The sequence below is a fragment of the Nyctibius grandis genome, chromosome W, assembly GCF_013368605.1.
Source record: "Nyctibius grandis isolate bNycGra1 chromosome W, bNycGra1.pri, whole genome shotgun sequence".
In the NCBI taxonomy this organism is placed as follows: Eukaryota; Metazoa; Chordata; class Aves; order Nyctibiiformes; family Nyctibiidae; genus Nyctibius; species Nyctibius grandis.
In genome coordinates, this window is record NC_090694.1 from 9458844 (window position 1) to 9559864 (window position 101021).

Genomic DNA, 101021 nt, shown 5'->3' on the forward strand with positions numbered 1-101021 from the left:
ATTTCAACCAGCACCCCCCCCATACCACAAAGGTTTTAACTGTTTGGCTTGCTTAATTGCGGCGCATGTTTCACAATCATGGATAACCTGTGCAATAGAGTCCATAGTTAAGTCCACCCCTCGGTCACGAGCCCATCTGTATGTTGCATCTCTCCCTTGATGACCTGAAGTGTCATGAGCCCACCGAGCTAAAAATAGTTCACCTTTATGTTCCCAGTCCAAATCTATTTGGAACACTTTAGCAGCCTGATCTGCTTGTTGGTTGTTTCGATGTTCCTCAGTTGCCCGACTTTTAGGTACGTGAGCATCTACATGACGTACCTTCACGACTAGTTTCTCTAGCCGAGCAGCAATATCTTGCCACAGTTCAGCAGCCCAAATAGGTTTACCTTTACGCTGCCAGTTGCTTCGCTTCCACTGCTTTAACCACCCCCACAAGGCATTTGCCACCATCCATGAGTCAGTATAAAGATACAGCCTTGGCCACTTTTCTCGTTCAGCAATGTCTAGAGCCAGCTGGATGGCTTTTACCTCTGCAAATTGACTTGATTCACCTTGTCCTTCTGTGGCTTCTGTGATTCGTCGTATAGGACTCCATACAGCAGCTTTCCACTTCCGATGCTTTCCTACAAGACGGCAGGATCCATCGGTGAACAGGGAATACTGCTTCTCATCCTCTGGTAGTTCATTATATGGTGGGGCTTCTTCAGCACGTGTCACCTCCTTTTCTGGTGGCATTCCAAAGTCTTTGCCTTCTGGCCAGTCCATGATCACTTCTAAGATTCCTGGGCGATTAGGGTTTCCTATTCAAGCCCTCTGTGTAATTAATGCAATCCATTTACTCCATGTAGCATCAGTTGCATGATGAGTAATGGGAACCTTACCCTTGAACATCCAGCCTAGTACTGGTAATCGAGGTGCCAGGAGAAGTTGTGCTTCAGTACCAATTACCTCTGAAGCAGCTCTAACTCCTTCATATGCTGCCAGTATCTCTTTTTCAGTTGGGGTGTAATTGGCCTCAGAACCCTTGTATCCTCGACTCCAAAATCCTAGGGGTCGACCTCGAGTCTCCCCTGGTACTTTCTGCCAGAGGCTCCAGGTAGGACCATTGTCCCCAGCTGAGGTGTAGAGCACATTTTTAACATCTTGTCCCATACGGACTGGTCCAAGGGCTACTGCATGCACAATCTCTTGTTTAATCTGTTCAAAAGCCTGTCGTTGTTCAGGGCCCCACTGAAAATCATTCTTCTTTCTGGTCACTTGATAAAGAGGGCGTACAATCTGGCTGTAATCTGGAATATGCATTCTCCAGAAACCCACAACACCTAAGAAGGCTTGTGTTTCCTTTTTGTTAGTTGGTGGGGACATAGCTGTTATTTTGTTGATCACCTCTATCGGGATCTGGCGACGCCCATCTTGCCATTTAATCCCTAAAAACTGGATCTCCTGGGCAGGTCCCTTGACCTTGCCTCTTTTTATGGCAAAACCAGCTTTCAGAAGAATTTGGATTATTTTCTCCCCTTTGTCAAAAACTTCTGCTGCTGTATCACCCCACACAATGATGTCATCAATGTATTGCAAATGTTCTGGAGCTCCACCCTCTTCTAGTGCAGTCTGGATCAGTCCGTGGCAAATAGTAGGACTGTGTTTCCACCCCTGGGGCAGTCGATTCCAGGTATACTGGATACCTCTCCAGGTAAAAGCAAACTGTGGCCTGCACTTTGGTGCCAAAGGAATAGAGAAAAATGCATTAGCTATGTCTATGGTGGCATACCACTTGGCTGCCTTTGACTCCAGTTCATATTGAAGTTCTAGCATGTCTGGCACAGCAGCACTCAGCGGTGGCGTAACTTCATTTAGGCCACGATAGTCCACAGTTAATCTCCATTCTCCATCAGACTTTCGCACTGGCCATATAGGACTATTAAAGGGTGAGCGAGTCTTGCTAATCACTCCTTGATTTTCTAATTGTCTAATCAGTTTATGAATGGGGATCAGGGAGTCTCGATTGGTGCGATATTGTCATCGGTGCACCGTGGTAGTAGCAATTGGCACCTGTTGTTCTTCAACTTTCAGCAACCCCACAACAGAAGGATCCTCTGAGAGGCCAAGCAAGGTAAACAGCTGTCTAATGTCCTCAGTCTCTACAGCTGCTATACCAAAGGCCCATCTATACCCTTTTGGGTCCTTAAAATACCCTCTCTTGAGGTAGTCTATGCCAAGGATGCACGGAGCACCTGGGCCAGTCACAATGGGGTGCTTTTTCCATTCATTTTTAGTTAGGCTCACTTCGGCCTCCAATACAGATAACACTTGAGATCCTCCTGTTACTCCTGAAATACTGATAGGTTCTGCCCCTTTATGATCCGATGGCATTAGGGTGCACTGTGCACCAGTGTCTACCAGGGCTCGATACCTTTGTGGTTTTGATGTGCCAGGCCATCGAATCCACACAGTCCAATAAACTCGGTTGTCCCTTTCCTCCACCTGGCTGGAGGCAGGGCCCCCCTAATTAAGAAATGGATTCGTGCTGCTCACAGGGACTGGACCTTCATTTCCCCTATTCACACTTGGGAAAAAGGGATTTGAGGCCCATCTACCCTGACTGGGGTCCTGCTCACTGGTAACTGGAGCAGCCATCCTCCTAGAAAAATTCTCTCTGGTATTTCTTTTAGCTTGCAACTCACGTACTCATGCCTGTAGGGTACTGGTAGGTTGTCCATGCCATCTGCTCATGTCCTCCCCATAACCACGCAGGGCAAACCACAGGATACCTCGTGATGTGTTCCGTTTCCTTTGAGCTGGTCCTGTAGGAGGCCGTTTTCTCTTAACGGCTGCAACGCGGGCCTGTGTAGGTAGAGAGTCAAGTTTATTCTCTATCCTGGACAGTTTGTCTGACAGTTGTTTAAATGAGTCCTTGTTTTCCTTAGTCAGTTTTTCCACAGCCAAGATGCGTGCCTGCAGTGGGGAAGAAATACTGTCTTCATACTGTCGCATACAGTTAGCCATTTTACCCACAGTAGAACGTGCCATAGCATCTTCTCCCCAGACTAATATTGACAATGTATGGGTGTATGTCGGTGGAGCATTCTTCACAACCTTCCGGAACATGGATCGGTTGCATTCCACTTCATCAGGATCTACAGGATCTACAATTTCCCGTGGGTGTCTATAAATAATCTCTTGCACAGCTAGTTCTCTAAGGTAGTTAATACCTTTTTCTATAGTGGTCCATTTGCTCAGGTGGCTCATAACATCATCTTTATAGGGATACCTGCTCTTTACAGCTGACAAGAGTCGCCTCCAGAGACTGATTGATAGTGTTTGACTTTCTTGCAAGCGCCTTATCAATACCACCATCTTTGGACAGGGATCCCAACTGTCTGGCTTCTCTGCCATCTAATTGCATGCTGTCTGCCCCATTATCCCAGCATCGGAGCAGCCAGGTAATAATAGGCTCACCGTCATAACGGCTGAAGTCTTTCCTTATATTTCTCAGGTCCTTCAGGGATAAGGAGTGGTAGGTTATCTCTACATCCGAGTCCTCCTCTTGTGATAGTTCTGCTTTAGAAGGACCTTTCTTCTGTGATGGGTCTGCTTTAAAAGGCAGATCAAGGAAACCCCCATCTGTGTCAGGCCCTAACTCTGCCTGAGAAGGGCCCTCACCTGGGCCATATGATGGCTCTGCCTTAGAAGGCTCTGAGTCATCATCCTCCTCTTCATGAGCTGATTTCTTTCTGTATTTCTTCCTGGTTACAGGAGCAATTGGTACAGATTCGGTAGATGCTGGGGTCTGAGTAGATGCAGTGGCTGTTGTGGGAGTGCTGAGACTCATTAGAGTCTGAGTAGCTGCAGTGGCCATCTTGGGGGGTGTAGCAGCTGTGATGCAGGCTGCCAAGGTTTCAGTGGATTTAGTGGCTGTAGTGGCAGCACACGCTGTAGGATCTGAGGTGGCTGCACAACACCTACAACTGTCCCTGCACCGATATTTAATCTTATCCCACATCAGAAACACATTCAGGACAACCGAAAATAAAAACATGCCACCTAGACAGCACCATCCTAATTTCACAAAATCTAGAGGAACCAGCTTGGCAGAAAAGGAGAAGGTACTATTTCCTGAAGTAAAATTGGAAGTGTAATCATTAACACAATCAGCTAAAGGACGCCCGGAGTCCGCAGATAAAATCGCTGCTACCGCAGTCAGAATAGTAACAGGCCAGTTTATCACGACATAAATCAGTATGAAACGCCATAACAAAACAATGCACATTGACCAGTGCCCAGGAGTGATAAACTGCACATAAACAGTAACAAACAGCGCATACGGCAAGTAAGGTATCATTACACTTAACTCTGTAAAAGGCTTTATAAAGAGATGAGATAACACAGCATTCAAAAATGACATTATCATCTTAGCTGTCTGTTTTAATTTCCAACCCCTTGTAAATCTCAAAGGAAGAAAACCAGGACACTAACATTTGATATACTGCTGTGACAGAGTTTGTATGCCTTAAACAACTTGCTTGACAACTCTGGCTGGAAGAGGGTATGTGTACTACAGAGGCCTGCAAGTCTGGCAAGAGATAAGGGCCTTGGGAACAGAACAATACCCCTGCTGTGCCTTAATTGTTGTGATTTACAACTCTGGCTGGAGGGGGAGAGAGAAGTCCTGTGGAGGCCAGATGGTATCTTTTCCTTGGGGCCAGCCTACATGTGCAACAACTTTGCAAGGCATCAACCACACTTGTGCAGAAGCAGGGTCATACAGTAGACACCACAACTAAGGGGGATCACAACCACCAGACACCCCTTGGGGGACCACCAACTCATTTTGAGAACAATCTAAGACTACAAATGCACAGGCGTCCCTATTAGCATGAGAAGCAAGCAGAATGGGGAGACAAGAGGGATGTTACCACCCTCTCCTATCTCGCATGCAAATGACCTAAAGTATTTAAAACTTCTCACTTGGGATGCTGGTGCGCGCTCCCGCCCGCCACCTGAGGACCGATCCTGCAAGCAATTTACCAGTGGAGCAACTCTGCAAGCAATTTATCAACTCCACAGACAACTTACATTGCTGGATCCAAGGGTGGTGATCTCTCTTTTCCTCTCTCTCATAGTCTCTATCCTCTTTCTCTTTTCCCTTTTCCTTTTCTCTCTTTTCACAATGCCTTTAGAAACCCAAGACACTTATGACCACGCTACTTTCCCTGTATTAATAAATTGTTCTTAATTTCACACCAGTTATTTGGTGTCATTTCACCTTAATTTACTCCAAGGAATTTATGAACTAGTTGCAACCAGGTCATAACAACTGCTTTAAACTATTACTGAACATAGAGTATGTTTTCATGGCACCGTCAATCATAACACCAAGATCTCATTCCTGGGTGGTGGTAGTCAGCTCAGAGCCCATCCTTTTATATGCAAACTTAGGATTGCCTTTTCCCATTTATATCACATTATATTTATCTCCACTGAAATTTTATCTGCAGCCTTACTGTCCATTCACTTGATTTTTTTTTTTAGGATCCTTTCGCAATTCTTTATGGTAAACTTTCATCTTTAGTACCCCAAATACCTTCAGCAGACTTTCTCACCTTACTAATATACTAGTGCTATCATATTTTATTTTTATTGGACTCCAGGCTTTTCCAGTGCTGGGCCAAAGTATGATCCTGGCTGAAACATATTTGATTAAAGGTCAGTCAAATGAGACAAAGATGATTAAATTGAGATAAAGCAAGTGATGAGGAGTATGAATAATCTTTGGTTAATTTTTTTTTTTTTTTTTTTTTCCACACCTTGAGAGGGTTTGCACTTCTGTGTTTATCCAGTGCTATACCTGGAGCCTTCAAATTAAAACAGACTAAGGATATTTTCTGTGCAGCAATCAGGCATAAGGACAATACAAAGTAAAATATCTCCTTTTGGGGCAGAACTTTTTCAGATGACTAGAAAAGCATTCTCTAGCTTGACAGAATTTTTCCAGTTTCAGGATGGGATTAGTGCATTTTCTAAACTATATCTCCTCTTTGGGTAAAGCTTTAATCTGGGGCTTGAGGTAGATGCAGTGCTTGTTTGGAGTAATTTGTTGAGAATCATCTGCTTCATTTTTGTAGAAGGGGTAGCACAAGGGCATATGCACTGAAAATTTTTTTTCTTTTGAACAACAGTGATAATTGAAGCAGCAATCTGTACTTGAATATCACTGCAGTAAGATGAGGCTATTACAATACATTTGGAATGTCTCAAAAGAAAAGTCTGAAATCTTCATTATATTTTATATTATTCTTCAGAAATATGCTCTATCCACATCCCAGCAATAGCTGTGCAACTTAATCTTCAGTGCTGGGGATTAATCAAGTTTACCCGCATAGCTGCAAAACATTTTCAGTAAGTTTTCATTTTGGTAAAAACACAAATACACATTACATGCCATTTTTACAGGCTTATTTTAATTTAATAAAGAGAAGATTTCAGAACATGTGGCATTTTTATGTACACAATTTTAATGTGGACTTTCCATGAATTCTGATAACTGATATTATCAAGATAATTTAGGCTCTCTTCACTGTTTCGTAAGAAGCAGATGGAAACAAATATCTACTGTATGTGGGCAGTTGTGTCTTGTCAGCTGGCCACATACCTTACTAGTTTATGAATGGATATTAAATGACAACCTTATTGCTAGATAGAATCCTGTTAAAACAGGAGGAAGTGGATATGAAGGTTAGATATTTTGCTTCCTTGCATTCATGTATGCAAATAAATACAGAGTAAAGTTTCTTGCCATGTATCACCTTGCAGAAGGACCAAATTAATTTAAATGTAAATCCTCCATTGTAATTTCTGGCAAGCATGTAATTTTTATCTTGCAACACATTCCTATCCTTTTTCTTGTATTAGATTATTTTCAGTGATGTCTTAGAAGTTAGATGGCCTGACCCTGCTATGGCTGATCTGACAAGATGTACAGACAATGGCAGTGTGAGGATCTCACCAGTAGATGGTTATGCTCACCTTTATCTGTCAGAATTGCAGCAAGAATTTACAGTAGAGTTCTCATGCCAAGTCAGCCAGTCATCTGCGGCATCCTTACGCTCCTCTCAAAAGAACAGCAACTATCAAAACAGGAGATCAGTATGGAAAGTGAAGTAAAAATTCTGTTCCAGAAATACCTTCAAAACAAACAAGATTAGAGAATAAGAATGAACATGGTTGTGCTGAAGGTAAATACAGAGAATGAACCTAACCAAAGGACTAAAGAGATGGAGCCCCTTTGTTTTTACACAAATTGTTCTTCTGAATACACCTGCGTTACACAGCATTGGTCTGTTTCCTCCTACCCAAAAGAATGGAAATACCCTTTGTCATTGGCATTAGTGTGCTATAACTTACATGCTGCTAAGAATGTAATGAAGACATGCGAGAATAACAACCATACATCTATAGGAGCTGAAGTTTTAATAGACCCTGAAACATATGAAACAGTTTCTTGTTTACTTACAGCTTCACCACTCAGCTTCAGAGCCCCATATTTACACAGGTAATTTAAACTGTTTACTACTTAGTTGCTAACATATGTTTTACAATTCTAAACTTCAACCTCTAGCAAAATAATGGAATTCTAGCTATAAGAAATAAAAAAGTTACTATAATTTTTTTTATTAGGAAATACTTGAAACATGAAATTCATGAAACCAACATTCTGTATCCTGCTGTAATGGATAAATAAAAATTAGTCCAAAGAAAAATAAATTTTAGTTTCTGACATACTGTATAAATATGTAAATGAAAAAGAAAAGACTGAAAAAGAACACAGAGGTTTGTTTTTTTGTTTGGTTTTGAGAAGATAATACTTCTGAGGTGGGCCAGTGACATATATTCTCTGTCAGAACCCCTAAAAATAATTTTAAAACCTTTACAGGTTTGAGAAAATAAATTTGGTAACTGTTTTTATTTAGCCCACACCCAGGGCTAAACAATAAACACTTTTTCCCTCATCCAATGTCTCTTCCCCAACCAAGGAAAGAAATTGGGAAATAGAAGGAGACTCATGGGTTAAAAATGAACAGAAGTAATAAAATAATCAGTATCACCAAACACACAACAAGTATATTTAGCTACAGGGTTGCAGCAGGTTGTTCTAGAAATACCAATCACTGACAATGAGAAAAAGGAAGGCTAGAAGAAAAGAAAGCAAAAACAACCCTACTTCTCCCCTTGCAAGCCCTCCCTTTTATAGTGAACTTGATGTTAATGATATAGAATACACCTGTGGGCCAGCCTGGGTCAGCTGCCCTGCATTTAACTGCTAAAGGCCTTGATCACCATGGCTGGCCACAAACTGAAACCAAATCCCAATGAAACCAGGACAGTAATTAATGTGGATAACTAAGGAATCGGAGGACACTGAAAATATGTGGCCTCTTTTCCTTTGAATACATGTGTATGCATCTGTTCTTGGTATAGAAACATATTTCCATTTAGGATACAGAAAATATTAGGAGGAAAAAAAAAACCAACAAAACAATACACCATTGAACTTACAGAAGCTTTTATTATATTTTATACAGGTGGAGTTTCTGTGACTTCTTTCTACAGAAGAATCAAGATACTGAAAAGTATTCATGTCCTCAGCTAATTCAAATTGTACCCTGCCAGAGTGTTTTTTTATATGTATGAAGATCATGCTTTTCGTCTTTGAAGACTTCATTTGTATGGGAATTAGGGACAAGTAAGACACTTCATCTTTTCTCACACCTTGAGAAATTGTACACAGTCTTTGTGTAATATTCTGTTAATTGCTGCTGCTTGTTCATTAGGCTGCACATTTTCTAGTACAGTATATTTCCAGATCTGAAACTGGGTATGCCTGAAACAATCAATCTGAAATCATATTTAAGGCTTTTAAATAAGTGATCTGATTTCTTAGAGGTTTGCTGGACAGCTGGAGCTCCCACAGACTTCACTGACAATTATGGTGCTTGGTTTCTTTGCAAATTACATCACTCCTTTTGATGCTGAAGATTTCACGCCTTAGAAATGTGTGTCTTGGTGACCTACGTAATTTGTATGTTGCAGGCAGCTGAACTGGATTTTCCTGGCAAATCACCTTGTCCATATGTTGTGGGGTTTTTTTAAAAAAAGCACCACACCTTTTTTTTTAAAATTGCCCTTTCAAATCTGCTATACAAACTTTGAAAATGCTACAGTTGCTATCAGCATCTAAAAGTTTTTGATAAAAGCATAATCAGTCTTTAAAGCTTTTATCTTTCTGCCCAGTGTTCTTCATTTTTCTCAGTGTAATTCCTAAATTTTCATCTCATCTGAACAAAATGTTTAGCAGCTTTTCAGTACTGTAACTTATTTCTTTGGAAGTATGGTGAGTAGCCATACTTAGTCTTAAAGTCCCCTTACCGAAGTCCAGGCATCTAACCACAGAGTTGCAGAACTAGGTCATTAAATGGGTTTTAGACTCCAAGATATCATATGATCACAAGTAAAAGACCACTGATCTTAGTGAAAAACACCCAGCTGCAGTGGAAATTCAGGTTGTTCAGGAAACATTCAGTCTGGCAATTCTTTGTGTACACTAGGTAGGGCTGGTCCACTAAGAGTGGATTTTCTCTTTAGCATTGCTATATTTTGTGGTCCATGGAATGGGGATTGAGCAGCTCTTGTGAGATGTGTTTACGTCAACACAAAAAAACTCTCCTTAGCTTGTTTAAAAATAAACACACTCGCACCCCACCCCATGCAAACAAAGAGCCTGGTAATGCTAATCTTTTATGTTAAAAGAAACAATTGGTACACTCTGCTGTTTGTGAAACAGTAGAAAGTTTTTCATGTGAGAGTTGTGTTGAAAATGTGTTTGTGCTTAATGCTTTCTTCAAGTGTACTAACCTGTTTTCCTTGTCTAGTGACACAGCATTTTAAATACTTCTTAAAAATCTTGTTATTTCTCTTAGATTTATCCATGGTAGGACAAACATCACAGTAATTTATCCTGGTGATGACTCATTTTTAAGTCAGAGGGAGCATTTTTGGGATACTACCTTGTACATTATGCAATCCAGAAAGGAACAAAAAAGGTATAAAACTATTTTAAAATGTGTTCCTAATTCCTTCAAGTTAGCAGCTTTCTTAGTTTTAAGACATTTGGCTATGCAGTCTATAGTGAAGTCCCTACGTTGGTAATTACTATAATGACTGAATCAAGCAATCAGTCATACAAAACCTGAGATTATTCCTTCTGTTTCAGAATGTATTTTCATAAATTTTAGACAAAATAAGAAAAATCTTATGCACTGTAACATTTATTTCACAAGCTCAAGTACTGTAGTAAGATTCTATAATATCCATTTCTCACTAATTTAGAAGAGTAGTTTGTTTTAAACTAATATATTGATTAGAGTTTAATCTTTATGTACTAGGAAGTGTTTTCTTTTTTACTATATGGAGACAGAACCTAGAAGATGAAGGTTCTGTTCTTGCCACAGATCAGCTGTTCAGTGCTGGAGAAATGGTTTTGCCTCTATGTATGTGTCTTGTCTGTCTATTGTTAAGTTTCCCAGAGTAGAGATCCTCTCAAGTGCTTATGCAGTGCTTAATGCAATGTATTGCATTTAACTGCAAAGATAAAAAGAAAAGAAGGTAGTAAGCTGCTTTTTCCACATTTGCAGTTCACATGCTGGAGAAAAATGGACTAGCATCTGTGAGACAAAGCAAGTAGTTAAACTGAAACTGTTCGTTGCAGTGAGATGCTCTGATGCGTTTGGGCAAGTGAAGGAGTCTGTACAATTAGGATGTATGTTCATGAAAGCCTTGTTCTACCACTCTACCACCCTTACATCTTGTAATCTAGTTGAGTGAGATCTGTTTGGAGGGAGAAGTGTGTTAAGTGCAGTATTCACATCTGAGCAGCAGAGCAAGGGGATTTCTTGGAAAATAAGGGGAGAAATATGGCGCTGTACTGAAGAGGATGTTTGTAAGACTATACATAATCACATGTGATTCTCTTTCCTGTTAGGGTCAGAACATATTTGAAAGTCGGGAAGGAGATGCAACAATCCTTTAATCTCTTCTGTCCCATAACATAATGTTCAGTGCTCAGTAGTAGTGGTGCTTTCTGGTATGGAGGGATAGTAATGTTGTCTTACTTAGGTACCTAGAGCAATTCAGAAAAAAAAATCAAGAGCTGGTTATTATGTTTCCTGGGGGGAGAAGTTTCTAGAAGTATTATAGCAGAAATGCTTCTTTGTTTTCAAGTGAGAAGTTTCTTTGCCATGGCTTTTACTCCATTTGCGTTTCTTAACTTTATCCTTTGCTTTTTCACCATTTATTAAATATATTTGCAAATTTAAAAGTTGTTTTTTTTTTTCTGTCCTTAGATTTGGATATTTTTTTTTTAAAGCAGAATTAAGGGTCAACTTTGTACCCTTCGAATCTAGCCTTTAACTTGTTAGTCAAACTTAGTTATTCAGTAATGAACTACAGTCTACTCTCTCTCTCTCTCTGATAAGAGAACTTCTTGGTCCATACTGAGTGCATAGAAACTGTGAATATGTTTCTTCCTACAGAAGTAGGCTTAAAGGATACAACTGCATTTTTTACTTTTCAAGGAGATATTTATCTGTCTTCTGGGACAAATTTAAATGTGATTATAGTTGCTTTCTAGGAGGTCAGAAATTTCATATCTTGCAAGCTCTTAAATACTGTTTTCATGCTATAGTACCTATAACTAACTCATCTCCTTTCTGGTCTTTACTGCAGAGAGAAGAAAAGATGTGTTTGGTAAACAGTCTACCTCCTGATGTACTAGGAAATCCATACTCTAGATCCGCCATTATTACTCAGGCAACCAAGTAACTTTATTTATCTTTGTTATATTAATTCCTCTGACTTTTAAAGGACAGTAGTTAAAATTACACATAATATTATGACATAAAGCATAAAAATTAAAGGAATTTATATTAGCACTGAGGATGTCTATAAACCTACAGGACAAAGGTGGCAACTGTTTAGAAGACATTATAGTAAGTAAGTATGAAATGCTTACTATTTTGTTTATTTTTTTTCTCAGAATGCTTCTGTACTGCTACAAGACTAAACTATCATTAACTCATAAATATCATCTCTGCTGCTGGAAGTTGGTATGTAGCTGAAGATTTATAAATCCTTCTGTGTTATAAGGATGATGATATGGGCTATAGGGAACAGGACCTAGTCTAGCGGGAAGAATGGTGAGTGTATCACAGAATCACAGAATGGTTAAGGTTGGGAGGAACCTCTGGAGGTCCAACCCCCTACTAAAGCAGGTTCACCAAGAGCAGGTTGCACAGGGTCATGTCCAGCTGGGTTTTGAATATCTCCAGAGAAGGAGACTCCACAACCTCCCTGGGCAGCCTGTTCCAGTGCTCTGTCACCCTCCAAGTAAAGAAGTTCCTCCTCATATTCAGATGGAGCTTCCCGTGTTTCAGTTTGTGCCCGTTGCCCCTTGTCCTGTCGCTGGGCACCACTGAGAAGAGTCTGGTATCGTCCTCTTGACAGCCGCACCTAAGGTATTTGTAAGCATTGATAAGATCCCCTCTCAGTCTTCTCTTTTCCAGGCTAAACAGACCCAGCTCTCCCAGCCTTTCCTCAGGAGAGAGATGCTCCAGTCCTCGAATAATCTTTGTAGCCTTCCGCTGGACTCTCTCCAGTAGTTCCTTGTCTTTCTTGAACTGGGGGGCCCAGAACTGGACACAGTACTCCAGGTGTGGCCTCACCAGGGCCGTGTAGAAGGGGAGGATAACCTCCCTCGACCTGCTGGCCACACTCTTCCTAATGCACCCCAGGATATCATTGGCCTTCTTGGCCACAAGGGCACATTGCTGGCTCATGGTGAACTTCTTGTCCACCAGGATTGCCAGATCCTCCCCTGCAGAGCTGCTTTCCAGCAGGTCAACCCCCAACCTGTACTGGTGCATGGGGTTATTCCTCCCTAGGTGCAGGATCCTACACTTGCCTTTGTTGAATTTCATTAGGTTCCTCTCCGCCCAACCCTCTAGCCTGCCCAGGTCTCGCTGAATGGCAGCACAGCCTTCTGGTGTATTGGCCACTCCTCCCAGTTTTGTGTCATCAGCAAACTTGCTGAGGGTACACTCTGTCCCTTTGTCCAGGTCACTGATGAATAAATTGAACAAGACTGGACCCAGTACTGACCCCTGGGGAACACCACTAGCTACAGGCCTCCAACTAGACTCAGTAACGCTGATCACAATCCTCTGAGCTCTGCCATTCAGCCAGTTCTCAATCCACCTCACTGTCCACTCATCTAACCCACACTTCCTGAGCTTCCCTATGAGGATGTTATGGGAGAAAGTGTCAAAAGCCTTGCTGAAGTCAAGGTAGACAACATCCACTGCTCTCCCCTCATCTACCCAGCCATTCATGCCATCATAGAAGGCCATCAGATTGGTCAAGCATGATTTCCCCTTGGTGAATCCACATTGACTATTCCTGATAACCTTCTTTTCTTCTACATGCTTAGAGATGGCATTCAGAATGAGCTGTTCCATCACCTTTCCAGGGATGGAGGTGAGGCTGACTGGCCTGTAGTTTCCTGGGTCCTCCTTCTTGCCCTTTTGGAGGCTGGAGTGACATTGGCCTTCCTCCAGTCCTCAGGCACCTCTCCTGTTCTCCATGACCTTTCAAAGGTGATGGAGAGTGGCTTGGCAATAACATCTGCCAGCTCCCTCAGCACTCATGGGTGCATCTGTCAGGTTCTGGATTAAGATCTGCCTTAAAAGTAAATCTAGAAATAAAATGCAGTCAGTCCCCGAGAGGGACCCGCCTGACTGGTAAAAAGTAAATCTAGAAAATAAATGCAGTCAGTCCACGTGGGACCCGCCTGATTAGTAAAAAGAAGTAAATCTAGAAAATAAATGCAGTCAGTCCCCAAGAGGGACCCGCCTGATTAGTAACTCCAGTGCAGCAAGTCCACGTGGGACGCACCTGGTTCAATGCAGTCAGCCCACGCGGGACCCGCCTAATTATAAATCACCCGGTATGCTTAACCTGCCTGCAGGTAAAGCACCCCCAAAATCCTGACCAGAAATAAAGTAGATTTGTGATCCTTGAGTTCGGACAAAGCACAACCGAGGCACGGTATCAATAAACTTAACTCTGACTTTATTAAGTCCAACAATGAGGCAACTTAGTGAGCAAGGAAGGGAGGGAGAGAGAGAGAGGTAAAAGAAAGAGAGGAAAAGAGAACAGTTGAGAGGGAAAGGACAGTCACCACCCTGGGATCCAGCGGCGTCCCGTGGGATCTTTTGTTGATTCTTGGCAGACCGTGGTGGGGGCCCGCGTGGTCGGGCGATCAGGCCTCTTTTATAGAGTTTTTCGGCAGAGTCATGTGACATGGAGCCGCCAGTCAACAGTTCCCACCAATCACAGGTCCGAGGGCGGGACAGGTCCAGTTCCTGCGCCGTAGGATTGGCCCATTGCCAGGCTGTCGCCGGATGTGTCTCTCCGGAGGGGGGGGTGGAAGGTGCAGGGCGGAGACCTCCCTCAAGTCGGCGCCTACCTTCTTGCGTCATAAAATGTCGCCAAGGTCAGGCAGTCCGGTACCCCACAAGATGGCGTCTGAGCACGTGGCATAGGACGGTTTCTGAGACAATGCCGAGAGGAAAAAAAAAAGAAGGGGGACAAGGAACCGATCCCCACAGCATCCCATTGGGGCCCATGGATTTGTGGGTGTCCAGTTTGTCTAAATGATCTCTGTCCTGGTTTGGACTAGGACAGACTTTTCTGTTAAGTTTCCTTTAAGTGACTTGACTTCCTGAAGTGGACCACACGGCCTGTTGCCACGGGAACTAGGGTCCCTGTTGGGTCTCTTTGTCCCACAGAGGAAGGGGATGTAGAGTGACACACCTGTGGGGAGAGGCGGACAGGACAGGTGACCCGAACTGACCAACGGGGTCTTCCATTCCACCCATGTCATCCTCAGTATAAAGCTGAGGGACCACGAGGGTTGCGCTCTCTTCCCCTATGGCTTACATCCTGGGAGGACCCTGCCCGCACTCCTGCCGTCGCTCCTGAACCCGGTTCCCACCTGCTGCCGTGCGTGCTTCGGGACTGCCCAGTGCCTGCCCTGTAGCGTCAGCGGTGGCGTGGTCATCATCTGGGGGAGCTCCGTAGCGGTTTTCTATATAGTTCATTATTTATTATACTCTTTTTTTCCTTGTTCCTGTTCATTAAAACTATTTTAACTTTCCAACCCATAAGTCTCTCTCCCTTTTCTCTTTTCCTTTCCCCCCCGGGGAAGGAGAAGGTTAACAGAGAGCGTCTGCCGTCTGTTTAACCGCCCGCCCAGCCTTAAACGGCGACAGATTTATTGGCGCCCAACATGGGGCTCGAGAGGAGCAGCCCCGTCCGGCCGGTCCCCTGATTAATTTGCATTTCGGCTCCGGTGCAGGGGGAACCTGAGGAGAAGGAACACGCCTCCACAAAATCCAATGTGAATCAAAGTGAAGACATTTATTAAGCATAAGCTGTCCCTTTTATACATTTTGTACTTTCCCTAGCTGTAAGCATGTGCATTGCTATTCGCTAATATTACTAAACATACTCTTCTTTGATGTGTTGATTGGTCACTGCTCTGCCACTGGTCCTTCCTTAATTGGCTCCATCAGTTCTTGTTTCTTCTCCTCCGTGTTCGGCTCCCACCGGCTACTCCCTCAATTCTTGTTTGCTCAGCTGCTGTTTTTCCTCATCTCTCGAAGGTCGGCTTGTTGACACTAGCTACATGAATATAAAATAAATTTGGTAACTGTTTTTATTTAGCCCACACCCAGGGCTAAACAATAAACACTTTTTCCCTCATCCAATGTCTCTTCCCCAACCAAGGAAAGAAATTGGGAAATAGAAGGAGACTCATGGGTTAAAAATGAACAGAAGTAATAAAATAATCAGTATCACCAAACACACAACAAGTATATTTAGCTACAGGGTTGCAGCAGGTTGTTCTAGAAATACCAATCACTGACAATGAGAAAAAGGAAGGCTAGAAGAAAAGAAAGCAAAAACAACCCTACTTCTCCCCTTGCAAGCCCTCCCTTTTATAGTGAACTTGATGTTAATGATATAGAATACACCTGTGGGCCAGCCTGGGTCAGCTGCCCTGCATTTAACTGCTAAAGGCCTTGATCACCATGGCTGGCCACAAACTGAAACCAAATCCCAATGAAACCAGGACAGTAATTAATGTGGATAACTAAGGAATCGGAGGACACTGAAAATATGTGGCCTCTTTTCCTTTGAATACATGTGTATGCATCTGTTCTTGGTATAGAAACATATTTCCATTTAGGATACAGAAAATATTAGGAGGAAAAAAAAAACCAACAAAACAATACACCATTGAACTTACAGAAGCTTTTATTATATTTTATACAGGTGGAGTTTCTGTGACTTCTTTCTACAGAAGAATCAAGATACTGAAAAGTATTCATGTCCTCAGCTAATTCAAATTGTACCCTGCCAGAGTGTTTTTTTATATGTATGAAGATCATGCTTTTCGTCTTTGAAGACTTCATTTGTATGGGAATTAGGGACAAGTAAGACACTTCATCTTTTCTCACACCTTGAGAAATTGTACACAGTCTTTGTGTAATATTCTGTTAATTGCTGCTGCTTGTTCATTAGGCTGCACATTTTCTAGTACAGTATATTTCCAGATCTGAAACTGGGTATGCCTGAAACAATCAATCTGAAATCATATTTAAGGCTTTTAAATAAGTGATCTGATTTCTTAGAGGTTTGCTGGACAGCTGGAGCTCCCACAGACTTCACTGACAATTATGGTGCTTGGTTTCTTTGCAAATTACATCACTCCTTTTGATGCTGAAGATTTCACGCCTTAGAAATGTGTGTCTTGGTGACCTACGTAATTTGTATGTTGCAGGCAGCTGAACTGGATTTTCCTGGCAAATCACCTTGTCCATATGTTGTGGGGTTTTTTTAAAAAAAGCACCACACCTTTTTTTTTAAAATTGCCCTTTCAAATCTGCTATACAAACTTTGAAAATGCTACAGTTGCTATCAGCATCTAAAAGTTTTTGATAAAAGCATAATCAGTCTTTAAAGCTTTTATCTTTCTGCCCAGTGTTCTTCATTTTTCTCAGTGTAATTCCTAAATTTTCATCTCATCTGAACAAAATGTTTAGCAGCTTTTCAGTACTGTAACTTATTTCTTTGGAAGTATGGTGAGTAGCCATACTTAGTCTTAAAGTCCCCTTACCGAAGTCCAGGCATCTAACCACAGAGTTGCAGAACTAGGTCATTAAATGGGTTTTAGACTCCAAGATATCATATGATCACAAGTAAAAGACCACTGATCTTAGTGAAAAACACCCAGCTGCAGTGGAAATTCAGGTTGTTCAGGAAACATTCAGTCTGGCAATTCTTTGTGTACACTAGGTAGGGCTGGTCCACTAAGAGTGGATTTTCTCTTTAGCATTGCTATATTTTGTGGTCCATGGAATGGGGATTGAGCAGCTCTTGTGAGATGTGTTTACGTCAACACAAAAAAACTCTCCTTAGCTTGTTTAAAAATAAACACACTCGCACCCCACCCCATGCAAACAAAGAGCCTGGTAATGCTAATCTTTTATGTTAAAAGAAACAATTGGTACACTCTGCTGTTTGTGAAACAGTAGAAAGTTTTTCATGTGAGAGTTGTGTTGAAAATGTGTTTGTGCTTAATGCTTTCTTCAAGTGTACTAACCTGTTTTCCTTGTCTAGTGACACAGCATTTTAAATACTTCTTAAAAATCTTGTTATTTCTCTTAGATTTATCCATGGTAGGACAAACATCACAGTAATTTATCCTGGTGATGACTCATTTTTAAGTCAGAGGGAGCATTTTTGGGATACTACCTTGTACATTATGCAATCCAGAAAGGAACAAAAAAGGTATAAAACTATTTTAAAATGTGTTCCTAATTCCTTCAAGTTAGCAGCTTTCTTAGTTTTAAGACATTTGGCTATGCAGTCTATAGTGAAGTCCCTACGTTGGTAATTACTATAATGACTGAATCAAGCAATCAGTCATACAAAACCTGAGATTATTCCTTCTGTTTCAGAATGTATTTTCATAAATTTTAGACAAAATAAGAAAAATCTTATGCACTGTAACATTTATTTCACAAGCTCAAGTACTGTAGTAAGATTCTATAATATCCATTTCTCACTAATTTAGAAGAGTAGTTTGTTTTAAACTAATATATTGATTAGAGTTTAATCTTTATGTACTAGGAAGTGTTTTCTTTTTTACTATATGGAGACAGAACCTAGAAGATGAAGGTTCTGTTCTTGCCACAGATCAGCTGTTCAGTGCTGGAGAAATGGTTTTGCCTCTATGTATGTGTCTTGTCTGTCTATTGTTAAGTTTCCCAGAGTAGAGATCCTCTCAAGTGCTTATGCAGTGCTTAATGCAATGTATTGCATTTAACTGCAAAGATAAAAAGAAAAGAAGGTAGTAAGCTGCTTTTTCCACATTTGCAGTTCACATGCTGGAGAAAAATGGACTAGCATCTGTGAGACAAAGCAAGTAGTTAAACTGAAACTGTTCGTTGCAGTGAGATGCTCTGATGCGTTTGGGCAAGTGAAGGAGTCTGTACAATTAGGATGTATGTTCATGAAAGCCTTGTTCTACCACTCTACCACCCTTACATCTTGTAATCTAGTTGAGTGAGATCTGTTTGGAGGGAGAAGTGTGTTAAGTGCAGTATTCACATCTGAGCAGCAGAGCAAGGGGATTTCTTGGAAAATAAGGGGAGAAATATGGCGCTGTACTGAAGAGGATGTTTGTAAGACTATACATAATCACATGTGATTCTCTTTCCTGTTAGGGTCAGAACATATTTGAAAGTCGGGAAGGAGATGCAACAATCCTTTAATCTCTTCTGTCCCATAACATAATGTTCAGTGCTCAGTAGTAGTGGTGCTTTCTGGTATGGAGGGATAGTAATGTTGTCTTACTTAGGTACCTAGAGCAATTCAGAAAAAAAAATCAAGAGCTGGTTATTATGTTTCCTGGGGGGAGAAGTTTCTAGAAGTATTATAGCAGAAATGCTTCTTTGTTTTCAAGTGAGAAGTTTCTTTGCCATGGCTTTTACTCCATTTGCGTTTCTTAACTTTATCCTTTGCTTTTTCACCATTTATTAAATATATTTGCAAATTTAAAAGTTGTTTTTTTTTTTCTGTCCTTAGATTTGGATATTTTTTTTTTAAAGCAGAATTAAGGGTCAACTTTGTACCCTTCGAATCTAGCCTTTAACTTGTTAGTCAAACTTAGTTATTCAGTAATGAACTACAGTCTACTCTCTCTCTCTCTCTGATAAGAGAACTTCTTGGTCCATACTGAGTGCATAGAAACTGTGAATATGTTTCTTCCTACAGAAGTAGGCTTAAAGGATACAACTGCATTTTTTACTTTTCAAGGAGATATTTATCTGTCTTCTGGGACAAATTTAAATGTGATTATAGTTGCTTTCTAGGAGGTCAGAAATTTCATATCTTGCAAGCTCTTAAATACTGTTTTCATGCTATAGTACCTATAACTAACTCATCTCCTTTCTGGTCTTTACTGCAGAGAGAAGAAAAGATGTGTTTGGTAAACAGTCTACCTCCTGATGTACTAGGAAATCCATACTCTAGATCCGCCATTATTACTCAGGCAACCAAGTAACTTTATTTATCTTTGTTATATTAATTCCTCTGACTTTTAAAGGACAGTAGTTAAAATTACACATAATATTATGACATAAAGCATAAAAATTAAAGGAATTTATATTAGCACTGAGGATGTCTATAAACCTACAGGACAAAGGTGGCAACTGTTTAGAAGACATTATAGTAAGTAAGTATGAAATGCTTACTATTTTGTTTATTTTTTTTCTCAGAATGCTTCTGTACTGCTACAAGACTAAACTATCATTAACTCATAAATATCATCTCTGCTGCTGGAAGTTGGTATGTAGCTGAAGATTTATAAATCCTTCTGTGTTATAAGGATGATGATATGGGCTATAGGGAACAGGACCTAGTCTAGCGGGAAGAATGGTGAGTGTATCACAGAATCACAGAATGGTTAAGGTTGGGAGGAACCTCTGGAGGTCCAACCCCCTACTAAAGCAGGTTCACCAAGAGCAGGTTGCACAGGGTCATGTCCAGCTGGGTTTTGAATATCTCCAGAGAAGGAGACTCCACAACCTCCCTGGGCAGCCTGTTCCAGTGCTCTGTCACCCTCCAAGTAAAGAAGTTCCTCCTCATATTCAGATGGAGCTTCCCGTGTTTCAGTTTGTGCCCGTTGCCCCTTGTCCTGTCGCTGGGCACCACTGAGAAGAGTCTGGTATCGTCCTCTTGACAGCCGCACCTAAGGTATTTGTAAGCATTGATAAGATCCCCTCTCAGTCTTCTCTTTTCCAGGCTAAACAGACCCAGCTCTCCCAGCCTTTCCTCAGGAGAGAGATGCTCCAGTCCTCGAATAATCTTTGTAGCCTTCCGCTGGACTCTCTCCAGTAGTTCCTTGTCTTTCTTGAACTGGGGGGCCCAGAACTGGACACAGTACTCCAGGTGTGGCCTCACCAGGGCCGTGTAGAAGGGGAGGATAACCTCCCTCGACCTGCTGGCCACACTCTTCCTAATGCACCCCAGGATATCATTGGCCTTCTTGGCCACAAGGGCACATTGCTGGCTCATGGTGAACTTCTTGTCCACCAGGATTGCCAGATCCTCCCCTGCAGAGCTGCTTTCCAGCAGGTCAACCCCCAACCTGTACTGGTGCATGGGGTTATTCCTCCCTAGGTGCAGGATCCTACACTTGCCTTTGTTGAATTTCATTAGGTTCCTCTCCGCCCAACCCTCTAGCCTGCCCAGGTCTCGCTGAATGGCAGCACAGCCTTCTGGTGTATTGGCCACTCCTCCCAGTTTTGTGTCATCAGCAAACTTGCTGAGGGTACACTCTGTCCCTTTGTCCAGGTCACTGATGAATAAATTGAACAAGACTGGACCCAGTACTGACCCCTGGGGAACACCACTAGCTACAGGCCTCCAACTAGACTCAGTAACGCTGATCACAATCCTCTGAGCTCTGCCATTCAGCCAGTTCTCAATCCACCTCACTGTCCACTCATCTAACCCACACTTCCTGAGCTTCCCTATGAGGATGTTATGGGAGAAAGTGTCAAAAGCCTTGCTGAAGTCAAGGTAGACAACATCCACTGCTCTCCCCTCATCTACCCAGCCATTCATGCCATCATAGAAGGCCATCAGATTGGTCAAGCATGATTTCCCCTTGGTGAATCCACATTGACTATTCCTGATAACCTTCTTTTCTTCTACATGCTTAGAGATGGCATTCAGAATGAGCTGTTCCATCACCTTTCCAGGGATGGAGGTGAGGCTGACTGGCCTGTAGTTTCCTGGGTCCTCCTTCTTGCCCTTTTGGAGGCTGGAGTGACATTGGCCTTCCTCCAGTCCTCAGGCACCTCTCCTGTTCTCCATGACCTTTCAAAGGTGATGGAGAGTGGCTTGGCAATAACATCTGCCAGCTCCCTCAGCACTCATGGGTGCATCTGTCAGGTTCTGGATTAAGATCTGCCTTAAAAGTAAATCTAGAAATAAAATGCAGTCAGTCCCCGAGAGGGACCCGCCTGACTGGTAAAAAGTAAATCTAGAAAATAAATGCAGTCAGTCCACGTGGGACCCGCCTGATTAGTAAAAAGAAGTAAATCTAGAAAATAAATGCAGTCAGTCCCCAAGAGGGACCCGCCTGATTAGTAACTCCAGTGCAGCAAGTCCACGTGGGACGCACCTGGTTCAATGCAGTCAGCCCACGCGGGACCCGCCTAATTATAAATCACCCGGTATGCTTAACCTGCCTGCAGGTAAAGCACCCCCAAAATCCTGACCAGAAATAAAGTAGATTTGTGATCCTTGAGTTCGGACAAAGCACAACCGAGGCACGGTATCAATAAACTTAACTCTGACTTTATTAAGTCCAACAATGAGGCAACTTAGTGAGCAAGGAAGGGAGGGAGAGAGAGAGAGGTAAAAGAAAGAGAGGAAAAGAGAACAGTTGAGAGGGAAAGGACAGTCACCACCCTGGGATCCAGCGGCGTCCCGTGGGATCTTTTGTTGATTCTTGGCAGACCGTGGTGGGGGCCCGCGTGGTCGGGCGATCAGGCCTCTTTTATAGAGTTTTTCGGCAGAGTCATGTGACATGGAGCCGCCAGTCAACAGTTCCCACCAATCACAGGTCCGAGGGCGGGACAGGTCCAGTTCCTGCGCCGTAGGATTGGCCCATTGCCAGGCTGTCGCCGGATGTGTCTCTCCGGAGGGGGGGGTGGAAGGTGCAGGGCGGAGACCTCCCTCAAGTCGGCGCCTACCTTCTTGCGTCATAAAATGTCGCCAAGGTCAGGCAGTCCGGTACCCCACAAGATGGCGTCTGAGCACGTGGCATAGGACGGTTTCTGAGACAATGCCGAGAGGAAAAAAAAAAGAAGGGGGACAAGGAACCGATCCCCACAGCATCCCATTGGGGCCCATGGATTTGTGGGTGTCCAGTTTGTCTAAATGATCTCTGTCCTGGTTTGGACTAGGACAGACTTTTCTGTTAAGTTTCCTTTAAGTGACTTGACTTCCTGAAGTGGACCACACGGCCTGTTGCCACGGGAACTAGGGTCCCTGTTGGGTCTCTTTGTCCCACAGAGGAAGGGGATGTAGAGTGACACACCTGTGGGGAGAGGCGGACAGGACAGGTGACCCGAACTGACCAACGGGGTCTTCCATTCCACCCATGTCATCCTCAGTATAAAGCTGAGGGACCACGAGGGTTGCGCTCTCTTCCCCTATGGCTTACATCCTGGGAGGACCCTGCCCGCACTCCTGCCGTCGCTCCTGAACCCGGTTCCCACCTGCTGCCGTGCGTGCTTCGGGACTGCCCAGTGCCTGCCCTGTAGCGTCAGCGGTGGCGTGGTCATCATCTGGGGGAGCTCCGTAGCGGTTTTCTATATAGTTCATTATTTATTATACTCTTTTTTTCCTTGTTCCTGTTCATTAAAACTATTTTAACTTTCCAACCCATAAGTCTCTCTCCCTTTTCTCTTTTCCTTTCCCCCCCGGGGAAGGAGAAGGTTAACAGAGAGCGTCTGCCGTCTGTTTAACCGCCCGCCCAGCCTTAAACGGCGACAGATTTATTGGCGCCCAACATGGGGCTCGAGAGGAGCAGCCCCGTCCGGCCGGTCCCCTGATTAATTTGCATTTCGGCTCCGGTGCAGGGGGAACCTGAGGAGAAGGAACACGCCTCCACAAAATCCAATGTGAATCAAAGTGAAGACATTTATTAAGCATAAGCTGTCCCTTTTATACATTTTGTACTTTCCCTAGCTGTAAGCATGTGCATTGCTATTCGCTAATATTACTAAACATACTCTTCTTTGATGTGTTGATTGGTCACTGCTCTGCCACTGGTCCTTCCTTAATTGGCTCCATCAGTTCTTGTTTCTTCTCCTCTGTGTTCGGCTCCCACCGGCTACTCCCTCAATTCTTGTTTGCTCAGCTGCTGTTTTTCCTCATCTCTCGAAGGTCGGCTTGTTGACACTAGCTACATGAATCTTCTCACGCAGCTAGGCCTTCACTCCATACTCTCATACTTCTGGCTCATTACATGACCATTCTGCTCCAAAAACCCCTCTACAATTCCCCCTTTCTTTTCTTGAGCCAGAAAGGCCGTGTTTATTGTCCGCTGCAGGGCCCTTTGCAAGCAGGAGAATAAACACGGTAATACAAGGATGATAATACAAATCACAAACAATCCCATCAATAGCATTTTAATCAATCCGACCAGCCACCCTCCAATTCCCAAATTACCCAACCAGTCATCCAGGAACCCATGCTGTTCCCGTATTTTCTGTGTGGCATCCATGAGCTCTTTGATCTGCTTATGAATTGACCTGGAATGATCGTTCAGATCCATGCAACACATCCCATCAAACTCCTGACATCCGTGACCGTGCACTAATAATAAAAAATCTATAGCAGCTCTATTTTGTAAGGTAGCATGTCGGATACTATCTACATCATTGGCTAATGTTCCTAAAATTCTAGAAGTTTGATCAGCTCTTTTTGCAACCCAGCAAGCTAAATTTCGCAATTGTGTTAGTCCTTGTGCAGCAGCCACACCCGGTGCAAAAATAGAAGAAAGAACTACTTTGGTCCTAGACCATAGTTCTACCTCATCTTTACATTCTTTCCCTAAGGTAGTGACACTTCTTTTAATCTTGTGTAGGTTAGTGTGATTTAATATGACCTTTCGTGTAGGCATTAGTAAGCTTAATTTACCTATGGTACACGGACCTCCCAGTTTTTTACTGGGCAGCCCTGGCCAAGCCCTATCTCCACAAATTAGGAATAAACCTTCTGGTAATTTTCTAGGCATGGCCAAATCCGGTGTTGGCTCTGTTCGACTACGCCCTACGTTTGCACACCAGATAGATTCATTTTGCCACAATGGATTACTGGGTGTGACATTTTGTAATCTCTTTATGTCGTTCTGATAAATGTTTGATCCCTCTGTGTAATTGAAAAACACACAAGATTCTGCCTCTAAAGTTCCTAGGATGTCAAGTTCTTGGGGCTCTAAGGGACTGACAGGCAAGCTATCGTCCCATAAATCCCAATGTTCGCCACATTTCATTGCATTCTCACAGAGGCTCTGTTTCAGCACATTCAACCCTGCCACTATCTCCTTACTTTCAGATCTGTTTAAGGGGACCCCCACTAGAAATGTATGAAAGGGTTGTTCAGGCTGAGCTAAGGAGGCACAAAACTGCGTCTGGTTCAAGCTCCGCATCAGAGTCACCCAAACGTTGTGACTCCCCTTCCATGGTGTAGGTGGAAGGATTATCGGTTGATGACCTTTTTGTCAGGTCCAGGATCCAAAGCAGGCTTAACACAGAAAAAACAACCCCTTGCTTTATCATGACTGCGCCTTTTGCTCCCTTTTCTATACCTCCCACGCAAACCTTTTTTCACACTTCCCGCAGTCAGGGCACTGGATCTCTCGAGAGGTCAGTGTTCCGAGGCAGATCCTGAGTTGGCTCCTGTAGTTCAGGTTGTTTTTGTAGCCACGGCTTCACCCACTTAGCTGGTACCTGCGGCGGGCGGCAAGGAAGGCACAGACTCTGAGATCGAGGATGCAAGGGCCTGAAGCCGAAAGGCCTAAGGCTTTTTATTGTTATCCTACTACCCTATTTAACTGCTACAATGCAGGAGCCAGACTAGGCAGTTCAAGATAACATCAACATTCACACGCTAAGCACTCATCACCCATTCTGGGAAGAGCCAGTGTTCTGGACTCAAAACATCAACAACCATTCCTTGTTTTCAGCTCTGTGTTCAGAACTGACCTTCCACACATGTTTACTTCTTTCATGCCTCAAAAAGCCCTGTGAACTGGTCTCGGCTCCTTTATCTTAGAAGCAAGCAAAAACTATTCTCAGTGCAGTGTTCCCAAGCAAATCTTATGCTCCCCAAGTAAAGCACAGCTGTTTGCAGACTGAGGGTCTTCCACATTTCCCCCTTTTTTGTTTATTTGATGACAAGGGTGGTCATGATGTGGGCTTCGGCTTTTCAGAGTCCTCTGATTGCAGACCAGGTCTCTGAAGCAGCACTTGGGGCAAAGGCACACAAGCAGGGACGCAGGCACCGCGGAGTTCAGTTCCTGCTAGAGAGAAAGTGAAAGAGATTCCGGGCCTGCTGCCTTCGCCTGTATATTAGGGATTTCTGCCAGGCGGCATTTTTCCACTGTGCTTTGATCTTTCTCATAGCAGGGCAGGAATCTCAGGCATAAACAATTAGGTGCCCTTGAGTCTTATCACAGACCTATGTTATCTGAATGAAGATGCTCTACTTGTCCAGCACACAAGACTAAATAACAGTTAGTAGTATGATATATGTGTTTTTTGACACCCCAGGTGCAAGTCACTTGAGCGTGTTTACAATCCTCCTCGCCCATCTTCCGTTATATTCCCACATTCTACCCCCTCGCTCAAGAGACTGCTTCTCCTGGGGAGTGCAAAGCTGGACGTGCACATTTGGCTTGCGGGGTGTAGAGCAGAGCAATATACAGAGACATGCAATAAATACATATAGAAAAAGGAATAAACATAGATATCTCTACAATAATGCTGTAGCATCACTAATTACAAAGAAGGGCCAAAGATAAACAAGACTGTGAACAACATCCCTGTAGTGTCCAAATTTACTTGATTCACACGCTCTAGAAGAGATAACTGCTCTGAGAATCAAAACAGTATCTTCTCCTCAGAGCCACCTGCATGTGTCAACAGAAAGGCCTTAACCACGCTTGCGTGGAAGCGAAGTCACACAGCAGACAGTACAACTATGGGGGGACCACGACCACCAGAGACCACCCAAGACCTCTCGCAGCATGCTACTTGCGTGCTCATCCGGTCATTTCAGCATTCCCCAAGTAATGCCTGGTGTCGGGTTGACTGTTCTACATCACTTGCGTGGTCCCTGTGCTTTCAGCGTCTGCATTTCTGATACCGGGTTCTGGTTGTGGTTTCTCCAGCTCATGGTATGGCTTCACGCATCTCGCAGGTAGCCAACGAGGACCTGTTGGGAGTAAAACACAAGCATATCCCCTCCCCCATGTCAACAATTCTACTGGTCCACGCCAATCAGTTGGGCCTGGCAGATCTTTATACCAAACCTTAGGATTTTGTGTAAAGGGAACTTTAGCCTGAAAATGTCGTTCCACTGCCATGGTATCTAATCGAGAAGATGACCGATTTAGAAAATTTAAAGTGAACACAGCCATATCTAATTGTTCTTGAGGAGCTGTGGCTACACTCCCCCTTTTTTGTTTTTGCAACATGTGTTTCAAGTTTTGATGTGTCCGTTCAATTATGGCTTGTCCGGTGGGGGTGTGCGGGATACCTGTAACGTGAGACACACCCCACTGTTGTAGGAATAAAGCCGCTGCTTGAGATACATAGGCAGGTCCATTGTCTGTTTTTATTTGTTTAGGGAGGCCCATAAGTGCAAAGCACCTTGTCCAATGTTTCTTAACATCCTGAGTCCGTTCCCCTGTAGCTGCAGAAGCAACAACATAACCAGAAAAGGTATCCACAGTAACATGGACATACTTTTGCCTGCCAAAAGGTGGATAATGTGTAACATCTGTTTGCCAAATTTCATTAGCCTTCAGTCCCCTGACATTTACACCATCATGATAAGTTGCAGTATTATATAGTTGACAATCGTTACATGCCCGAATAATATCACGAGCCTGCGTTTTTGTGAGAGCAAATTCTTTCTGTAAACTGCGAGCATTTTGATGGAAAAAGGAGTGAGATAATTGTGCATGTTGAAATCGTTGAGTAAGGGAGGATGATGTTATGGGCAAAACAGTGTACTTATCAGCTACTGCATTCCCTTCTACCAGAGGTCCTGGCAAGCGAGTGTGAGACCTAATATGAACAATAAAGCAAGGATGCTGTCGTTGCTGAAGCAGAGTTGCAATAGCAAGGAAAAGTTTATACAGCTCTTTATTGCTAATTTCTTTGATAAATGCAGCTTCTAAGCGGTTAATAGCGCCAACAGCATATAGTGAATCTGATACAAAATTAATAGGTTCGCTTGCAAACAATGTCAGAGCTAAATGTATTGCAGACAATTCAACAATCTGAGTGGACGCTTCCACAGTAACTGATGTGTGTTGCCATTGTGCCTTTTCTTTCCAGGCCACTACGGCCTTCTTTGTTTTACCTGAGCCGTCTGTAAAAACCGTTTTTGCATTTGGTATAGGGTGAGGCACCATCACTCTCTGTGGTTGTAAACAGAGGGAAGGTAAGGCTTGCAAGATTTTATTCCGTGGCAAAGTAAAATGGATATCATTCAAATAATCAGCCAGAGCAGCCTGAAATTCAAGGCTGTCCCTCATCAGAGTAATGTGCGTTTCCTTATGAAAGGGTAGGTAAATAATGTCAGGGTCTCGACCTGTCAGCTGCTGTATCCTGAACCTTCCTTTCTGAATCACCATAATGACCATCTCCAAAGGAGTCGTAATTGTTTTTGTAAAGGTGTGTGATAAGAAAATCCATTCCAGGGTAACTAATTGCTGTGATTCTGTCAATTGAGCAAATAGCCCATAAGGCTGGAATTTCGTGTGAATCACAAAAAATAGAAGAGGCAAGTGTAAGATTATACGTCCTGCTTGGGAAGTTGTAAGTTTTTGAATTACCAATGCCAATTCCTGTTTTGCTTTGTCAGAAAGGATTCGAGGCGAAGTTAAATCTGAATCCCCCTTCAAGGTGTTAAACAGGGTACTTAACTCTTCAGTAGAAATACCCAGCACAGGACGAATCCAATTAATTGTCCCTAGTAGTTGCTGCAAATCATTTAATGTAGAGATATTGTTTACCAAACGAAGTTGTTGTGGCCGTAAGGTTCTGGTAAACAGTACCCATCCCAAATACTTCCAGGGCGGTTCTGTTTGTATTTTTTCTGGGGAAATATGAAGCCCAAATTGTTGTAAGGAGTCTTTTAGATGATTTACAGTTTTCATCAGTTCTGTCTGTGTCAAAGCTGCAATGAGAATGTCATCCATATAATGGTAAATAAGAGACTGTTTAAAAATACTTCGAGTCGGCTCTATTGCAGCAGAGACCACTAACTGACAAATTGTGGGACTGTTCATCATGCCCTGTGGGAGAACCTTCCTTTCTGCTCATCTTTTTTCTTTACTGTCGGCTTTGGGCAGTTCTTTTTAATATGCCCCATTTGATTACACTCAATACATTTCATTTCTGCTCGTCCCACAACGAGTTGCTGAGCCAAGGCACTTGCAAGTAAAGTAGCTTTATGCTCTTCAGAACCCACATTCTGACAGGCTTTAATAAATTCTGCTATACTTTTGTAAGAGTTTTTTAGAGGGCCCAAAATTCTTTGACAATCTGCATTTGCATTTTCATAAGCCAATTGTAATAACAGCGTTTCTACTGTATTTTCATCATCAATCTGCCTGCTCAGTGCTGTTTGTAAACGATCAATAAATGTAACATAGGGTTCTTGAGCTCCTTGCCTGACTGCCGCAAAAGAGGGCTGGCGTTTCCCTGCCTCCGGAACACGTTTCAGGCACTTTAAAGCCAATGCAGAGATCTGTTGTAAACGCTGCCGAGGTAACCGTGCCTGTACCTCTGGTACTGCATACTGATTAATTCCCAAATATTCTTGCCTATTTTCCAAAGTGTCTGCAGAAACAGCCTCTTGGTACTCTGCCAGCCACACTGAATATTGTGCAGGTGTTAAAATCATCCGTAAAAGTGACTTCCAATCATGTGGAGTCATAGTATAGGATTCCCCAATGACTGTTACTAAATTTGAAGTATAGTTACTGTGCAAACCATAGTCTCTCACCGCAGCGCGTACTTCCTTAATCATTTCATAACTAAGGTAGCGATACTCAGGAGAATGATTTGGACGATAGATTACCGGCATCGCCGTCAGCATGGCAAAATCTCCTTTACGAGCAGCTTCCTCTCTACAATTTTCTGCCAGCGTTTTGTATTTCGTTACATGAGACTCTGATGCCTTTTCAGCAAAGCCAATAGGTGGCTCGGCAGACGCAGGATACGGAGGAGCTGTTGGTGTTAACTGTGCTCTGCCCGTAGCCGCTGCCGCTGCTGCTGCCGGCTGCGAGACCCCCCGTGCCGAAGGGACGGCTGCAGCCGTTTCTTTTACCGATGTTAATGCTGGGTATAAATTGGACTGTATGTCTGGATCTGTGAAATCAAGATCGTAAGGATCGTCTGATTCTCCAGAGACTGTTTCATATACAGGCTCCTGTTGCTCCGTCACATCCACTAAGGTGTTAATAGGAGTGGATGCCAGAGATTGCAAATACTCCTCTGCAGGCTGGAGTGCAGAGAGTGCTGTAAAAACAACCCTCCACGTTGCTTCTAAATCCTTTAGAATATCAGACTGCAACGTGTTCCGTTTTTGTATTTCTACTCCCACTTTCGCCCAAATCTTTGCATCGTAAGTCCCTGATACAGGGAACCAGGTACAGTTGTCTTTGATCCATACTAATAACTGCACCAATTTCGCTAATTGGACCTTATAGCCCTGTTCGCGTAATATACGCTGTAATACCTCAGTGTAGAGCTTATGCTCTTGGGAACTAGCCTGTCCCATGTTTATTGCGATCGCGGAACTCACTGATTCTGGGGACTCTCCGGTCCTGGGGACTCTCCGGTCCTGGGGATTCTCCGATCCTGGGGATTCTCCGATCCTGGGGACTCTCCGGTCCTGGGAACTCTCCGGTCCTGGGGACTCACTCTCCGGTCCTGGGGACTCTCCGGTCCTGGGGATTCTCTGATCCTGGGGATTCTCCGATCCTGGGGACTCTCCGGTCCTGGGGACTCACTCTCCGGTCCTGGGGACTCACTCTCCGGTCCTGGGGATTCTCCGATCCTGGGGATTCTCCGATCCTGGGGACTCTCCGGTCCTGGGGACTCTCAGGTCCTGGCGCGCGCTAGCCCCTGACAATCCTTCGATCAGAGTCGCCGCCGCCGCTTCTTCGTTAATCTTCAACCTTGTTCGGGCGCCATTTGCGGCCGGCGGCAAGGAAGGCACAGACTCTGAGATCGAGGATGCAAGGGCCTGAAGCCGAAAGGCCTAAGGCTTTTTATTGTTATCCTACTACCCTATTTAACTGCTACAATGCAGGAGCCAGACTAGGCAGTTCAAGATAACATCAACATTCACACGCTAAGCACTCATCACCCATTCTGGGAAGAGCCAGTGTTCTGGACTCAAAACATCAACAACCATTCCTTGTTTTCAGCTCTGTGTTCAGAACTGACCTTCCACACATGTTTACTTCTTTCATGCCTCAAAAAGCCCTGTGAACTGGTCTCGGCTCCTTTATCTTAGAAGCAAGCAAAAACTATTCTCAGTGCAGTGTTCCCAAGCAAATCTTATGCTCCCCAAGTAAAGCACAGCTGTTTGCAGACTGAGGGTCTTCCACAGGTACCCATTTGGCTCCTGTATCTGTAACGACACAAGCATACCCTCGACCCAACGTTATTAATTTCATTGGACCTTCCCACACACCAGTCACCCCATTTTTTACCATCACTTTGGCTTGTTCCTGTTCTTTCTGAAAAGCCTCCATACCTCCCTTTAACCCTGCACCATGTTTTACTGCTGGAGGTACAGAGTAGTCCTGTGGCAAGCGTAAAAAGTTTAGTACATAAAGCGCTTTACACAACCTGTCAGGAGGAGATAGCCCTGGCTCTCCCCCTTTTTGTTTTTGTAAAAGGTGTTTCAGAGTTTGATTCATGCGCTCCACAATAGCTTGTCCCGTTGGTGAATGTGGGACACCTGTTATATGTGTTATACCCCACAGTTGGAAAAAGTCCTGTGTGGCACGTGCCACATAGCCTGGGCCATTGTCCGTTTTAATCGTCTGTGGAATGCCCAGGGCTGCAATAGCAGAACGCATGTGTCGTTGAACGTGTTTGCTGGATTCGCCTGTTTGTGCTGTAGCCCAGGTAGCAAGGGAGAAACAGTCAACACTCACGTGGACATATTTCAGCCGTCCAAATTCGGGGATGTGTGTTACATCCATTTGCCATATCTCCAACGGTCCAGTACCGCGGGGGTTGACACCAGGTGCTAAACCACCCCCAAGATGTTGACAGTCTGGACAGGACTGGAGTATCCCACGTGCATCTGCACTGCGTAGCCCAAACTGACGCCGCAGTACCTTAGCAGATTGATGGAAAAAGGCATGAGATCGTTGTGCTTGAGCGAAGCAATCAATTGAAGGCGCAGCCCAGGCAGGTGCGACAAGTTTGTCTGCCCGAGCATTGCCTTCAGCTAAGCCTTCCAGGAGTCCTGTGTGACTACGGATATGTGTGATGAAATATGGATGCAGTCGCTCTGTCAGCAAAAGCCATAATTCATGAAAAAGTTGGTATAGTTGTTCATTAGCTATCTCTTTGAGCAGAGCACGCTCCATCCTCTGGACAATCCCTACGACATATAAAGAGTCACATACCACATTAACAGGTGCTGTGTTCCATCGCCTGAAGACCTCCACCACAGCTCGCAATTCTAATTGTTGTGTAGACCCTTGAATGTCAGATAAAATTACATCATGCCACTTCCCATTGTCTAACCATGTTAGTGCTGCTTTTTGAGCTTTGCCTCCAGCATCTGTAAAAACGGTGACACCACTGACCGGACGTTCTGACCTTTTTGGTAATTCTTCCCATTGACCCAATTGCAGCACGGAGAAGTATTTGTGAGGGGGTAGATGTACCTTCAACTCGCCCCTATAATCCAATAACGCAACTTGTAATGGTATGGAATTTTGTAATGCCCATTGTAGATACTCTGCAACCAGTGGAATAACCAAAAAAGCAGGTTCGACGCCTGCTATCTCTACAACCCTCTGCCTTCCTTTCATTACAAGTTGTGCTATGGCCTCTACTTTCGTAGTGATGGTACGTTTTGGTTGCATAGGCAAAAAGATCCATTCCAGCACATGTAGAGGATCCTTGTCAGTCACCCACTGCATAATTAATGCCAGGGGGTGGCGATCGTGATTGATAACCAATACTCCAATACTGTAATCTGGGTCCCAACGGTGAGTGTATGCCATAGCTATTTTGGTACTCAGGTGTTTCAATGCCTGCTCAGCTTCCTGTGTCAATGTGCGGGGGGCATCTGCACCGCCTCCTCCCTTTAGCAATTGCATCAAAGGTGCCAGTTCAGCATTGGTGAGACCACACAGGGTTCGCACCCAATTGAGGTCTCCCAACAGTTTTTGTACATCATTTAAAGTACTGATATTCACACGAATTTCTAGTTTTTGGGGTCTAACAGTTGTTTTGGTAATTTCCCACCCAAGGTACTTCCAATTTTCCTCCTGTTGTACCTTTTCTGGAGCTATTTGCAATCCACCTTTTGCTAGTTCAGTCTGCAGTGTATGAATCAATTGTTTTTTATCCAATTGTTTCCCTGCTATTAGAATGTCATCCATATAATGGTATATAATCAAATTTGGAAAATTCCTTCGCACAGGAGCAAGTGCCCAGGCCACATACATTTGACACATTGTCGGTGAATTTTTCATTCCCTGTGGTAACACAACCCAATGATAGCGTTTCATAGGTGCAGCTTTGTTCACTGATGGCACCGAAAAAGCAAATTTCTGATAGTCATCAGGGTGCAAAGGGATGGTGAAGAAACAATCTTTTAAGTAAATGATTAAAATGTCCCAGTCTTTAGGGATCATATTGGGGGATGGGAGCCCTGGTTGTAGGGTTCCCATATCATCCATGACCTCATTGATTTTTCGAAGGTCATGTAACAAACGCCATTTGCCACTTTTTTTCGGAATAGTAAATATTGGGGTGTTCCATGGGCTTGTTGTGGGCTCAATATGACCTTTTTCCAGTTGCTCCTGTACCAAGCTTTCGAGGTGGGCGATTTTTTCTGCAGACAGCGGCCATTGATCAACCCAAACTGGGGTTTCTGTTTTCCAGGTTAGTTTTAGGATTGGTTGCCCTTCATCAATGGCCGCCTCTAAAAACCCTCACTGTTAGTTACCAAGCGTGCCCCTAATTGACTTAATGCATCTCTCCCCAGTAAACAAATGGGGACAGGCATCACATATGGTCTTACTGTACAGGTACTCCCATCCTGCAATTTGCAACAAATCACATTTGTACTGATTTTAGTGGTCTGTATTCCCCCGACCCCCAAAATGGGCGTAGGGGGGATCTCCAATGGCCACGAATGAGGCCACGCTGCTTGACTGATTATTGTAACGTCTGCTCCAGTATCAATCAGCATAATTACCACGCAAGTTTTCCCACCAGGTTCTTTTAGTGTTACCCGTTCTGTTGGTTTTGCCTTGCTGATATCCATTGCCAGATAAATGTCAGCCTGGCCTGTTGATCCAAAACCCCCAGCCCCTCTTATCTGATTCCCAGCTGTGGGCACAGCTGATTTAAAGGGGACCAGTTGTCCAATTTTTTCTCCTTTGGGTATATGAATTGGTGGCAGGGGGGTCCATACCATAATAGATATGACCCCTGTAAAATCGGCATCGATTATACCGGGTAAAACGAAAAGACCTTTTCGGGTCGTAGAGGATCGCCCGATAAGTAAGGCACTCAACCCGTGACCCAGTGGGCCTTTCATATCGGTGGGTATACATTGTACTTGCGGGTCTATCAGAGTCACCTCTACTGCTGTGGCAATGTCGACCCCAGCACTCCCTCTTGTGGCGGCGGCGACGCCATCCAGGCAGCCCGGGTGGAAGACCTGTTTTGTGTCATCGCGCTGGGTCTCCTCGCGCTCGCCCCCCCCGTTTCCCAGCCGAGTTCCCTGCTTAGTGAATCTAGATCGGCATTCATCTGCACGGTGACCGTATTTCCGGCAGCGATTGCAGGTCCCTGCAAACTCGTGACTTTTTACTCGGCATTGAGCCTTAAGGTGTCCCGGTTTGCCACAGTTGTAACATTTTGGTCCCTGATCGCCTCTCCCTGATCGTACTAGAGGTTTCACCGCAGCCGCAAAGGCTGACGCCATGTATCCTGCTGTTTCTTCCGTTGTTCCTACGCGCTCACACGCATCCATCATTTCTGCCAGGCTAGAATTTTTGGGTAATGTCTGTAAAATGCGCTTACAAGTAGGATTAGCATTGTCGACTGCCAACGACATTAGCAACGCCTCTCGAGCTACATCGGTCAGCGATGCCCTTTCCAATGCTTCACGCAATCTTTCTAAAAATGTCATATAAGGCTCAGATGGACCTTGCCTTATTTTTGTATAGGCAGGAATTACTTTCCCATCTTCTGGGAGGGTTTTAAAAGCCTCTCGGGCTAAGGTGGCAGTAAGTGCCAAGGCTTCTGGTCTAAGTCGTGCCTGTCGTTGTGGATCACTAAACTGCCCTTCTCCCACCAGTTGGTCAAATGTTATCCCTAAAAGAGGATCATTATCTCCCCTCCCCAGGTTTTCCACCGCTGCAGCCTGTGCTGCGTCATGCCACCTCGTCCGCCACAAGAGTTCCTGCATCGGGGTTAAAATCATCGCCATCAATTGCTTAAAATCAAAAGGTGTTAAAAGCATAGACATAAAGATAGTATTTATAAATGCTTGGGTATAAGGTGCATGCAACCCATTTTGTTGTACCGCTTTCCGTGCCTCCTTAACAATCTCCCACTGTAATCCTACCCAGTGCGGTGGTTCTCTCCGATTTCCCAAAATAACTGGGAAAGCTGTGGGCAGAATCTCCCCCTCCACTAGCGCATTCCGTATAACTCCTCGCCACCGTAATCGTGGATCGTCTCCTCCCCCGTCCCCCATGACAGAGTGCATACCAACATTCCCATCCATATTTCTCATGCGGCTAGTCCCAGCCGCCTCAGCACCCCCCCCGGCCCCCCTGGCCCCCCCGCGTAGGCGTTCCCTTTCTTCTTCTCTCCTCTGCTCCTCCTTATGCTGTCGCTCAGTTAAGGTCGTCTGTCTTTCCAGGTCTTGTAATTTTGCTAACAATTTTTCCGCCCAAGCCACCGGATCCTTAAATTTCCCTGGACCGCCGGCAGGTGATGGGGGAGACGACGGGGGCAGAGGGGGATATTCGTATTCGGCGCGATTTGCGAGATTGGCGGCTCGCGGAGGCTTGAAGGGTGGGGGGGTGGGCTCGGGCTGATGCTCATCAACCTCCATTTCCTCCGGCTTAGGGGGCTCCCCTGTTGGTTTAGGGGGTATTTCAATTTTCTCCTGCTCTTCTGGTGGTGCGGAGGGGTTTGAAAAAACCGGTATTGGCGGCTGACCAAAAACACGAAGACCTCTCGCCCCAGGGTTAACCTCTGTTGGACGCAGAGCCGTAAAAGCCCCTGCTGCAACAGCCCTCTCTGCTTTCATTTCTTGAAGAGCAGTAAGAACAGCCCTCCATGCAGTTGCCAGTTCTATTGCCTCCTTTTCCCCACTGCTTATTGCTTCCCATAAACCCTTTCCAATATCTTCCCAAGTGTCCACCTTAAAAGCGCTCTGGGGGTCCGAAGGGAACCCATGCTCTCGACACCAAACTAACAGTCTCCGGAGCAAATGCTCATCATGTTTCACTCCTCTCTTAGAGAGGATATGTAGGAGAAGCCTTACTATCGCACTTTCTTCTTTAGAAATATTTTGGCCCATCTCCTTTTTCCCCCGGCTGCTCACCTCACTAAGTGTCCCGTTGCAACGTTCTTTTCTTTTCTTGCGAGTCGTCCTCCGTCTCGCCCCGGTCTTCAGACCTGCTGAGCCGTACTCCAGCCGGTGTACCTCCTTCTGGGCTATTCCCCGAACTTGCCGTCGATCAGCGTCTCATCAGGGTCACCATCTGAGGAGAAGGAACACGCCTCCACAAAATCCAATGTGAATCAAAGTGAAGACATTTATTAAGCATAAGCTGTCCCTTTTATACATTTTGTACTTTCCCTAGCTGTAAGCATGTGCATTGCTATTCGCTAATATTACTAAACATACTCTTCTTTGATGTGTTGATTGGTCACTGCTCTGCCACTGGTCCTTCCTTAATTGGCTCCATCAGTTCTTGTTTCTTCTCCTCCGTGTTCGGCTCCCACCGGCTACTCCCTCAATTCTTGTTTGCTCAGCTGCTGTTTTTCCTCATCTCTCGAAGGTCGGCTTGTTGACACTAGCTACATGAATCTTCTCACGCAGCTAGGCCTTCACTCCATACTCTCATACTTCTGGCTCATTACATGACCATTCTGCTCCAAAAACCCCTCTACAGGAACCCGGCCAGTTCAGCCAGGGGAATACCAAATTCCTTGCTTTGAGAGTCTCAAGGGGTTGGAAGTTAAAATAGTCTGCAACATGCCGATATTCTAGTCCCTGAGCAGAATTCTTTATCACGCTTTCATGCAGCTTTGTCCATCAGTATTTCAGAAGTAACAGGGAGATCTCAAAAGTTATCTATGTTGGAGGCTGAAGTAAGCCTAACTGGTAATGAGTGAGAAAAGCACCCCATTGTGACTGGCCCAGATGCTCCGTGCTTCCTTGACATCGATTACCTCAGGAGAGGGTATTTTAAGGACCCGGAAGGGTATAGATGGGCCTTTGGTATAGCAGCTGTAGAGACTGAGAACATTAAACAGCTGTCTACCTTGCCTGGCCTCTCAGAGGATCCTTCTGTTGTAGGGTTGCTGAAGGTAGAGGAACAAGAGATGCCAATCGCTAACATAACAGTGCACTGACACCAGTACCGTACCAATCGAGACTCCCTGATCCCCATTCACACACTGATTCGGCAGCTAGAAAATCAAGGAGTGATTAGGAAGACACGCTCACCCTTTAACAATCCTATATGGCCAGTGCAGAAGCCTAATGGAGAATGGAGATTAACAGTAAACTATCGTGGCCTGAATGAAGTTACGCCACCACTAAGTGCTGCTGTACCAGACATGCTGGAACGTCACTATGAACTGGAGTCAAAGGCAGCCAAGTGGTACGCCACCATAGACATTGCTAACGCGTTTTTCTCTTGGCACCAAAGTGCAGGCCACAGTTTGCTTTTACTTGGAGGGGTATCCAGTACCCCTGGAATCGATTGCCCCAGGGGTGGAAACACAGCCCCATGATTTGCCATGGACTGATCCAGACTACACTGGAAAAGGGTGGAGCTCCTGAGCACTTGCAATATATCGATGATATCATCATATGGGGTGACACAGCAGCAGAAGTTTTTGCCAAAGAGGAGAAAATAATTCAAATTCTACTACGAGCTGGTTTTGCCATAAAAAGAGGCAAAATCAAGGGACTTGCAAGAGAGAGACAGTTTCTGGGACTTAAGTGGCAAGATGGGCATCACCAGATCCCAATAGAGGTGATGAACAAAATCACAGTTATGTCCCCACCAACTAGCAAAAAGGAAACACAAGCCGCCTGTCCTGGTTTGGCCCAAACCAGGCCAATTAGTCTTAGAGAAACCAAGGTCACTGCTAAATTCCTCACTGCTTATGAGTGAAGAGACAAAGGGGGGGTTGCACCTGCAGGGAGGAGCAGACAGGGCAGGTGACCCAAGACTGACCAACAAGGTATTCCATCCCATACATGTCATTCTCACTTTCCTATTTGTCACTAACCCACTGCCTCCTGGAGGTGGGACCCAGGAGGGAGGGGCCCTCCTGTCTCCCACTGATTGGTACCAGCTTTGCCAATTCTCCAGTTAAAAGCCTGCAGGTGTGATAGCAGGGGGAGCTACTGCATTTTCCCCTTTGCCTGTGTTTGGGGGAGCAACTCTCCCTGAGGAGGATTTCCAAGCTCTTGATCTTGGTTTTGTATATATTTGTATGTATTTGATTATTTCTATTATTCTTATTATACACTTTTTCATTACTATAGTTTATTAAAACTGTTTTAACTTTCCAACCCCTAAGTCTCTCTCCCTTTTCTCTTTCCCTTCTGGGGAGGGGGGGAGAGGGTTAACAGAGAGTGTCTGCCACTGGGTTAATAGCTGGCCCAGCTTTAAACCATGACAGATTTATTGGTGCCCAACGTGGGGCTAGAGAGAAACTCCAACAGGTTGCTCTGATAAGTTGAATCCTGGCTCTGGCTGGAGGAGACCCAGAGAGCTCAGCTGAGAGAGTATCAGATTTCCTCCTTTGAGATTTAGGAGGGGTTGGAAATTAAATCAGATAGTGAAAATGGTGATGTCATTTTTGAATGCTGTGTTATCTCATCTTTTTATAGAGTTTCTTTCACAGTTGAGTATTGCAATGATGCCTTACCTGTCGTGGGCACTGTGTTATTGCTTGCTTCTTATGAATGTTTACATGCAGCTTAGCAGTGGGTGCTGGTCGAAATGTATTGTTTTGGTATGGGGTTTGATACTGATTTATGCTGTGATAAACTGGGCAGTTAATATTCTGATCTGTTATCTCTATGACACAATGATGGGCAGCTTTAATCACGAATCAGTAGCAGCGACTTCATCTGCATGCTCCAGGCGTCCTTTAGCTGATTCTGTTAATGATTACACTTCCAGTTTTACTTCGGGAAATAGTACCTTCTCCTTTTCTGCCAAGCTGATTCCTCTAGATTTTGCAAAATTAGGATGGTGCTGTCTAGGTGGCATGTTTTTATTTTTGGTTGTCCTGAATGTGTTTCTGATGTGGGATAAGATTAAATATCGGTGCAGGGACAGTTGTAGGTGTTATGCAGCCACCTCAGATCCTACAGCGTGTGCTGCCGCTACAGCCACTAAATCCACTGAAACCTTGGCAGCCTGCACCACAGCTGCTACACCCCCCAAGATGGCCACTGCATCTACTCAGACCCCAGCATCTACCGAAACTGTACCAATTGCTCCTGTAACCAGGAAGAAATACAGAAAGAAATCAGCTTGTGAAGAGGAGGATGATGACTCAGAGCCTTCTAAGGCAGAGCCATCATATGACCCAGGTGAGGGCCCTTCTCAGGCAGAGTTAGGGCCTGACACAGATGGGGGTTTCATCGATCGTCCTTTTAAAGCAGATCCATCACAGAAGAAAGGTCCTTCTAAAGCAGAACTATCACAGGAGGAGGACTCGGATGTAGAGATAACCTACCACTCCTTATCCCTGAAGGACCTGAGAAATATAAGGAAAGACTTCAGTCGTTATGACGGTGAGCCAATTATTACCTGGCTGCTCTGATGCTGGGATAATGGGGCAGACAGCATGCAATTAGATGGCAGAGAAGCCAGACAGTGGGGATCCCTGTCCAGAGATGGTGGTATTGATAAGGCGCTTGCAAGAAAGTCAAACACTATCAGTCTCTGGAGGCGACTCTTGTCAGCTGTAAAGAGCAGGTATCCCTATAAAGATGATGTTATGAGCCACCTGAGCAAATGGACCACTATAGAAAAAGGTATTAACTACCTTAGAGAACTAGCTGTGCAAGAGATTATTTATAGACACCCACGGGACATTGTAGATCCTGTAAATCCTGATGAAGTGGAATGCAACCGATCCATGTTCTGGAAGGTTGTGAAGAATGCTCCACCGACATATACCCATACATTGTCAATATTAGTCTGGGGAGAAGATGATATGGCACGTTCTACTGTGGGTAAAATGGCTAACTGTATGCGACAGTAGGAAGATAGTATTTCTTCCCCACTGCAGGCACGCATCTCGGCTGTGGAAAAACTGACTAAGGAAAACAAGGACTCATTTAAACAACTGTCAGACAAACTGTCCAGGATCGAGAATAAACTTGACTCTCTACCTACACAGGCCCGTGTTGCAGCTGTTAGGAGAAAATGCCCTCCTATAGGACCAGCTCAAAGGAAACGGAACACATCACGAGGTATCCTGTGGTTTGCCCTGCGTGGTTATGGGGAGGACATGAGCAGATGGCATGGACAACCTACCAGTACCCTACAGGCACGAGTACGTGAGTTGCAAGCTAAAAGAAATGCCAGAGAGAATTTTCCTAGGAGGATGGCTGCTCCAGTTACCAGTGAGCAGGACCCCAGTCAGGGTAGATGGGCCTCAAATTCCTTTTTCTCAAGTGTGAATAGGAGAAATGAAGGTCCAGTCCCTGTGAGCTGCACGAATCCATTTCTTAATTAGGGGGGCCCTGCCTCCAGCCAGGTGGAGGAAAGGGACAACCGAGTTTATTGGACTGTGTGGATTCGATGGCCTGGCACATCAAAACCACAAAGGAATCGAGCCTTGGTAGACACTGGTGCACAGTGCACCCTAATGCCATCGGATCATAAAGGGGCAGAATCTATCAGTATTTCAGGAGTAACAGGAGGATCTCAAGTGTTATCTGTATTGGAGGCCGAAGTGAGCCTAACGGAAAATGAATGGAAAAAGCACCCCATTGTGACTGGCCCAGATGCTCCGTGCATCCTTGGCATAGACTACCTCAAGAGAGGGTATTTTAAGGACCCAAAAGGGTATAGATGGGCCTTTGGTATAGCAGCTGTAGAGACTGAGGACATTAAACAGCTGTCTACCTTGCCTGGCCTCTCAGAGGATCCTTCGGTTGTGGGGTTGCTGAAGGTTGAAGAACAACAGGTGCCAATTGCTACTACCATGGTGCACCGACGACAATATCGCACCTCGATTACCAGTACTAGGCTGGATGTTCAAGGGTAAGGTTCCCATTACTCATCATGCAACTGATGCTACATGGAGTAAATGGATTGCATTAATTACACAGAGGGCTCGAATAGGAAACCCTAATCACCCAGGAATCTTAGAAGTGATCATGGACTGGCCAGAAGGCAAAGACTTCGGAATGCCACCAGAAAAGGAGGTGACACGTGCTGAGGAAGCCCCACCATATAATGAACTACCAGAGGATGAGAAGCAGTATGCCCTGTTCACCGATGGATCCTGCCGTCTTGTAGGAAAGCATCGGAAGTGGAAAGCTGCTGTATGGAGTCCTATACGACGAGTCACAGAAGCCACAGAAGGACAAGGTGAATCAAGTCAATTTGCAGAGGTAAAAGCCATCCAGCTGGCTTTGGACATTGCTGAACGAGAAAAGTGGCCAAGGCTGTATCTTTATACTGACTCATGGATGGTGGCAAATGCCTTGTGGGGGTGGTTAAAGCAGTGGAAGTGAAGCAACTGGCAGCGCAAAGGTAAACCTATTTGGGCTGCTGAATTGTGGCAAGATATTGCTGCTCGGCTAGAGAAACTAGTTGTGAAGGTACGTCATGTAGATGCTCACGTACCTAAAAGTCGGGCAACTGAGGAACATCGAAACAACCAACAAGCAGATCAGGCTGCTAAAGTGTTCCAAATAGATTTGGACTGGGAACATAAAGGTGAACTATTTTTAGCTCGGTGGGCTCATGACACTTCAGGTCATCAAGGGAGAGATGCAACATACAGATGGGCTCGTGACCGAGGGGTGTCTCTCTCCCTTTTCCCTTTCCCTTAGGGTGGGGAGGGGGGAGAGGGTTAACAGAGAGCGTCTGCCACCGGGTTAATAGCCGGCCCAGCTTTAAACTGTGACACCGCCTTAGGCATTGTGGGCTTCTGGAGAATGCATATTCCAGATTACAGCCAGATTGTATGCCCTATTTATCAAGTAACCCAAAAGAATGATTTTCCATGGGGCCCTGAACAATGATAAGCCTTTGTAGGGGCCTGGACCGTGGGAAAGTTATAGAGAGAACATACCAGTACACTGTTATGTAACAGCATGAGATAGCAAGAAAGTATAGGGATGTGGCTTGCTTAAGTTTATAGTAAGTATCCAATTAGAACAGTAGAGGTGGCACGCAGCCAGATTATGGACAATACTTGTAGCCAATAGCTTAGTGTGTGACCGTTACATAAGAGAGTATGTAGGTTATAAAAGTGTGTGTTAACCAAAATAAAGAAGCTACTAGAGCACCATATTGGTGTGCTGTAGTTCCTTCCTCGCATGGACCCCAACATTATGGTGACCCCGACGTGATCGTTGCATCGGAGAAGGGGGACCAGACGAAAGACGCGAGGGTGACTGCTGTGCCGGCGGAGGTAAGCCGGGCTGTCCGAGAGAGGCGGGGAAGCTGTCCGAGAGAGGCGGGGAAGCTGTCCGAGAGAGGCGGGGAAGCTGTCCGAGAGAGGCGGGAATCCGTCCGAGAGAGGCGGGGAATTGTAGGTCTACGTGATTAACGGCAGGATGGAGGGTGCAGTATCTGCACTGGAAAAGGCAGAGGTGGAATGTATTCTGCAGATAGCTGCGCAAACTGAGATTAAGATAAAAAGAAATGAAGTAGAAACTTTGCTGGAATGGGGCCAGCAAAGCGGTTTTCTAAAAACCACCGATCAGTTGTTTTCTGCAGCTTGCTGGGACGAGCTAGGGCAAGAACTTTCGCAATTAGTCACGGTGGGAAATAAAAAGGCTAAAAAGCTAGTTAAATCTTGGAAGAGAGTGAGGGATATGCTGGAGGCTATGTCCTCTGAGGCGAAAGTGCGATCCGCTCTCAAAAAAGCACTAACAGAACCAGAAGAAAAAGAGCAGTTACCGGCGTACCCTGTAGAGGCAGCCCCTTCCTACGAGAACTTTCCGATACTCCCCCCCCCCACTCCCCCCGCGGGTTCGGCGCCTTCCACCGCCCCCCCCCTCCCCGCCCCACGGGCTCAGCGCCTTCCGCCCCCCCTCTCCCCCTCGCAGGCTCGGTGCCAGCTGTTTATCCTGCGATTGAGGAAGAGTTTTGGGGTGGAGAATCAACAGTCCCGTTAGCCCCGTTAATGCCTTATGAAGTGGGGCCGGAGATGACATCTGGGGTCTCAGTACCCGCTCCGGAGGCAAACAGCCAACGGTGAATCCTGAAACTGTACCCCTCCCCATGGAAGTAGAAACAAATGAGTCAGACGCCGCTCCTGAAGCGGACAGTAACGCGCCTTTGCGAGAGTTACTGCAGCGACAAGAACAGAAAATGCAGGAACTATTAAAAAAAAATGGAGAAGCTAGATGGAGGAGCTAGTAAAACATCGCGGCAACTCGCTTACAATAAAGCCTCGCAGGCGATATCTGGCGGGTTAGAGGCTCTCGAACAGGCTATCGAGAAGCAGTTAGCTCCGCCAGCAGAACCGGAACTTACTCCGGCAGAGCTAAAGCACAAAGAGGAAAAAATCCGGAAGTGGGCGTGAATGTGTGTGGAGAACGGAGACTGGGAGGAGACAGAAGCTGACGCGTACCTACGCGGCAGATTTGGGAGTGGCCTGGACGGGCCGTCGCCTCCCCGGGGCGGGCCGTCGTCTTCTCGTTCGCGCATGCGCCAACTGACTGACCTGCCACGGAAAGAGCATAGCACTCACAGACCAGCAGGTGGCGCTCGAGCTCCATCTACGCCAATGTCAGACCCTTCAGATTCCTATGATCCTGGTGATGAACAGAATACACGGCCTGCAGCATTACCCGGTTATGATCCAGGGCAACGATGGCGGGGCGTCATTCAAGAGGCTACCATCGAAGGAGTAATGTTACCGCCTAGCATCACTGCAATGCCAGTTTTCACACAGGGAGATCATCGTCAATGGGCGCCGTTTGATTGGAAAACTGTGAAGCAGTTACAAGAAGCAGTACGGAATAGAAAATAAACATGTGATGCAGTTGCTAACATCATTCTTTAAAAACCAAATATTAACACAAGTGGACATACGTGCTCTTGGCGAACTGATGTTGCTGCCCACTGCATATCTGTTATTTATGGACAAGTGGCGGCAAAAACTGGAGCTAGCCGCTCTTGATAACATACAACGGGAGGAGGGGGATCCCTTGAGAATGGCATCGCTTGATGCACTGTTAGGAAAAGGTCAGTACGCTGATGGTGCGACACAAGCTGCTTTACATCCGCACGTGTTACAACAAACACAGGCCTTAGCATTGGCTGCATTGAAGGAGCTGCCAAATATAGGAACACCTAAGCCCCCTTACACAACGGTCAAACAGAAGGCAGGTGAACCTTATATGCAATTTGTTGATTGCTTAAAAGACGCCATTGATGCATCGCCGAATTTATCCTCTGAAGCTAAGGCCGCGGTCGGGAGGGATTTAGCAGTCATGAATGCAAACACACAATGTCGGCAGATTCTTGCCACCTTGGGAAAGACGGCCACATTGGCAGAGATGGTTGAGGCTTGTAGCAGACTTCCAATACTGCAAGAGGAGGTGGAAAAGACGTGGATTCTTGCTCAAGTCCATACTGATGCCTTAGCCGCAGTTTTCAAGCCACCATGGAAAACAGGGAAAGAAAACCGAGGTTTATCCGGGACAAGATGCTACCAGTGTGGAGAACAGGGACACATGAAGCAGAATTGCCCCAAGAAAAACATCCTAAACCAAAGGGGCAACCCCAGAGGATCTGCTGGGCTTGCGGATGTGTGCGAGCGCTGCGACAAAATTGGGCACTAGGCAAAGGACTGCCGATCAAGATTTAGAAAAGATGGAACCCCGTTGCAGGGAAACTGGAGAAACAGCGCCTGGGGACGGGGCGCGATGACACCACAATACCGTCCAGCAGCCTACCCCACTCAGGCTGTCTCTCAGAGCTCTCAGCTTCCACCAGAGGAAGTGCAGGCGTTGATTTGGCCGTGGGATCAGATGTAACAATCACAGATGGCGCCGTACATGTAATTCCCTCAACCGTTAGTGGACCTTTAGGCTATGGACTCAGTGGGTTGTTATTAGGAAGATCATCAGCTACCAAACAAGGTCTTCTGGTACTACCAGGCGTCATCGACGCGGACTATACCGGACAAATTGGAATCATGTTGCGAGTATTAAACCCACCTGTGACGTTGAAACGAGGAACTAGAATCGCTCAATTAGTTCCGTTCCGCTCCAGCGTTCCTAGAGCCGTTGACAACGCCAGAGGGGATCAAGGTTTTGGTTCCACTGGAGCTCCCACAGTCGCATTTGTGCATGAAATAACTACTGCCAAACCCTGTCGAACAGTTAATATCAGAGGACCCAGACACATAACGTTAACCGAGAAGCGGATGTTGTTGGACTCTGGAGCTGATGTTACCATAGTTCCTCGTGCGGCCTGGCCAGAAGCATGGCCTCTTGAATCAGTTAATACCGCTGTGGTCGGAATCGGAGGTGCTTCACCCACACATGTAAGCACTCGTTTTGTAACAATTGAGGACTGTCAGGAGAAAATTACAGCTCAAGTTCGACCGTATGTGTCACATACCACTATTTGGATTCTGGGGCAAGATGTGCTTTCGCAATGGGGATGCGTTCTCCAAACGCCTTTTTAGAAGCGGCCATTGCGGCGAGCAGCACCCAACCTACACTGAAGCTTACTTGGTTAACAACATCACCCATCTGGGTGAACCAATGGCCGCTACCCGAAGAAAAGCTCGCACACTTACAGGAGTTGGTGCAAGAACAACTTGTGCAGGTCACCTAGTACCATCAACAAGTCCATGGAATACACCTGTATTTACAATACCTAAAAAGTCAGGGAAATGGAGATTACTGCAAGATTTAAGGACTGTTAATGCTGTCATACAAGACATGCGCCCATTACAGCCAGGGCTCCCTACACCTACCATGTTACCACGAGGATGGGATATTGTCGTGATCGACCTCAAAGACTGTTTCTTCACGATACCTTTGCATCCGGACGACTGTGAAAAATTTGCATTTACAGTTCCCTCCATAAATCGTGCAGCACCAGCGAAGAGATATCATTGGGTGGTATTGCCACAAGGTATGAAGAATTCTCCAACAATTTGTCAGTGGTACGTGGATCTGGCTCTACAGAAATTTCGAAAGACACATGAGGGAATGCTGATTTACCATTATATGGATGACTTGCTACTTTGTCAAAAGGAAACCATTGCCAGCGAAGTGGTAGAAGAATTGAAATCGGATCTGGAAAAGTGGGGCCTGGTCATAGCCCCGGAAAAGGTACAGCTGTCAACACCTTGGAAATATCTAGGGATATCGCTTACCGAATCCACTGTTCGACCTCAGAAATTGGAGATTCGAGCAAATGTAAAGACCCTGAGTGATGTACAGAAATTAGTGGGAGACATTCAGTGGATAAGGACTGTCTGCGGCATCACTAATACAGACCTTCAACCTTTCCTTGAAATGCTTCAGAAGGGTTCCGCACCTCAAGAATCCCGCGAGCTCACAGAAGCAGCTCGATCTGCACTGCAAGTAATAACTCAAAAGATTGCCTTGTCTTGTGCTTCACGAGTAGTGCCTGAATTACCCGTGGACTTGTACATTTATAACATGGACCTTGAAGTGTCAGGTATATTAGGACAATGGGACCCATCTCAGTCAAATCCACTTCAAGTGCTGGAATGGGTGTTTTTGCCCTCTCATGGTAAAAAGACTATCACTACAAGATGGGAAGCCATCGCTCAAGTCATTCTCAAAGGGACTGCACGGCTATTAGCTGTGGCTGGACGACCACCTGATAAGCTTGTTATTCCAATCAGCCTCGACTACCTACCAGATGTATGTCAACGGGAAAAACTCATGTCCTTAGCCCTATTGAACACGACGATGCAGATTGACAACCGCTATCCGTCACACCCCATCTTTAAAACTCACATATCACTGGAAGAACGGCCTCTTGTCGTCAGTGAGCCGTTGCAAGCAATCACGGTGTTTACCGATGCAAGTAGCCGCACCGGAAAAGCCGGATTTGTCTGGCAAGAACAGGGAGAATGGAGAAAACATACCATTGTAGCAGAAGGATCTGTTCAGGTTTTAGAATTACAAGCTGTACTCCTGGCCTTACAGAAGTGGCGCGAAGCACCCTTAAATTTGGTAGTGGATTCCCTATACGTGGTAGGGCTTGTGAAACGCATACATCGATCGTTGCTTCGCCATGTCACCAATGAACTGTTGTTCAAAGCCTTTCTCGACCTATGGCATGAAATGCAACACCGTCTACACCTGGTATTTGTCACCCACATTAGAAGCCATACCAGTTTACCCGGAGGTTTGGTGGAAGGAAACTCCCGAGCCGATCAGTTGGTATCCACGTTCCCGGTAGACAGATCCCCACAGGCAAAATTAACAGAGGCTCGACAATCTCATCAATTTTTTCACCAATCTGCAGCATCATTGCGATTGCAATTCCAATTGACAAAGACTGATGCAAGGGCGATTATAGCTTCTTGCCCTGACTGTGCTAGAATACCTGTGTTACAGATTGCAGGAGCAAATCCCAGGGGACTCCAACCCAGACAGATTTGGCAAACAGACATCACCGAATATGCTGCCTTTGGCCGACTCAAATATATCCATGTATCAATTGACACCTGCTCCGGTCACATGTGGGCTACAGCCCTGACCTCCATGACAGCTAAGGCTGTTAAAAAACATCTGTTGCAAGCTATTGCAGTAATGGGCCAGCCAGAACAAATTAAGACTGATAATGGCCCTGCCTATCGCTCTGAATCGTTTGCAGAGTTTATGCAGAAATGGGGTATTACACATGTACGCGGTATTCCATACAATTCTACAGGGCAGGCAATTGTGGAACGTGTGCATCGCACATTAAAAGAGCATTTAGAAATTATTCGAAAACAGGGGGAGATGGGACCACAGGATGTGCTACATAAAATATTGTTTGTATTAAATTGGCTAAACCCTAAGCAGAATTCACAAACACCACCTGCCATAGCTCACGGGCAGGGAAATCAAAAAGACTTCAGTAATACAAATGTACCAGTAAGGGTATTCATCCCAGAATCAGGCACTTGGGAAGGGCCAAAGCAATTAATAACCTGGGGCAGAGGGTATGCTTGTGTCTCCACAGGAAATAACTGCCAATGGGTTCCGGCCAAATGGGTGAAGCCGTGGCTAGATGAACCAGCCGACGCTACAGGACCAGACAACTCTAACACCAGAGGCCTTGAGGAGGTGTGATCGCCGCCTTGCACGTATCATCTGGCCGTGACTCCAGAATCTGAATCCAGAACGGAAGATGCGGGAACATCATGGGTTTTTTGGACGAACTGGTTGGGTGGTCTGGGAATTGGAGGGTGGATAGCCAGCCTAGTGAAAGGCCTGGCGCAAGTATTGCTATTCATTTTGTATTGGTATTCTGTACTATAAAAGGTTTTGCAGGGAATGATATCAAGAACCATTGCCATTTATATTAAGAAAGAAAGGAGGAGATGTAGGGGCCTGGACTGTGGGAAAGTTATAGAGAGAACATACGAGTACACTGTTATGTAACAGCATGAGATAGCAAGAAAGTATAGGGATGTGGCTTGCTTAAGTTTATAGTAAGTATCCAATTAGAACAGTAGAGGTGGCACGCAGCCAGATTATGGACAATACTTGTAGCCAATAGCTTAGTGTGTGACCGTTACATAAGAGAGTATGTAGGTTATAAAAGTGTGTGTTAACCAAAATAAAGAAGCTACTAGAGCACCATATTGGTGTGCTGTAGTTCTTTCCTCGCGTGGACCCCAACAAGCCTTTGAGCAGATTAAACAGGAGATTGTGCATGCAGTAGCCCTTGGACCAGTCCAGAGAGGAGAAGATATTAAAAATGTGCTCTACACTGCATCCGGGGACAATGGTCCTACCTGGAGCCTCTGGCAGAAAGCACCACAGGAAGCTCGAGGTCGACCCCTAGGATTCTGGAGTGGAGGGTACAAGGGCTCCAAGGCCAACTACACTCCAAACGAAAAAGAGATATTGGCAGCATACGAAGGAGTTAGAGCTGCTTCAGAGGTAATTGGTACAGACGCTGTGTCACGGTTTAAAGCTGGGCTGGCTATTAAACCTGTGGCAGACACTCTCTGTTAACCCCCCCACCCAAAGGGAAAGGGAAAAGGGAGAGAGGCTTCCGGGTTGGAAAGTTAAAACAGTTTTAATAAACTATAATAATGAAAAAGAGTATAATAATAATATTGGAATAATCAAATATATACAAATATATACAAAATCAAGATTGAGCTCCCCCGATGTCGGCTACGTCACCACCGGCACTGCAGGACAGGCTCCGGGAAGGCCCAGCCTGGGCCTAGCGACGGTTGAGAGCTGGATTCAGGCATGCACGGATCAGGATCAGGGGCAGCAGGAAAACAGACGGAGTCCTCCTTGGACACTGGCCAAAGGCTCAAGCCGCAGAAGCAGCCCGAAGCAGCAGCAGCAGCACCCAAAAAGAGCAGGCGGAAGAGCCAGGGGCAGAAGAAGGGGCAGGGAAGGGACGAGACCCTCGTGATCCCCCCGCTTTATACTAAGAATGACGTGTATGGGATGGAATACCTTCGTTGGTCAATTTTGGGTCACCTGCCCAGTCCGCTCCTCCCTGCAGGTGCGACCCCCCTTCAGCTCTTCACTCGTAAGCGGTGAGGAATTTAGCAGTGACCTTGGTTTCTCTAAGACTAAATACAGCAAGAGCCTTTCTGCATAACATCCCTACCGATGCCTCAGTGATAACTACAAACTTCGAGTGTTATCAGTCCTAGAAGCAGACACTGTTTGCAAAACATGCAGTTACTTTCAGAAAGTGCAGTTACTTAGAAGAGACTTAGCTGAAAGTAAAATCACTGAAAGGAAAATTGGCCTGGTTTAGGCCAAACCAGGACACGCTGTTATGACCTGGTCGCAACTAGTTCATAAATCCCTTGGAGTAAATTAAGGTGAAACGACACCAAATAACTGGTGTGAAATTAAGAACAATTTATTAATACAGGGAACGTAGTGTGGTCGTAAGTGTCTTGGGTTTCTAAAGGCATTGAGAAAAAGAGAGGAAAAGAAAAGGAAAAAGAGAAAGAAGATAGAGAATATGAGAGAGAGGAAAAGAGAGATCACCACCCTTGGATCCAGCAGTGTAAGTTGTCTGTAGAGTTGGTAAATTGCTTTCAGAGTTGCTCCACTGGTAAATCGCTTGCAGGATTGGTCCTCAGGTGGCGGGCGGGAGCGCGCACCAGCATCCCAAGTGAGAAGTTTTAAATACTTTAGGTCATTTGCATGCGAGATAGGAGAGGGTGGTAACATCCCTCTTGTCTCCCCATTCTGCTTGCTTCTCATGCTAATAGGGATGCCTGTGCATTTGTAGTCTTAGATTGTTCTCGAAATAAGTCGGTGGTCCCCCAAGGGGTGTCTGGTAGTTGCGATCACCCTTAGTTGTGGTGTCCACTGTATGACCCTGCTTCTGCACAAGTGTGGTTGATGCCTTGCAAAGTTGTTGCACATGTAGGCTGGCCCCAAGGAAAAGATACCATCCGGCCTCCGCAGGACTTCTCTCTTCCTCCAGCCAGAGTTGTAAATCACAACAATTAAGGCACAGCAGGGGTATTGTTCTGTTCCCAAGGCCCTTATCTCTTGCCAGACTTCCAGGCCTTTGTAGCACCCATACCCTCCTCCAGCCAGAGTTGTCAAACAAGTTGTTTGAGGCATACAAACTCTGTCTGTCACAGAGACACAGCTCCTCCTGGCACCCAGGTTACCAGTACTGGGCTGGATGTTCAAGGGTAAGGTCCCTACTATGCATCATGCAACTGATGCTACATGGAGTAAATAGATTGCATTAATCACACAGAGGGCTCGAATAGGAAACCCCAATCACCCAGGAATCTTAGAAGTGATCATGGACTGGCCCGAAGGCAAAGACTTCGGAATGCCACCAGAAGAGGAGGTGACACGTGCCGAGGAAGCCCCACCATATAACCAACTACCAGAGGATGAGAAGCGGTATGCCCTGTTCACCGATGGATCCTGCCATCTTGTAGGAAAACATCAGAACTGGAAAGCTGCAGTGTGGAGTCCTACAAGACAAGTCACAGAAGCCACAGAAGGACAAGGTGAATCAAGTTAGTTTGCAGAGGTAAAGGCCATCCCCTGCCAATCCTCCGGCAGGGGGATTGGACTAGATGATCTTTCGAGGTCCCTTCCAATCCCTAACATTCTGTGATTCTGTGATCTGGCTTTGGACATTGCCGAGTGGGAAAAGTGGCCAAGGCTTTATCTCAATACTGACTCGTGGATGGTGGCAAATGCCTTGTGGGGGTGGCTAAAGCAGTGGAAGCGAAGCAACTGGCAGCGCAAAGGGAAACCTATTTGGGCTGCTAAGTTGTGGCAAGATATTTCTGCTCGTCTAGAGAGACTAATTGTGAAAGTACGTCATGTGGATGCCCACGTATCAAAAAGTCGGGCCACTGAGGAACAGCTCAACAACTAACAAGTGGACCAGGCTGCCAAAGTGTTCCAAATAGATCTGGACTGGGAACACAGAGGTGAATTATTTCTGGCTCGGTGGGCCCATGACACTTTGGGTCATCAAAGAAGAGACGCAACGTATAGAGGAGCTCGTGACCGAGGGGAGGACTTAACCATGGACGCAATTGCGCAGGTTATCCACAACTGTGAAACATGCGCTGCAATCAAACAAGCGAAACAGTTAAAACCTTTGTGGTATGGGGGGCAGTGGTTGAAATACAAATACGGGGAGGCCTGGCAGATTGACTATATCACACTTCCTCAAACCTGCTTTCAGGTTCCGAATTAAGCTCGTTGGCAGTTGCCCGGCCCTTGGCCCTTGACAGCAACCCCAAGTAAATTAAATGCAGTCAGTCTGACTGGATTTAATTTACCTAAAGGTGGGTCCCACCTGGGACCCACCTCATCAATGCAGTCAGCCCCACGTGGGACCCACCTAATTCAATGCAGTCAGTCCCACGTGGGACCCGCCTGTGAATCACACGGTATGCTTTACCTGCCTGCAGGTAAAGCTTCCCAAAATCCTGACCAGAAATAAAATAGATTCATGATCCTTGAGTTCGGACAAAGCACAACCGAGGCACAATATCAATAAACTTAACCTTGACTTTATTAATTCCAACAACGAGGCAACTTCTTAGGATATAGTGAACAAGGAAGGGGGGGGGGTGGGGAGAGAGAGGTAAGTAAAAGGAAGAGAGGAAAAGAGATCAGTTGAGAGGGAAAGGATAGTCACCACCCTGAATCCCGCGGCATCCCATGGGTCCTCTGTTGATTCTCAGCAGTCGGGGGTGGGCGCGCACATGGTGTGGCAAAACGGCTTTTTTTATAGAGAATTTTTGCAGAGTCATGCTGACGTGGAGCCGCCAGTCACAGTTCGCACCACTCACAGTCCTGAGGGTGTGACATGTCCCGTTCCCGCGCCGTAGCACTGACCTATCACCAGGCTGTTGCCCGGTATCCCAGATGGGTCTCTCCGGAGGGGGTGGAGGGCTGCAGGGCAGGGACGTCACTCACCCCTAGCTGGCAGCTAACTCCTCGCCTCAGAAAATGTCGTCAAGGTCAGGTAGTCCTTTACCCCAGAAGATGGTGTCTGAGCATGTGGGATAGGACAGTTTCTGAGACAATGTGAAAAAGCAGGGAGGGCAAGGCCTATCAAGGTGTTATAGAAATTTTCACATAATTAATGTAAAAGTTCTTATGAGTTAGAGAGACAAGAATCAATAGGGGTGAAATAGAATAGTGAATAGAATAATTAATATAAGTCTATCTGAATAAACACAGGTGGGCTTTCACAATGCATGAATATTGTTCTCAAAGCTCCTTGTGTAATCCTGACCTAGGACTGAAGAAATCATCAATCAAAGCTTAATGAGTAGCTAAGCAGGAGTAGGCCTAGAAGTATTACCTTCTGATGATTTTAGTAAAGGGGATGTATGGTTAACCTTTTCTTTACCTTAAAAGAAATATAGGACACTTTTAGAAATAAAAATTAGTATAGATAAGGTTTTAAACATAACTTCAGTTGTTTTTAAGGTTGAATGTTTAGGAGACACTGGCGGTGGGAACTGGACTCTGATCAACCTGGATCAGGACGGGACGCTGATCACGGCAAGAACATTAAGGACGCCGATCACAGCAAGAACATCGAGGACGGGGTGTCGGCCGGAGTCGGAGCGGAACCAGAACATAAAGATCAGCTAAACAATAGAAAAGAATGGACTTTTGTGGACTCTTGATGAAGGAAGAAAGAGGAATTGAAATAGTTAGTGGATTATTAACAGAAGCTTATGAAATGTTTATGATGTAATTGATTATTAGTTTCTATATAAACCGGTAGTGAATTTGAGTCAGGTACCATTCACTGCGGTGGTGGTCCAACTCTGAGTTGTTAATAAAACCAGCAAACCTAGAGACCCGGACTCTGCCAATTTTCTTTAACAGAATTTGGCACCCCAGATGGGACTCTAGGACACTGCTCCGATTCTCTGAGCATTCCCGTCTCCAACGCCTAATTGCCGGCAACAAGGGTGAGTTCACCTGGTGGTCTTGGGAGCGGGTATACTCAGACACTAGGAGCCTGTGTGTTTAAAATTGCTGAGGAATTTTTTTGAAACAAAGGTAACCCGGGAAATTAAGGAAAAGGTAAAATGGGAATTGGACCCAGCATTGAAAGGGGGACGCCCCTTGCTGAGGTGTTGGAGAATTGGAATAGAATCCCGTTGACCGGGACATGTGGGAAAAAGAGATTTATTTTGCTGTGTCAAGAAGAATGGCCATTTTTAACTAGGGTCCGAGGTGGAGGACCTAGAGACATCTGACCCTTTAAAGGGACCTTTGATGCGCATAAATTGAGATTCTTAAGGGTAATCCTCGAGGATGAAGGGAGTCAAGATCTTGATTTTTGGTATATTTGGTACTATTGGGCAAATGCAAAGAAAGGCAAAAAAAGAGCCTAAACAAGTGACACCTTCCATTCCTTCAGCGCCCGTGCTGGAGAAATCGAATCCTTTCACTGACAAGGGATTTGGCATGTATCCCATGAGGTTGGAATACATCCCAAACCCTAGAGCTGGACCTGGAGCTCCGCCAGAGGTTCCACCAGTCCAACCTGTTGTGAGACATGAACCTTGGAAACAAGGAGTTTTAGTAAACTGGCAATCAAAATGCCACGCATCAGAGAGGATGCTGAAAAATGTGCTGAGATGCTATCTGGCAATTTTACTGATTATTCTCCAAATTGGAATGATGTAAAGACCCTCATGAGAGAGCTCTTTACAGCAGAAGAGAGGAAAAAAACCTTACAAAAGGATCGGGAAATTGCACAAAGAGATCAAACTCAAGGGCTACAGCCCTGGCCCGATCAAAACCCAAACTGGAATTTGGCCACTGAGGATGGCGCCAGACTCCAACGAGAAGCCTTACAGCAACTGGTGGAGGCTGTTCGGCAAGCTGGCAAAAAAAAAAAAAAAAAAAAAAAAAAAAAATTACTAATTGGACAAAGGTAATGGAATGTAGGCAAAAACCTGATGAACATCCCAGTGATTACTGGAGTCGGTTAAAAGCTACTCTCCTGAAATATGGAGGAATGACAAGGGACAATTTTCAGGAACCCCTTGCAATCAGTGTATTTGTGGATCAATCTGCACCTGATATTAATAAATATTTCAAAAAAACATATGCCAGGGTGGCAAGGTGAAAGCCTCACAAAGATTCTTGGTATTGCAACCTTTGTATATGATGGGAGAAGTGAAGAGCAAAAGAAACAAGATCAAAGAAAAGAGAGAAAGGAGTGAGAGAGAGAGAGATCAACCTTTCGGCACCGCAACTACTCAGAATTACCAGCGCGGCAGGAGAAGAGGTTTTCCACAAGGCTGTGGAAGGGGAGACCAAGGAAGACAAAGATTCATTCCCTCTCGAACTGATACTCTGGAATGTTTTTTTTTACTGTGGTAATTTAGGGCACATCGTCCGGTGTTGTCCTCTGAGACCACCTTCCAACAATGGTGGGAGAGATGGAGCGGAAAGACCGGGGCGTCCACATTCTCGCTGAGAAATTTATGGATCGGGACTCTGGGATTAAGGTAGATAACGAGGGACTTATCACAGCTAAGGTAAATGGCATTCCTGTTAAATTCTTAATAGATACTGGTGCAACTTTATCATTGTTAAATTTTTATGTGTCACAGTTATCTGATGAATTTGTAAAGGTTACTGGAATTTTGGGTGAAGAGAAGTTGCCGCTTTCTCTTCCCCTTCCTATTGTTTTTGATGATCGTTTGATATGAGGTTGATTTGTTATTTCGCCAACTTCTCCTGTTTCACTATTTGGGAGAGATTTATTACAGGAATTGGAAACATGCATAGATTTAACTCCCAAAGGAATTTGATTGATCATAATGGGAATGCAAACTATAGAAATTCAAGAAGGTGAGCTTAAAATCCCAAAAGAGTTAAAGAATGTATCTTAAAAATTATGGAGTCTCTCCGGAGATGATATTGGACCGTTAAAATCTGCAGAACCTGTAGTGATTAAAACAAAAGGAGGGACTCCCCCGTCTATTAGACAATACCCAATTGTGGCAGAAGCTATCCCAAGTATTGGAAAACAAATAAAATCATTTTTGGAAAAGGGGATTTTAAAAGAATGTCAAAGTTACAAAGATGGGAATCCAGAATATAGATTTGTATTTGTAATTGTTCCCCATCCAGTAGTACCTGATCCAAATTTGATTGTTACTCAAATACCTATTTGGGGAAAATTTTACACTGTATTGGATTTGACTGGAGCTTTCTTTAGCATACCTGTGGCTGAGGAAAGCCAACACATATTTGCCTTCACTTGGCAAGGGAAACAATTAACCTGGACTCGGTTACCCCAGGGATTTACAAGTTCACCAACTATATTCTCCCAAATTTTGAAAAGGAATTTGGCTGATCTGTTTTTTCCATATAAGTCTGAATTGATACAATATGTAGATGAGTTATTGTTAGTATATCGTTCAAGGAAGGATTGTGTTACAGACACTCGGTATTTGTGTAATAAATTGGTTGTAAAAGGTCACCGAGCATCTCCATCAAAATTGCAACCCATCAAATGGGGTCTGGAGAGGCAAAAAGCTTTTACAACTCTGAAAGGTGCCTTAATGCAAGCACCGGCTTCAGGTTTACCAGATTATAGTAAACCTTTCAAATTATATTGTGATGAGCAAAAGGGAAATGCTAGAGGAGTTTTAGTCCAAACTTTAGGACCACATGAAAGACCAGTAGCATATTTTTCTGCTCAATTAGATCCAGTTACACAAGGAACACCATTTTGTATAAAATCAGTAGCTGCAGCAGCAGAAATGGTAGAAAAAATGTAGATCAATAGTGCTGGGACATCCCCTAACCGTATGCGTACCCCATGAAGTTGAAATATTATTGAAACAATATGCAGAAAAATCACTTTCACCGCAACGGGCACATAGATATGAACTGGTTTTACTTTTGGCTGACAACATCACACTTCAAAGGTACAATACTTTGAATCCAGCCACTTCAATACCTTTGCCGACTGAAGGGGAAAAAGATCAACCTGACTGTACCCAGGTATTAGCAGTATCCAGTAAACCACGCAATGATCTTCAAGACCAACCCCTGAGTGACCCAGACATCAACCTTTTGACAGACGGCTCATCTTTTTACGAAGAAGGAAAAAGGTATACCGGCTTTGCAGTAACAACAGAAAAAACTGTGTTAAAAGCTAATCCTCTTCCTAGTGCTGTGGGTGCACAAGGTGCAGAAATCATAGCACTTACTGAGGCTGCAAAGTTAGCAAGAGGCTTAAAAGCTAACATTTATACAGACTCTAAATACGCTTTTGGAGTTTGTCATGCTACAGGTACCCTGTGGAAAGAGAGAGGATTTTTGACCTCAGTTGGAAAAACCATTGCACATGGAAAGGAGGTACGTGAACTTTTAGAAGCTATACAGTTACCTGCACAAATAGCAGTAATTTATATAAAAGCTCACACAAACCACCAAGATGCACTGTCGCGAGGAAATCACTTGGCTGATCAAGCTGCGAAAGCTGCAGCCAAACAAATTCATCTTATTATGGCAGTTTTGTGTGCAGCAGAGAAACTTGACAGGCTTTCAAGTGCAGAAGAGATGTATGAGGCACTTCCAGAAGAAGAAATGAAATTTTGGAGACAACTTGGAGCGGAACAACAGGATGGACAATGGACATTGGCCAACAAGCCTCTACTCCCAAAAAGGTATTTACTACCTCTTGTTCGGTGGTTCCATGAAAAATGCCATGGGGGACCTGAGGGACTTGCACAAAGAATTCAACGGCTGTGGGCTGCACTCGGAGTCTGCTCCGCAGTGAAAAGGATTACTGAAAGCTGTAAACTTTGCTGACAATATGCTACCACTAGGATTCAGCCACCTCAAGGTAAAAGACCGCCCGTGGTGTTTCCTTTTCAAGGATTACAAAGTGATTATGCTGAAATGCCAAAGGCAATGGGGTATTCATACTTGTTAGTGATTATAGATCAATTATCAGGATGGGTAGAAGCCTTCCCAGCAAGAAAGAATGATTCAAAAACTGTAGTGAAAGCGCTGTTGAAAGAGTTAATACCCCGATATGGAGTTCCTGAAGTAATTGATTCGGATAGAGGAGCTCATTTTTCAGCAGCGATTCTGTTCCAAGTTTATAATCCTTTAGGAGTCACAGGGAACTTACATACACCCTATCACCCTGAGTCCCTCTGGACAGGTAGAGAGAATGAATGGGACCAGAAAGGAAAAGATTGTTAAAGTGTGCAAAACAACAGGGTTGAAATGGCCAGAGGCTTTGAATTTGGTTCTGTGGGACATTCGGAACACACACAGACAACCTGTTGGGTTATCGCCAGCAGAAATATTGTTTGGGCGAGTTTTGGCTGTTCCAGGCACTTATTTGCCAGAAAAAAAAAAAAAAAAAAAAGTTTATTGGATGGAGATGAACGAGTGACACAATATATACTATACTTACAAAATTCTTTCTTTGAAATGCGAAAGCATGCCTATTGGCATCGAGGTGGATCTCCTGAGATACAAGTGCATAATATTCAACCAGGAAACAAAGTATTGATAAAAAACTTTAAGAGGAAAAATAGATTTGAACCAAAATGGGAAGGACCCTATGTTGTACTTTTAACTTCTCTTTTTATGCTGTCAAAGTTGCAGGGAAAGAAACCTGGATCCATCATTCTCATGTCCGCAAGGAACCCGAGGAAAGATGAAATATTTAGTTTGTTCCTTTTTTTTTTTTTTTTTCCATCTGTAAATGTTGCTGTTTCACCTTGTGTAAGATTGCTATTCGTTACCAAGATTTCAATACCAATGCCTCTCGTGTGCTTTATAAGAATTATTCTTGGTGATCTGCAGGCTTCTTTATAGCAATTGAGACAAAGACTGGGGAACTCATTTTTACATGTAGCTATCCAAAGATTGAGCCCAGAGGAATTATTTATCAATTTGGAAAAAAACGATAATAAATATATCTGGGGAGATGATAGAAAAATTAGCCAATGCCTCAATGCACGGATTTATGACATTGCAAAAGGAAATAACAGAGCTCTCTAAAATCACAATTCAAACTAGAATGGCTCTAGATATGATATTAGCCTCATAAGGAGGAGTGTGTACAGTTTTAAATGATAGTTGCTGTATGTACACAGACCGATCAGGAGAACTGCTCACAGATGTGCACAAAATTTGGGAAGTGAGTTCTGTGATGCAAAAGGTAGAAAGGGACGACACCTCATGGGGATTTACTGAAACACTCTCTTGGCTCACATCTTGGTTCCCAGACTTGGCCTTATGGATAAAGAAGCTGATTGTAATTGTCTTGCTTATAATTATTGTCCTTGTGATTGTACTAGTGTTGGGACAGTGCTGTGTGAGATGTTTTTCTTCCTTTGCTTCAAAAATAGAATCATCACGGAGATACAAATAATTGCAGGGATGCAATAAAAAACAAAAGGAGGGAATTGTTATAGAAATTTTCACATAATTAATGTAAAAGTTCTTATGAGTTAGAGAGACAAGAATCAATAGGGGTGAAATAGAATAGTGAATAGAATAATTAATATAAGTCTATCTGAATAAACACAGGTGGGCTTTCACAATGCATGAATATTGTTCTCAAAGCTCCTTGTGTAATCCTGACCTAGGACTGAAGAAATCATCAATCAAAGCTTAATGAGTAGCTAAGCAGGAGTAGGCCTAGAAGTATTACCTTCTGATGATTTTAGTAAAGGGGATGTATGGTTAACCTTTTCTTTACCTTAAAAGAAATATAGGACACTTAGAAATAAAAATTAGTATAGATAAGGTTTTAAACATAACTTCAGTTGTTTTTAAGGTTGAATGTTTAGGAGACACTGGCGGTGGGAACTGGACTCTGATCAACCTGGATCAGGACGGGACGCTGATCACGGCAAGAACATTAAGGACGCCGATCACAGCAAGAACATCGAGGACGGGGTGTCGGCCGGAGTCGGAGCGGAACCAGAACATAAAGATCAGCTAAACAATAGAAAAGAATGGACTTTTGTGGACTCTTGATGAAGGAAGAAAGAGGAATTGAAATAGTTAGTGGATTATTAACAGAAGCTTATGAAATGTTTATGATGTAATTGATTATTAGTTTCTATATAAACCGGTAGTGAATTTGAGTCAGGTACCATTCACTGCGGTGGTGGTCCAACTCTGAGTTGTTAATAAAACCAGCAAACCTAGAGACCCGGACTCTGCCAATTTTCTTTAACACAAGGAACAGATCCCCACACCTGCTAAGGCAAACACTATGTGCTTACCATGGTGGAAGCAACCACCGGATGGCTGGAAACATACTCTGTGCCCCATGCCACTGCCCGAAACACTATCCTGGGCCTCATAAAGAAAATCTTGCGGCAACATGGCACTCCATAGAGAATTGAGTCAGACAATGGGACTCATTTCAAAAACAATCTTATAGACAACTGGGCCAAAGAACATGATATTGAGTGGGTATATCATATCCCTTATCATGCACCAGCTGCTGGTAAAATTGAATGGTACAATGGGTTATTAAAAACTACCCTGAAAGCAATGGGTGGTGGAAGTTTTAAAAACTGGGATAAGCATCTAGCACAAACTACCTGTCTAGTTAACACCAGGGAATCTATCAATCAAGCTGGCCCTGCTCAGTCAGGACTTCTGCATACAGTAGACAGGGATAAAGTCCCCGTGGTGCATGAAAGGCGTCTATTGGGAAAAACAGTCTGGGTTTTTCCTGCTTCGGGCAAAGGCAAACCCATTCATGGGATTGTTTTCGCCCAAGGGCCTGGATGTACTTGGTGGGTAATGCTGGAGGATGGTGAAGTCCAACGTGTGCCTCAAGGGGACCTAACTTTGGGTTAGGAATGCTCATGTTAATCACGTCATAACGCTAACAGCGTTCAAGAAGTATCTTTCAGGTTAACACAGTGGTGATGAGACCAGAGCTAGCTTCATGTGGCATCCAGTAACATCCTCAAGGTTGACATCTTTCACCCGCAACCCGTGGGAACGAACCATGATAAATCTCATACCATCTCCCCTGAAAGACTGCTGTGCCGGATGGAAACCCACAATCACAGACTACTGATATCTGTATATATATTTGGAAATAGAAAGAACAGTGGTGAACTGAGTATAACGTGAATGGTATGAAATAAGGGGTGGAATGTCCTGGTGTGGACTAGGACGGACTTTTCTGTTAAGTTTTCTTTAAGTGACTTGACTTCCTGAAGTGGACCACACGGCCTGTTGCTGCGGGAACTAGGGTCCCTGTTGGGTCTCTTTGTCCCACAGAGGAAGGGGATGTAGAGTGACACACCTGTGGGGAGAGGCGGACAGGACAGGTGACCCGAACTGACCAACGGGGTCTTCCATTCCACCCATGTCATCCTCAGTATAAAGCTGAGGGACCACGAGGGTTGCGCTCTCTTCCCCTATGGCTGACATCCTGGGAGGACCCTGCCCGCACTCCTGCCGTCGCTCCTGAACCCGGTTCCCACCTGCTGCCGTGCGTGCTTCGGGACTGCCCAGCGCCTGCCCTGTAGTGTCAGCGGTGGCGTGGTCATCATCTGGGGGAGCTCTGTAGCGGTTTTCTATATAGTTCATTATTTATTATACTCTTTTTTTCCTTGTTCCTGTTCATTAAAATTATTTTAACTTTCCAACCCATAAGTCTCTCTCCCTTTTCTCTTTTCCTTTCCCCCCCGGGGAAGGAGAAGGTTAACAGAGAGCGTCTGCTGTCCGTTTAACCGCCTGCCCGAAGGACTCCTGCTAGGGACTGTGCCCATACTTTGCAGCAGAATCAATTTAATGCCATTGCTTCCTTCAGTCTTTAATGTAATGTACTGTATGAGACTTAAACACCCATAACCTACTGAAGTATTTGGAACAGGACATTGTCTTGACAAATAAATATTGGCTCTTCCTCTTATTTGGTATTCTGTGTGCATCAGAACTTCTGCACAAGGTAATTAATTAATTGAGTATTCTTAATGTTAACCTCTGTTCTTCATACTCACTCTTTTTGAGTCTTTCAAGTAGTATGTCAACATGATTGTGACTCTTCTACATTTTTGCTGTAGAACAGGAGCGTGACAGGAGCCAGTGTTGGGGTAGAAACCTATCCTTGCTGCTTTGTCTGCATGCATAACAAAGATGTCGGTATTATATTTCTGGATTTATTTTATATTGTAAAAAAAACCACTAGCACTTAAAGAGCCTTGTAGTTTAGTTGACAAAGATGATCCATCTGATCTTGAAACAAATTCATGCACAAAACTCCTTTTTGCTTTTAGCTCAGTACGGGACTTCTATTGTACAGAGTTTATATGTAAGAAACCATTGAAAAGTTATAAAAAAGTTTTGCTCTGCTTTTCTTCTAGGTTTAGCGGGCATGTTAGGACTGGGCATCATAGCTCCTAATACTGCTTTCACACAAATGGTGACGACGTTTGGCCTAGCTGGAATAGTGGGGTACCATACAGTATGGGGTGTGACTCCTGCTCTTCACTCTCCGCTCATGTCAGTGACTAATGCTATCTCAGGTAAGTAGCTGTCATATAACTTCTTGTTTTCTATTTGAAATAAACACCACTCCTTTTACGGGAACTTTAGACAAAAGTCTGCTGATATGCCTTTTAAAATGCCAAAGAGCCTAGTACTACTTAGAATCTCTGAGTTGTCCTTGCTATTTATGAAAGTAACTTGGAACATACTCTTTCCAAGAGTATGTTTTTTCAAAAGAAAGGCAAATGTGGTGCTGCGTATTTTTTTATTTTTTATAAGTAATTTTCAACTCTTAAACTGTTTGTTTTAAAGTTTGTTTTACTTAGAGTGCTGCAGTCTCTCCTTTCATACAACACATCTTTCCTCCCAAAATGTTGCCCTGAAAGTAAGTTGTCTTTCATGTTTTCTGCTTTCTTTTTTTCCTCTCCACAAATTACGTGTTTTGAGGAGGGGAAAAAAGAAAAATTTCCTAAGAGTGACCTGTAAGATTCATAACCTTATAAACATGTAAGATTTTATATATATGTGTGTTTATATCATAGAATGGTTGGGGTTGGAAGGCACCTCTGGAGATCATCTAGTCCAGCACCCCTGATAAAGCAGGTTCACCTAGAGCAGGTGTGGAATTATTAGTAAAATTAAGATTTGCATCTGAAAACTAAGGTTTATATGAAAAACGTAGCATTGTTCACCCATTAGGGAGAAGTATAAAATCAAGGAGCTCTGAGGATGGGACACAGCTGCAGCAGCCACGCAAGGAATCCACTAACACAGCAACTCCCTGCAACAAATCATAGAGCATGGAGCGGAGTGGAAACTCCGTGGCCTTGCTCCGTGATGATAAATGGGAAGAGATGTTTCTCTAGAGCTGATAAGCAGTCCGTTTGGCCCTCTGAGCCAACAGTTTTCCGAGACCTTGCCAAGATGTTACCTTTTCGTGAACTTTGCTCGTTTTAGCCTCATTTTAATACCAAAACACACCTCCATCCCGAAGGCTACCCGCCTCCGAGGTGCGACCACTCCTCTCTGAGTCTGCGCCCTCGATTTCTTGTAGACTATACCTTTAAACGTGAAGCGAGAGAAATTTACACCCATCATAATAAAAGTATGTATGACTATAGTCACTCAAACTCCACCTTGAAGGTAGAAAGGATATAAAATAACCAGACAAACGGGGAATTCTTGGAGGGGAGAAAAGAAGACATCACCGTGAGCAAGTCAAGGGAAACTCCATCTCAGACTGCCTCTGACTGCCGGGATCGGCCGACGGGCTGAGCCTCGCTCCCCCCCGCCTTGGAACACCTTGGGTGAGATTTATGCTAAGCGCTTTTCTCGGGAATCTTAGAAATCTCTTTAAAGAGTTACTCCCTAACATTTGTAGCCAGGCTGTATTATTATAATCTTTTCACGCGTGTTATTCTTGATAATACCATATTTGCACGTGCTTTCTTGCAGACAGCCACTATCACCGGCAATCCAAAAACCTGTATATCTGTTGCTAATAAAACTGCACTGTTTAAGTAGCCAGTTGTCAAAGTTTCTCACTGAACGTGACCGAACCCTGCCAAATCTGCCGAATCTTCTGCCAAATTCCCTTTTAACGCAACAGCAGGTTGCACAGGGTCATGTCCAGCTGGGTTTTGAATATCTCCAGAGAAGGAGACTCCACAACCTCCCTGGGCAGCCTGTTCCAGTGCTCTGTCACCCTCCAAGTAAAGAAGTTCCTCCTCATATTCAGATGGAACTTCCCGTGTTTCAGTTTGTGCCTGTTCCCCATGTCCTGTTGCTGGGCACCACTGAGAAGAGTCTGGTATCGTCCTCTTGACAGCCGCACCTAAGGTATTTGTAAGCATTGATAAGATCCCCTCTCAGTCTTCTCTTTTCCAGGCTAAACAGACCCAGCTCTCCCAGCCTTTCCTCAGGAGAGAGATGCTCCAGTCCTCGAATAATCTTTGTAGCCTTCCGCTGGACTCTCTCCAGTAGTTCCTTGTCTTTCTTGAACTGGGGGGCCCAGAACTGGACACAGTACTCCAGGTGTGGCCTCACTAGGGCAGTGTAGAGGGGGAGGATAACCTCCCTCGACCTGCTGGCCACACTCTTCCTAATGCACCCCAGGATATCATTGGCCTTCTTGGCCACAAGGGCACATTGCTGGCTCATGGTGAACTTCTTGTCCACCAGGATTGCCAGATCCTCCCCTGCAGAGCTGCTTTCCAGCAGGTCAACCCCCAACCTGTACTGGTGCATGGGGTTATTCCTCCCTAGGTGCAGGACCCTACACTTGCCTTTGTTGAATTTCATTAGGTTCCTCTCCGCCCAACCCTCTAGCCTGCCCAGGTCTCGCTGAATGGCAGCACAGCCTTCTGGTGTATTGGCCACTCCTCCCAGTTTTGTGTCATCAGCAAACTTGCTGAGGGTACACTCTGTCCCTTTGTCCAGGTCACTGATGAATAAATTGAACAAGACTGGACCCAGTACTGACCCCTGGGGAACACCACTAGCTACAGGCCTCCAACTAGACTCAGTAACGCTGATCACAATCCTCTGAGCTCTGCCATTCAGCCAGTTCTCAATCCACCTCACTGTCCACTCATCTAACCCACACTTCCTGAGCTTCCCTATGAGGATGTTATGGGAGAAAGTGTCAAAAGCCTTGCTGAAGTCAAGGTAGACAACATCCACTGCTCTCCCCTCATCTACCCAGCCATTCATGCCATCATAGAAGGCCATCAGATTGGTCAAGCATGATTTCCCCTTGGTGAATCCACGTTGACTATTCCTGATAACCTTCTTTTCTTCTACATGCTTAGAGATGGCATTCAGAATGAGCTGTTCCATCACCTTTCCAGGGATGGAGGTGAGGCTGACTGGCCTGTAGTTTCCTGGGTCCTCCTTCTTGCCCTTTTGGAGGCTGGAGTGAAACTGGCCTTCCTCCAGCCCTCAGGCACCTCTCCTGTTCTCCATGACCTTTCAAAGGTGATGGAGAGTGGCTTGGCAATAACATCTGCCAGCTCCCTCAGCACTCGTGGGTGCATCCCATTGGGGCCCATGGAATTGTGGGTGTCCAGTTTGTCTAAATGATCTCTAACTTGATCCTCCTCAACCAAGGGAAGGTCTTCCTTTCTCCAGACTTTCTCTCGTACCTCCAGGGTCTGGGATTCCTGAACGACAGCCTTAGCAGTAAAGACTGAAGCAAAGAAGGCATTCAGTAACTCGCCGTCTCTGTATCATCTGTCACCAGGGCACCCACCTCATTCACCAGCGGGCCCACATTTTCCCTAGTCTTCCTTTTGCTGCTGATATACTTGAAGAAGCCCTTCTTGTTGTCTTTGATGTCCCTTGCCAGATTTAATTCCAAGTGGGACTTAGCCTTCCTCGACGCATCCCTGCATACTCTGACAACGTTCCTATATTCCTCCCAAGTGGCCTGTCCCTTTTTCCACATTCCATAAACTTCCTTCTTCCATTTGAGTTTTGCCAGAAGCTCCTTGCTCATCCATGCAGGTCTCCTGCCCCCTTTGCTTGATTTCTTACTCATAGGGATGCACTGATCTTGAGCTTGGAGGAGGTGATGCTTGAATATTGACCAGCTCTCTTGGACCCCCCCTACCTTCTAGAGCCCTAACCCATGGGATACCCCCAAGTAGGTCCTTGAATAGGCCAAAGTTAGCTCTCCTGAAGTCCAGGGTTGTAATGCTACTTATTGCTTTGCTTCCTCCACGCAGGATCCTAAACTCCACCATCTCACGGTCGCTGCAGCAGAGGCTGCCCCCAACCTTCACATCCCCAACCAGTCCCTCCTTGTTTGATAGCACAAGGTCCAGCAGCGCACCCCTCTGCGTTGGCTCCTCCACCACCTGTGTCAAAAAGTTATCCTCAATACTCTGCAGGAGCCTCCTGGACTGTGGGTGCCTAGCTGTGTTGTCTTTCCAGCAGATATTGGGGTGATCGAAGTCGCCCATGAGAACCAGGGCCTGTGATCATGAGGCTACTTCCATCTGTCTGTAGAAGGCCTCATCTACTTCCTCTTCCTGATCAGGTGGCCTGTAGTAAACCCCCACAACAGTGTCACCCATATTACCTGCCCCTTAATTCTTATCCATAAGCTCTCAACTCGTTCTTCATCCACCCCTAGGCAGAGCTCGATGCATTCCAGTTGATCTCTCACATAAAGGGCAACTCCACCTCCTCACCTTGCTGGCCTGTCCTTCCTAAAAAGTACATACCCATCCATGACAGCATTCCAGTCATGCGAGCTATCCCACCATGCCTCTGTGATTGCAATGAGATTATGGCCCTGTGACTGCACATAGATCTCTAATTCTTCCTGTTTATTCCCCACGCTGCATGCATTGCTGTACAGGCATTTCAGAGAGGTAATCGAGCACGTAGGTTTCCCAGGAGGGGTGCAAGAGGATCCACCATAGCCATACACACCCTTGAGGTGGTTGGCCTTCTGGTTCCCATCTTGGGAGGCAGCTATGGAACATTTGTTGCTGCTCTGGTTGGCCTAGCTTATTCCCCTGTTGGAAGTGATGGCATGAGCATTGCCACTCTGGACCCTGCCCCCCAAGTCCTTCTGTTTAAAGCCTGCCTCACCAAGTTAGCCAGCCTGCTGCCAAAGGTTCCTTTGCCAACAAAGGGGAATCTTATAAACAAGATCATAAGGTATATATTTGGGAACCAAAACCATACAATGTTAAGGTATATTTGTGAAGCAGAAAAAAATTGCATGATAGAGCGAGATGGTTGTGGTCTGGAAAAACAAGTGAATTTAAAATCTGGAAGAGATACAAACAGCTGTAATATTGTAAGTGACCTTTCCTCAAGTTTTTAATGTATTTGTTTGGTTTTAGATACCTGAGAGAGGTGGATGAGAAATGTTGCCAGTTTTGCTGTATGTAAAGGTTATTCCCATCATAGGAAGACTTGTGTACTCAGATCATAAAGTCCATGCTGCTTTTTGGGGTGGGATGACCTTGAATATGGTCTGGGATTTCAGCTCTTGCTGTAGTAAGATACAGGTAATTCATGTGTTAGATGAATTACTATTATTAAAATTCTTCATTAAAAACTAATGAGAAAACAAACCAAAAGTTTTGATACCTATAAAATGCAAACTGAAGTCCTTTGAGAGATTCATAACTCATAGCAGTTTTCTACTGTGGCTTATTCTTGAGCTGGTATAGTAGCCTAAATGAAAATAGGAACTATCTGCAGATGCCACCATTAATGTATTGCCAGTATTTTAACCAGAAAGAAGGAGGAAAAATATTTTAGTGCATAACTCATGCCTAAAGAGATAAACGAAACTTTATCCTTTTAACAAGTCACTCGGTACATAAGGGAAGAGCGACTGACGTCATCTACCTGGACTTGTGAAAGCATTTGACACTGTCCCGCATGACATCCTTGTCTCTAAATTGGAGAGACATGGATTTGACAGGTGGACCACTAATTGGCTGGATGGTCGCCCTCAAAGAGTAGTGGTCAATGGCTTGATGTCCAAGTGGAGACCAGTGATGAGTGGTGTCCCTTGGGTCTGTATCAGGACCAGTATTATTTAACGTCTTTGTCGGCGACATGGACAGTGGGATCGAGTGCACTCTCAGGAAGTTTGCCGACGACACCAAGCTGTGTGGTGTGGTTGACACACTAGAGGGAAGGGAAGCCATCCAGAGAGACCTTGACAGGCTTGAGAAGTGGGCCTGTGAGAACCGCATGAAGTTCAGCAAGGCCAAGTGCAAGGTCCTGCACATGGGTCGGGGCAATCCCAAACATGGATACAGGTTGGATAGCAAGTGGATTGAGAGCAGCCCTGCAGAGAAGGACTTGGGGGTATTGGTGGATGAAAAACTGAATATGAGCTGGCAGTGTGCACTCACAGACCAGAAAGCCAACTGTATCCTGGGCCGCATCAGAAGAGGCATGGCCAGCAGGTTGAGGGAGGTGATTCTCCCCCTCTGCTCTCCTGAGACCCCACCTGGAGTACTGCATCCAGCTCTGGGGTCCCCAACATAAGGAGGACATGGACCTGTTGGAGTGAGTCCAGAGGAGGGCCATGAAGATGATCAGAGGGCTGGAGCACCTCTCCTATGAAGACAGGCTGAGGGAGTTGGGGATGTTCAGCCTGGAGAAGAGAAGGCTCCAGGGAGACCTTATAGCAGCCTTCCAGCACCTGAAGGGGGCCTACAAGAATGCTGGAGAGGGACTTTTTACAGGGGCATGTAGTGATAGGACGAGGGGTAACAGTTTTAAACTGAAAGAGGGTAGATTTAGATTAGATATTAGGAAGAAATTCTTTCCTGTAAGGGTGGTGAGACACTGGAACAGGTTGCCCAGAGAAGTTGTGGATGCCCTCTCCCTGGAAGTGTTCAAGGGCAGGTTGGATGGGGCTTTGAGCAACCTGGTCTAGTGGAAAGGTGTCCCTGCCCATGGAAGGGGGGTTGGAACTAGATGATTTTTAAGGTCCCTTCCAACCCAAACCATTCTGTGATTCTGTGATATTGATCAAAGAAGGAAATGCATGTGTGTTTTGTTTTTTGTTTCAAATTATCTATAATTGAACAAATGGATAGTGGAAAATTACTCAGAAAAGTAACCTTGTGTATATGGGATTCCATATACATTTAAAAAAAATCTACTTAATATAGAAGTAAAAAGATTATATTGATTTTTGCAAAATGGCACTACAGAGAAAACTATGAGTATGGGATTCAAAGTTGACTGCTGAGTCTTCTGGCTTCTGTGTCTTTTCTTATTACCCTAAGGTGACAAGACACAAAAAAGATGTTAGTGTCTGTGGATATCTCTATTATAAACAATATAAATATGATATTCAGTGTGTTGAAAGATGCAGTATAACTTCATGATGTGAGCTAGCTCAAATCTTTACTCACTAATGATAAAAGTAGGAAGAACTGAAAATTCTACAGGTTTGGAAACATTTCTACACACTTTTAGAAATAATTTATTATTGTATAGCACAAAATGAGTATTGGGGCTGTACCAGGTGTTCTTTCCCCCCTGCATTTGTGATAGCAGACTATACCAAATTCTATCCTTAGCAAAACACACACTTTTAAGTGTTTAAAATGGAATGATCACAGATACTCAATTCTTAAATTAGCAGATGATACTTGCCTTTTTTTTTCCTTCAGACTGCAGCAGAAAATTAATACTTTTAATATTTTATTTTCTGAGGTAAATGAAAATGTAGGCTGGTGTAAGTTAACTACTCACGATGAGTTACAGCAGCTAATCCAAATAAGTCATCCTGGAATCCATGAAAGGTATAAATAATTTAAGCAATTTAAACTTAAATATAAAAAGAATTCTATGCAAATCCTTTTATATGAAGAAATGGTATTTACTGAAAATAGATTTAGTGGAGGGGAACCAAACACATAATGATAAAAGCTACATCTTCTATCTGGCAAAGATTCAGGACCTGTATGACTCAGGACCACTGCATGCTGTCATTCTATTATAATTGTTACAGTAATGTCTTTTAAAAAAATAACTAGAACTGCGACTTGGCACTTATATCAGTGGTTAAGAAAAAAAATAATCTTTGCCCTATATAGAGCTGGTACATAGAGCTGGATAGCACTTGATCCAATTTTTGCTTTATTACAGATATCGACCTCTGCCTGCAGATTGCTTTCTCTAATCTGCTTGCTCTAATTACAGCCTCATTATGGGAATCATTAGAAGCTTACTGTGCTGCATTTTAGAAAGCAGATACTCACTCACAAAAATTAACATTTGTACACTATTCATTACAAATCATATGGCTTTGTTATAATTTTCTATAACTGCATAGATTTAAATATGAAAGCGATTCTAGGAAAATAAAGTGCGAATCAAAAAATGGCAAAGAAACCTAGAGACAAAGCTAGATTTTGAATCATGGCTTTTTCTTTCAGATCCAGGTGTATTGCTTTAATGCCTTCAATTTTTTGCTTGAATTACTAAAGTATATTTCTCATCTAAATAACTACTTTTTTGTGAATTTTCATGTTAACATAGGTACATCAGGACAGCAACAGAATGGTGCAGAAGTTTGCATGAATGGAAGGAGAGTCCTGCATGCTCTGTAACTGAAGAAAATTGGTATTCATCTTTATCCTAAATAATTGACTACTAATGTTGAAAATAAAGCTCAAAAAGACTATAAACTCTGAATTTTATAGACTGCATTTCCTAAGGGTCAAAAATGAAAACTGTAAATCCATTTATTTTGTATGGTTTCATATTTTTCTTATAGTGTTTAAAATGTTAGGTAAGTTGAGTTCTAGGTGAAGCTTGCTTCGTTGCACTTCTGCCTGCCTTATTTAAAAATCAGAATTATGGTGACTTTGCCAAAGTAGGATTAATGTTACAGAGACAGTATCTTGCAAGGTGAAAAGGATAAACTAGACTAAGAAATGAATCTGTTAACAGAGCACCAAACAGTTCAAAATAGTACTTTGAACTGTTAAATGACATTTGGATCTCTTACTAATATATTTGTCCTTTTTAATACATGCTAGTGACCGAAGGTCTAGTGACATCATATAGAAACATAATTGGGAATTAAAAATGTCTAAATTGAAATCGATTACACAAGCACTTGTTATTCAAATTATAGCAGATTCAGTAGCTGATGAAACAAAAATTATATCTATATTTATACATATATACAGCAAAGAGACTATTCTTAGCAGAGCCCTGATTTTTGGAAACACATGATTGACAAATGGCAGCCATTGGCTAGTGATATGAAAGACAAAATAAAGCATTTTTTTTTTTTTCCACTTGGATTTTGCTCATCTAATTTTCACTATTGTTGGGAACTATTAAAAATTAAAATTTGAAGTAGAAAAATACATCTGAGAACCTTTTTTGATACTAAATCGATTAATAATCTTTATTTTCTTGGACAGGTCTGCTGATGCTGAGCTTGAAAAAAATACAGGGATTTAACTATCTTTTTGAAAGCTGTAAAGATTTTTCACTTTTATATTCCATAATTCATCTGCATATTCAAATCGGCATTTTTAGATCATCAAAGGCTCTCTATCCTGTTCTCACCTTCTACTGTCTTACCCACTTTTTAAAATTAGATTTTTAAGCCATTTTTTTTCTCATTTTTGTTTTATCATTTATCTTGTCCAACTTCTATGTAACAGCACCAGAAACAAAAACAGCGTCAGAGTACAAAACTAAAATTAAAAATAAAAATCACAAAAAAAAAGGAAGCCCTTTAATGGATATTGCATCAGTTTTGCTAACACTCATCTGCTAATCTGTTCTTGAAAGAGGGATGATGCAGTTGCCTTTGGGCTTGTTGTTGCAGTACAATACCTTTTTGTTTATCAACTACTTCAGTATTGTTCCACTGTTGAGCCAGCTCAAAAAAGTGTGCAGCGCTGCATGTCTTTAAGCCAGTGTTCAATTTTATTAGCATGCTGTTAAACTGTGCAATGTGACATCAGATAGTTTCCTTTTTAAAGTAACTTTTGGATGAATTGAAGTCTTAGTAAAGACCTTTTCTAGAAATGTTATAGATGTTTTAAGTAATATACTCTCTTATTTTTTTACCTTTATGTAATTATCGTGCTATGAAATGTGAGACTTTGTAATGCAGAATGATGAGTACAAATATAGAGAAGCATTTTTCTCATTATTAGGGGGAAGACTGATTTTTTTCTTAACAAAATAACATTGGTTTTATTGGATAATAGCAATGTTCTGGAAAGGACATCTGCAAAAAACAATCTATCTGGTATTACTGTCAGAAAAACAAAACAGGAGTGAGCTGGAAGAAATCAGTGAAGGGCGCATCTTGGAGGCTTTGGAAAAAAACTTCTAAAGTAATTCAGGATATTGAATCTCTGCTTGCAGCTTCTGGGAAGTGAAGCCTCCTACCATGTGAAAACCTGTGTTACATACCTTCATAGGAGCTGTCCCAGCTATGTCTGAAGAGGCTTTGAGGTGTAAGAGGAATAAAGACTGAAGCTATAGTTGAATGCCTTTTCAGACCAGCAAAGTGTTTAATTTGGCATTAAAATACCACAATTGTATAATGTGGATAGGCAAAAATTATGGGTGAAATAATAGAGCACAGCTGTATAAATATGACAGGGCTGACCTGACAGTGCTACTTTATGAATGTCTGTTTGAATAGTTTAATTTTATAGAGGATGGCGCAAGCATCTTAGTTAAACTGCTCAAGTGACTAGAGTAGGGATAAGCAGTTTTAACTGTAAAAATGTGCTTTTATTCAGAAGCTTACACTGTTCGTCCAGTACTGAATAGAGTAAAAAGTTTTCCAAATGCTTTCTACTCTACTGTTTTATAGCAAATAAATATTTCCAGCGCTTTATTTAATCTTGGGGGGAATGCTCAAACTGTTTTCAATTTTTCTAGAAAAATTTCTCCCCCCACCCCAGTGCGGCCCCAGGCGAAGAGGAAGGGGGCGGGCCGCGGTCCCAGTGTTCTCCGCGGCCACGCATGCCTCCTAGCCCTGTGCCGACAGGGCTAGAGGCGGTCGGCTCCGCTTCACCTCATGGGGTGGCTGGCGGCCGCCGCTCGTCAGGTGGGCACAGGGAGCGGCGACGGCCAGCTTCCCGCCTACTGCTCGGGCCGGGCAGAGCTGCGCCCTGCCCCGGTGACCTCGCTTCCTGCGGTGCGGAAGGCGGTGCTTCCCCGTGGAGAGCGTGCCCTCTGCCGGCACGGCGGGCGCTACCCGGGCAGCCCCCGCCAGCGGGAGGTGCGGGCTTCTCCTTATCGCTCCAGGCTGCCTGCGGCGGGGTTGGGATTTCGGGGTCCGTTGGTGAGGGGACCCCGGGACAAGCGTTTCCAACACGATGTTTTTTACTGAGAAGAAGCTAAAGCGGGAGAAGGCTGTCGTAGCACTCTGACAGGAGCTAGCATCAAATTCCTATTTTATTAATACCGTTACTCATATGTGCGTTGTGTCAGGTCTTAACATAAGAAACGGTAATGTAGAGCTTTACCTAAAGCCAGGCATGTCACTTACATGTTAGGCTCCGTAACATTCTTAGTTCCATTTTTGTGATAAAGATGACAGTATATTTTTATTTCTTAATGACTGAGGAGATGGCTAATGAGAGGTTTTGGTTCTAGGTGTTGAGACAAAGAATACCCTTACCTCAAGGCATAAAAATTGTTGCTGATCTCTGTAATTTTACATGTCTGTCTGCTGCATGCTTGTCTTTCCTTCGTCCCTCTCTTTAGTTACACATACTGATTATTTTAATCTGAAATCGGATTATCTGTTTATGATCTGAATGCTGTTGTAATTAATGAGGATAATACAAAAACTGCTTATGCTTTTTTCTTTTTTTTCTTCTTTTTTTTTTTTTTGTCTAGGATGACAAATGAATTTTTTTTTCAACTGGATAGTACTGTGGTTTGTTTCCAGTTACTAAATACTCTTAGGATATTTCTTTCAGCTCTTTCTTTCCTCTTAGATACATCTCAGTTCCGAAGTACTCATTAAGGAGAAGGTATGCATTTTGGTAGCTTCGGAGGGCTCTTTTCAAATACTTCAATTTATGGTCCCTGAAATAAATAATTTAATTAAACAGTGCAGATACTGATTTTATGTTTGTTTTGTTTGTTTGCTTATTTTTCTTAATTTCCTTTTGGTTTTAACTCAGTTTGTTCCTAACTATCTTGGTAAAATCCTACTGATGTATTGCATGTTTTTGTCCTCTTCCCTCTTCAACCTCCTTCTGTCCTCCAACCCCAATAACACATTATAATTATCTGACTCAAAAATATTTGAATTATCAGTCCTTCACAGATTGTTTTATGCTCGGATTTGCTTTTCCAGGAGATAACGCATTAAAGGTTTGAGCTTGTATCTTAAAGGGTAATTGTATTTTATCAAATTTTTAACATAAATTAACATCCATTATGAAATAACGCTTTTTTAGGAGATTATAGAATTCTAAGGGACCACTGCAATCTTTTGACTTCTTGCATAAAATGGACAATAGAATTTTATGCATTAAATTTCTATATGTATTAATGTACCTGATAACTCCTTGCAAAATAGGAGCAAAAATTTTGGAGAGTGATAATATTTCTAAATGCAAATTTTAGCCATTGGATTTTTGCTTTGGTCTTACACCGTGAGTTGAAAGGCCTCTTAGCGTCAGGTATTTCCCCAAATTCATGTTTACAGCTTTGATTTAAATATTTTCTTGTGTCAGTAATTTACAATGTCAACTGTGCATTTATTAAAATTATTTTTATAATTTCCTTAATTAAAATTAAATATATCAACAAAATTGCATTTTGTGGGTATAGGCAGAGACAATGCTTTAATGCTTTATCCTATATAAAAATATCATGAGAAATCATAACTCTAAGTAGTGTTGTTATATCAACTGTTGTGTGCACGTTTTATGTAAACCCAACCTAAATATTTTCTTCAATTAATTAACTGTATTGACCACCCATAGTCTTCAGTTATGAAGTTAGCTTTCTAAGCATTCTTGTATAATACATCTATTTCCCACTTTTCTGTTTTAACAAGAATCTAAGCTCCACAACTATGCTTTCTGAGATTTATAGGATAGAAAAACCTATGATACTTTATTGCAATATTTTGTAAACATTCTGAAAATATTTTTTTCCATACAAAAATACAGTTTCTAATTTTATATTAAAAATAATAATTTCAGAGACTATTTTGGAGGAACAGAGCTTTTTCTAGTCTGATTTCACTCTTGACCTGCAGAACGTTTATACTTATGCTGTTGTACCTGGGAATGTGACTTGATTTTTCCACAGGCAGCAGTCATTTTTGTCTATAAAAGATGACAGACTGTTTAAAAAGAACAGTTATGCCATGAACATGGCTCTTGACTAAGGGTAATCTGAAGCCACATTTTTGCTTTCGTTCTTGCTCAGAGACACACATCCACATATTGTCCTTGTTTTCCAGTTGGTATTGTTACCTTTATTTCACTCATGGTACAGAATTCCCCAAATACATTTGTGTGAGCCGACACAGGCAGGATGCAGGAACAACCACAAAACCACGGATAAAATGCAAAGAGCAAATTTATTCCCGTTACCTCACAAACCGGAGGATCTCCGAAGCAGCACCCGGAGCAAAGGCATGCAAGCGGGGACGCAGGCACCACGGAGCTCGGTTCCTGCTAGAGAGAGCGAGCAAGAAAGTTCGGGCCTGCTGCTTTCGCCTGTATATTAGGGGTTTCTTGCAGGCAGCAGTTTTCCACTATGCTTTGATCTTTCTCACAGCAGGGTAGGAATCTCAAGTATGTTCGATAAGGTGCCTTTGAGTCTTATCACAGGCCTATGTTATCTAACTGCAGATGTTCTACTTGTCCAGCACACAAGACTAAACAACAGTTACTAGTATGATATATGTGTTTTTCGACACCCCAGGTGCAAGTCACTTGAGCATGTTTATAATCCTCCTCGCCAATCTTCCCTTATATTCCCCCAATATTCATTTTTGGATTTTTTTTTTTTTTTTTTTTAAAGTCTGTAGTGATACTTTTCCTGTATACTTTATGCACATCTTAATATCCATAGTAAAGCAGTGTAATCCTACCACAGAACTGACAGACCTCTGTTGCTATTTGAATTTATAGGTCTCTGTTTATCTATACCAAGGTCACTAATTGATGGGATGAAATTAAAAAGACATCCCTGAACATGACTCATATATGTTTCATTAGGTGGGAATCTTTCAGACACACAGTTACAAGGAAAAATCTGTTAAAATGGATTTCTGTATATTTTGAAATGCAGTAACTTAAAACAGAAGGCTGGAAGTAGCCTTTTCTGACTTTATGACATAGGATTTTACTATCTTTTAATTATTATCTTGTTCCATCTTTGTGCCCTTCTGTCCTGGTTAGGACTTAGACTTTTCAGTTAAGTTTCTTTTAAGTGACTGCATTTTCTGAAGTCTACTACACATGCTTGTTGCTGTGGAAACTAGGGTCCCTCTTGGGTCTCTTTGGGAAAAAAGAGGGAGACTCATGGGTTAAAAGTAAACAGATTTAATAAAATAAAGAAACCAATATAAATGATATCATAAAACACACAAAAGTATACTTAGCTACAGTTGCAGCAGGTTCCAGGAACACTAATCTTTAGCAACAACAAAAAAAAAAAAAAACAAACCTAGAAGAAAAGAAAGCAAAACCAGTCTCACCTCTCTCTAGCAAGCCCTCTCTTTTATAGTGAACTTGATTGTTAATGATATAGAATACACCTGTGGGCCAGCCTGGGTCAGCTGCCCTGCATTTAACTGCTAAGGGCAGTTAAATGCAGTATCACCATGGCTGGCCACAAACTGAAACAAAATCTCAATGAAACGAGGACACTTCCCTTACGGCCAGCATCCGGGGAGGACTCTGTCTGTGCTTCTGCCTTTGCTTCTGAACCTGGTTCTCATCTGCTGCTGCATCTGGTTTGGGACTCCCCAGCACCTGTCCTGCAGCATCAGTGGTGACGTGATCGTCATTGGGAGGAGCTCAGTAGTGGTTTTGTATATAGTTCATTATTTATTACACTCTTTTTCCTTGTCATTGTTTATTAAAACTGTTTTAACTTTCCAACCTATAAGTTGCTCTCCCTTTTCTCTTTTCCTGTTACCCTCTGGGGAAGGAAAGGGTTAATAGAGACCATCTGTCATCTGCTTAACAGCCAGCCCAGCCTTAAACAGTGACACCTCTTGTTTTATGGTCTTGATTTTTTTTTTTCCTGCTTTCTTTAACAGAGCTTCTAAGCCCTAGCTGAAGTTGTTTTTAGCTCAATTATATTTGTTCAGGAATTCATTAAAAAGATGTTGCTTCCTTTTATATTTTTGACTATTGTTCAGTTTTCATGTAAGTTTTGTAGAGTTTGTAGAGCTTTGTGTAGTATTGGTGCTTACTGTTTGGTGCCTGGTTTGATTTATTTAGGTATGGAACAAACTGTGTTTGGTCTTTACTGCATTGGACTGGACGGACTGGATTCAGCAACCACAGAGGCTCAACTCTGAGGCATAGACCACATTTCCTACTGGAATAAGGCATTTGCAATGGAAAAAATGTCCTCCTAGTCCCAGGGTAAGTTTGATTCTGAATACTGGTGTGCTTTTTATGGCTGTGGTGCTACATCAGCTCTTCCCAGATTGGATTCTTATACAGATTTTATGGTAATTTTAAATAAAATCCAATCTGACATGATGGTTATATAGAAGAAACATTTTTGAGGATATCACCATTTGTTCCTTAAAATGGAATTTATTCAGAAGTGTACCGTATATTGTAAAGTCACCTCCCAGAAAATGACAGTTCTAGTGTTTCAGAAAATACTTTGTGTCTACATGTTCATTCAGAAGAGGCACAGTCATGGTTAACAGACTCTAAACTTGACCCACTTTTTTTTTCATCTGTGTGCAAAGCTTGTGTATTATTCATGCTGTCTTCTTTTTTTTTAACCTTTTCCAAATGAATGCTTCAGTGAGCTTTTTTTCTATGAAGATCAATGCCAGTAGTCATGTCTTGGGGATAATTCTACAATAAAAAGACATGTAAATAAGCTAGAAGAAACATTTTATACTTTTGGGGGCTTATAATCAATAATGTGTTTAAAATCACAAAATATTATGTGTCAACATTGTTAGAAGTATTCATTCTTAAAGGAAGTCTAATACACTCATAAAAAGCAAATTTAGAATAAAAAATACCTGATAGAGCTGTAAGAAGAAGGATTACAAGATTTAATGTATTGCACGGAAATAGCAACCTCTTGCTATATGAAATATTCCATAAGCAGCTGGGAGAAGTCTCACGGTCAGTCGCCCTTGTTCTCATGGGGGACTTCAACTTACTGGATGTCTGCTGGAAATACAATACAGTGGAGAATAAAGAGTCTAGGAGGTTCCTGGAGTGTGTGGAAGATAACTTCCTGACACAGCTGGTGAGGGAGCCAACTAGGGAAGGCGCCCTGCTGGGCCTCCTGTTTGCGAACAGAGAAGGACTTGTGGGTGACGTGATGGTTGGAGGCCGTCTTGGGCATAGCGATCACAAAATGATAGAGTTTTCGATTCTTGGAGAAGTAAGGAAGGGGATCAGCAGAACTGCTACCTTGGAATTCCAGAGGGCAGACTTGGGCCTGTTTAGGAGCCTGATTGACAGAGTCCCTTGGGAGGCAGTCCTGAAGGGCAAAGGAGTCCAGGAAGGCTGGACATTCTTCAAGAAAGAAACCTTAAAGGTGCAGGAGCAGGCTGTCCCCGTGTGCCAAAAGACGAGCCAGCGGGGAAGAAGACCGGCCTGGCTGAACAGAGAGCTTTGGCTGGAACTCAGGAAAAAAAGGAGAGTTTGACCTTTGGAAGAAGGGGCAGGCAACTCAAGAGGACTACAAGGATGTCGTGAGGTTATGCAGGGAGAAAACTAGAAGAGCCAAAGCCCAACGAGAACTAAATCTGGCCACTGCACTAAAAGGCAATAAAAAATGTTTCTATAAATACATTAGCAACAAGAGGAGGAGTAAGGAGGATTTCCATTCTTTATTGGATGTGGGGGGAAACATAGTGACAAAGGATGAGGAAAAGGCTGAGGTTGCTTAATGCCTTCTTTGCCTCAGTCTTTAACAGTAAGACCAGTTGTTCTCCGGGTACCCAGCCCCCTGAGCTGGAAGACAGGGATGGGGAGCAGAAAGAAGCACCCATAATCCAAGGGGAAATGGTTAGCGACCTGCTATGCCACCTAGACACACACAAGTCTATGGGGCTGGATGGGATCCACCCAAGGGTACTGAGGGAGATGGTGGAAGTGCTCACCAAGCCACTTTCCATCATTTATCAGCAGTCCTGGCTAATCGGGGAGGGCCCAGTTGACTGGAAGTTAGCAAATATGACACCCATCTACAAGAAGGGCCAGAAGGAACATCTGGAGAACTACAGGCCTGTCAGTCTGACCTCGGTGCCAGGGAAGATTATGGAGCAGATCACCTTGAGTGCCATCACGCAGCACATACAGGACAACCAGGTGATCAGGCCCAGTCAGCATGGGTTTATGAAAGGCAGGTCCTGCTTGACTAACCTGATCTCCTTCTATGACAAGATGACCTGCTTAGTGGATGAGGGAAAGGCTGTGGATGTTGTCTACCTAGACTTTAGTAAAGCCTTTGACACCGTCTCACACAGCATTCTCCTGGAGAAACTGACTGCTCATGGCTTGGATGGGTGTACACTTCGCTGGGTAAAAAACCGGCTGGATGGCTGGGCCCAAAGAGTTGTGGTGAATGGAGTTAAATCCAGTTGGCGGCCGGTCACAAGCGGTGTTCCCCAGGGCTCAGTATTGGGGCCAGTTCTCTTTAATGTCTTTATCAATGATCTGGATGAGGGGATCGAGTGCACCCTCAGTAAGTTCACAGACGACACTAAGTTGGGCGGGAGTGTTGATCTGCTTGAAGGTAGGAAGGCTCTGCAGAGGGATTTCGACAGGTTGGATCGATGGGCCGAGGCCAACTGTATGAGGTTCAACAAGGCCAAGTGTCGGTTCCTGCACTTGGGTCACAACCACTCCATGCAACGCTACAGGCTTGGTGAAGAGTGGCTGGAAAGCTGCCTGGTGGAAAAGGAACTGGGGTTGTTGATCGATAGCTGGCTGAATATGAGCCAGCAGTGTGCCCAGGTGGCCAAGAAGGCCAACAGCATCCTGGCTTGTATCAGAAATAGTGTGGCCAGCAGACTAGGGAAGTGATTGTCCCCCTGTACTCAGCACTGGTGAGGCCACACCTCGAATACTGTGTTCGGTTTTGGGCCCCTCACTACAAGAAAGACATTGAGGTGCTGGAGTGAGTCCAAAGAAGGGCAACGAAGCTGGTGAAGGGTCTAGAGCACAAGTCTTATGAGGAGCATCTGAGGGAACTGGGGTTGTTTAGTCTGGAGAAAAGGAGGCTCAGGGGAGACCTTATCACTCTCTACAACTACCTGAAAGGAGGTTGTAGTGAGGTGGGTATTAGTTTCTTTTCCCAAGTAACAAGTGATAGGACAAGAGGAAATGGCCTCAAGTTGCTCCAGGGGAGGTTTAGAATGGATGTCAGGAAAAATTTCTTCACTGAAAGGGTTATCAAGCATTGGAACAGTCTGCCCAGAGAAGTGGTTGAGTCACCATCCCTGGAGGTATTTAAAAGACGTGTAGATGTGGTGCTTATGGATATGGTTTAGTGGTGGACTTGGTAGTGTTAGGTTAATGGTTGGACTCGATGATCTTAAAGGTCCTTTCCAACCAAAACGATTCTATGATTCTGTTAAGTGAGGAAGAAGCAGGATGCTATTGGGGCCCTGGAGTTTTTTTAACTACTACTCTGGGCAATCATTATTACTCATTAACTACACGAGCTACCTATTGGGCCAGTGGCATAGACCCACAAGAAAGAGGAAATCCCCTTGTTATTAAGACCTCAGGGTTCTCTGATTTGGCTGCATCTGTACAAAAGGCGGCCTGCATACAAGCGATGTATGAGGATATGTCAAGGAGTTCCCCAATGTTAGCCCCTATTGATCTAGCAAGGTTAACTCCCCTTATCTGTGGCCTCCCGGATAGCCTAAAGACATATGTAGCTAATGCTCAGGACCTCATACAAACTACCCGTGCTATGAATGCCACTGCAGCTGCTGTGCAGCCCCCACGGGATCAGGTCCACGTAACCACCTGGAGCGCGTTTGTGCAAGAGATAGTGAATTATGGGCGCCGCATGGGTTGGGTCAGATTGACCAACGGGAAACTACCAGATCCCCTATGATGGGTTCGTCAGGTCCATACCACTACCCCTAAGCCAGAGTTCAAAGTTTAATAAGGAACGTAACAATCTTTGACATAGTGCCTTGGCGATGGGAGTGCCATGACAGTTACTATATGGCACATCCACCACCGACCTCTGAGCTCTGGTGCAATTGCTAAGCCAAAGAATCGATCCAGCAGGGAGAAGTCAGCTGACAGGAAATAAATTGATTCCTGTTAGACCCATGCCCTCGGCCCCGCAGTGGGATCTAATTGATTTAGCAGATACCCTGACAAAAAAACTTGCATCCCTGGGGAGGGCAGTGAGCCACCCTGCCCAATAGGTGCTAGCTGTACAACGGCTCTTTGATAAACATCATGAACCTGTCATTGCTATTCCAGTAGGACCAAGGAGAATTTTTACAAATTTCCTCATTGATATGGGTGCTCAAATGTCTGTAATCACCAAGGAGACTGCGGAATGCCTAAATGTGAAACCCGATCGCCGCAAGGTAAAATTTACAGGAATTGATGGGGTCATAAGAGAATGCCTCACAGTGAAGATTGCCCTGTGGCTCCCAGGTGAGAAGAAATTGACTTGCACCAAAGTACTGGTCGGTGCTGCCAACACTAACATATTGGGATTTGATCTGCTGTACGGCAGAATGTGGAAACTCCCCAATGGGTCAGTCTGGAGTTTTGCCGGATGAGGTGATGGAGAAATAGCATAGCTTGAAGATAATGAGCCTAAAACTATACGTTTATTGGAGATGTCTATACCTTTACCCCCGTCAAAAATTACTAATGTAAGGCAGTACCCCCTGCCAGCAGCCGCGCATTCGGGCATTGACGGGGTGGTAACAGATTTGGAAAAAAGAGGTATCATCATTTGTGTGCACTCTCCCTATAATTCTCCTGTCTGGCTGGTAAAGAAGCTGAATGGACAGTGGTGACTCACAATCGATTATAGATGATTGAATGCCAATACCGCACCTTTAACAGCAGCCGTACCAAACATTGCAGTATTAGTAACCCAAATCCAGGGAGCATCACACCCATGGATGGCGACTTTAGATGTCAAAGACATGTTCTTTATGATCCTACTCCAGGAACACGATAAGGCCCAATTTGCATTTACTTGGAAAGGCTACAGTATACCTTTAATAGGCTACCACAGGGATATAAACACTCCCCCACCATTGCCCACAATACCTTGGCAATTTTTTTAACAGAAATTTCCAGCCCACTGGGCATCATGATATATCAATATATCGATGACATACTGATAGGAGGAGAAAACTCAGAGGAAGTCAGGCACACCATGGAAGGTGTATAAGAAAAAATGATAACTTTGGGACTAGATATTCCCCCATCCAAGTGTCAGGGATCCTTTGGGGATCTTTTCCATTTAGGAGCAAGATTTTACTAAAAGAGCTTCTAACAGGTCTAGCTGAATGCAGGTGAAAACAGTAATCTCTAGTTGCCAACTGCTTTTGATCCTTTCAGCCCTAAGAAAGTGACTGACTACTGTGCCACCAAGATTTGACAGGCTTCCAAGGAAACAAACCACTGTGGAATGTTTAAATTAAGGTCTCATGCTACATTCCTTGAACAACAAGCACAATTTCAAAATAATTCAGAATTTCAGGGATTTTCTTTTTATTTTTTTAAGAAAAAAAATCAAGTGGGTTTTATTTAAATGTGCTAAACAAGTTATTCTCACTAGAAATGACCTGTCTCAAGATTCACTGTGAAGTTTGTTGTTTTTTTCAGTGTCTCCTTTAGATTTTTGATTAAAGAGGCTCAGTGTCAGACAACAGGTCTAAATAATTTTTTGGTAAGCAACTGTGGATTTCTGATTGTGTCATTGGGCCATAGAGACAAATTAAATGGGCAGCACTGGAAAAATATCTTTGAGTGATAAAGGGCACACAAAAGGCCATGCCATCATCCTTGTGGAAAACCACAGTTATTTTCTTTTAACCGCTGTTTAGACCAACAATTACTAATGAGCCTGATCTAATTGCTGAAACCACAAAAAAAAATCTGGTATTGGGTTGAGCTGAATTCATTAGCTTTGCTTATTACCTCCTGGTTCCTTCTCACTTGCGGGATTAGAGCGCAGTTACGGTAATAATGGACAGGCAACAGAGCTGCAGGATGGCTCAGTGCTCCAGGAAAGCAGCATCCCCTCTCTTGGGGAGACAATTGTTGATGTACATGGGAATGTTTTGGTCTTTGTACCTTGGAGCAATCCTCCATACGTTTGGTTACACTGGGTTTTCCAAATGGTAGAAAAGTTCATCCTAGCAGGATACATATAGGTTACATCAGCCATTGGGCCCTTTCCCTGCTCATCAACCAATTTTCCCTTGAGCTGATGTGACAAATCTTTAAACAAAGCCTGGCCAGATTCCCAAAATGATAATAAAGTTTCTCCAAAATTAATGGGGTAGATCAAAAAGGGTAAGCTATCCCCTGGAGTATGAGGAAGAGTGATACAGGTGGTGCCTTGTATCCAGTTCATCATTTTGCAAAAAGCTTGCTACATTTTAAATGCAACATCTTTCCTTATTTAGATCTAGTTTATCGTGCTTGCATCTGGTGCCTAGGCTTGAGGGCCTTAGCAAATACACACACATTATGATAATTATGGCCTCAAACAATATTACAGTTTTGTTAACTGTGACCATATTAAAGTTTTGGTTTACAGATAAGCATAAGGATCAAAATTAGAAATACCCAACAAATAAAAATCAGCAGTCCTTGGGGACACTCTAGATTGGTATAAGGAAGTCCGTGATCCCAGGTGCAATTTTCTGGCATTCAGAGTACCTGTGAAGACACAAAAGAGAAGGTGCTCAGTCGTTATTCAACTAGCAGACATCAGGTTAAAAGGTGAGTATTATCCATCTAGTACCGATTCGATGGAGTTTTCTAGAACTATCTTTCGCTTCCCAAGCATAAAGGTTTTTTGGGGTGGTTAGTACCATTGCCACTGTCCCGATTTGAGGCATTTTAACCACACAGGCTGGCCCACATAAAAGCCAGTAGGGTATTCTCCCGGTTTTATGTCTGCCTTTGGCACCAAAGTTGGGGCAGAAGCGCAAAAAGCTTTCATCTTTGGACAACCGTCTCCGCTCCATCTATTTAATTGATAGATGGCGTTGGACAGTTGCAGATGCTACCCAGATTCATGGGTTTTAGCAAATCGCTTGATCAACCCATTTGTTTGCTCAACAATACCGTTGGCTTGGGGGTAATATGGAGTATGGAATACCCACTGGATCTCTTCCTCCTTTGCCTAGTCTTGTACCACCGTAGCTGAAAAATGCAACCCGTTATTGCTTTGAATCTCCTCAGGAAGGGGGAGTGTACTAAACCATTCCTTCAAACTATGGACTGTATTCTCCCCAGTGGCAGCCATAATGGCTGTGGTCATGGTAATTCCTGAAATGACTTCCACCCCCATCAATATGTATTTTTTTACCCCCTGGGGGTTGCAGTGGGCCTATGTAGTCAATCTGCCAGGTGTGCCACAGTGTTTTCTTGTCCCAGATATGCAGGGGAGGCGCCTTACTCAGATGGTCTTTGTTAAATCGCAAACAACATTGTGAATAGGCAGTTACCACTTGTTCACACAGTTTTACTGATATGGGCCATCCTCAGGCTATGCCTTCCCAATATAAATTGGCTCGTCCAGTGTGGCCTCGTTTTACGTGCAACCATTCAAGTAAGCGTTCCCATTCATGGTCATCACTCACAACATCAATCTTTCGTAGTTGCGTAAGGCTATCCACTTGTTGGTTAAACTGGGCAGTGATAGAGTCTGACCGATCATGTCCTTTCACCCAACATGTAGCAACCTTTGTTCTCCTATTTCTAGCAATTGTTTCCATCTGTCGGTTTGCCAGACTGGGACTCTATTTACCTGCAAGTCATTGGCTGCCCAGTGGCCTACCCACTCTGTGGCTCCCTTAAAAGCAGCATATGAATTGGTGTAGATATGGCTGGCACCATGTCGTGCGGCTAGTAGGACTGCTCTAAGCTCCCCACTTGTGCGCTTCCCTTACCTGTTTTGCTTAACCTTTCCCCCGTGGCCACTTTCAGTGCCACGGCCTTATAATTCCACTCATGGTTTTGCCTATAAGATGATGCATTGGTGAACCATACCCCCTTAAGGTCACTGTCCTCCTTCAAAGGAGATACTTCCTGAATTGGAGACGGTTTGCTTGGTGAGGTTTGGAACAACAATGTGCTGTCTACATCTTTCTGCAATTTAGACACTTTAATGCTGCCTTCTGTAATGGGCTTAATTTCATTGATACCTTCCAGATAGTCATGCCACTTGTGGACTGTGGGTTTCTGGGCAATGCCTGCAGGTGGCGCCGTACCCTTGTGAACTATGTCTAGGAGACGGAAAGGGCCCCGAATGATCCCACTCTGTCCTTTTCTTATCTGTTCCATCTGCTGCACCGCTCGCACTAGGGATAGCAAACCTTTTTCAAGATATGAATATCTCATTTCGGTGTCATTGAAAGAGTGGGAGCTAAATTCTAGCGATCTCTCTGGCCCTTCTGGTCCCTTTTGCCATAGGTTACAATGGGAACTGTATTCACTGAATCCCCATTCCACATGGATAGGGTCGGTCAGGTGTAAGGGGCCTAGTTGTTGGAACAGCCTCAGTTCTATTATTAATAATTCTAACGTGTTCTCGTGCTGTTTAGTACATTCCCACGATTTATCTTTTCTGAGTAAATTGAATAAGGGACAGGCAATAATAGAAAAAACAGGGATATGTTTGCGCCAATAGCCTAAAGTTCCCAGAACTTGTACTAACAACTCCTTCATGCTAGATGGATTTTGCCTGTGCTCTATTTTTTCCAGGGTGTCTGGGGGAATAGAGGTGGCTCCTTTAATCCACCAGACCCCCAGGAACTTAAACTCATGTGCAGGTCCCTGACACTTGGATGGGGGAATATCTAGTCCCAAAGTTATCATTTTTTCTTATACACCTTCCATGGTGTGCCTGACTTCCTCTGAGTTTTCTCCTCCTATCAGTATGTCATCGATATATTGATATATCATGATGCCCAGTGGGCTGGAAATTTCTGTTAAAAAAATTGCCAAGGTATTGTGGGCAATGGTGGGGGAGTGTTTATATCCCTGTGGTAGCCTATTAAAGGTATACTGTAGCCTTTCCAAGTAAATGCAAATTGGGCCTTATCGTGTTCCTGGAGTAGGATCATAAAGAACATGTCTTTGACATCTAAAGTCGCCATCCATGGGTGTGATGCTCCCTGGATTTGGGTTACTAATACTGCAATGTTTGGTACGGCTGCTGTTAAAGGTGCGGTATTGGCATTCAATCATCTATAATCGATTGTGAGTCACCACTGTCCATTCAGCTTCTTTACCAGCCAGACAGGAGAATTATAGGGAGAGTGCACACAAATGATGATACCTCTTTTTTCCAAATCTGTTACCACCCCGTCAATGCCCGAATGCGCGGCTGCTGGCAGGGGGTACTGCCTTACATTAGTAATTTTTGACGGGGGTAAAGGTATAGACATCTCCAATAAACGTATAGTTTTAGGCTCATTATCTTCAAGCTATGCTATTTCTCCATCACCTCATCCGGCAAAACTCCAGACTGACCCATTGGGGAGTTTCCACATTCTGCCGTACAGCAGATCAAATCCCAATATGTTAGTGTTGGCAGCACCGACCAGTACTTTGGTGCAAGTCAATTTCTTCTCACCTGGGAGCCACAGGGCAATCTTCACTGTGAGGCATTCTCTTATGACCCCATCAATTCCTGTAAATTTTACCTTGCGGCGATCGGGTTTCACATTTAGGCATTCCGCAGTCTCCTTGGTGATTACAGACATTTGAGCACCCATATCAATGAGGAAATTTGTAAAAATTCTCCTTGGTCCTACTGGAATAGCAATGACAGGTTCATGATGTTTATCAAAGAGCCGTTGTACAGCTAGCACCTATTGGGCAGGGTGGCTCACTGCCCTCCCCAGGGATGCAAGTTTTTTTGTCAGGGTATCTGCTAAATCAATTAGATCCCACTGCGGGGCCGAGGGCATGGGTCTAACAGGAATCAATTTATTTCCTGTCAGCTGACTTCTCCCTGCTGGATCGATTCTTTGGCTTAGCAATTGCACCAGAGCTCAGAGGTCGGTGGTGGATGTGCCATATAGTAACTGTCATGGCACTCCCATCGCCAAGGCACTATGTCAAAGATTGTTACGTTCCTTATTAAACTTTGAACTCTGGCTTAGGGGTAGTGGTATGGACCTGACGAACCCATCATAGGGGATCTGGTAGTTTCCCGTTGGTCAATCTGACCCAACCCATGCGGCGCCCATAATTCACTATCTCTTGCACAAACGCGCTCCAGGTGGTTACGTGGACCTGATCCCGTGGGGGCTGCACAGCAGCTGCAGTGGCATTCATAGCACGGGTAGTTTGTATGAGGTCCTGAGCATTAGCTACATATGTCTTTAGGCTATCCGGGAGGCCACAGATAAGGGGAGTTAACCTTGCTAGATCAATAGGGGCTAACATTGGGGAACTCCTTGACATATCCTCATACATCGCTTGTATGCAGGCCGCCTTTTGTACAGATGCAGCCAAATCAGAGAACCCTGAGGTCTTAATAACAAGGGGATTTCCTCTTTCTTGTGGGTCTATGCCACTGGCCCAATAGGTAGCTCGTGTAGTTAATGAGTAATAATGATTGCCCAGAGTAGTAGTTAAAAAAACTCCAGGGCCCCAATAGCATCCTGCTTCTTCCTCACTTAACAGAATCATAGAATCGTTTTGGTTGGAAAGGACCTTTAAGATCATCGAGTCCAACCATTAACCTAACACTACCAAGTCCACCACTAAACCATATCCATAAGCACCACATCTACACGTCTTTTAAATACCTCCAGGGATGGTGACTCAACCACTTCTCTGGGCAGACTGTTCCAATGCTTGATAACCCTTTCAGTGAAGAAATTTTTCCTGACATCCATTCTAAACCTCCCCTGGAGCAACTTGAGGCCATTTCCTCTTGTCCTATCACTTGTTACTTGGGAAAAGAAACTAATACCCACCTCACTACAACCTCCTTTCAGGTAGTTGTAGAGAGTGATAAGGTCTCCCCTGAGCCTCCTTTTCTCCAGACTAAACAACCCCAGTTCCCTCAGATGCTCCTCATAAGACTTGTGCTCTAGACCCTTCACCAGCTTCGTTGCCCTTCTTTGGACTCACTCCAGCACCTCAATGTCTTTCTTGTAGTGAGGGGCCCAAAACCGAACACAGTATTCGAGGTGTGGCCTCACCAGTGCTGAGTACAGGGGGACAATCACTTCCCTAGTCTGCTGGCCACACTATTTCTGATACAAGCCAGGATGCTGTTGGCCTTCTTGGCCACCTGGGCACACTGCTGGCTCATATTCAGCCAGCTATCGATCAACAACCCCAGTTCCTTTTCCACCAGGCAGCTTTCCAGCCACTCTTCACCAAGCCTGTAGCGTTGCATGGAGTGGTTGTGACCCAAGTGCAGGAACCGACACTTGGCCTTGTTGAACCTCATACAGTTGGCCTCGGCCCATCGATCCAACCTGTCGAAATCCCTCTGCAGAGCCTTCCTACCTTCAAGCAGATCAACACTCCCGCCCAACTTAGTGTCGTCTGTGAACTTACTGAGGGTGCACTCGATCCCCTCATCCAGATCATTGATAAAGACATTAAAGAGAACTGGCCCCAATACTGAGCCCTGGGGAACACCGCTTGTGACCGGCCGCCAACTGGATTTAACTCCATTCACCACAACTCTTTGGGCCCAGCCATCCAGCCGGTTTTTTACCCAGCGAAGTGTACACCCATCCAAGCCATGAGCAGTCAGTTTCTCCAGGAGAATGCTGTGTGAGACGGTGTCAAAGGCTTTACTAAAGTCTAGGTAGACAACATCCACAGCCTTTCCCTCATCCACTAAGCAGGTCATCTTGTCATAGAAGGAGATCAGGTTAGTCAAGCAGGACCTGCCTTTCATAAACCCATGCTGACTGGGCCTGATCACCTGGTTGTCCTGTATGTGCTGCGTGATGGCACTCAAGGTGATCTGCTCCATAATCTTCCCTGGCACCGAGGTCAGACTGACAGGCCTGTAGTTCTCCAGATGTTCCTTCTGGCCCTTCTTGTAGATGGGTGTCATATTTGCTAACTTCCAGTCAACTGGGCCCTCCCCGATTAGCCAGGACTGCTGATAAATGATGGAAAGTGGCTTGGTGAGCACTTCCACCATCTCCCTCAGTACCCTTGGGTGGATCCCATCCAGCCCCATAGACTTGTGTGTGTCTAGGTGGCATAGCAGGTCGCTAACCATTTCCCCTTGGATTATGGGTGCTTCTTTCTGCTCCCCATCCCTGTCTTCCAGCTCAGGGGGCTGGGTACCCGGAGAACAACTGGTCTTACTGTTAAAGACTGAGGCAAAGAAGGCATTAAGCAACCTCAGCCTTTTCCTCATCCTTTGTCACTATGTTTCCCCCCACATCCAATAAAGAATGGAAATCCTCCTTACTCCTCCTCTTGTTGCTAATGTATTTATAGAAACATTTTTTATTGCCTTTTAGTGCAGTGGCCAGATTTAGTTCTCGTTGGGCTTTGGCTCTTCTAGTTTTCTCCCTGCATAACCTCACGACATCCTTGTAGTCCTCTTGAGTTGCCTGCCCCTTCTTCCAAAGGTCAAACTCTCCTTTTTTTCCTGAGTTCCAGCCAAAGCTCTCTGTTCAGCCAGGCCGGTCTTCTTCCCCGCTGGCTCGTCTTTTGGCACACGGGGACAGCCTGCTCCTGCACCTTTAAGGTTTCTTTCTTGAAGAATGTCCAGCCTTCCTGGACTCCTTTGCCCTTCAGGACTGCCTCCCAAGGGACTCTGTCAATCAGGCTCCTAAACAGGCCCAAGTCTGCCCTCTGGAATTCCAAGGTAGCAGTTCTGCTGATCCCCTTCCTTACTTCTCCAAGAATCGAAAACTCTATCATTTTGTGATCGCTATGCCCAAGACGGCCTCCAACCATCACGTCACCCACAAGTCCTTCTCTGTTCGCAAACAGGAGGCCCAGCAGGGCGCCTTCCCTAGTTGGCTCCCTCACCAGCTGTGTCAGGAAGTTATCTTCCACACACTCCAGGAACCTCCTAGACTCTTTATTCTCCACTGTATTGTATTTCCAGCAGACATCCAGTAAGTTGAAGTCCCCCATGAGAACAAGGGCGACTGACCGTGAGACTTCTCCCAGCTGCTTATGGAATATTTCATATAGCAAGAGGTTGCTATTTCCGTGCAATACATTAAATCTTGTAATCCTTCTTCTTACAGCTCTATCAGGTATTTTTTATTCTAAATTTGCTTTTTATGAGTGTATTAGACTTCCTTTAAGAATGAATACTTCTAACAATGTTGACACATAATATTTTGTGATTTTAAACACATTATTGATTATAAGCCCCCAAAAGTATAAAATGTTTCTTCTAGCTTATTTACATGTCTTTTTATTGTAGAATTATCCCCAAGACATGACTACTGGCATTGATCTTCATAGAAAAAAAGCTCACTGAAGCATTCATTTGGAAAAGGTTAAAAAAAAAGAAGACAGCATGAATAATACACAAGCTTTGCACACAGATGAAAAAAAAAGTGGGTCAAGTTTAGAGTCTGTTAACCATGACTGTGCCTCTTCTGAATGAACATGTAGACACAAAGTATTTTCTGAAACACTAGAACTGTCATTTTCTGGGAGGTGACTTTACAATATACGGTACACTTCTGAATAAATTCCATTTTAAGGAACAAATGGTGATATCCTCAAAAATGTTTCTTCTATATAACCATCATGTCAGATTGGATTTTATTTAAAATTACCATAAAATCTGTATAAGAATCCAATCTGGGAAGAGCTGATGTAGCACCACAGCCATAAAAAGCACACCAGTATTCAGAATCAAACTTACCCTGGGACTAGGAGGACATTTTTTCCATTGCAAATGCCTTATTCCAGTAGGAAATGTGGTCTATGCCTCAGAGTTGAGCCTCTGTGGTTGCTGAATCCAGTCCGTCCAGTCCAATGCAGTAAAGACCAAACACAGTTTGTTCCATACCTAAATAAATCAAACCAGGCACCAAACAGTAAGCACCAATACTACACAAAGCTCTACAAACTCTACAAAACTTACATGAAAACTGAACAATAGTCAAAAATATAAAAGGAAGCAACATCTTTTTAATGAATTCCTGAACAAATATAATTGAGCTAAAAACAACTTCAGCTAGGGCTTAGAAGCTCTGTTAAAGAAAGCAGGAAAAAAAAAAATCAAGACCATAAAACAAGAGGTGTCACTGTTTAAGGCTGGGCTGGCTGTTAAGCAGATGACAGATGGTCTCTATTAACCCTTTCCTTCCCCAGAGGGTAACAGGAAAAGAGAAAAGGGAGAGCAACTTATAGGTTGGAAAGTTAAAACAGTTTTAATAAACAATGACAAGGAAAAAGAGTGTAATAAATAATGAACTATATACAAAACCACTACTGAGCTCCTCCCAATGACGATCACGTCACCACTGATGCTGCAGGACAGGTGCTGGGGAGTCCCAAACCAGATGCAGCAGCAGATGAGAACCAGGTTCAGAAGCAAAGGCAGAAGCACAGACAGAGTCCTCCCCGGATGCTGGCCGTAAGGGAAGTGTCCTCGTTTCATTGAGATTTTGTTTCAGTTTGTGGCCAGCCATGGTGATACTGCATTTAACTGCCCTTAGCAGTTAAATGCAGGGCAGCTGACCCAGGCTGGCCCACAGGTGTATTCTATATCATTAACAATCAAGTTCACTATAAAAGAGAGGGCTTGCTAGAGAGAGGTGAGACTGGTTTTGCTTTCTTTTCTTCTAGGTTTGTTTTTTTTTTTTTTTTGTTGTTGCTAAAGATTAGTGTTCCTGGAACCTGCTGCAACTGTAGCTAAGTATACTTTTGTGTGTTTTATGATATCATTTATATTGGTTTCTTTATTTTATTAAATCTGTTTACTTTTAACCCATGAGTCTCCCTCTTTTTTCCCAAAGAGACCCAAGAGGGACCCTAGTTTCCACAGCAACAAGCATGTGTAGTAGACTTCAGAAAATGCAGTCACTTAAAAGAAACTTAACTGAAAAGTCTAAGTCCTAACCAGGACAGAAGGGCACAAAGATGGAACAAGATAATAATTAAAAGATAGTAAAATCCTATGTCATAAAGTCAGAAAAGGCTACTTCCAGCCTTCTGTTTTAAGTTACTGCATTTCAAAATATACAGAAATCCATTTTAACAGATTTTTCCTTGTAACTGTGTGTCTGAAAGATTCCCACCTAATGAAACATATATGAGTCATGTTCAGGGATGTCTTTTTAATTTCATCCCATCAATTAGTGACCTTGGTATAGATAAACAGAGACCTATAAATTCAAATAGCAACAGAGGTCTGTCAGTTCTGTGGTAGGATTACACTGCTTTACTATGGATATTAAGATGTGCATAAAGTATACAGGAAAAGTATCACTACAGACTTTAAAAAAAAAAAAAAAATCCAAAAATGAATATTGGGGGAATATAAGGGAAGATTGGCGAGGAGGATTATAAACATGCTCAAGTGACTTGCACCTGGGGTGTCGAAAAACACATATATCATACTAGTAACTGTTGTTTAGTCTTGTGTGCTGGACAAGTAGAACATCTGCAGTTAGATAACATAGGCCTGTGATAAGACTCAAAGGCACCTTATCGAACATACTTGAGATTCCTACCCTGCTGTGAGAAAGATCAAAGCATAGTGGAAAACTGCTGCCTGCAAGAAACCCCTAATATACAGGCGAAAGCAGCAGGCCCGAACTTTCTTGCTCGCTCTCTCTAGCAGGAACCGAGCTCCGTGGTGCCTGCGTCCCCGCTTGCATGCCTTTGCTCCGGGTGCTGCTTCGGAGATCCTCCGGTTTGTGAGGTAACGGGAATAAATTTGCTCTTTGCATTTTATCCGTGGTTTTGTGGTTGTTCCTGCATCCTGCCTGTGTCGGCTCACACAAATGTATTTGGGGAATTCTGTACCATGAGTGAAATAAAGGTAACAATACCAACTGGAAAACAAGGACAATATGTGGATGTGTGTCTCTGAGCAAGAACGAAAGCAAAAATGTGGCTTCAGATTACCCTTAGTCAAGAGCCATGTTCATGGCATAACTGTTCTTTTTAAACAGTCTGTCATCTTTTATAGACAAAAATGACTGCTGCCTGTGGAAAAATCAAGTCACATTCCCAGGTACAACAGCATAAGTATAAATGTTCTGCAGGTCAAGAGTGAAATCAGACTAGAAAAAGCTCTGTTCCTCCAAAATAGTCTCTGAAATTATTATTTTTAATATAAAATTAGAAACTGTATTTTTGTATGGAAAAAAATATTTTCAGAATGTTTACAAAATATTGCAATAAAGTATCATAGGTTTTTCTATCCTATAAATCTCAGAAAGCATAGTTGTGGAGCTTAGATTCTTGTTAAAACAGAAAAGTGGGAAATAGATGTTCCTTCCTGTTTCTTCCTTCATCATTCCCTGCAACTGGAGGGATAGAGGAGAACACTACTTGTGCCCCTGATCCCTTAACCAGTTGACCCAAGGCCCTGAAGCCTCCCTTAATTGCCCTCTGACTTCTCATACCTACTTCATCACTGCCAATCTGAAAAATCAAGAACAGATAATCTGAGGGCCTTACCAGGGTAGGAAGCTTTCTCTTCACATCTTTAACCCGGGCCCTAGGGAGGCAGCAGACTTCCCTGTGAAGTGAGTCCAGTCTGCATATCAGGCCTTCTGTTCCCTTCAGAAGGGCATCTCCTATGACAATGACCTGTCTTTTTTTTCTTTATGGATGCTGTTTTGACACAGGGCTTAGGCTGACTTAACCTCGGCGACACCTCTGAGCTAGCCAAACCATCATCCTCATTACTGTCCTGGTCCCCTTGCAGAGCCTCATACCTATTATGCAGAGGCACCTGGGAAGATGGGGCAGTCACAGAGGAGACTCACCTGCTGTGCCAGGCAGGAACTTGTTGCCATTGCCTCTTATTCCTTAAGTCACTGTGTTCAGCCATGCAGAGAGAGGACAGGAAATCTTCCTTGTCACATGCCCTGTCTGCCTGTCGGGCCTGTCCCAGAGAAGGTAGGGTGCAATTCCCATACACATTCTCTCTCTCTCTCTCTTGCACTCCCTGATACTCCTCAACCTTCTCACCTCCTCCCAGAGCTCTGTCACTAAGCAGAGGAGTTCCTCTGCCTGAGTGTACCTCCCAGAGGTGTATTCACTACTGCTACCTTGTACTGGCATAAGAGCAGGGCAGACCCTGCAGCCTGACACCTGAGTGGCAGCGTGTTCCCCCCGGAGCTCTGTCTGGGAAGCTGTATCGGTTATGGCAGGTGCAGACCTTAGAGAGGCAGTGGCTTTCTGCTGGGTGGATACCATTGCTCCCTGGTCGAGCTGGCAGAGCTTCAGCATCCCTCCTGCACGAACTGCTGTGCTCCCTAAGAGCTTCTTGTATATGAATGGAGGGGGGGGCTTGTCCGCCGTTACTCCTGGCCACGCCCAGGTTGCATCAGCCGCTGTGGCGCGAGCTGCGGGCTTCTGGCGGCTCTCTCGGCTCCCTCTGAGGTTCCCCCGGTTCAGAAAACCCCCCTGTGATCGAATAGAATTCGGTCGCCCCCGTAAGGGAGACTCACCACACATATTCCATCTCGGATTCCTCTGGACACCTAGAATATTTTTCCTGCAACTTTGCCAATTCAACAGGAGACCATGGGATGGTTCATACAGTAGTACAAACATCGTCATCTCCCTTGTTTGCGGTTTTGGTTTTGATCAATGGTCGTATAGGTATGGGTTCTGGGGTAAGATTATAATCAGAACCTTCTACCAGTTCATTGTTGTCATCACCATTCCAGATGTCTCCATCCCATATCTCAGGATCTGCACAGTGTATTTATTTGAGGATTTGTTTAGCTGAGACCGAGGATGGCATCTGGTTTAGTAAGAGATTTAAATTTTCCTGTAGTTGTTTTTCTCACCTTTCAGCTGAGGCCAATAGCATTTTAAGTTCCCTATTTTCTGTTTTTAGGGTATCTACTTGCATCCCAAATTTCTCTCGGTTCTCCCTTTCAAAGGCCAATGATGTTTTTAATACTTCATTTTCTGACTTCAACACAGTATATTCTACATTTGCAATTCTTTTGGGGGGAAGGGGCTTTTTAATTTCCTTTTGCGTGAAAGCTAAGCAAGCCCCCAGTACTGCACAAACAATTCCTTTACCTTTACCTTTTTTAATCTTTTGCTCACTTCTACACTGTTCTATCCACTCTACCACTTTGTCCTCATCTTTCCAAAATTTTTGGGCCCATTCTATTCCTTCTTGGGGTGGTGCACACTTATATTTCTGCAGCAGTTTATCCATGGCAATCCTGTCTGTGATGCCAATTTTTTTTTACTGTCGCATTAAGAATATGGATTCAACATTTGCCTGACAGAGCCCCTAGAAGGACTTTCACTGCAACAATTTCACAAAGTCAGAAATAGATAGTCAATGTTTGCCTGTCAGAGCCCTCTCAAGGACTTTCACTGAAACAGCTTCACAAAGTTGAAAAAATGATTTATTAAAGCAACAGATATAACAAGTTCAGAATTGCTGTTGATAAATACACTCGCTGCGTTCAATTCACCTGGGTATCATCCGCGAAATAATGGAGATACAATTGCTTACTGAAAGAGGTGTCCCTGCTAACGGGGAAAGGAGAATGAGTCAGCCCCGTCGATCCACCCGGCAGCTAATGGAGTGTCTCCTCTCAACAAGGTGTTTGCAAGGGATCAGATTTATACTCTTGACGAGGTGGGACTGGGTCACGTGTCGTGTGCTGATAGGCTTCTAACAAGGCTTGTTGTGTTGTCGATTATTGGTGGGGGGGGTGAGGCCAACATTTGGTACAGAGGTGCGATTGCTCTTCCGGCTTCACTGAAACAACATCGGGCTGTGAGGCCTTCACCTCGCCCCAGACGTCACTCAGTTGTTACAATTGCCAGGCCTTATCCAAGTGTTCAACTGCAAACCTCTACGTCTGTCCTGTTCTTTGGCCAGATAAGCAAGTTGCTCATCTCCTGCCCTTGTTCGAGCCAGTGCAAGATAAGCACATTGCTTAGCTCATGTTCTTGCAGCAACTCTGTGCCAACTCTCTATGGTCACTCTGTATTTCAACACAGCAAGCCTGGCAATTTCCCACACAAGTGCTCTGCCGTACCTCCTAGTTCTATTGGTAGACTTAAATTTACCTCAATCTCACCCTGCTTTCATGGCTACCTCCCCTGTGATTTTTATTTTAACATGCCAGTATGCAGTTCCTTCTCATTGCTCCATTTTCCCAGTCCTGTTCTTGGTCCCTATTCTTTCCTGTTTGCAGTCATCTTTGTGCTGTTGCCTATTTTGTTTCTACTCTTCCAGTCATGAATCTGTGGGTTTTTTTCTTATGTTATTTTACAGATACCTTTCTAGATACTAGTTCAGTTTAAGTTTGCCCAAACCACATATCTTTTACCTATTCCAAACAATCTCTGCTCCCAGCTGTTATTATCACGAAATATCATTTCAGTGATAATAACCAAGCCTGTTTGTTACCGGAAAATAGTAACCAAGAAAACTCTCCAAACCAAATGATAGTTTAGAAAGCTGACATTGGTTTATTGCAGCACTGGGTGCATGGGGGATCTCTCCTCCTAGCATGCACACCTAGGAACAAAAGCACAATCATTATATACATTATAGAAAAATGAATATTCATACAATTCCAAGAAAAGCCCACCTATTCCAAGAAACTTATGCATATACTAATACATTATGTAATTGTATTTGCGCATGCGTACTAAATTGGAGAAGGGGTCTTTGTAGGTAGGTTAGGGTACGGCGACCGGAAAAGCTCGGGCTGTAACGGAAAGGTAGGCGTGGCGAAAGGAGCAGGAAGTGCAAGTATCGCGCGAGTTAGTACGAGACAAGACGACTATATAAGGCTGTTGCGCAGTTAAATAAACGCCATTTGTTGCATCCTCACATTGGTGTCAGTGCTCAATGGCCCTGGGGTGCGGATAGCCTCAGGCCAGCCAGCAACCAAACGGAGCTTGCCGCAGACAAGCGGCAACAGTCTTTTGGGTGGTCTCTGGGGGTCTCTAGTGGTCATAATCCCCCCATAGTTATGCTGTCCGCTGTATGACTCCGCTTCTGCGCAAGCGTGGTCGAGGCCTTTCTGTTGACACATGCGGGTGGCTTCAAGGAGAAGATATTGTTCTGGTTCTTACAGGATTTATCTCTTCTCCTGGTGCCAGAGCTTGTGAATCAAGTTAATTTAGACACTACAAAGTAGTTGTTCACAGTCTTGTTTATCTCTGGCCCTTCTTTATAATTAGCAAGGAATTTAACAGAGACCTTGGATTCTCTAAGGCTAAGTGCAAGCAAGAATCATTGACGACTATAACTCTGTTATCAGTCCCATGAGCAGACCCTATCTACAAAACGTAGTTAGCTTCAGAACGTACTGTTATTTTAGCTGATAGGAAAATTACTGACAGGAAAGTTGATTCTGTCTAACGGTTACACAGAGTAGGCCTTTTAGAGCCTACTCTGAGGCCTACTCTTATTAAACCATCTGGTATCATGTTCATCAGGCTCAAAGTGTGGCAGCCAAAGCTATGCAATAAAAATAATCTCTATTGCTTTTGTTCATTCAATTCCCTATTCAAATCCTTCAGCTGGGTCCTTCCTACCCTCTTTGCTGAATTTCTCGTAATTAGTATTGAGGGTTGCATGTGTCTGCCAAGGCCTTTCTTTGAAGACTAATGATGATGCCAGTCTGGCTACCCACTCCATAGCCTCCCTCCCACTGCATGGCACTGCCTTCTCCCATGTGGCACAGTCTCCAGTTCCCTCTCTCCTTCCTTGAAAACTTCAAACTAATTTAATATTTCCACAAAGCCATCTCAGTCAAAGGCACTTTTCCTCAGGGATGCATACATGGAAAGCAGCAAATGAGGGAAAAGAGAGGTCTTAAAAAAAGTAAGTGCCATAGAATGCATACTTAAAATATTTACCTAGTGAGCCAAAAATACTTAATACAGCAGCATAATTCTGTTCTTCATCCTCTTCACCTACTAATTACTTTTTGTTTTCATTCACTACATTTGATTTAAATTAGCTCCTCAAAGTTGTCTCTTGTATTTGTTTTGCAATTCTTATGTCTAACTACATACTGCAAACATGGGAGAAAGCATGGCAGATGCCAGTAGACAGAAGCAGCTGCTGATAGGTTCCCTAAATAAAATAAAGATGAACATCTGTAGCAAGGTCACTAGAGAATAGGTACCATACTCCCACAGATGCATATCTGATGAAAGAAACTGACTCCTTCCAAAACAGATAAAACAAGAAACATAATTATCATCTCTGATGAGCCGAGAGCCTCCTAACAGGGATGAGGCAACTCATCTAACTCTTCTTCCAGTTTCTAGGGAATATTGTGTACACCACGTACATTTGTCATAGCTCTATCCTCTGCCTGCTAAAATTACATGTAGAAAGCATTCTGCCAGGAGCAGGAGTCAGGATTGTTCTCTCTGACTCTGAACATGCACAGAAGCTCTTCCTCCCAAATGCATTGTACAGCACACTTGGGGAGGCAGAGGATGTGACCCTGGCTGATACAAGCTGAAATGGCATACACATTTCATTTGCATTCTGATGCTGCACTGTCTGGACACCACACAGATATAGTGAACGTGTATGAGATGGAATACGCATTGCTTGAGGGTAGAAAGGCTCTACAGAGGGATCTGGGCAGGCTGGATCGATGGGCCGAGGCCAATTGTATGAGGTTCAACAAGGCCAAGTGTCGGTTCCTGCACCAGGGGCACAACAACCCCATGCACTGCTACAGGCTTGGGGAAGAGTGGCTGGAAAGCTGCCTGGTGGAAAAGGACCTGGGGTTGTTGATTGATAGCTGGCTGAATATAAGCCAGCAGTGTGCCCAGGTGGCCAAGAAAGCCAACAGCATCCTGGCTTGTATCAGAAATAGTGTGGCCAGCAGGACTAGGGAAGTGATCATCCCCATTTACTCAGCACTGGTGAGGCTGCACCTCGAATACTGTGTTCAGTTTTGGGTCCCTCACTACAAGAAAGACATTGAGGTGCTGGAGTGAGTCCAAAGAAGGGCAACGAAGCTGGTGAAGGGTCTAGAGCACGTGTCTTATGAGGAGCATCTGAGGGAACTGGGGTTGTTTAGTCTGGAGAAAAGGAGGCTCAGGGGAGACCTTATTGCTCTCTACAACTACCTGAAAGGAGGTTGTAGTGAGGCGGGTGTTAGTCTCTTCTCCCAGGTAACAAGTGATAGGATGAGAGGAAACAGCCTCATGTTGCTCCAGGGGAGGTTTAGATTGGATATTAGGAAAAATTCCTTCACCAAAAGGGTTATCAAGCATTGGAACAGTCTGCCCAGGGAAGTGGTTGAATCACCATCCCTGGAGGTATTTAAAAGATGTGTAGACATAGCACTTAGGAACATGGTTTAGTGGTGGACTTGGTAGTGTTAGGTTAATGGTTTGGTCCTTTCCAACCAAAATGATTCTATGATTCTATCCTCTTTCTCTTTTTCTCTCTTTTCTCTGTTGCTTAAGCCACTTTCTAGCCTCTTTCTCTTTTTTCCCTTTCTCTCTTTTCTCTGTTGCTTAAGAAACCTAAGACACTTATGGCCATGCCACTTTTCCTGTACTAATAAATTGTTCTTAATTGCATACCAATTATTTGGTGTCGTTTCACCTTAATTTACTCCAAGGGATTCATGAACTAGTTGCGACCAGGTCATAACAGCCCCTCACTACAAGAAAGACACTGAGGTGCTGGAGTGCATCCGAAGAGGAGGAAATGGCCTCAAGTTGCGCCAGGGGAGGTTTAGATTGGATATTATGAAAAATTTCTTCACCGAGAGAGTTATCAAGCACTGGAACAGGCTGCCCAGGGAAGTGGTTGAGTCACCATCCCTGGGGGTATTTAAAAGATGTGTAGACATAACACTTAGGGACATGGTTTAGTGGTGTACTTGGTAGTGTTAGGTTAATGGTTGGGCTCGATGATTTTAAGGGTCTTTTCCAACCTAAATGATTCTATGGTTCTATGAATCCAGTCCTCATGGGCCTGGGTCAGCAGAGCACCAAGAACCCTAAATTGCTGAAATATATTACACTGTGGTATCAGTATCTTACTATTTCTATTTATTTTCTTCCTCATGTTCTGCTAATGATTCCAGATTTTAACTTCATGCTTGTCCTGGTTTTGCTGGGATAAAATCATAGAATCAATTTTCTGTTACATTTTGTTTTAGTTTGTGGCCAGCCATGGTATGCAGGTTTCCATGGTGATCAAAGCCATTAGCAGTTTTGAGTTAGCCAGGTGCTTAAGATATGAGGAGCGAAGGCCAGGGCAGCTGACCCAGGCTGGCCCACAGGTGTATTCTATACCATAAACATCATGTTCACTATAAATTGGAAAGTTTGCTGGGGATGGTTGGAGTACTTGCTGGTCTTGCCATTGCTATATAGGTTAAATATAACTTTTTTTTTTTTATATTGGTTTTCTTATTTTATTAAATTTGTTTCAATTTCAACCCATGAGTTTCCCTCCTTTTCTGAATTCCCTTTATGGCCTGTAGAGGGGTCATTGGGTGATAGAGCAACTGGTTATTGTTTAGCCCTGGATGCGGGCTAAACAGA

At 44.1% G+C, this 101021-nt stretch overlaps 1 pseudogene; it reads left to right on the forward strand.

The window, feature by feature from the left end:
* The first annotated feature begins 6732 nt into the window (after positions 1-6732).
* Positions 6733-72299, forward strand: LOC137675667 (uncharacterized protein C5orf34-like; annotated as a pseudogene).
* The last annotated feature ends 28722 nt before the right edge of the window (positions 72300-101021 follow it).